Source organism: Schistocerca serialis, chromosome 1 (genome assembly GCF_023864345.2).
Source record: "Schistocerca serialis cubense isolate TAMUIC-IGC-003099 chromosome 1, iqSchSeri2.2, whole genome shotgun sequence".
Lineage (NCBI taxonomy): Eukaryota > Metazoa > Arthropoda > Insecta > Orthoptera > Acrididae > Schistocerca > Schistocerca serialis.
Window position 1 is genome coordinate 1,219,322,300 of NC_064638.1, and position 144,179 is coordinate 1,219,466,478.

General features: G+C 43.2%; 1 protein-coding gene and 1 pseudogene across 1 annotated transcript; both read left to right on the forward strand.

Moving 5' to 3' along the window:
• Window positions 1–3,256: 3,256 nt before the first annotated feature.
• On the forward strand, window positions 3,257–3,374 carry LOC126427221 (5S ribosomal RNA; annotated as a pseudogene).
• Window positions 3,375–6,585: 3,211 nt separating this feature from the next.
• Window positions 6,586–120,339, forward strand: LOC126456657 (uncharacterized). Its single transcript, XM_050092404.1, has 3 exons — window positions 6,586–6,690; window positions 48,408–48,571; window positions 120,165–120,339. Exons 1-3 carry the CDS (start codon window positions 6,586–6,588, stop codon window positions 120,337–120,339), a joined length of 444 nt encoding a protein of 147 aa, XP_049948361.1.
• The last annotated feature ends 23,840 nt before the right edge of the window (window positions 120,340–144,179 follow it).

A 144,179-nucleotide genomic window follows, 5' to 3' on the forward strand; every position in this document is an offset into this window, starting at 1 on the left:
TCCATAATCTAGTTGTATAAATGGAGATGACGTCTTAACTACTGACGACACCTCTGGCACAATTGTTTCGTTAATCTCCATTGCAAGATGTAATTTAAGTAAGTGACTAAAAGTTTTTGTACCTGTAATACATTGCTAATTTTACGCTTACTTAAGCTATAGTGTGTTTTTCTTCCTCATTTCCGATGCTAAAGTTTTGCTAATGAAAGTGTCTTCCTGTTCAGGACATTTTACTTCTGATGAAGGTATATATATATAAACCGAAACCTTGGTCAAGAATTTTAATAAATCTTTATCCTGCAACTGATTTGGCTCTCATAATTTACTGTGAAAAATCAGAAGATACTAACCATAATGAGGAGGTGCTGAATAGGATTGGGGAGAAGAGAAGTTTGTGGCATAACTTGACTAGAAGAAGGGATCGGTTGGTAGGACATGTTCTGAGGCATCAAGGGTTCACCAATTTAGTATTGGAGGGCAGCGTAGAGGATAAAAATCGTAGAGGGAGACCAAGAGATGAATACACCAAGCAGATTGAGAAGGATGTAGGTTGCGGTAGGTACTGGGAGATGAAGAAGCTTGCACAGGATAGAGTAGCATGGAGAGCTGCATAAAACCAGTCTCAGGACTGAAGACCACAACACAACAACTAACCATAACATCAAAAGCATATAACATGATAAAATTACACAGGAGCTGAATAGGAACAATTTGAAAACACAGGCCAGAACCAAAAATGAATTGCCTACATACAGGCCAGAGCACCAAATACAGTCTTACTGTAACGATGAGAACACATAATTATATGAAAGTCTGCACGATTAATCTGAGCAGAGTAATCGTGCACACTCTCTGTCAAATTATGCAGTGGAAAGAAATTGGAAATATGACGAAGCCTAAGGAATTTTGTTACTCTCCAAAATTACAATAACGTGAGAAAGCTTTTCCAACTTACTTCCCAAAATCTTTTAAGGTCTTCTACTAGAAATCGACATTACGCGCAACAAAATTAATGAGAATATGCAAGATTCGAAATCCACGAATTACAAAAAGCCCTGGAGCGGTAATTGATCTGGATCAAAAGCACCAAAATATCCCGTGGATTGGATTTACTTAGACATGCTTACATCATCTAGCAAAAGATACACTATCATAGCCCGGTGGTTTACTGAGTACCACTGACAACTGGACTTAATGATTACTAGACAAGTGCTCAGTGATAACCATTTACAAACATGCTTAGGCAACAGTAAATATTCACCCTTGTGGAGACTAAGAACCAATTTACACACCAATAACAGCTGTCCGCTCTTTCCTACAAGCAAAGTACCAGCCGTATAAGGAAGAGAGTTAACGATACCATGTTTCAGAAATGAGGGAAGCACAGTGTGACAGTAGAATCACGCAGCTCAAGTCGCTACCCCGATTAGTGCTTTCGAGGAACCGCTAGGAACAGATTGATCTATAGTAAAGAACACCAGGAGCGCCGTAGTTCCATTGTTTGGACAGCACACGCTTCTTAGAGGCGGCCGGCTACACTATGTCTGCCAGGTGTCTCCTCAAATCTGTCCTGTTCGGCTGGTCTGTGGTCCTGCACCAAGGTTCCCCACCTTGATACTCGTTCGGTCGTCCTCTCAATTCTACCCTATGTGTCCAGCTGAACTCTATTATGTCGTGTGTCCACTTGAACCTAATTCATCCGACTATTTGGGCAGTGGTACCCGACCGCCCATAGCTGACTACATCTACATCCATACTCCGCAAGCCACCTGATGGTGTGTGGCGGAGGGTACCTTCAGTACCTCTATCGGTTCTCCCTTCTATTCCAGTCTCGTATTGTTCGTGGAAAGAAGGATTGTCGGTATGCTTCTGTGTGGGCTCTAATCTCTCTGATTTTATCCTCATGGTCTCTTCGCGAGATATACGTAGGAGGGAGCAATATACTGCTTGACTCTTCGGTGAAGGTATGTTCTCGAAACTTTGACAAAAGCCCGTACCGAGCTACTGAGCGTCTCTCCTGCAGAGTCTTCCACTGGAGTTTATCTATCATCTCCGTAACGCTTTCGCGATTACTAAATGATCCTGTAACGAAGCGCGCTGCTCTCCGTTGGATCTTCTCTATGTCTTGTATCAACCCTATCTGGTACGGATCCCACACTGCTGAGCAGTATTCAATCAGTGGGCGAACAAGCGTACTGTAACCTACTTCCTTTGTTTTCGGATTGCATTTCCTTAGGATTCTTCCAATGAATGTCAGTCTGGCATCTGCTTTACCGACGATCAACATTATATGATCATTCCATTTTAAATCACTCCTAATGCGTACTCCCAGATAATTTATGGTATTAACTGCTTCCAGTTGCTGACCTGCTATTTTGTAGCTAAATGATAAAGGATCTATCTTTCTGTGTATTCGCAGCACATTACACTTGTCTACATTGAGATTCAATTGCCATTCCCTGCACCATGCGTCAATTCGCTGCAGGTCCTCCTGCATTTCAGTACAATTTTCCATTGTTACAACCTCTCGATACACCACAGCATCATCTGCAAAAAGCCTCAGTGAACTTCCGATGTCATCCACCAGGTCATTTATGTATATTGTGAATAGCAACGGTCCTATGACACTCCCCTGCGGCATACCTGAAATCACTCTTACTTCGGAAGACTTCTCTCCATTGAGAATGACATGCTGTGTCCTGTTATCTAGGAACTCCTCAATCCAATCACACAATTGGTCTGATAGTCCATATGCTCTTACTTTGTTCATTAAACGACTGTGGGGAACTGTATCGAACGCCTTGCGGAAGTCAAGAAACACGGCATCTATCTGTGAACCCGTGTCTATGGCCCTCTGAGTCTCGTGGACGAATAGCGCGAGCTGGGTTTCACATGACCGTCTTTTTCGAAACCCGTGCTGATTCCTACAGAGTAGATTTCTAGTCTCCAGAAAAGTCATTATACTCGAACACAATACGTGTTCCAAAATTCTACAACTAATCCCAAGACAGTGCGGCATTGATACGCGTCCGCTTCACACGAACCAGTAGGCAGCATACTGCCGCATATGACTGACTGACGAACGTATCCCAGTGAAACTGACCTGGCCGGATGTAATCGGTGCTAGCGAGTGCCTTTTGTTAATTATGTCTGTGTAGGTTTCGCACATAGTAGCCTACTGGGTGTAGGGAAACTTAAATCTTGTGAACGAGTACAGGTCACTGTGGAATATGGAAGACTTGAGATACCACCACCGGGCATCGGCATTGCCGCAGTGGATACACCGGTTCCCATGAGATCACCGAAGTTAAGCGCTGTCGGACATGGTCAGCACTTGGATGGTTGACCATCCGGGCCGCCATGCGCTGTTGCCATTTTTCGGGGTGCACTCAGCCTCGTGATGCCAATTGAGGAGCTACTCGACCAAATATTAGCGGCTTCGATCAAGAACACCGTCATAACGACCCGAAGAGTGATGTGCTGGTCCCACGCCCCTCCTACCCACATTCCCCACTGCTGATGACACGGCGGTCGGATGGTCCCGGTCGGCCACTCGTGGCCTGAAGACGAAGTGTAAAAATAAAAAAAATACCACCACCACGATTTACAAAGGAAACTATGGTTCAAAATTGCAAAGCACCTGAGTGTGGAAGCTAAGTGGAATCGCCGATCACAACGTAACAAAGAACATAACACTTCGTGATCAAGTTTATTGAGTATGAGGTATGTAACGTATAGTGTACTTTCACTAAGACTGTTTAAAAAATTCTAGATGTTGCATTTAAAAATAAATCTGAGAAGACCCTAAAGCCGCTCCATAATTCCACCTTGCCTACTTGTGTCTGATCATGTTAGTGTTGCTTGGTGACATAAACTGTACACATGTCCGAAAAAGCGCTTGTTGTTATATTTTTAAATTTGATTCTCTGTTCTTTACGTACGTCAAATACGGATTGAAAGCACGTCGTCAGTGAGACTATTTAGAAGATTATAAGAAATGTACTTAAAATCGAAACTGAGAAGAATGCCTTCAACCATACGTTCGCCCCGTGTAACTATATTCTCCGAATTACTCTAATTGCTTTCATTCGTGCACTCTCTCTTAATGAAAGAAGGCATAAATTTATCTCGGATGGAATAAACTGTAATGGCTCTGAGCACTATGGGACTTAATATCTGAGGTCACCAGCCCCTAGACTTAGAACTACTTATACCTAACTAATATAGGGGCATCACACACATCCATGCCCGAGGCAGGATTCAAATCTGCGACTGTAGTAGCAGCGTGGTTACGGACTGAAGCGCCTAGAGCCGCTCGGCCACATAGGCTGGCTTGGATGGCATATAACGCTTCTTTTTCTCGATGGTATTATCTAGCTAGTGAATGCAGCTGCTGGTTCTTCGCCCTCCATGTCAGTTATCATTTGTGCTACTAGCATGTACATTGCAGTGTAATCCCAAAATTACCAGGCTTATCGATTTCAACACATTTTTGTAGCAATCTCCATTTGCTAGTCATTATTCCATACGCACATACAGTCACTTGTCGAGCTGTTGACAGACACCTGTTGAAAGTGGTTTACATTGCTAACTGGGAATTGTCTCATTAAGTAAGTTTCCTCGTGATGGACTGCTGCCGGCCATGTGTCGGATGTTCGTGGCTGCAGCGGACGTGCTTCATTGATAGGCAATAGTTTCACAGCCGTAAGAACAATCTATTATTGGGCCGAATACGACTTTAGTAGACCTCGAGGCCAATGGAGTCGCGCTGCCACAGCCGCAACTCTGTTCACGCGGCTTTCAACCCTTCACGGCTGAATGACGTCTTGCAATGTCACACAATTCGTTTGACAAAAGACATTGCAACTAAGAAAAACGTTATTTGGTTTGAGTCATAGATGAAATTTCACATTTTTAGAACAAATCAATATACGTACTACACTACTGGCCATTACAATTGCTACGCCAGGAAGATAACGTGCTCCAGACGCAAAATTTAACCGACAGGAAGAAGATGCTGTGATATGCACATGATTAGCTTGTCAGAGGATTCACGCAAGGTTGGAGCCGGAGGCGGCACCTACAACGTGCTGACATGAGGAAACTTTCCAACCGATTTCTCATACACAAACAGCAGTTGACCGGCGTTGCCTGGTGAAACGTTATTGTGATGCCTCGTGTAAGGAGGAGAAATGTGTACCATCAAGTTTCCGACTTTGATGAAGGTCGGATTGTAGCATATCGCGATTGCGGTTTACCGAATCGCGTCATTGCTGCTCTCGTAGGTCGATATCCAATGACTGTTAGCAGAATATGGAATCGGTGCGTTCAGGAGGGTAATACGGAGCGCCGTACTGGATCCCAACGGCCTCGTATCACTAGCAGTCGAGATGACAGGCATCTTCTCCGCATGGCTGTAACGGATCGTGCAGGCACGTCTCGATCCCTGAGTCAACAGATGGCGACGTATGCAAGACAACAACCATCTGCACGAACAGTTCGACGACGTTTGCAGCAGCATGTACTATCAGCTCGGAGACCATGGGAATGGTTACCCTTAACACTGCATCAGAGACAGGAGCGCCTGCGTTGGTGTACTCAACGACTAACCTGGGTGCACGAATGGCAAAACGTCATTTTTTCGGAGGAATCCAGGTTCCGTTTGCAGCATCATGTTGGTCGCACCCGTGTTTGGCGACATCGCAGTGAACGCACATTGGAAGCGTGTTTTCGTCATCGCCATACTGGCGTATCACCTGGCGTGATGGTATGGGGTGCCATTGGTTACACATCTCGGTCACCTCTTGTTGGCCTTGACGGCAGTTTGAACAGTGGACGTTACATGTCAGATGTGTTACGACCCGTGGTTCTACCCTTTATTCGATCCCTGCGAAACCCTACCTTTCAGCAGGATAATGTACGACCGCATGTTGCAGGTCCTGTACAGGCCTTTGTGCATACAGAAAATGTTCGCTGCTACCATGGTCAGCACATTCTCCATAACTGTCACCAATTGAAAACCTCTGGTCAATGGTGGCCGAGCAACTGGCTCGTCACAATACGCCAATCACTACTCTTGATGATGATGAAGCTGCATGGGCAGCTGTACCTGTACACGCCATCCAAGCTCTGTTTGATGCAATGCCCAGCCCTATCTTGGCCGTTATTATGGTCAGAGGTGGCTGTTCCGGGTACTGATTTCTCAGGATCTATGCACCCAAATTGCGTGAAAATGTAATCACATGTCTGTTCTGGTATAATATATTTGTCCTCTTAGTATCCGTTTATCATCTGCATTACTTCTTGATGTTGCAATTTTAATGGCCAGTAGTGTATCACAAGGTTAGATACTACCTCAAAAATTATTCCAAAAAATTAGTGTCGCATCTGTATGGTAGTGTCATACTGTGTGACTGATCCCTTAAAGCTAGCGATGCATGGCGACGCAGGCGGCTAGGCCGTGCTGCGTACTAGGCGGTGGGCACATTAATCAACACTGGAAAGAGGGAGAGGCGGGGGGTGGGAAGTAGAGGCAAGTGCTGCGCAGGGCGCGGTCGGTGTTGGGCCACAAAGGCGCACTGCACAATGGCCGCAGACCTCGCGCAGTCCGCGCCCCGCGAGGCCCATATTTCAAAAACCTCGCCTGCACTCCAGGGCCGGCCCCTTGCAGGTATGCAGCCCGGCCACCCTGTGAGCACCTACCAATGCGATTTGTAGCCTAGAGCCTGCTGCTCTCCTGTATGTATAAGCGTATCGACAGGTGGCCCTCTCGGTTCATACAAAAAGGCAAAAATATTTTCACATGCGATTAGTACTTAATGGTGCAATCAGATCGTTTTACATGGTTAGAAGAGATTTGCACCATCACAAACCAACCAAAGATTTTCACCACCCCTGTACTTAGAAATTCGTAGCACAGAAAACAATCATTTACAATGTGTCCGGATCACCGAATAAAGAACGAAAGACGTTTCTAAAACAATAAAATCGTATGTATGGGAATGCAGACTTTGTCGGCGAATTTCGATAAAGTCTTCCCGTGTTATCAACCAAGTAAGAGCGTCGTTCTGCAGTAAGTTTCGACAAGTTTCTTATTTATCATCATCAGACGAGATGTCGGATTCATGCCAAGTTCGTATTTTTATAGCCATTGGACCGTAAGCTCCTCTACCTCCTGAGCAGCGGCTGGACCAATCATGCTCCACCGGAAGGGGTGTCCCCACGGTGGTGCAGGGAAATCGTGGACGGTGATGGTGGTGATGGCGGCTGCAAGGGGGGGGGGGGGGAGGGGAGGGACTCCCAACTTTTCGTTAGAGGTTCGTGCGTTCGTGTCCTGGTGCTGCCATCCTGTTCCACCCGCTGCCTTCGCCGCTTTAACATCAGAGCAAGTCTTCTGGTTCAGACTGTATACCAATTAGCTTCCTTTCAGAGTATGCTGATGCATTAACTCCATACTTAACAATCATATACAACCGTTGCACAGGTCACACCAGTATTCAAGAAAGATAGAAGGAGTAATCCACTTAATAACAAACCCGTATCATTAACGTCAATATGAAGCAGGATGTGTTCGAACATAACGAATTACCTCGAAGAAAACAGCCTATTGACACACAGTCAACATTGGTTTGGAAGACATCGTTCTTGTGAAACACAACTGCCGGCAGGAGTGGCCGAGCGGTCAGACGGGTAGCTGCCCTCTGTAATAAAAAAACTGAGTTACTGGATCAACGACGAACTGAAACGGATGTCTGCGACATCCGCGCCGAACATCAACGAACGAAAACGAAAAAAAAAGCGGTTCTAGGCGCTTCAGCCTGGAACCGCGCGATCGCTACAGTCGCAGTTTCGAATCCTGCCTTGGGCATGGATGTGTGTGATGTAGGTTACTTAGGTTTAAGTAGTTCTACGTTCTAGGGGACTGATAACCTCATAAGTTACGTCCCTAGTGCTCAGAGCCATTTGAACCATTTGAAACACAACTAGCTCTTTATCTGCATGAGGTGTTGAGAGCTATTGACAAGGGATTTCAGATCTATTCCGTATTTCTGGATTTCCAAAAGGCTTCTGACACTGTACCACACAAGCGCCTTGTAGTGAAATTGCTTGCTTATGGAATATCGTTATGTGACTGGACTTGTGATTTCCTGTCAGAGAGGTCACAGCTCGGAACGTCATCGAGCAAATCAAAAGTAATTTCTGGCATTCCCCAAGGTAGTGTTACAGGCCCTTTGCTGTTCCGTATTTATATAAACGATTTGGGAGACAATCTGAGCAGCCGTCTTAGGTTGTTTGCAGATGATGCTGTCGTTTATCGATTAATAATGTCATGAGAAGATCAAAACAAATTGCAGAAAGATTTATGAAAGATATCTGAATGGTGCGAAAATTAGCAGTTGACTCTAAATAACGAAAAGTATGAGATCATCCGCATGAGTGCTGAAAGGAATTTGTTACTCTTGGGTCACACGATAAATCAGTCAAATCTAAAGGACGTAAACTCAACTAAATACCTAGAAATTACAATTATGAACAACTTAAATTAGACGGAAGACATGTGGGGAAGGCTACCCAAAGGCTGCGCTTTATTGGCAGGACACTTAGAAAATGTAACAGACCTACTAAGGAGACTGCCTACACTACGCTTCTCCGTCCTCTTTTAGAGTACTGCTGCGCGGTGTGGCATCCTTACCCAATAGGAGTCACGGAGTAGATCGAAAGAGTTCAAAGAAGGGCAGCAGATTTTGTATTATAGCGAAATATGGGAAAGAGTGTCGCTGAAATGATACGGGATTTGAGCTGGACATCATTAAAAGAAATGCCTTTTACGTTGCGACGGAATCTCCTTACGAAATTCCGATCACCAACTTCCTCCTCTGAATGAGAAAATATTTTGTTGACACCGACCTACATAGGGAGAAGCGATCACCACGATAAAATAAGGAAAATCTGAGGTCGTATGGAAAGATATAGGTTTTCGTTCTTTCCGCGTGCTATACGAGATTGGAATAATAGAGAATTGTGAAGGTGGTTTGATGAAACCCTCTGCCAGGCACTTCAATGTGATTTGCAGAGTGTCCTTGTAGATGTAGACGCAGAGCGCTCTTGGCATATTCTTGCTACCGGTAAATCCCATGCCGATCTCGTCTGGAAAACGCTGTCCCAATAGACAAGATCGTCATGGGGCAGTTTCTCCACTGCCTCTCTTATGATCGAGTCCCAGAAAACGTTTGTCCGGCACAACATCGCTGTTTGTTCAAAAATTGCACGTATGATCTTCGTCGAGGCTGGGCTCTGCCACAGATCTGTCAGCTTGGCCAAGATGAATGCTTCTCAAATGTTCTGAGCGGCGCTACGAAACACACTGCTGCGTGTGGCCGTTGTATTGCTTGCCATATTAGCAACTGATGCTGAGGACTCCAGGTGTCCATAGTCTTAGTTTATATTTAATTCAGCGAAGCGTGTTTTGTTTTTAGCCGATAATAAGAAAATTGTTTTACTGTTGTTCTCCTCTAACATCTGGGACGCTGACGGCCCACGCTACGGAAGGAACGTCAGACGGCTTATGTCTTCTTCCAGATCGTCTTCCTTCGTTCTCTTGCTTCACTGGAGAGCGCGTTTTATCTGTTTCTCTGAGTTGTGAAAACAATGCCGCGGAATGACGCCTTCACTCGGCTTATAACCCGAGAAGACTTCATCAGAGAAAATCGTCTTTTTCCCTTTCTTTTCAGTATTGGAGTAACGTCCCCCTGCTCAGATGCAGGCTTGAAACCATCGTGGCATACTTTCTATGAGATCATCAAACCAATACTGGCCCTTATTGAACCACTCTACAACGGCGATTCTAGGTAAGTCGCGCAGCGTATGTCGTCATTGTGACCGTCGGAAAGCAGCTCACTTCTATAGATACCTCACATGTTCGATTGGGTTTACGTCAGGGGAAAGTACAGGCCACTCCATTCCGGCCATCTTAGCCGGCTAAAGCAATGTGTTCAAGAGGAAAGTTATCATCCATCAGGATGAAAATGCCACTAGTGGTAACAGAACCTCGTCCGTCTACCACAGAGCAGTGAGATTGCCCTCAACAGCCACTAGAGGTGTACTTCAGCCCCATGTAATGCCATCCAACGCATCATAACCTTACTGTATATCTGGGACACACGTATTGGTGGAACTAGATTCTACTTGGCCTCCTCCTGACACGTTGCCTGCGCTTATCATTCCTGTGGCACTGGTAGATGGGAATGTAAATTCACATTACGCAATCCTTTATGAAGATTTTGATGCGATACATGACGCCTGTAGACTTTTGGAACGCCTTATTCAGTTCTGGTGCACTCAGCCCACGGTGCCTTTGAGTCAAGAGTAGATATCGATCACTTGTACATCTGCCGAAAGTTGTCAGCCCTTGCAGTGTGGCCGGCCGGAGTGGCCGTGCGGTTCTAGACGCTACAGTCTGGAACCGCGAGACCGCTACGGTCGCAGGTTTGAATCCTGCCTCGGGCATGGATGTGTGTGATGTCCTTAGGTTAGTTACGTTTAAGTAGTTCTAAGTTCTAGGGGACTGATGACCTCAGTAGTTAAGTTCCATAGTGCTCAGAGCCATTTGAACCTTGCAGTGTAGGTTCTCAACCCCACCGGACCGTACCGCATCAGTTTGACTCCAGTGCATACGTCGAGCAACTTACCTCGTTGGCAAGCCTTCTGCACGTAATATGATGATGCGGAGCTTACTACAGGTCGCGACTGACCTTCATGGCGTGATGGGTGTTCTTCCTCTCACAGACGTCACTAATGTATCCTTATAGTTTATTTACTTCTAACAAGGGAACCTCCCCATCGCACCCCCCTCAGATTTAGTTATAAGTTGGCACAGTGGATAGGCCTTGAAAAACTGAACACAGATCAATCGAGAAAACAGGAAGAAGTTGTGTGGAACTATGAAAAAAAAGCAAAATATACAAACTGAGTGGTCTATGTGTAAGATAGGCATCATCAAGGACACTCTGAGTACAGGAGCGCCGTGGTCTCGTGGTTAGTGTGAGCAGCTGCGGAACAAGAGATCCTGGGTTCAAGCCTTCCCTCGAATGAAGATTTTAATTTTTTATTTTAAGACGATTATCAAAGTTCAGGCACTTACACATAATCAACTTCGCTCTCCAAAATTCCAGGACATGTTCAGATTTTGTTTGGACATATGCAGGATTTGACGGTCTACACACGGAAAAATTTGAAAACGTTAAGAACATATGTTTTGACAGAGCACAGGGAAAATTGCGCGACCGTGAAACTGTTGCATTCCTTTGTTGCAGTTTATGTGACAAACTCTTCTGTTTTCATAACTTTACTGGGAGCGCCCGCATCTCGTGGTCGTGCGGTAGCGTTCTCGCTTCCCACGCCCGGGTTCCCGGGTTCGATTCCCGGCGGGCCAGGGATTTTCTCTGCCTCGTGATGGCTGGGTGTTGTGTGCTGTCCTTAGGTTAGTTAGGTTTAAGTAGTTCTAAGTTCTAGGTGACTGATGACCATAGATGTTAAGTCCCATAGTGCTCAGAGCCATTTTTTTCTGGGAGTGATTATCACATCCACAAGAAAACCTAAATCGGGTAAGGTAGAAGAATATTTTTACCCATTCGCCAAGTGTACAAGTTAGGTGGGTCGACAACATATTCCTGTCATGTGACACACATGCCGTCACCAGTGTCGTATAGAATATATCAGACGTGTTTTCCTGTGGAGGAATCGGTTGACCTATGATCTTGCGATCAAATGTTTCCGGTTTCCATTGGAGAGGCACGTCCTTTCGTCCTTTCGTCTACTAATCGCACGGTTTTGCGATGCGGTCGCAAAACACAGACACTAAACTTATTACAGTGAACAGAGACGTCAATGAACGAACGGACAGATCATAGCTTTGCTAAAATAAAGAAAGTAAACTTTTCACTTTTTTTTTTTAATCTGACTTTTTTCGCTTTTGTTCGTTGTGTCTGCTCGCGGCGGACACCGTAAGACATCCATTTATGTTCGTTGTTGATCGATTGACTCAGTTTTTTTATTACAGAGGGCACGTAACCCTCTGACCGAACACGCTGAGCGACCGTGCCGGCACACTGGAGGGAAGACTTGAACCGAGGACCTCTCGTTCCGCAGCTGCTCACGCTAACCACGGGACCACGGCGCTGCTGAGCTCGTCTTCTCCTTGATGTTGCCTATCTTGCGCATGGACTACTCAGCTTGTATATTTTACTTATTTTTGTCATAGTTCCACAAAACTTCTTCCTGTTTTCTCGATCGATCTGTGTTGAGTTTTTCAAGGCCTATCCACTCTGCCAACTTATAACTAAATCTGAGGGGGGGGGGGGGGGGTGCGATGGGGAGGTTCCCTTGTAAGGTGAAATGCTGCAATCCATACGAGTGGGGCGCTCTACCCTACTCATAATAACTGTGTGTAAGTTTACATACAACGTCAGGGGCTACATCCTAATCGCTAGAGGAACAATCACAGCAGTAACATACCTGCACGACTTATCTAATGACGCACCACTTTTGTTTATGTGTGTGTTTACTCAAAACTATTATCGCCATTTTAATGGTAGAACACGATGCCAAAGAATGCAAAAATAGTGGATCCATGGTTTATATGCCTCATTACAACTTTAGCTTAAAAGTACTTTACAATCAGTACCAGGTAGCGATGTGTCAGCACCACTTCGTGGGCACACACCAGTGCAAGTTATAGGAAATTGGGCGCTGTTGTCTAATATGAACAAGCATACTGACAGGTGCCGAAGTATTTCCCCTGATTGATAATGGTAGTAATATTTCATTCTGCACAAGCAAGGCATTCGACCAGAAGATTTACTCAAAACCATTCCAGTCCTCCTGTCATGTCCTAACACAGGATAGAGTGAAGACAGGGCGTTTGTAATTTCCGAGCAGTTGGGAGCAAATACTGAAAGACAGACTTCCAGTCAGGCGTATTTGTGGTTCAGCCACAAACACTGACTGGGTACCTACAAAAGGCACGGATTTTGGGACTCGATTGGATGCTCATTTCTTTTATTTTTTATTTACACGTCAAGTTGCGTAGGACCAAACTGAGTAACAACTCTCCAAGTTCATGGAGAGTGTCAGTGCATGAAATTACAGCATAAATCCAATAATAGATACAAATAAAATGTTTATAAACCCGAAAATATCAAGTCATAAGTCTAAGTAAATGCAGTCAACTATACTACAAGAATCATCTTAATTTTCCTAGGAACTCGTCGACAGAATAGAAGGAGTGACCCATGCGGAAACTCACAGCAGGATGCTCCAGGATACTTAGATTTCTGATTAACACTGTTCATTTTCAATCAGACTAACTACTAAACTGACGGATAATTTGAAACATTACAGAAAGAAAAGGATACAGCTGGTTGCACAACAGAAGTCATTGTCTGAGTCCATGGAGGTGAAAGCTAAAAGAAGCAGAAAACACTAGCAACATTGTAAATTACAATTTTAAAAACAGCACTCCAAGTGAGAAAAAGAGACTTCTCTGAGCTTACCCGAGGCTGGCGACGAGCGACAAGGAGTTGGCTCCCAGTAATCTGTGTGAGAACTCTGAATACAAAAATTATGGGTTTCTTATAGGACTGCGGCGGCGCTATATCTCTCCCCTCCTATAATTGGTCCGCCATTCCACCACCCCTCCACAGGCTTCGGCCAATCAGACGAGTGGCTCTTCACCTGCAACCTGCATGATACACCTGGCTAACGGCACTCAAATTCCTCCTCTTCCCCTACTCGGTAGGTAGGTATGTTTCACACCTTTACAGTAACAAACTTCAGGATTGGCAGCAACATAGTTCAGTTGCACAGTTGAACAGTCCTTCCTTTTATGGCTAATAGCAACGTCTTTAACGTCTCCTTGCCCTGCTCTGTGGCTCTCCCAATGACTTTGCGGTTCTCAGTGGCAAGTATCAAGTCTGCTGTCTCTAGTAAGATGTGCCCTATTGTGATCATCTTCTACGGTTTCTACTGTGACGCCTTATAAGAGCGTCTAGGTGGTGGATGTAGTTACCAGTTAATTCTATGAAGTGAAACTTCTCCCCTGGGACGCCTGCCGAGAGCGTCTGCATTTTGCAGGGCTCTAGTGTTACTGTTTGCCTCCGCTAACCTAAACTTTACAACTTTTGTCTGCTCTGTACATTGCATCTCTGATTTCCTGTCTTGTAGTAGCGTTAAGCCGCGCAATATGCAATTTCATACACCGTCAATAGACACTCATTAAAATAGCACATTTCCAAAAAATCTAACAGTAATGGAACGGTGTTTTATATGCATTATTACAATGCTTATGTGACGGCTTGTATTCAGATAGTTTGACAAGAAGACTCAGTGACACTAAATTGCATTCTAAAACCGTGTAAGAACATGAGATGGCATAAGAGTTGTAAGATAGCTGTAAGGCAAAGTGTTGTACCTTCATACACTTTTAATACTCTAACCTGCTGTGTGATAGAAGTTTAATGCATTTTCTCATTCCATTTGTATCTTCTTAGTCAATTTATGAATTATGGTATCACATTTTATGTGCTACATTCCTTTTTCTGATACTATAAAACTACTCCGGAATATTATTTGGTTTTACTATATGTGAAAAATATTCCGGTGTACAACATATGATGTACCTAGGAACAAAGATTTGATTGAAACTTAAAAGCGTTGCAATCGATAAAATACTGTGAATGCAGTATTGAACAGCCTATCCTTTACATTATTTCTCTACTACACACAAATAACGAGTAAATGAAATCAGAAATATTACCGAAAACCAGATACAAGTTAAATACATTTTTAAACATAAGGGACTGGGAACCAACACAAATTTTCATTTTCAAGATAGGTAAAATTGTTGAGACAGTAAAGAAGCTAGGTTCATTCGCTAGTATAAAACTTCCCTTGCTAAAAGACCACCTCATGCTTTTAGTGCAAAATCGTGCCAGATAGGTTTAGTATGCCTTGGCTGTCCACACTTCATGAACGGACGAGTCAAAAAACCTGGTACACCTGCCTAATATCGTGTAGTGCCCACGCGAGCACGCAGAAGTGCAGCAGCACAACGTGGCATGGACTCGAGTAATGTCTGAAGTAGTGTGGGAGGTAACTGATACCATGAATCCTCCAAGGCTGTCCATAAATTTGTAAGAGTATGAGGGATGGAGATCTCTTCTGAACAACACATTGCAAGGCATCCCAGATATGCCCAATAATGTTAATGTCAGAGTAGTTTGGTGGTCAGCGAAAGTGTTTAAACTCAGAAGAGTGTTCCTGAAGCTACTCTGTAGGAATTCGGGACGTGTCGGGTGTCGCATTGTCCTGCTGGAATTTCCCAAGTACGTCGGAATGCGCAATGTACATGAATGAATGTAGGTTATCAAGGCGATCAGACAGGATGCTTACGTATGTGTCACCTGTTAGAGTCATATCTAGGCGTATCGATCGTTCTCATATCACTCCAACTATACGCTCCCGATATCATTACAGAGCCTCCCCTGCTGACATGTACGGTCCATGGATTCATGAGGTTGTCTCCATACACATACACGTCCATCCACCCAACAGAACAGGAAATGAGACCCGTCAGAACAGGCAACATATTTCATCATAAACAGTCCAATGTCGGTGTTGACGGGCCCAGGCGAAGCGTATAGCTTTGTGTCGTGCAGTCATTGAAATCTACAGCAATTTGCGGAGGGGTTGCACTTCTGTACGTTGACGATTCTCTTCAGTCATCGTTGGTGCCCTTTTTGCTGGATCTTATTCCGGCCGCAGCGAGGTCGGAGATGAAATGTTTTACCAGATTCCTGATATTCACAGTACAATCGTGAAATGGTCGTACGGCAAAATCCCCACTTCACTGCGACCTCGGAGATGCTGTGTCCCATCGCTCGGGCGCCGACTATAGCACCACGTTCAAACTCACTTAAATCTTGATAACCAGCGATTACAGATTCAATAACCAATTAAATAGCTGCACCTTACACTTGTTGTCTTGTGTAAGTGTTACCAAATGCAGCACAGTATTCTGCCTGTTTACATCTCTCTATATCTGAATATGCATGCCTATACCAGTTTCTTCGGCTCTTCAGTGTGTAGATAGTTGTAAAAATGTATGGTATCTTATTTAACATTAAATTATATATCTGAGGGATGAACAGTACACACAAAGTAGTTTTAATGTATTACACTTCACATAAGAGTGTAGGACGCGAAATATTTAAAAATGCTATGCAAAACACAATCTCATATATTACTACAACGCTTATACATACACATATACATACACACATACATACATATGTTAATAATTGTTCCATAGATCGTGGATACGACATTTCGTTATGATATAGTATGTGTCACTTGAATATAAGTTTCCTTTACACAAAATAATTAATTTCCTTTTTTTCCGTTACTACTTCGTATCTATGATTTCATCTGTCGAGTAGACAGAGTTGTCATTTAGAAATTCTTTTAATTTGTTTCTAAATGTTGGTTGGCTATCTGTCAGACTTTTAATATTAATTGTCAAATGACCAAGGTTTTTTGGCAGCATAATTCATCCCTCGGTATACCAAAGTCAGATTTAAAGCTAAATAGTGAAGATTATCCTTTCTTCTAGCATTGTAGCTATGCACTTCGCTGTTATTTTTGAATTGGGATGTTTATTAATAACAGATTTCATAAGTGAATATATCTATGGCGAAGGTACTATAAATATCCAGAGTTCATTAAGCAAATGTCTGGAAGGTGATCTTGGGTGGGCTCCACTGTAATCTGATTACACACTGTTGTACAGTGAATACTTTTCATCTTAGTGATGAATTATCCGAAAGTATGATGCCACATGAAAGTGGTGAAAGAAAACAGGCATAGTGGAATAATTTAATGATATTTTTAAAGCCAAAATTTGCAATAACCCTAATAGTGTAACTAGCTGAACTTAACTGTTTCAGCAGATCATATATATGTTTCTTCCAGTTTAGTTTCTCATCAATGTACATGCCCAGGAATTTTTAATACCATGCCTTAGTAACAAACTTCTGTTCATAGTCTATATTTATCAATGATGGCATTCCATTTAGTGTACCAAATTGTGTATACAGTGTTTTCTCAAAAATTTAGTGAGAGTCCATTTGCAGAAAACCAATTAATAATTATCTGAAAGACATTATTTACCATTTCGTCAGCTGATTCTTATTTGTGTGGTGTGGTTACTATACTTGCATCATCAGCAAAAATAATTAGCTTTACATCTTCAGGAATACAGAGTGCCAAGTCATTAATATATATTAAAAACAATAAGTACCAAGACTGAACCATAAGGGTCACCATCGTTATAGACCTCTGCTAATTTTTGCAGACTATCTGTACTGTCAGTTTCAACCTTCAGGATTGTTCCATTTAAATATAAAATAAAGCATTTGTGTAGTGTCCCACTCATACCAGAATCTTATCTAGAAGAATTTCATGATTCACACAATCAGAAACCTTTTAGAGATCACAAAATGTCTGAATTGGCAATGTCCAGCTATACAATACATTTAATATTTGATCAGTGAATGCATATAAGTATTTTCTGTTGAAAGGTCATACTGGAAACCAAACAGACATTTTGTTAGTACCTCATTTTTACAAATATGTGGCGCTACTCTTGAATATACACTTTTTCAAGTATTTTGGACAAAGCTGTCAGAAGTGAGATTTGGTAGTAATTGCCAGCATCAGACCTATCCACTTTTTATACAGTAGTTTAACAATAGCATATTTCAGTCTATCTGGAAAAGCAGCTGCGAAACCTACTTATCTATTGGGAACAAGCTTTTATTACTCTGTTGGAAATGTCATCAATTGCATGTGAGCTTCTATTTTTGAGTGAATTAATTATTTCCCTTTTTTGAGAGGTGGGTTGAATTTCAGTTTTATCAAATTGCATAGGTATTGCCTCTTCCATGTATCTTGTATTTTCTAATGATCAGCTGGATCCTATTTTTCCTACAATACTTAAAAAATTATTATTATAAATATTTCTACTTCTGACCTCTTTTTAACGATCTTTTTGTTGAGTCTGATAGAAATGCAGTACTCCTGTGCTCTCTGTTGCCATGTTTCCTTTTAACAATATTCCAAATTATTTAGATTTTATTGCCAGATGCACTAACCTCAGACATAATGCACATACTTCTGGACTTTTAATAACTTTTCTTAATACAGTGCTGTAGTTTTTATAATGTTTCACTGCTTCTGGATTGTTACTCCCCCTAGCTATAAGATACATTTCCCTTTTCTGTTTACAAGAGATCTTTATTCCTTTAGTAAGCCATGGCTTTCTAGATGGTTCCTTACAATTATATTTCACTGTTTCCTTTGGGGAACTGTTTTCAAATATACTCACAATGGTATCATGAAACCGGTTAAATTTTAAATTAGCATCAGGTTCCCTGCACACCTCAACTCACTCTAGCCATTGCAAGCTTTCCCTAAAAGTTTCAATTGTTAAATCTTTAATTGAATGTAGTATTTTGGAGGACTTTTTGCATTACTGTATGGAACTATGTTATATACTATAACTACCTGTGTATCATGATCAGACACATCATTCATATCAGGAAAAGTTTTTATTTGATTCAATTTATCTTCGTCTACAAAAACATTATCTATCAGTGTGCTGCTTTCCTGTACAACCTGACTAGGAAAATCAGTAACTGACTTCAAATTTAAACAACCAAGTAATACTTCAGGGTCAAGCATGCAATGGGACTCTTTCAGAAAATCTATATTTAAATCCCCACAAACAAGAATTTTCTTGTCTGTCAGATAGCGCAACAAAGAATCAGAATTTTTCAAAAATAGCGGAATTTTTCCTAATGGGAACCTATATATGGCTACCATCATAAAAGCACTGTTATTTAGTTTAAGCTCACGTGCAAATGCTTGTATATGTTAGTCTGCACAAATATTTTTAGTTTCCAAATTTTTCACACTATTATTTATTTATTTATCATATGGAAATAAACATGCAATTTACAGCGATATTTACACAATACAAAATAAATATTTATATATAACGAAAGGAATGGACAAGAGTTATAGTCACTAATTATATCACAAACTGATTTCCAGAGAGTCTATCCAAACCAGTGCTGTTGGTAAAGCATTGATATTTTTCACACTATGACAGATTATTAACATATATGTTATCTCCTATTCTTTCCATAGCGCCTCTTCTTTCATGTGCTTAAAGCTTATATCCACCTACATTTACCATTTCCATACCAGTTACTATATGATGTTCAGACAGGCATAGTATATCGATTCCACCACCAGTTTCTAAACCTTCTAAACAATCAAGAAGCTCATCAACTTTATTTTTAACCCCTGATATTCTGATGCAATATGCTAAAATTATTTTTGATTGTGCTTTTCAGAAAATCTTATGATGTATTAACATTATTTTTCACCATACTGTTATGAGAATCATTTGATATAATAACATATCTAGTACCTGCATGTCTCAGCTTCTTATTAATCTAAATTTCGATTTTGGATGATTGGACACTAATCTTAGCCCAAAAAAGGAGTACTCCCATGAGTTTCACTGCCCCCTTAAATATGTTGCAATCGTCTAAGCCAATTTACCGTTCCTACTGAGGTGCAGGCCATCTCATGTGAAGTTCTACCTACCTATACCATCAATAGGAACGAAACCCATGCCTGAAGCAGCTGTTCTATCTCCATTTTGACCCACCTGACAGAGCTGTTTAATTTGGGAGATACGAAGTCTAGTTCATCGCAAATGCTACTTTCACCAGGTTACACTCAATATTGTAGCCCTAATGCCTATCAATACTATTTCCCACTTCACCCACTAACCCCAACATGATCCTGTTTTGTAAAACCCTTGCATAGTGATCCTACATCCTCTATCACTTGGCTAAGACATGCACTGGGCTTGAAAATACTTGCTACCTTTCCCCACCTGTCTTCACTCTTCTTCCCCCTTAACCTCATCAGTACCTCCTTAGCACTATCCAGTTCAGTTTGAAGGCCTCTAAGCTTCCCTTCCTGTTCAGCTATTTTCCTATCCCTTGAACGTATTCTGCAATGCCATGGAAGAGACACATCTACTTCCCCAGTTCCCATGCCGCTACATTCCCCTCAATGTAACCATCTGTCACAACAGCTGCATGGAACCCCAGAACAAACTTTCTTGCTCATGACTGTTTACAATCTTTTTACAAAATTCATCTACGCAATAACAGTAATATTCTATTAACTACAGATCACAAGCGTTACTAAAGTTATGTGCAACAGTAATATACCTGTATACTACTAATATACTAACGTAATGCATTTAAACTAACATTAAAAATCAAAATTAATTACCCGAAAAATTAGACCTAAGATCGCGTTACGTGATGTGTACTTTCCGCCTTTTGAAAAGAAATAAATGACAGAACTTAAACCCTTTAAATCCCCAAGTAGATACGAGAGTACTAATTATATGTGTAATGAAAACAACCGAAATTCTTCACTTAAGCAAATGTCTTAAATTTGTATGTAAACCTACTTCGAAAGTATGCAGGAATCAGCCCTTGCGTTATGTTTTAGTTTTTTTCAAGAAATACTTTGAAAAGAGTGAAACATTCAATAGATAATTAGAAACAGAGGCTAATTAATTTCCTTATGGTGTAAAATGCTTTTTGGAAATCTGGAAACGTTTAATCAGCCTGTGGCTCTTCATCCATGGTTCGCAGAATATATTTATAAACCGTGCTGATTCATGAGCGAAAGCGTTTCCGTCTCAAGGAAATTTATTGCTTCGAAATGAGAGTATGTTCTAGTAATATGCATCATATCGGTGTTAAGGATATATACTATAATTTTGTGGGTCTGTTCTTTCACCCTTCTTACATACAGGAGTCACACAAGGTAGTGATAAATGCAAACTAAGTTAGGGACAAATGGAGTGAAGTATTCGTAGTAAAACCGGACTGGGATTCCATTGGTACCTGGTGACTTATTTGCTTTTACCTAGTTGCTTCTCTACGCTGGGAATGTTTATTGCTATAACCTCCATAAGGGAGCCTGTGCGATGGTCAAACGACGGTGTGTTGTTACTTTGTGAACGATTTTTTAAGTGAGAAATTTAAATCATCGGCTTCCATTTTGCTTTATTCTACTGCCACACAAGAATGGGCAACGAGTGCTTGGCTGCCAACATTAGACCTGCTTAGGAAAGAAGTCGGGAGCTCCGTTTGGAATCCCACTTCGATTTTACAAAGTATAATCTACGGCATTGGCAACTAGTTATTTTGTATTGATCGCGAATTTCTCTCACAGCAAAAAGTCCCAAGCGACAGAAAGAAACGCAGGTGACTCTTGCATATGAGAAGTGTGAAAGAACGGGCCCGCAAAATTACAGACTGATAACCTTAACATCGATTAGCTGCAAAATTACTGTAATTTCGAACATAATAAATTCCATTGAGGTGGAAAAGCTTTCATCCACAAATAAGCACGTCCAGAAATCATTGCTCCTGTGGAACTCAACTTGCTCATTTGTCGTGTGACATTTTTCGATGAAGTGCAACAGGCAGACTCCGTATTCCTAGATATCCAACAAGCATTTGACACAGTGCACCATTACAGACTATTAATAAGTGTATCCGGAATTGTTTCACAGATAGGTGAGAGGCTGTATGTGAGTGGCTCGAACACTTCTCAAATAACAGAACCCATCACGTTGTACTTGACAGCGACTGTCCATCGGAAATAAGGGTATCGTCAGTACTACGCTAGGGGAAGCCTGATAGGACCCCCATAGTTTTCTTTCAACATAAATGCTCTGGCGGACTGGGCGAGCAGCAATCTGTGGCTGTTTACTGATGATGCTGCCGTGTATAGGAAGGTGTCGTCATTGAGTTACTGTAGGAGGATAGGAGATGAATTAGACTGAATGTCAAGTTGGTGTGATGAATGATAACTTGCTCTAAATGTAGGAAATCAAACCCGTAATGTTCGAACTGCATTTAGACTCTTCGCGATCGCCTATCTGGGAATATATTTACCTTATTCAAGGAGCTTTCGTAATAATAGGCATTAGCTGGTAAGTGTCTTTTAGCTTGCACCTAATAAGCAGTACTGTGTTTCGTATTGTTATACAAAAAATTACAAACATAACGAGTACTGACGTTGGTAAAGAACTTCTCCTAGTTCTGCATTAAGCTGTGTTTCACCAGCTCGGTGTCTGCCCAGTAAGGAGCTCATACGCACTCTTGTTTTACTCCTGGATAGTTTTACTGCGGCAGCTGAGCGCCTGTGCGTCCTTAGTAGATTTATCTCTAATTCATATATGATAACGTGTGTGCGTTTGGGTGAATTCTTTCTGTTGTCACTGTCCCATACCCTCCGCGCTACCCACATAAGACTAGCAACATCTGCGGTAAGCATCCCTAGGTTGATGAATGTGTATTATTAATTATTTTAGGTGACCTTGTAACTACGGCTATGTCGTTTTCATTGTCGTTCGTGTTTCATTGGCTGAAGCCCTTCTTATTTGCCGTTTTGTAAATATCAATAGCAGTCGTATGTGTTTAGAAACAATATACAGCCGTTCCTTGTGATCATAACCGAATGTCTTTTATTTATAAACCGTGTAGACAAAACTTCAGTCCTTCCCCTAAGCTAACCTGTTAACACGAGATAGAAAATGCTAGAAAAACAAGTGAGATTAACCACTGAGATGCACTTTAAATTTTTTCACGTGTCATCTCAGATCTTGAACTCATTAGCTAATGAAACTTATCCGTTGCCCATAAAATGGCTGTTAATGATTTAAATTCTGAAGGTGGCAGGAGTAAAATACAGGGAGCGAAAGGCTATTTACAATTTGTACAGAAATCAGATGGCAGTTATAAGAGTCGAGGGACATGAAAGGGAAGCAGTGGTTGGGAAGGGAGTGAGACAGGATTGTAGCCTCTCCCCGATGTTGTTCAATCTGTATATTGAGCAAGCAGTAAACGAAACAAAAGAAAAATTCGGAGTAGGTATTAAAATCCATGGAGGAGAAATAAAAACTTTAAGTTATTGATCGGCGACTCCACAGTTTCCTGTGCACTATGACCAGATAATGGGTATACTTGGAAGGAGAGACAGCATTGGTCGTATATTTTTGTTTATTATCGCAAAATCGATTTTCGGTCACTAGTGACCGAAAATCGATTTTGCGATAATAAACAAAAATATATGACCAATGTTGTCTCTCCTTCCAAAAAACTTTAAGGTACGCCGATGACATTGTAATTCTATCACAGTCAGCAAAGGTCCTGGAAGAGCTATTGAACGGAATGGACAGTGTCTTAAAAGGAAGATATAAGATGAACATCAACAAAAGCAAAACGAGAATAATGGAATGTTGTCGAATTAAGTCGGGTGATACTAAGGGAATTGGATTAGGAAATGAGACAATTAAAGTAGTAAAGGACTTTTACTATCTGGGGAGCAAAATAACTGATGATGGTCGTAGTAGAGAGGATATAAAATATAGACTGGCAATGGCAAGTAAAACGTTTCTGATGAAGAGAAATTTGTTAACATCGAGTATAGATTTAAGTGTCAGGAGGTCGTTTCTGAAAGTATTTGTGTGGGGTGTTGCCATGTATGGAAGTGAAACATGGACGATAACTACTTCGGACAAGAAGAGAATAGAAGCTTTCGAAATGTTGTGCTACAGAAGAATGCTGAAGACTAGATGGGTATATCATATAACTAATGAGGAGGTATTGAATAGGATTGGGGAGAAGTGGAGTTTGTGGCACAACTGGACTAGCTGAAGGGATCGGTTTGTAGTACATATGTTGCGGCATCAAGGGATCACAAATTTAGTATTGGAGGGCAGCGTGGAGGGTAAAAATGGTAGAGGAAGACCAAGAGATGAATACACTAAGCAGATTCAGAAGGATGTAGGCTGCAGTACGTACTGGGAGATGAAGAAGGTTGCACAGGATTGAGTAGCTTGGAGAGCTGCATCAAACCAGTCTCAGGACTGAAGACCACAACAACAACAATGATACCTGTGGGGCAATCCAAAATCAAATACATAGTTTTTACGTATCTTCTTATCACACGAAAGCTGATTAATAACAGACGCCTAGATAACCTTTTGTGAATATATATCAATCAAACGACCACCACTGTTGCTGTATTGCGTCCTAGGCATTTCCTCACTTGTAATAACGAGTTTAAAATGTATTCAAAAAACTCTCTTACTAGGTTCTTTGCTGATAAAACTCTTGTCGGGCAGGTGCAGCAGATAATATGTTAGGTTGGAGGCTGTAGTCCCAGTTATTGCCCACGGCAAGTCGATAAATCTTTCCCAGAATGTAGCATCAGCTTCCGTTAACAGTAACTCGCTGCGTCGTTGTTCTAGCGGCTCTACCGCCCTTGGGTGCCATTGCTTGTAGCAAATAGTAATAGTTACGAATGCGTCATCCACTGAGTAAAACTAGTGCTATCCTACTTATAAGCCACTTCCTTCGTGGACGAGTTGTATTTCCCTAAAATTTTTCATATCTATCTGAGTCTGGCATCTGCTTTTCCCACTATTTCTTTTCGTGTGGTCATTCAAAAAAAAAAAAAAAAATTGTTCAAATGGCTCTGAGCACTATGGGACTTAACTTCTGAGGTCATCAGTCTCCCAAAAACTTAGAACTACTTAAACCTAATTAACGTTAGGACGTCACATACATCCATGCCCGAGATAGGATTCGAACCTGCGACCGTCGCGGTCGCGCAGTTTCAGACTGAATCGCCTAGAACCGCTCGGCCACACCGGCCGGCTGTCATTCCAATTAAGGTCGCTCTGGATAGTTACTCCTAGATATTTTACGGTCGATACCGTTTCCAGCGGTTTCTCATCAATAGTGTATGATCAATATGTAACATTTATTTACGTACATGTTCAACTGCCAGAACCCGCACCATGCACCAATTCTCTGGAGGTCTTTCTGCAAATCGGTACTATCTTATGGCATCACTATTTTGTCATAGACAATGGCATCATGTGCTAACCGCCTTAAAGAGCATCCGACGCATTCTACTAGCTCATTTATATATGTTGTAAATAGTAACGATTCTGTACACTTCCTTGGGATAGTCCGGAAATTACCTTTACATCTGTCGATTTTGTCCCTTCAAGAGCGACGTGTTGGGTTCTATCTGCAAGAAAATCTTGAACCCAGACTCTAATGTGATTCGATATTCGATAGGGTCGTATTTGTTTCGCTAAACGGCAGTGCGAGACGGCGTCAAGGGCCTTCCTGAAGTCAAGGATCACGGCATCAACGTGAGCGCCGTTGTCTAACGAGCTGTGGATCTCAAGGAGGAACAGAGGGAGTTGAGTTTCGCATGACCTCTGTTTGCGGATTTCCGTGTTGAATTTTAGAGAAGAGATTTTTATAATCCGAAAAGTCATAATTCTTGAGCGTAAGACATTTTCCATAATTTTACAACGGACTGATATCAACGATATAGGTCTATAATTGTGTGCATATGTGCTAAGGTCCTTCTTAAAAGTGGCAATGATCTCCACTTTTTTCCAGTGGCTAGGCCCCTTCGTTGTGCAAGTGATCTGGCATAAATTATTGCTAGAAGTGGAGCCATTTCTTTCGCAAACTCTTTGTAGAATCTTATATGTATCTCATCTGGTCCTGATGCCATTCCACTACTAAGCGATTGTAGTTGTACCGTACAGCATTCATACCTTCTGTCAATATCGGCCATGGGTAACCATACTGGTACATGGAGTCCAGTGCAAGGTGTTTCTATGGTGGTAACGAGCTTTCTTCTGGAGACGTAGTTAATTCAAGTGTAGCGAGCAGCTCAGCCACCACCTACCGACAGCTGGCACGATAGCTCAGCGTGTTCGGTCAGAGAGTTGGTTGGCCTCAGTAATAAAAAAAACTGAGTGAAAGGATCAAAAATGAGCTTGAACAGATGTCATGTGACGTCCGCAACGACCAACCACAACGATAAAAAAAAACCATCGGATTTCAGCACAGGGCAGGTGTAACGTCGAATAACGAGAGATGGATGACATGCACCCATGTCTGAAGGAACATTTCATCGCACTTGTTAACAACACAGGCACTACACCACCATATTTATCTACCATTACCAGGCAGCTACTTTCAATTGAAATGTCCTCTCCTTGCTCGAGAATTAAGTAATGTGTACGAGTGCAGGTTGTGGCGCATGAACGACGACATACGGAACTTTCGGTGTGGCCGTGAATCGTCCACCGATAGCCAAAGCGGTTAAGATGACCGCGTAAAGCAAAAAATTCGGATTCGAGTTACTGTTTGGCACAAATTTTCATTGTCATTCCATTACGCAGCTGATGGTTGTCGTATTCACAACTGCAAGTACATTTCTCGTGTATACTGTGGTGGTTGGTTGGGGATTAGTTACAGTCCGTAAGAGAACAGTCACACCTCTGATAGTAATATCTCATCCTGATACCTACCTTCCTGTTGATATCGGTGCCAAAACCAGAGGCCCCATTCACTTATCGTGTTGCTATTAACCTTCAATCGACTTACCATGAATTGCCATCCTCTTTTCATTTTACTTCAAGACTGTTTATCAGGTCTGACTTGATCCTCATAAATCCTTTGTGGTACATTATTGTCGTCTGTAATGAAGAGTATGAGAGGTGTTGTGGTATCTGACGCCTTATGTGGCGTGAAGACACCAAATGTAGTGGATGGACGTCAAGAGGTGCCGTATTAAAACTCGGCGAGAACTTTCCAAATGGTTTATTTGTTTCCACTACAATGCTCCATTTATGTCGATCCACGTCACTGGGCCCCCGCAATGCTGAGGCTACTGCCCCAGCGACCCAGTGCAATGCGCTGTGTCGAGCCGGCCTCGTACGCCAGCGGAGTGTGGGATTTTCAGGATGCCGCGGTTGACTCGGCGGTCTGCGTCCCTGCCGACTCAGCGCCGCTCGGTGTGAGCTGCAGGCGGCCGGTTGCGTCCTTCTCACCGGCGTGGCTCAGATCGTGGCAGCCAACAAGCACCCGCCATCTGGCGTCCATATCTGCCGCCGTCGCCTCGTAAGTCTCCGGCATGTGTCGGGAGCCGAAACGACTGCCCATGGTAGCGAGCCGAAGAGTAGCCCTGGCTGGCTGTGAACCCCGTGTCGGCTTCAGAGGGTCGAACCAACGAGCCCCCATGGCCAGGGACACTGGCGCCCCATCTGTTGCTGCGTGTAACCCAGCAGTGTGATACGCCCCGCCGTCCAGGAGAGCTGCCACACTTGAATGGCCCAGGTTGGCTCCAGAGGTTAGAATCAGTGACCCGCCGTGGCCTGTAATGCTGTTGCCTCATCTGCTCTGCGTGTAGCCGGTGGTGCGACACGCCCCGCTGTCCAGGAGAGCTGTCACACTTCAATGAATATCATTAGAAAACGGCACCTATTTATACTCGGCTGTGCGCCTCTCTCTGCGACCGCGCAACTATGAGTCACGTACGTGTAACATGCTAGGCTCGCCAGTGGCCCCCTTCTGCCTGCGACTTGCGCCATGGAAACTGCTTTGTGCATCCTCTCCGGCAGTTCTACGCTCCTGTGGCCTCTATTTGCTTCGCTACTGCTGGTATGCGTAACTTACTGCAACCCAGCCCGCAGCTGGCTGTAACTCATGTTCCAAATATCGCACAAAACTAACTTTCCCTATCCTAAACGGTGGTGCCGCTACAGAGGGAAAAATGAAACCCCTAAAGTGGTGATGATGATTAACGAGGACGAAAATGTTGGGATGAATTTTGCAAGCACTGTTAGAAATTAAAATAGCAAGTGAAACCATGGTAAGAACACAGACTGTACCTGCAAGGAAGCAAAGTTGACAGAATCAGAGGAATAACTGCAATTTTAGATAAAGAGCTCTGAAAAGAGTGTGTACTGTTGATAGCCGAGCGGTTCTAGGCGCTACAGTCTGGAACCGCGCGACCACTACGGTCGCAGGTTCGAATCCTGCCTTGGGCATGGATGTGTCTGATATCCTTAGGTTGGTTATGTTTAAGCAGTTCTATATTCTATGGGACTGATGACCTCAGAAGTTAAGCCCATAGTGCTCAGAGCCATTTTTTTTGTATTTTCGATAAATGATGGAAAAACAAAAGAGATAATAAAGAGCAATTATGAAGGTCCACGAAAGTGTCATTTAAAGGAATGTACGAATTAATTTCACTCGTTGTCTGTGGTACGAATGACACTACTTTTCTATTTTCACAGACCTTATTTCAAGCGGCAAGGGCTCACGCCAAACTTTAGATCTGAAATTCATTAAAATATTTCTTATGAGAATACGTCCATAGCCAAGTGGTTTAGAAAACATTCAGAATTCAACCAAATTTATCAGCGCAAGCAGCGTCAAGATATTAATCCAGTGAAGGCACAAAGAAGGAAAACAGAGCAAAGGAACAACCTGCCAGCAACACGACTAGTCTGCAGTCGACAGCCGGCCGATAAGATAAAGAAACGAAGCAGACGTTTTACGTAAGCAGTTTCGCTAACGCTTTGTTACTGAAAATCGACATTAAGAGCTGATGGGCTGAATACGGAACTTCGTTTCTGTACACTATAAATCGAGATCTTTTCTCAACGGAATTATCTTTGCCATATTATGATCATTACCACATGTGAACTTATATGTTCTCTCCCCATCGCGATGTTGAGTCTAACAGAAAACATTTCGAAGTTATTGACAATGCTTGAGACTCAGTAAGGTTAAGACCACAATGCTGTATATTGGTGTGAGAAATTTTTAATAATAACAACAATTTTACTAATTTAATTTTATGTGCCACAAATAAACTACTTATTTCATCCTTTCTCGGTTAGGAATTTGACCGTGTCCAACTGTCGAAAGCAACTTTGTAAGTATGGACGATGAGGCAGCTAAGACAGACTCAACCAGATATACCCCAGCCGAGTAATTAGATCGATGTGTGGCTTTCATTATGATACACCGGAGTTTCATCTGGACTGAGCCGGCCGGGTGGACGAGCGGTTCTAGGCGCTACAGTCTGGAACCGCGCGAGCGCTACGGTCGCAGGTTCGAATCCTGCCTCGGGCATGGATGTGTGTGATGTCCTTAGGTTAGTTAGGTTTAAGTAGTTCTAAGTTCTAGGGGACTATTGACCTCATAAGTCCCATAGTGCTCAGAGCCATTTGAACCATTTTTTCATCTGGACTTAGGGCTGCAGAAGTCCGTGTTATATGCCATGTCGTTTCTGTTGGTGTGGTCGGTGTTCCCTCTCGATTTCTTAATTTTGCTCCAGTGATAAAGATCCAGAGGTGTTACATCTGGTGAACATACACGTCATTCAATGTTTCCCGAACGATCAAAAGATCACCTAATGTTCTGTTAAGAACGTCCCTAAAAATTTTAATTTTCCTCCACTGATAAAGGTCCGTAGGTGTTAATGATGAGCGCACACGTCGTTCTATGTTTCTCTAACGATTCATCCGAAGATCACGTAATGTTCTGTTAAATCTGTGCAAAGTACGTTATTTTGTGTTTCCCTAACGGTTGATCCAAAGATCACCTAATGTTCTGTTACGAAGGTCTGCAGCAATCTGTGCAATATAGGTGGTGCAATCACTTATCGGTAGCACGTGGATTGCATTATATCGAGTGGGATGACCTCCAATAACTGTGAGAGGCTGAAGTACAGATAAGCGTGGTTGTTTAGACTCCCATGATTACAACCGATAACACAATGATGTATTTAATGAAAATTACGTGTTAGCAAACCATGCTCATTACTTATCCGCCTCTCTCGGACTGCGTGGAATTCGCATGACCTGTTATGCATTTTGCGATTATTGATTTACCATGTAGTTTGTAAACGACGTTTAATCCGCAAACAAAATCGTTCGTAGAAAGACTATATTGTTCTTTTTTCAGACACCACTCGGAGAACTATCACCGTGTTTGAAAGTTATTACTATGAAGCTATTGATGAAGCAAAATTTGGAACGCATCAAATGTGTAGGAGTGTGGTACTGGAAAAACTTTCCTCGTGGCTGGTTTGTCTCGCACAGTCAAGACGCCTCTTAGAGATACGTCGATTTGCGAGTTATCGCTGTTAAAATAGTAGTCTCATTTTTCTCATCAGCTGCTGTTTCTTTCGTTGGCAGATTTAGTTCTCGATGATTTTCGTACCGAAATATCACAATATTAATAACTTTCATCGGAGTACCTGTCAATAGGTCTGTACAGTAATCCAAGCCCCGACTCTACTCATCTTTATACATAAAGAAAGTTTCTAGTTCCCAAAATACGCGCGAATATGTTAATCACTGATTCGCAGACAAACATCACAGCCAAATGGAAAGCAGCACCAAACCCTCTCAGTTCCACATAATTATACAGAACCAATCAAATTTTGTCACTGAAGCAGAACACTAGATTCACGTATACAAATTTCGAAAACCTATAAATGTAAAATTAACTCCTCCTTAACAGAAATACTTTACCGAAATCAAAATCTCATTTCCCCGGTACCATAAACTGACGAAATAGTTTATAGCAAATTCCCCGTTACGAATGACTGACACTCATGTCATTCTCAAAAACTACTCACGTGACCTGTTGCTTCAATACCTAGTACACAAACTTTACATAATATATTATTTCACATTCACACCTTCATTTACTTTCATGACTAAGCACAGTTACAATAGTAATTAATAAACAATTATAAAATGAAACAAATTCAACTACAAAAGAGAACGAAAGTTTTTGGACACCTGTAACAGTGTCCGTCAGTTAGTGACATCTACCAGATCGCGTAGAAACTACGTACATTTGGGCATCTGACACCACCTGTGCTGCGTGTGACATACTGCACGTGTGTTCACGGTTGTTACGATGTCAATAGGCACGATGTAAGGCGCTACGCCTCACTGGCTACAACAGTTAACTACAATTTTTATCTGGGGGCTGGTACGAAAATGTGCGTCATACTGTAGTATCCCAGACATAACGCATGTCTAACAAGTCAGACGACCTTCTTGAGTGGTGCTACACAGCTTGTTAATGAAGCACAATGCACTGCTTGCACAGAACACGAGAACAGTACTAGAAACCAAGTCCATGCGTTGTCGACGATGAGCGGTGGGTAAGAGTGAGACCAGCACAGTAAACATTACCAACTAAGTTCCGCCGCAGTGGTCGTAGTACATATTAAAAGCCGGATCACTATGTACGACCACCGAGCCACAACAACACGCAAGTAGTGCTATAAGTAGTCGTGATGGCACCTTTATTCGGAGCTGGAGGAAGCTGAGTGGCGACACATAATGCTACGAATTCGTGCTGTAAGATAATACCTCTGAACTTTTACGTGAGAACTCTTAAGCCGGTAGCTATGGCCGAGCGGTTCTAGACGCTTCAGTCCGGAACCGCGCTGCTGCAACGGTCGCAAGGTCGAATCCTACCTCGAGTATGAATGTGTGTGATGTCCTTAGGTTTAGTTCTAAGTCCAGGGGACTGATGACATTAGATGTTAAATACCATAGTTCTCAGAGCCACCTGAACCATTTTGAAAACCCTTAGAGCTTTTAAAATAAAACAAACATTACTAACACTATACATCTTTATTCTCCATGTACTACGTCGATGAGTGAGAAACAGCGTCCTGTAATCTAGTTTATATTTCAAAGAGTTCCTCCGTACATGGAGCTCTCTCTCCTTCAGTATGACAACGCCGAAACACATACGAGCGCTGCGGTATCTGCAACAGTCCGACGCCTTGAGCTCTCAGTCATTGACGATCATTCATATACTTCCCATCGCCTTCCATTTGTTTCCAAGACTTAAAGAACACCTTCAAGGACTTCACTTTGGTAGTGATGAAAATCGAAATGAGCATCTGGCGTCATTGGCCGGGAGGCCACTTACGGGGCAAGTCCGGCCGCCTTGGTGCAGGTCTTATTACATTGGACGCCACATTGGGTGACCTGCACGCCTGATAGGGATGAAATGGTGATGTATACCCAGCTCCTCAGAGGAGAAAATCCCCGACGCACCTGGTAATCGAACCCGGGCCCGTAGGACTGAAATCCGTCACGCTGACCACTCAGCTATCGGGTAGTGATGAAGCAGTGTAAGCAGAAGTGAGATTGTGACTTCATCAACGAAGCCAGTAATTCTACAGTGACGGTATAAACAAACTGTTCTCACGTTGGGAGAAATGTGCTCGCCGCCAGTGTAAGTTGAGAAAATATGCAGCCATAAAGAATAAAGATATATAATGTTAATAATGTTTGTTGTATTCAAAAATGTATCACAGTTTTCATATAGAACATTCGGAGGCGTTACTTTTCATCACGTTCTCGTACGTGCCACAGGGAGGCGTGTTCCGAGTCTATAGCTCCTCACGTTGTGTAAACGCGGTGATTGCGCGCCGCTGCTGTTGGCTTCGCACAAACTCAATACCATATATCGATATCAGAAACGATGCATACAACTCATAAGGCAAGCCAGTCAAGAATCTGTGCATTGAGTGTCATTCCATGAATTTGCTGTAAAATGTCATTTGGTACAATGGTAATGAGCGGGACGGCAACAGGTTTGCTGTTATTTGCTACCGATTGTTCGGTCACCTTTCAACAGTTAACGGATGCGTTCTTTAATCAAACGCAATAGCGCTCCTACTCAATGACTCCAAGAGTTGTCCTAAGTTCATCTCATCACCATACGTTTGGCAAAAAATCAGTACAATTGCACTCTGTGTGATCTGTTGATATTGTGCTGCCAAGTCCCCTATGTCAATGATTCGACCTCTGCCAAATTTCGAAAGACAGCAATAAACTCAACGGTCACGTCCTCTGAACATGCTTCGTTGCAATTTCCTCCCGAGAACTCTCAGTGAGGATGTACTGTTCATAACGTACGTGTCCTTCGACCGGTTCAACAGTAGGCTATACATTGCGCCTGAGCGTTTTTCTTCATCTATCCTCGTCCATCATTATAATTCTCTTCCTAGCACTTCCTCCTATTCCTTAGGCTTTTCCGTCTATAATTCTTTGTTGCACAAATTTCTACATATTATACCCAGATTCCTCCTCTTTACGATGACTCCTAATAATCACCGGTCTTCCTCTATTTTGATATATTTTTTAATAATTTTAACACTTAGTCTCTATTCAGACAATGTCTAAACATTACGTAATCGTACACTCATTTCTACACGTTTCCTTCTTTCTGACGACAGCAGAAAGAAAAGGTATGTGAGAATGATTCGTATTCCTTATGTGGTTATTAATTATTGAAATAAATTTACAACAGTCTTCGAGAAAGTTATAAAAAGGAATGATAAGCCACTCAACTTTATATTAGCTCGTAAATGCAGTTTGTGATGGCCAAACGAATACCCAAATAGGGCGTCATTTGATCACAGGTCATGAAAGCGACCTTGATCTGTGCCAAGTTTGCGTTTGAAAGAGCATCTACGTGTTCTCACCGTGGAAGTTAAATGAACAAGAATACAACCATTTTGTTTGCATTGGACGAACATGGCATGTTTCTCGTCTGACTTGTGGACTACATGCCATCGAACGTTTTACAAATATCACTCTTCTTCTAATAGAGCACACTCGCAGTAGTGCACAATACTACACTTCAATTTCGTCTTACATCGGTCACACTCTGCAATATAGCTTCATTAGAGGCCATCTGACCATGAAAATCGGTCATTTCTTACTCTCAGTGCTACCGTACAACAGCAAGATCATTCATTCCCGCACTAAAGCATGACTAGCCTGACTCCAACACGTTTTCTAGTAGGAGAGAATGAGTCGACAAAGGAAAAAGCGCTATAGGGCCCCCATTTTCGGGCTTGTCATACTCACGGAAAAACAGCAGGGCGGAACGAACACGGCATAGCGTCAGTGCAACAGAGGCGCCTTGAGTTATAGTGTAGGCAACCTGCTACAAGAGAGTCATACTCGCTCTATTTCCGACCTCTAAGGCAAGATTCTCACAGAGTCGCTACAATACACAATAAGATATGGTGCAAGTAAGGTCGCACAACGTTATGGTTATCCGTGTGACACTTGTGTTACCACGGAGTGATGTGACAAACAACAAGACACAGCAGACAGCAACAGATTTCCATGTGGCGCATCGCTGCCAGCCTCACCGTGGGCACTTTGCATGTATGTCACTCACTCGAGAGAAGAAAGGGGAATTATAACACTACTGACAAACACAAATTAGCAGTACACCGACAATATTACGCTTTGAAAGGATTTTAATTTGACTGTGATCGTGCAAATAATGGTTAAGATTTTGGACTATTTTCGTTTCTCCCAAGATTTCTATTTGCAGGATACAGCAGGGAATCGAACCAAGTTTGTATTAATAATCAGGTAAACAGTAATTACGTAAAATGAATAAATCGCCAGCCTGATTAGGCAAAATTGTACCAACCAATAGCACAGTTCACAAAGTAAGTTAAGTGATTGGGATTGACATTACTTGATACGGAAATTATATTTTTCAGACGCTATTCCAGGCAGTAATGTAATTTACTAAGCACTGTAACAGTAGCTTGAATATTAAAGCTAATGACTATTATAGGTAAATAATTAGTCGTGGTAGAGCAACATTAACTTGAACATCAGTATCTTTTATCACCTTAATTGTTAGGAAACATTTTCCTTGAAATAATTTTCAGTCAATTACGTTCTTTATCCCTATTTATATTTGTATTCTCAAGGAAAAATCACTTCATTATACTATTTATCTCAAATTGAACGTGTGGTCTTTGAATCTAGTTTAGTTTCAATAATTATAGCTAGTTGCATATTGTATCACACACACGTTAAAGAGCTGGCAAATGCACTAATTATAGTACGAAACTTAAATCTGTCTCAACAATTAACATGGGGAACCACAAATACTGTATCATTAGACTCAGATCAAGGCTGAACGTTTTAGTTTCAACACAATACGAGAAACACTGTTAACAATATACGCATGAAATTATAGCCACCGTTACTTCCAGACCTACACAATAATCAGTCCTTATGTCGGCCCTTCAAAACCTATTAACCAGTAACTATCACAAATGATCACGGTTTTGTCAGGTAACTGTACAATTGTACTGAGATTTCAACAAATTCATCCTTTCAGCTGAATACATAAAATTTTTTCTCGACTGTTATATTTTGGGGAATTGTAATTATCTTCTTATGAAAAATTCGTGGCGTACTTCAAAATTTAGGCTCACTGAGTGATTATGAAATATTCTACTCCACCAAGTGTACTGACTGTAGTGAAAGTATAGTGAAATGATTTTTCTCCTGAATAAAATAGGATACCCACCCGTAAATGTCATATCACTTAGGATAGGACCCTGTCTAGGTAAATGATTAAGGATTAAATACAGGTGCTCAACACAAAGCTCAAAGAACAAAACATATTATTGAAAAGAAACCACATAAATTGTCCAAGCAGTTATACAGTAATCAACTGATTCTTTGAGATGAAATAGTGGCAGTGTCTTCTGTGGTTACTCAAAAAAGGAGGTAAAAGTATCCTTGGATGTTGCTACGTAAGAAACTCTGAAAATTCTCTTCACAGTGTCGGATTTTCGTAGTACAGAGCTAACCAAAATATCCCATGAATAATAGGGCAATTTACTTCCACATCGAGGTGATGTTACGAAATCTTGCTGTTCTTCTTGCATCGTTCCGTTCACAAGATGAGAACACTTTGCCTGCTAGCCACTGGTTCACTCTTGTCGTACGGAAGCCTTGCACTTCGACCGGCAAATCCACCTTTTCTATTCCCGTCAAGTCAGTTTAGTTGCCTGTCTGCATAATCGTCTCCGAATTGTTCCTGTATTGTACGCAATACACAATTGTGTAAAATGTGTTCATTTAGCGTTATCCTTAACAAATCAAGGGGATCACACCCTGACCATGGAAGACACCCACATACTGTAACAGCATCTCCTACATATTTCCTTATTGGCGCTATGCGAGGGACTTCCCTCCATGTTTTACATGACACAAACCTACATGCCCCAAGCATTAACCTGTATTACAAGTAAACTTTTAACATTTGCATTCCTTTACATTACATTACTCTTGAAGTTTCATCCACAGATTAACTGCAATTATATATATCTCATAAATAATGAACATACATGTTACATCAAATAGCATGGTTATATAGATGTCACACTAAGTGAAGCAGACAAAGAAGTTACACAGGACAAATAAGGTAAAATGAATATAGTGCTACAATACAGCTCTCCTTCCTGCTGTAGCCGGCCGAAGTGGCCGTGCGGTTAAAGGCGCTGCAGTCTGGAACCGCGAGACCGCTACGGTCGCAGGTTCGAATCCTGCCTCGGGCATGGATGTTTGTGATGTCCTTAGGTTAGTTAGGTTTAACTAGTTCTAAGTTCTAGGGGACTAATGACCTCAGCAGTTGAGTCCCATAGTGCTCCGAGCCATTTGAACCATTTGAATCTCCTTCCTGCGTCAGAAACGATTTCGATATGAGAGCTACTTGGTATGCAGCATTGTATGATCTAAAATGTACCAATTGTAAACTGTCCAGCAGATGCCATTTTTTATTACAATCTTTTCGAAATATGCACTGCGTTTTACTTACTTTCAAACTGTCAGAATAACTGTGGCAGTAGCAAAAAGTAAGAAGTGAAAAATCCTTGTTCTTCCCAAATAGCTTCCTCAAAACCGAACGTGAAAAATACTACATAACAAAGAACAAGCGCAAATCCCATAACAGTAGTTTTAAATTGCTTCTCTTACATAAAACATATTTGTTTGAAGCACGTCAGATGACCTGGAATTTCCCTGCTCCTGTGTCATTCGATACCAGTTACGTGGAGTAACCAGAACCCCCATTTCTGGCTGACAATACGACTACGAATTTTACTGGTAGTGTATCGGTTTCGTCCATTTGTTTGGTCGCTTCAACGGACAACACCAACGCTGACCGCTACTGCGCCATATAGCGAGTCGTATCGTATATCGTGTTGACTCAGTGAAAACCGCGCCTAACGAAAACTCGCCTCCACTGTAGGACAGTTCGTGTTCCATTGAGGCAGAGCTCTTGCTTCCGGGGCTGTTTAAAAACAAGCGTTTCAGAGAAAATGGACGATTGTGCGGAGGGCTTCATTTCTCGTAGCAGAGGTACCTTTGTTTACCTGCACAGATTAGGACAGGTTGCCAGTTCACGTTGGGTCGCCACACACTGACTTCTTCCGCCCGCCTCCGTGGTCGAGATAGCAGATACACGCTTGTGCGCTGGCGCTCGATCTGGGGGTGAGAAGGTTCGAATCCTTGTGGTGGAAGAAATTTTCACTGCCAGTATTTGTCGGGCAAGGAGAGGAGAGATGTTGGCCTAAAGTTCCTGGTCACCAGACATTGCGCCAATGTCCTGGTTTAAATACCAAACCTCTCCGCAGTGTCTCATGAAGTGATGGCATGCGGCACTGTTGATGGTAATCCATCCAATGGATGGCGACGTTAAATTCTGCAGTCTCCTTGGTGCTCTTCATTAGAAGTAGGCTATTTGTCGGCACTGGGTTTCAGCCTCTCCCTTCTCTCATCATCATCATTGAGACGTGGGACTTAGGTAGGGCAGGAAAAATCGCGGACGGGGCCTAAGGAGTTACCGTTGGTTGCACTGTAAACACGTATACCTCATTTAGGGAAATAATTTTTTAAAAACAATAATTTAAAAAAAAATTGACTGCAACACAAGCTACACTGACGGTTGAAGGCTTATTAAGAAAGAATTCAAATTATTGTCGCCTGAAGACCACAAGCAATAGGAATAATTTGAACAAAATATTATTTTTAAACAATTGACACAATCAGACCAGATAAAGAAGAGAGTGATCCACAGACAGTGCTCCCAGGGATCGACCCGAGAAAAGTCCCTACAGTTGCGTAAGCGGTGAGACAGGCAGACAAGAGTTATGCTCACTTAACGGGATGGCAACTCAAACTAGGGGCAGCTTAAACGCCGACCAGAAGACTCGCGAAATCCACCTAAGATGCGATAACCAATACTACGATAGAATAACAGTTAGCATCGTCAAAAGACAAGCATTTAATTACAAAAGTTGGCTCCACCAAATTCTAGTACGCAGACAGGGTTAAGACCAAACTGCCTATTCAACATCTGACTAGATGCACATGGAACCGCAAAAGACAATTCCACAAACAACTCAAACAATGCTAAAACAGTCACTACACAGGATCAAGACGAACTGCACGTAGACATGAACGCTAAGAACACAGAAACGGTCGAAAGATCAGATACACGTCGTCCACTGAAACGACTGACGGAACGACCAACCACCGGTCGTTGCCATTGAACTCAGGCAAGGGAAACGTCGGAGTATTAAAACGCCAACTGACAGCTGGATGGGACGAGGCCACTTCGACGGGCGGACACACACACACACACACAAGTGAAAGTGGCGCTACTCTAATATAACGATCAATTCAACTTAAACTCGCTGAACCCGGATCTCGACGTGGTCGTGCACTCTCGCGACCATATCCTTCCATCGGGCAGTGCATATATCGCCAGCTCCCTCGACGAGTACTGGCGCTGTCGCACCTCCCTGCTGCTCACTCCCAACTGAAGTCCAACACACGACGAACCGAAAATACTAGAGGTCGCTCCAAAGAAAGTAAAACATTACTTGCTATAGATAAACGCCGCTGCTGCCACTCACGGAGAGACAAAGTGAGCGAACGTAGTGGCGCCAGTGAACGGACTAAGAAAACGAGAGATCACAATCCGAATACACGACGCCAACATGACAACGGCACAAACACGAGCCGGAGCACTGATCAAGTGGTCCAAGTGGCTCTGAGCACTATGGGACTTAACATCTGAGGTCATCAGTCCCCTAGAACTTGGAACTACTTAAATCTAACTAACCTAAGGACATCACACACATCCACGCCCGTGGTAGGATTCGAACCTGCAACCTTAGCGGTCGCACGGTTCCAGACTGAAGCGCCTAGAACCGCTCGGAGACTGCGGCCAGCGAGCACGGATCAATCATCATCATTATACAATACAAACATTACCCAACACACTCTCCCTCAACATAATTGCAACATTACAAACATTGTAATGGAGCATGTTCTAAATAAATAAACAAAAACCGAGCGAGGTGGCGCAGTGGTTAGACACTGGACTCGCATTCGGGAGGACGACGGTTCAATCCCGCGTCCGGCCATCGTGATTTAGGTTTTCCGTGATTTCTGTAAATCGCTCCAGGCAAATGCCGGGATGGTTCCTTTCAAAGGGCACGGCCGACTTCCTTTCCCGTCCTTCCCTAATCCGATGAGACCGATGACCTCGCTGTCTGGTCTCCTTCCCCAAAAAACAACAACAATAAACAAAAACTGACTTCTTGTCACGGACATGAACCACTTCTCTAGCGCATTTTTGGCACATTCAAGCGGAAGGACAGTTCAATGTCGTCACTAAGGGCTCTCTTACAATGCAAACAGCTGTCTTGATGACATTTACGATGTTCTTAAATATATAAAGCAAAGATTATGATAACACCTGTATAAAGAGGCGTGATTATTATTTATTTGGTATCTCTCGACATCTCACGCAACATATTGTAACATCCAGTGCGACGAGAGGAAATTATGCCTCTAACAGTATAAACATTATGTATTCGACGTATGAAAAAAGAACAGTGAAAACTTATAAACATTAATTATTTATATAATATTCTATGATGTAATTAGACATATCGATGTGTATCATACAAAGACAATGATAATTGTAAATTCCTTTTATGATCTGCGTTTGTCTTCCTTTTTTTTACCTTTTGTTGGACGGCTTTTGTAGGTTCCGAACGCATTTCGAACTGAGGTCTGTTAAGAAATTGTAATTATTTGTCGATTATTACTTGGAAATAGAGTTCATTATTATTATAAACATGAGTGAATAATTATTTGTAACTGTAATTCCTCTCTCAGTAAGCATTACCTGTGTTAACTGTCTCTTTCCGCTGCAAGGAGCGCAGCCATTGATGATAGCGATTTGTATCGCGTTTTTGTCTGTGTTTTCCTTAGAAACAAATCAAATGTTTGCTTGATGAGGTCTAAATACTGCACAATATGAAAGTATAGTTTATAGCGTTTAATAAACATTTTAAATATTTACTTATTTGCTCTAACAATAGAAAGTCTCTATCAATTGTCTGCCGCCATCTTAACAATTATCTCAGCGGCAAATTCAAATTGCGAAACTCTGCAGATATAAATGCCGAAGATAGTACAAATGTGTAAAAATAAATGTGCACCGGTGGTTCCGAACTCATTTTAATGAAAATAATTCGAATCAGATTGGTTCTTTAAAAACAGTGCTCATAGCACGATCATTATAACAAACTTTTCTAGCTGATGTATGGAGCCGAAATTAATTACGCACGAGTTGCGAAGAATATTGTTTCAGGTAACATACGTCAGTGTTGTGCGCGGCTGATATTCGGTGGTTTTAATGATCATTTTGCTGAAGATAACTGCTTCCATCTTAATCAATAGTTGTATAGAATCTGTTGTATGAACTGTGATTTAGTGACACTTACACAACTTACAGACAACACTTAAACACGACGTTAACTTAGATTTCTTTAGCAACTTGATCAAATCTTTAGCCGGGAGAAAAATTATTTAGTAATTACTCAATGTAATAAAATAAGATTATCATTTCCATTTACAAATTATTTAAACACCAAACCACAGAATAACACAGTGAACGCCACAATGTTTACAGTCACGAATCACATTACTGTCAAAATACAGTAAAGTCATCACTAAGCGGTGCAGTCACATTAATGTGACTAACGGCTATGATCGTCATCAACGTGCACTAAACATTCACAGACGGCAGGTGCCAGTGGAGGGAACATAAAGCGTGTAGGTGGTAGGGGGTGGGGGACATGGAAAACAGTGCAGCCGTTGTTCGTGACGCAGAAACGGAGCCATTAACCTGACGTCCAAACGGCATGATCACTGGCTTTTGGGCCGAATGGAGAACCATCACCGAAATGGGTACGTTCATAGGCTGTTTGAGTGCCACCGTATTCAAACTAAACCACATATCGAATAATGGCGCTCTCCGAAATTGTGGTGCACTACCATAAATGACGCTGTTGAACGACCCCTATGGAGACATGAACCAGCGAACAGACGAGCAATTGTTGAACAACTGACGGCACAGATGAGTCAGGAGGCTTCCAACGGCGTCTCTCAACGAGAGTTGAGCGCACGTGAGCCGCACGTGTCTCGTGTTCGTGCCATATCTCATTTGACATCCTGTTATTACTGTACTGTCACCTCGTTATGTTAATTTCAATTACTGGTGTCACTGAGTTGCCGACTTGCCTCCCCGTGAGCGGCAGCAGCGGCCCTTATCGATATAAGCCCTGGCGTATTATCTTTGCTGACTGCTATTACTTCCTGGTTGTCGTGTGTTCGAGTTGGGAGGTGCTAGCAGTGCAGTTCGGACCTGGCAGTGTTTTACTTAGGACGTGGCACTGCAGTTCAGTCGGGGCGCGGCTGCAGTGAGGTCCGGAGAGCCATAACTCGCCCGACGGTTGCCGATGCGTATCACCTGAGTGCGGACCGTCTTGGTTGGTCGTCGGTCGGTCGTCTTTTCGGATGACGTGTATGTTGGCCGGCGATCGCTTTGGGTTGCCTGCGTGTGCCAACTCGAGATTCGTCCTCGTTATTGCACATTCGCTGCCGTTAGTATTGTCTAGTCCTTCATGCAAGTGTTCGTGAAACTGTGTGTAGCTTGTGATGTCGACTGCTCAATTATTGTAGTGCTGTGTCCGTGCTGATGTGTGGCAGTCGGTCGGCTGGCCTGGAGCAGCGAGGAAATCTCTGCGGGAGGTGGTTTGGCCGGGCCCGCTGGCCGTCTCTACACAGCGTCGGAGTGTGTGGGACTGTTCCCATTACTACGAGCTCCGTGGGTCGCCGACCCTGTACGCAAAAGTTGAGTTTGGATTTAATTTACCAGCAAATCAAGACTGTTCAGATTGTGCCGTTTGGTTATCGTTGTTGGCTGTTGGGACATTCCCGCGAGCAAAGTATGAGTTCGAGTTGTCGAAGGCTTAGCCACCGTCCGGTGGAGTCTAACTGTATTTGGTTATTTCCTATTGAAGTGCACCAGCGGACTTTTCTGCCCTGTAGCCGTTAACCTTCCCATTACCTGCCCTAGTCGTTGATGTAAATTGAGGCAGTCTCCTTTCCTCACCATGTTGTCGCTGTCAAGCACGGTGTGTAGTTCGACAGCTTAATATATGCTTGGTTGTGGGCGTCCGTGCCTTTTTACGTTTGCAATGAACTCCGGGTTGTATGCTGGTCGGGTGGAGCGCAAGTTATCTGGTCGGTGTGTCCGTTGACTGTCTGTTGGTTTGGTTGTCGTCGGATCGGGAATGGTAGGGCCAACTGCCTGTCTCACCTAAGCGAACGTTAGCATTTCAAGTGCTGGCCGACCCCCGAAACTTTGGAGCGCCCTTAGCTGCACTGCCTTTTCTTATTTTCTGTTGTGTGTATTTGTATGGCTGATAGCCGATAGTTTTTAATTAAAGTTGAATTGTTGTTAGGGGTGTTTAAAGTCATGGGCCTCGAGCCGTTTTAAAATTAAAATTCCTTTCTTGTGAAATGTTGGATTGTTTGGGCCTTCATTCTGATTAAAATATTGTTTATAGATAAAGCCTTGAGCCTTCTGCCTGCTATAAATTATTTTACTTCTGTTCCGAATAATGGGCCTTCAGACGCTTTAAAATTAAAGTTCCTTGCTTGGGAAGTGTTAGAGTGTTTGGGGCCTTCAGCCTTATTTAAGATAACGATTTTTGGTTAAATTTATTTGACCTTGAGTTTTAAGTCATGGGGCCTTCAGACGTTTTTAAATTAAGGGTCTTTGTCTTTCGAGCTTCAGACTGTTTGGGGCCTTCAGCCTAATTTAAGATAAGGCTTTCTCCCTTGTGTTTTTTTTATTTACTTTTACCTTGAGTCTTAAATCATGGGCCTTCAGTTTTCCTTAATTAATGTTTTGCTTTTCAAGTGTTAAATTTTGGGCCTTCAGTCAAATTGTAGAACTTACTTAACGTGAGGCCTTCTTCCCTCTAAATATCCTCTTTTGATTCTGAATTTTGAGCCGTTTCTTTTTTTCTTTTAATTAAAGTGGTTGTGTCCTTAAAGCATAAGATAGTGTGGCGTACTCAGCCATTAACTAAGTTCAAGAATTTCTGCTGTAATGTTTGATCAAATAATAAATTTATATGTGTTAGAGTGTAAGAGACAGCCGCTCATTTTGGCCCCTTTCCACAATTCCAACAACATGTCCTCTCCTGCGGGTTTAGCAGGGCGTTTCAGAACGTTGTTGCGTATAGGCCTCCACATCAGGGGCCTGTTTCATGCACCCATGCTGACTGCCATTCATCTGCTATGAAGGCTGGAAACTGTGATAAACCTTTTGCATTTCCTTTATGTTTTCGTCTTCCTTTAAGGCAAAGAGACAAGATGAAGCGGTAGCCCATCATAGAGCCTATGCCTACCGTCATGTATTTTTTGACTTTCAGTTGTTAAAAAACAGAGGATTTTTTCTGGTACCGGTAGGAGGAAGGAGGGATTCGCGCTCAGCTAGTGAAAGAGTGAGAAGCACGTCAATTTTTTAGCGAGTAATTGTAGACCGCCATTTTGGGGTCGCTATGAATAAGTGAGGAGTGTGGATTTCATATGTGCACCGTTTAGAAAAATACAGTATTGTTTTATTAACAGAAAGGTCGTGTGAGTTGTTATTTCAAATAGTACAATAATTACAATAACTGAAGCCCACCTGTGTACTTTGGAAAATTACGAAGATCCGATAAGCCTAATAGGAATACGGTCAAGACTTCAAAGGTGAACGCGGCGACCAAACGTAGTATTATACAGAATGGTAAGCACAAATCTACAGCGGAGAAAGAAACTACTCCGCCCTGCAAAATAATATGAACTAATACGGACTTATTTCCAGGCATAGCTCAGCTTATTGTGCTTGTCATTCACGCCGAAAAATTAATCTCATTAATTCAATACATTTTAAAAAGCCACGCATTTTATTATCATCTATTCCATTATTTTATTATACTATAAAACCACACGCCAATAGCGGAACTGCACGTCAGCTGAGTGATGGCAGGTGGCTCTTTGAAACTTTTCTGCTTTTAAATGTGTGTGTGTGTGTGTGTGTGTGTGTGTGTGTGTGTGTGTTCGAATGGCTCTGAGCACTATGGGACTTAACATCTATGGTCATCAGTCCCCTAGAACTTAGAACTACTTAAACCTAATTAACCTAAGGACATCACACAGCACCCAGTCATCACGAGGCAGAGAAAATCCCTGACCCCGCCGGGAATCGAACCCGGGAACCCGGGCGTGGGAAGCGAGAACGCTACCGCACGACCACGAGCTGCGGACTGTGTGTGTGTGTGTGTGTGTGTGTGTGTGTGTGTGTGTGTGTGTGTCTGTCTGTCTGTAGCGTAGAGTGTAAGAGCACGAATCTAATTACTGGAACAATGCGCAGTCGAATGGACGGCGCTGTATTGGCTGACGTCAGAGTGGACAGTTTTCAGCCTCTCAAAAATACGCTAATAAAACCAATAAAAATTACATCAAATAACCTACAAAGTTTTTATCTGAATAAATAATCCAGATTGCTGCTGTTGTTGTTGTCTTCAGTCCTGAGACTGGTTTGATGCAGCTCTCCATGCTACTCTACCCTGTGCAAGCTTTTTCATCTCCCAGTACCTACTGCAACCTACATGCTCCTGAATCTGCTTAGTGTATTCATCTTTTGGTCTCCCTCTACGATTTTTACCCTCCATGCTGCCCTCCAATGCTAAACTGGGGATCCCTTGATGCCTCAGAACATGTCCTTCGAAGCGATCCCTTCATCTAGTCAAGTTGCGCAACGAATTCCTCTTTTCCCCAGTTCTATTCAGTACCTGCTCAATAGTTACGTAATCTACCCATCTAATCTTCAGCATTCTTCTGTAGCACCACAGTCGGCCACTGTGGACGAGTGGTTCCAGGCGCTACAGTTCGGAACTGCGCTGTTGTTACTGTCACAGGTTCGAATCCTGCCTCGAGCATGGATGTGTGTGATGTCCTTAGGTTAGTTAGGTTTAAGTAGTTCTAAGTTCTAGGGGACTGATGACCTCAGATGTTAAGTCCCATAGTGCTTAGAGCCATTTGATTCATTTTATAGCACCCCATTTCGAAAGCCTCTATTCGCTTCATGTCTAAACTATCTATCGTCTATGTTTCACATCCACACATGGCTACACTCCAACCAATTACTTTTAGAAAAGACCTCTTGACACTTAAATCTATACTCGATGCTAACAAATTTCTCTTCTTCAGAGTCGCTTTACTTTCCATTGTCAGTCTACATTTTATATCCTCCCTACTTCGACCATCATCAGTTATTTTGCTACCCAAATAGCAAACCTCATCTACTACTTTAAGTGTCTCATTTCCTAATCTAATTCCCTCAGCATCACCCGATTTAATTCGACTACCTTCCATCATCCTCGTTTTGCTTTTGTTGATGCTCATTATCCAGACTACTTTAGTAAAAGTCCATGGCTGAATTAGGTCGGTAGCTTGTAAAACAAAACTCAGAATACAGAAAACGTTTCACACAGAAATACTTCACACTTTTCTCTGAAATGTACCTTGTGCAACAAAAAGATAACTTCAAAACTTAATACAAGTTCTCTGACATAATCACAGATTAATGAATTATTCCTCGGCTTACTTCGTACGGTAAAAATTTTGTCTCCGAAGTAGTGCACAGGAAGCACCTCCGCAGCAGAGCTAATTTGAAATCGTAAGCTAAAATTGATGTTCAAAAGTGTGCAATGCGGACACGAGCAACATAGAATTTCTTGTATGAGAATAATTTTGGTTGCTAATTTTCTACAAATGATTTATCTAAAACGATTTTCTTCACTTTCTTCACTTTCAAGATCCTAAACGCTATTGACTTTATACAAAAATGACTGGTTTAAGGAACAATTCCCTTTGATTATTCAAAAATTTGCTTTACACAAAACAATAAGCGACCAAATATAATCTGTGTTTTAGCACAAACTGTGTATATGGTACAGCAGATGTAACATCTATAGCTGTGACTATCCATGAGGTAAATGTGTTACCCAATGCCGGTACGATAGTTTTACAACAGTCCTAAATACGACCAAGTATGTAAAACTGGAAATTCAACTTTCTTTACAATTCTTCCCAAAAATCTCTTGAAAGTCTACAAATAGTTCCATTATCTTATTATTCAATTATTTCCAGCAAGTCTGTGTTCAATATTTAGCAGCGCATTTACGGATAAAAATTTCTTCACTATTCAGTTACGCGTCTGGTTCCCAACACACCTCGACTAATAATATTGTCCTCTTTGTGAGCGCCCTCAAGCAGAGATAGTGTAACAACACAAGCAAAGATCGCTCTCATAAACGTCATGTTGATATATGAAAGTAAGACGTTAATAATGCTGTAATAGCCAAGGTGACCACTTTACAGATGAATCACGTTTTATGCTCCATCTGGCATGTGGCCTTTGGCAAGTACGGTGGGAAACGCCCGGCAGCAAACATAATCATCGTCGCGTTATGACCATTGAGAATGTTACTGCAGCAATCTTGTCGATCTGCATGGAGCAACGCGTCAGTACAAGTATGCATCTAGTCCGTTGTGGACGAGCGGTTCTAGGCGCTTCAGTCCGGAACCGCGCTGCTGATACGGTCGCAGGTTCGAATCCCGCCTGGGGCATGGGGGTGTGTGATATCCTTAAGTTAGTTACGTTTGCAGTAGTTCTTAGTCTATGGGACTGATATCGTCAGATGTTAAGTCCCATAGTCCTTAGAGCCATTTGAACCATTGAACCATGTCCTCTCCTGCATGCTGTTTGTTTTTCGCGGCACAATAGCTACCGGTGGCGGGACAACGCACCGTAGCGGTCGCGCGGTTCCAGACTGTAGCGACTAGAACCGGTAGGCCACCCCGGCCGGCGCACCATACAGCTCTCTGTGTACATGGGTGGTTCGAAGAGCAGCAAGATGAGTTTATGATGGCCACTCAACTTCCCGGATTTAAACCCAATAACCCAACCGAGAATTTGTGGGACCACTTCGATCGGGCTGTTTGCATCATCGAACCTCAGCAGAGCAACCTAGTACAGGCTGCAGCGCCACTGGAATCGGCATAGGTCCATCATCCCTACCTGGCAAGCTTATGTTATTTTTCTTTTATTTTCTTTAATTACTTTTCTTTGCTTCCTTGATTTTTTTAATCTTCCATTGGGTCACTGCCTCTTTTTCTACTTGTCTCAGGGTCAGCACTCCAAAAATTGGTTGATCAGGCTTTGGATATGTGGTCAAATTAATGTGACTGGACAGCGTAAATTCGTAATTCTGATGTGCCGATAACCGTCTGTCCCAAATGGAGGGAGAAGCATCACAGAATCTCACTCCATTTGGGCACGTGTTTCCCACTGGTATTATAGTAGTGGCTGAACATTTCTCTTCTCTCATCTGCTACTGACTACAGGTAGTCATTCACTCTGACTTCGTATTTCCCCTTCATAATAGCATCTCTTACAATTCTTCTGTCGTAAGTGCCGAAAATTCCTTACTGGGAGACACATTATCCTCACAAGAGAGCGAAATCCTAGGTAGAACAACTCCCGGATATTATCGTCTGGTTACTTCTTCCCTGACGTCAGCGTACTGTTTTACCCTCGTACATCAGTAAGCCTTTTCACTTTCAAAGCCTGCTCCTCTTTTCAACCCCCCCCCCCCCTCCTCCATCCACCAAACGTTCGTACCTTTTAGTCCGAAAAGCGCGCTACGCCGTCGGTATTAACCTGTCATCCGGAACGCGCCGCTTTAACGAAAGCTGTGAAGGGAATGGCGAGCAATCAGCGGGGATGACGCGCAGAAATGCACTACTCTCTCTCTCTCTCTCTCTCTCTCTCTCTCTCTCTCTCCCTCTCTTTATCGCGCTCTCTTTCTCTCTCTCTCTCTCTCGTCCCTTACACACAAAAGCGTTAGTGACGCATGAGGTGGCTCCGGCACGCGCAGGCAAACACGTAGGAGCGCCGGGCCGGGCCCGGCAGTGTTTTCGTTCGCGTTTTAACATTTGCATTTTGCGGCGGGCGCGCGGCACGTATCGCGCCCAGCGGGACGTGTAACAAATACAAAAGAGCGCCGAGGTGCGCCGCCAGCTGGCTGCAGCCGCTGACAGCCCTGGCGTCACGGGGGCCAGGGTGCGCGCGCACCTGCCGCCGACGCCGACGCCGCCTCCGACGCCGCCACCTCCGCCTCCACCGACACTCGCGCAAATGGAGCGCGCGTCCGGCGCATTTCCGTTATTTGTGACACGCCGTACTGTTACACACATTCGCTTTCGCACGCTAGCTAAACAGCAACGATTGTCGTCAACGACTCCTTTTTGGATCGACACGCCACACTTTACGAGAGGAAAATGAGCAACAGAGAACACAAAAGACATGACACTTGACATTTTGATGGGTCAGAGACAAAGGGAGAGTCAAAGTATTGCAATAAGAACTCATTAAGATTACTATAAGAACATATAACTACGAGTTCATGTACGAGGGTCACTCTAAAATAAATGCACACTATTTTTTTTAAATCCATATTTTATTCTACATGTTTGAAAGGTTTACAGTGTGTAGAAACATCCTTTAGGTACAATATTTTCGTTTCTCCACATAATTTCCATCCCTCTCAACTGCCTTACGCCATCTTGGAACCAGCGCCCGTATACCCGCACGGTAGAATTCTGGACCAACCTGTTGGAACCACTGTTTGGCAGCGTCTACAAGGGAGTCATTATCTTCAAACCTTGTTCCACGAAGGGAGCCATTCAGTTTCCCAAAGAGATGATAGCCACATGGAGCCAGGTCAGGACTGTAGGGCGGGTGTTTCAGTGTTGTCCATCCGAGTTTTGTGATCGCTTTCATGGTTTTTTGAGTGACATGTGGCCGTGCATTGTTGTGCAACAGCAAAACATCGAAAAGCCCCGTAGCCGATACTTTTCCAGCAGAAGGTGTGGTTTTGAATCTTTTTTCTTGGGTGAATTTGCATGATGCCACTCCAATGATTGTCTCTTCGTCTCTTGTGAAAAATGATAGAGCCATGTTTCATCACCTGTCACAATTCTTCCAAGAAATTCATCTCCATAATTCTCGTACTATTCCAAAAGTTCGCTGCATACCGTTTTTCTTGTTTCTTTGTGAGCCACTATCAACATCCTGAGGACCCACCTGGCACAAACCTTTTTTAACGCCAACACTTTCAGTATTCTGCAAACACTTCCTTCCCCTATCGCATCGTAGCGTGACAATTCATTCACTGTGATGCATCTGTCAGCAGTCACCAATTTGTTAACTCTCTGCACATTGCCTGGGGTGTGTGCAGTACAAGGCCTGCTGCTGCGAGGACAATTCTCAATATTGCCGTGCCCGCTTTCATCACGTATCCTGCTGGCCCACCGACTAACTGTACTGCGATCGACAGCAGCATCTCCATACACCTTTTTCAACCTCTTGTGGATGTTTCCCACTGTCTCGTTTTCACAGCACAGGAATTCTATGACAGCACGTTGCTTCTGACGAACGTCAAGTGTAGCAGCCATCTTGAAGACATGCTGTGACGCCTCCACTCACGGGAACAGGTTGAACTAAGTTTGAAGACAAGCGGGAAGGATATATCTACACACTGTAAAACTTTCACACATGCAGAATGAAAACTGTATTTTTATAAAAATAGTGTGCATTTCTTTTGGAGTGACCCTCGTAATATATGCGTTTAGATTTATATATCTCATCTCCATCGAAGCAGAAGGTTCTCATATAACATCTGTGTGGAGTAGACAAGAAGGAGGAGGGACAAAGATACACTGTGTGACATAATTTCATAGTCAACTACCGATTATTATAGCAAAGTCGATCACGACCACTAGCAACAGAGTATCTACATCAACGTAACACATCTTCTATTTTTTTATACTTACGACATGTCTGTAAAAACAGCATAGTATTTCTCATTGCTTGAGGTTTCCTTAGGTAGCACGTAAGCCTTCTCAAATTTCATTTTCGGATTCATCTAAGAAGTTCATGTTTTGAATGGTGAAACCGTTTATTGAGCACCACTTACCTTGCTGCCACGGATTGAGCATCGCTTATGACACTGCTATCCACACTGGAAATGAAATAGAACTACATAATCTGTTGAATGGAATGACAAGTGTAATGAGCACAGAACATAGATTGAGAGCAAATCGACTAAAGCAATGACAAGTATAAATGAGAACATCGATAAACGAAACATCAGGATAGATGATCACAAAGTAGATGAAGTTAAGGAATTGTAGTAACTAGACAACAAAATAATGCTTGACGGTCGGAGCAAGGAGGACATAAAAACGAAGTATTACTGGCAAAACGAGGAATTCAGGTCAACAGATGTCTACTAGTATCAAACATAAGCCATAATTTGAAGGCGAAATATCTGGGAATGTACGTTTGGAGCACAGCATTACATGGCAGCGAATCAGTGACAATGGGAAACCCGGACCCAACAAAATCGAGGCGTCTGAGATGTGATGCTACAGAAAAATGTTGAAAATTGGGTGGACTGATAAGGTAAGGAATGTGAGATCCTCCGCAAAATCAGCGAAGAAAGCGATACATGGAAAACACAGACAAGTTGAAGGGACGGGATGATAGGACGTGTGTTAAGACATAATGGAATAATTTCCAAGGATCTAAAAGGACCCCATAAAATAATTCTAGATGTAGGTTGCCAGTTCTTCTCTGAAGTAATAATACTGAACAGAAAAAGAAACTGGTACATCTGCCAAACACCGTGTAGGGCCGCAGCAATCACGCAGAAGTGCCGCAACATGGCGTGGCATGCACTCTGCTAATGTCTGAAGTAGTGCTGAATGGAATTGACACAATGACTGTTGCAGTGCTGTCCATAAAATCGTAAGAGTACGAGGGGAAGGGGGGTGGGTGGAGGGGGGTGGGGTGGAGATCTCTTCTGAACACCATGTTGTAAAGGCATCCAACATATGCTCAATAATATTCATGTCTTTCCAGTTTGGTGTTTAAAGTCAGACGAGTGTACCTGGAACCACTCTGTAGCACTCTGGACGTGCAGGGTGTCGTGTTGTCCTACTGAAATTGCCAAATTCCGCCGGAATGCGCACCGAGCGAGGTGGCGCAGTGGTTAGCACACTGGACTCGAATTCGGGAGGACGACGGTTCAATCCCGTCTCCGGCCATCCTGATTTAGGTTTTCCGTGATTTCCCTAAATCGTTTCAGGCAAATGCCGGGATGGTTCCTTTGAAAGGGCACGGCCGATTTCCTTCCCAATCCTTCCCTAACCCGAGCTTGTGCTCCGTCTCTAATGACCTCGTTGTCGACGGGACGATAAACACTAACCACCACCACCACCGCCGGAATGCGCAATGGACATGAATGGATGCAGGTGATCAGACGTGTCACCTGTCAGAGTCGTATCTAGACGTATTAGGGGTCTCGTATCATTCCAACAGCACACGCCCCGCACCATTACAGAGCCTCCATCGGGTTGAACAGTCCCCTGCTGATACACAGGGACAACGGATTCACGAGGTCGTCTCCATGCGCGTACACGTCCATCCGCTCCATGCAGTTTGAAACGTGACTCGTCCGACCAGGCAACATGCTTCCAGTCATCAACACTCCATTGTTGGTGTTGACGGGCCCAGGCAAGGAGTGAAGAGTTTTGCCGGGCAGTCATCAAGAGAACACGTGTGGGCCTTTGGCTCCGAAAGCCCATATCAATGATGTAAGAATGCTGCAATCTGCGGAAGGGTAGCACGTCTGACAAGCTGAACGATTCTCTTCAGTCGTCGTTGGTCCCGTTTTTGTGGGCTCTTTTTCCGGCCTCTGCGATGTCGGAGATTTGATGTTTTACAGGATTACTCATATTCACGGTCCACTCGCGAAATGATCGTACGGGAAAATCCCAACTTCCTCGCTACCTAGGATGTACTGTGTTACATCGCTAGTGCGCAGACTGTAACACCACGTTCAGAGTCACTTAAATCTTGATAACCTGCCAGTGTAGCAGCAGTAACCGATCTAACAACTGCACCGGACACTTTCTGTCTTCTATAGGCGTTACCAAACGCAGCGCTGTATTCTGCTTGTTTACATATCACGGTATTTGAATACGCATGCCTGTACGAGTTTCTTCAGCTCTTCACTGTATACGCGTTTAGACTGGTATATCTAATCATCGTCCACGCAAAAGATGATCATGTGATATCTGTTTTTGGCAGACAAGGAGGGGAGAGGGAGGGACGAAGATACACTGTGTGATTTTATTTCGTTGTAAACTACCGATTATTACAGCAAAGTTGATACGACCACAAGCAAAGGAATATCTCTATTTATATTACACCACTTCTATTTTTTGATTATTACGACATGTTTGTAACAACAGCACAGCATTTCTGATTGCTTGATGATTCCTTAGATATCACGTAATCCTTCTCAAATTGTAGTTTCGGATTCATGTAAGAAGTCCATATTTTCAATGGTGATATCGCTTCTTCGGCAGCCCTTACCTTGGTACCACGACTGAAGATCGCCGATGAAATTGCTATCCTCAGTGAAAATGAAGGAGAATTACAGGATCTGTTGAATGGAAAGACGAAAGTTACGACAAGTAGCAGAAATGAGAACATCGATAAACTTAAGATCAGGATAGGTGACCGCAAAGTAGATGAAGTTAAGGAATTCTGCTAACTAGGCAACAAAATAACCAATGAATGTGAGAGCAAGGAGAAAATAAAAGGCAAACGACCACTGGCAAAAAAGTCATTTCTGGCCAAGAGAAGTCTACCAGTATCGAGCGTAAACCGTAATTTGAAGGATAAATTTCTGAGAATGTTCATTTGGAACATAGCACTGTACGGTAGCGAATCGTTGACACGGGAAACCCCGAACCAACAGAATCGAAGCGTCCGAGATGTGATGCAACAGAAATATGTTGAAAATTGGGTGGACTGATAAAGTAAGCAATGAGGAAAGTGTTACATGGAAAACACTGACCAGAAGGAGGGACAGGATGATAGAATATGTGTTAAGACATAATGGAATAACTTCTAAGATATTAGAGGGATCTGCACAGGGTAAAAACTGCAGAGGAAGACCCACATTGCAATACATCCAGCAAATAATTCAAGATGTATGTTGCCGCGCCGCTGCTACGGTCGGAGGTTCGAATCCTTCCTCGGGCATGGATGTGTGTGATGTCCTTAGGTTAGTTAGGTTTAAGTAGTTCTAAGTCTAGGGGACTGATGACCTCCGATGTTAAGTCCCATAGTGCTTAGAGCCAAGATGTATGTTGCAAGTGCTTGGCTGACATAAATACATTAGCACGGGAGAGAAATTCGAGGTGGTCCTTATAAAACCAGTCAGAAGACTGATAACTTGCAAGACAAACCAAAGAAGGAAAAAAGAAAACACCACGATCATAATATGATAATCTGCTTATTTGGTTAATTCCAGAAACATGTGAAATGTCTATGGGAAAATTTATGATGCAGTTACAAATATTATTTAAGCGACTGTTTACAGAAATAACATTCAATCATCTGTAGTATAATTGCCCAGTTTCTGAGAAAACGATTTCAATAGGCAGAAAAAGTAATAAAAAGCAGTGAGGAAGCCAATCTACATCTACATCCATACTCCGCAAGCCACCTGACGGTGTGTGGCGGAGGGTACCTTGAGTACCTCTATCGGTTCTCGCTTCTATTCCATTCTCGTATTGCTCGTGGAAAGAAGGATTGTCAGTATGCCTCTGTGTGGGCTCTAATCTCTCTGATTTTATCCTCATGGTCTCTTCGCGAGATATACGTAGGAGGGAGCAATATACTGCTTGACTCTTAGGTGAAGGTATGTTCTTGAAACTTTGACAAAAGCCCGTACCGAGCTACTGAGCGTCTCTCCTGCAGAGTCTTCCACTGGAGTTTATCTATCATCTCCGTAACGCTTTCGCGATTACTATATGATCCTGTAACGAAGCGCGCTGCTCTCCGTTGGATCTTCTCTATATCTTCTATCAACCCTATCTGGTACGGATCCCACACTGCTGAGCAGTATTCAAGCAGTGGGCGAACAAGCGTACTGTAACCTACTTCCTTTGTTTTCGGATTTCATTTCCTTAGGATTCTTCCAATGAATCTCAGTCTGGCATCTGCTTTACCGACGATCAACATTATATGATCAATCCATTTTAAATCACTCCTAATGCGTACTCCCAGATAATTTATGGTATTAACTGCTTCCAGTTGCTGACCTGCTATTTTGTAGCTAAATGATAAAGGATCTATCTTTCTGTGTATTCGCAGCACATTACACTTGTCTACATTGAGATTCAATTGCCATTCCCTGCACCATGCGTCAATTCGCTGTAGATCCTCCTGCATTTCAGTACAATTTTCCATTGTTACAACCTCTCGATACACCACAGCATCATCCGCAAAAAGCCTCAGTGAACTTCCGATGTCATCCACAAGGTCATTTATGTATATTGTGAACAGCAACGGTCCTATGATACTCCCCTGCGGCACACCTGAAATCACTCTTACTTTGGAAGACTTCTCTCCATTGAGAATGACGTGCTGCGTCCTGTTATCTAGGAACTCCTCAATACAATCACACAATTGGTCTGATAGTCCATATGCTCTTACTTTGTTCATTAAACGACTGTGGGGAACTGTATCGAACGCCTTGCGGAAGTCAAGAAACATGGCATCTACCTGTGAACCCGTATCTATGGCCCTCTGAGTCTCGTGGACGAATAGCGCGAGTGGGACGTTTTAGTGAAAAATGTGTGCCAGAGGCTTAAAAATATGTCTGATTTTTGAGCAAGATCACTTATCGTCTCCGGATACCTGCAACTCCACCACAACATCGGGGCTAAACCGAAGAGCGAGACAACTGGGCACTGCCAGTAAAAGTCATGGGTTCGAGACATGACTGCACCTGCTGACAGTAATAAGTTCTTCGCGAGACCGAGTGTCACAGACCCGCCGACCTGCCACCAGTGCCTGCTGCTGCCACGTTGAGTTCCTAGTTGGATATGGCAACCCAATGCCCTGTGCCGTCCAACTTCTGTCAGAGGGCAGTAAATTGTAGACAATTGACTCCACGCCCCGCTGTGGTGACGCGTGTGGAGCGAGGAGGCGCAAGGGCTTCACGCTGGCAGGGGAAATGGCATGCCACTGACAGTAATGGCTATGCCATATAAAGGCGGCCAGCCTACCACATACTTGTAGTCAGCAAAGCAGAGCACTACTTCGGAATCCAGGGTGAAAGGAGTCGCCGTACATCACGCCTTACATCAGCGCCAGTGGGGGACAACAGCGAGAAGCATGTTTGCCTCGCTTGAGCCATGACATACCGTGTATTGGAGATACAACCCTATGAAGAAGGGCAATAAGTGCCTGAAACTGTTCAAAGAAATGGAATTTCTCTTGCCCAACTGGTTGCCGATTATTAGAATAAATACCGGTTATTTCAATAAATTTGTCAACCGAGTCCTCCAGGCCACCATTCACACCACATACCCTTCACATCCGATGCTAGAGAACAAAAACTCGTCTTTCACACATACAACTTGAAACACGTATGTTGTGTGGCGGCGATGGCGAGGCATTGCAGAGTCTCTGACCAGAGAGCTATTTGTCGTTCCTAGTCTGCGCTTGACCGCGCGAGAGTAGCAGTTGCAGTCGAGTTACGAGAGAGTTCAGTTGCGAGTTAGAGTTCGAGAGTGGTGGCGCATACGAGATGACATAGTCTATGGTAGTAGCGAGCGAGAGATAGTCGCAGTTGTGTGTGAGGAGTCGGCGGGCGTCGACATGGCACTCTGGTCAAGATTCAGGACGAGGTATATTTTTTAAATAAGGTAATGAAGCAGCATGGCGCACATCTGATAATGTAATGTAAATTACCTGTAACTAAGTTGTTCAAGAGTTGCCCCAATAATAATTTTGTTTTCAAACCAAGCACTTTAACAAAACAAACATTTTATTGAAAGAATATTTGCCTTCCATTTCCTTTAAAGAAAAATTTACTTAAGTTCAAAGAATGTTTGCGATGCATTTCCTCCGAGCTATGGCGAAAAATAAGAGCAGATGCAGTTTTACTGAGGTAAGAGTTTGAGTTTAATTATTGCACAGGGCCTAAGATCGACATTTCGGTCTATTTGCGTTTTCATTGTCGCTGAGATTTCATTTTTTATTGAATTGACTTACATTTTTGTGGGCAGCTTATACCTGGGTCAGATTGCTTATTTTTATTTAATTGTCATTGTCATTAAATTTATTTGCTGGGAGGTTACATTAGGTTCTATTCTCGTTAACATTTAAATTTTTGTCTTTCAAATTTCTCTGGGGAGCTTACACTTGCCTCCATTTCTATTAAATATTGTCTTTCGAAAATTTTGTGGGGAGGTTACAAACTGTAACCCAAAACCATCCACTGAAATAATATCAATAAAGTATTACTCATAATTGTGTATTTCCCATAAATTGAGACATATTACATAACGACAAAATCTAAGATCAGGTTTGGAATCAGCACAAAAATTGAGCTAAGGTTGGACATTTTACCCGTCTTCTCACTGTCGTTAAAATTTCGTAAAAGGCATTTATTTTGTTTTGTAAGGTGGGAAAGTGATATTTGGAAGGAAAGGTCGACTGCAATATTGTTTTCACCACGTTAATGCACTTATGATTGATGTAGTCTACAAAGTAAAACTCACTGTGTATAAACTAATACAAATGTAAATAGTAATAGCCATTAGGCAGCTTAATCCTTCTATGAAGTAAATATATATACTTTTTGTGACTTCACGTCAATTAAACTGGCGGGGAGAGGCCAACTGGTATATAGATTTTTAAGCGACGCCATAGGCAGCTTGTGTGTCATTTGGCGTTGCGGTTGGTCTTTAGACCTCAAATCCATGTATTTTCATTATTGCTTAGGTATGTTAGGTTGACATCACTTCAAAAAATGGTCGATGCCCTTTGATTGCGATTTTGTAATGAACACGTTACATAATTGAGCCGTGGCGTTGCTGGCGCACCAGCGTATTTGCAAGTACCTCGCTTTCGAGCTCTTATCCTGGCTGTCTTATCCTTGCCGGAGGAGAGAACTTGGGGCTCTTGCCAAGGACGCGAACAGTTGGCGGTTCGCTGTTACCTGGGGACGGAGAGCGCTCGTAGTGGAACGGGAACCGACCACGTGTATGGGGCAGCTTGGTGGAGAGCCTTTCCTGTCATCTGTGAGGAGGCTTGGGTTGCATGCTGCTAGTTCCTGACACTGCTGTCCACGGTCGTCCGCTGCCTTATTGCCGCCTACTGAACCCAACGCAAGCCATATCGGACGTCCAGCCAAAAGTTAAGTGAGATTGTACTTAGATCATGTGTGTGAAGGGGTTGAGGCCTGCTACCTCACTTCTGGTAACTGTAAGCGCATGGCTGTTACCATGGAAGTAAAGGTGTGCCTATGAAGAGTTCATGGTGTTTAAGACGGCTGTTAAATATTAATATAATGCACGAGAGCGCCTCTTCCAGCTCGTGGCAAATTGTTGTTTGGTGTAATACGTAATTAGGTACAAGGCCGTAATCTGTTTATCAAATATACAGCATTCGGGTGTTTGGTAGGCTTAGCGCAGCGGGCCCCAGTGAAGCTTATAATGAAATTTTCAGAATTGTGCTCGTTACGGTTTTCACTGAACAGTTGGGCACAAGAGTTCACGTAATTTAATTATGACTAAGACTGGAGTGCCCGATGGCCTTGCTAGTAATTGCCAGTTTTTTTTAATATCTTAATAGCAGGCAATTCTCCTTAAGGTTATTGATAAGACATGCGCTTTGGTTTTACCTTGCCTGTGTAGTTCATTCGTAGTGGGGCACAGGCAGTGTGCCGTTCTATTAGTGAATAATGTAATCTGTTATTTAATATCTTTTGGTGGTTCTTTACATTGTCTCTGCGGACCTGTTCTGTGCGCTTGTTAAATGTTACAGCTGGCTGGCTGGTGTTTTGGAGTAAGCGCTACCTTTCCACCTATGGATACGCGGGGCTGTGAAATCCTGAGTAGCGGGAGATGACGCCGGGTCGAAGCTCGAGAAGTGGGTCTTGTACGAACTGCCGCCTTCCGCTTCCGTCTTGGCTTCTGCAAGTTAAGTTTTGGTTCTGCCTTCGGGCCACCTGGCGTCACTCCTCGCGAATTAATTCTGGCGCTAATTATATTTACTTGAGTATTTATTATATTTATAATTTTTAAACCTTGTCTCAAGAGCAATATACGATTGTGAGAGGTTGTTGCTGTGCTACTCTTAGACTTTGCGCTGACGTATTGTGTTACTGGGCCTTGGAGCCGAAGTTCGAAACCTTAGTAAGCCTTAGTGATATTGGCTGACTCTTGAGTGTGAAACAAGCGCCTTTGCATTAACTTCATCCTGCTATTTATTCGGTGCATCTCTGGCAGATTGTTCTTTAGGTAAATGTTTTTGAGAAAATCAGTTCTCAGTGGCCGAAGACCAGCCAGAAATATTGTGTGTCTTAATTTAAGCCGCCAGGCGCATAATTGTCAGTGGTTTTAAAATTTTCTTATGTATGAGGTACACTTTGTTTCATTAAAAGACATTGGTAGCAGTTTCACTAAATTCTCGTGACTTACTGTTCTTATTACATAAAGTAATCAGGATTAAGGTATTGTTTTTCTAAAGGAATTTGTTGATATGATTGTTTCCATATTCCCTAGTGGAAGACTGTCCCAAAAAAAATGTTCAAATGTGTGTGAAATCTTATGGGACTTAACTGCTAAGGTCATCAGTCCCTAAGCTTACACACTACTTAATCTAAATTATCCTAAGGAAAAACACACACATCCATGCCCGAGGGAGGACTCGAACCTCCGCCGGGACCAGCCGCACAGCCCATGACTGCAGTGCCCCAAACCGCTCGGCTAACCCCGCGCGGCAAGACTGATCAATAACAAATGTTATTTATGGATGTATGTTTTGACTTATTACTTAGTACCAGTATATGGAATACAGGGCAAGCACAAGTCAACCTCTGCCCCAAATTCCTTGGAATCGACTGCACAATATTGATTAATGCATCATGTTATGAAGTCCAACGGCGATTTTATTACATTTAGAGGTGAAAATGTCATGGGATAGCGATATGCAAGCATATACATGGCGGTTGTACCGCATACAAGAGATATAAAATACCAGTGCGTCGGCGGAGCTGTCATTTGAACTAAGGTGATTCATACGAAAATGTTTGCGACACTATGATGGCCTCACGACGGTATTTAATAGCTTTTTAACACGGAATGGTAGTTGGAGCTAAGCGCATGGGGCACTCTATTCCGGAAACCGTTAGGGAATTCAATATTCCGAGGTCCACAGTCCCAAGAGTTTGCCAAGAGTACTAAATTTCAGGCATTACCTCTCACCATGAACAATGCGGTGGCCAATGTCCTTCACTTAACGACCAAGGGCAGCAGCATTCGCATAGAGTCGTCAGTGCTAACAGACAAGCATCACTGCGTCAAATAAAGGCATGAGTCAATGTGGGACGTACGACCAACGTACCCGTTCGGATAGTGCGGCGACATTTGGCGTTAATGGGCTGTGGCAACAGACGACATCGTCTGCAACCCCTCTCGTAGGCTTCTGCCCACTTCAGTTGGACCGTAGACGACTGGAAAACCGTGACCCGATCAGATGAATCCCAGATTCAGTTGGTAAGAGCTGTCAGTAGAGTTCGAGTGTGGCGCAGACTCCACAAACCCATGCAGTTATCAACAAGTCACTGTCTCCTTAATGACGTTGGCTGTGTTTACGTGGAATGAACTGCTCCTCTGGTCAAACTGAACTTTTAGGAGAGCATAGACTTCATAGTTCCTGTTATACGGCGTAAAGTCAAGCGCCGGAACGCCAGTCGGAAACAAGAGCAGAGAGGGCTGTGTAGATGATTGATGTCAGCCAATAGCACGTTTACCGACTTCTCTCTAGGACCACAAAACGACAGGACCGGTCACTACTTGAAGAGAACTTAAGCGCAGCTCCCGACTAGTCGCACCAGTTTTTTACAGGGGCGTCAAGACCAGCGATCTGGATATAAGCATCCACTGTATTACTTCACTTGTATTGGAATCGTTATACTGATGGACATTGATTATACTGAATGTCGCCCTTTGCTTGCAACACATCTATGTATTTCTCAAAGTTAAGTATTGTCATTTTTCTGTAATAAAATCCATTAATGCGATTTGCTTGAATTGTTGTCTGGCGAACCGAGAAACTACGTTTCCTAGGCACCCCATATTTGAGTAGGCAGGATACAATAGTCCCAAACAACGTTGGAATTTTTCGGAGTGGCAAGCGCCATGTGACAGGACCATTACTGTTCACGATTTGTTTGAAGAAGATCTGGACATTTCGAGCGAATGATTTGGCCACCCAGATTGCCCGTTATGAACCTCAACGACCATTTACGAGACGTAATCAAGAGGTAATAACCCTAAAATACATACTGGATTGTTTAAAGTCACATGTTTCTCAACCCTTCCTCTCAATCTCTCTCTCTCTCTCTCACTCTCTCTCGCAAACACACACACACACACACACACAGGCGTGCTGGCGCACGAGCAAAACAAATAAGTCGATGAATGACATTGTTTATGTAACATAGATAGACAAGGCTATTTCTTTTGCAGTTTTTTTTTTTTTTTTTTTTTTTTTTGCCAGACCGGTATCGGGCGACATGCCTGTCTACAGCGCTTATGTAGTTTATTATTGTGCCCTGATAGAATTCCTGTAATCCATTCTGAAGTTTTAATTTAATATTTAATCGATTTTTATCATGTCAGCGTTGTGTGGGGGACGAGGTGGCGTGTTTTACATTATCGGCAAGAAAATAAAATGAAAATATATAATGACGCAATGAAGCAATTCTATGTGTAAACAAACAATGACATTCATCAGCTTCATACAAGCTACACGACACCATGAACAGAAAAGCAGGTAAATTCTCCTCAGCAGACACATTACCGGAACTGGAACAAAAAACTAAAAATTACCCTTCTATTGGACTAAAAACAAAACGTTGAACATGTGTGGTGACACCACTTATGTGTAACATGTGAAACTGAAAGCCGTGAAAACCAGCACAGATCGCGTAGCCTGATATGACGCCCACACAGGGGTACAGTACATCATAGTCACCATGTAGTTACACACATTCGCGTCATCGTGCAACCCAGGCATCATAACTCATTCTGGAAAAATCGAATGTTTCTTCCTGACCCATAATTTTAAAGCTGTCTTAACCTCATACAAGTCATTTAATCTACAGCCTCGTATGTTGTCTATCAGAGGCCGAGACCGATGGAAGTCAAAGGGTTCAAATCGGGCCTGTAGGCTGGATGAGACACCAGTGACCAGTCACGTTTTGCAGTCCTTGAACGATTACTTGTGGGATCGAACATCATTGTTTCCTAAACAAGGCAATGGTGCATTCCGGCATGTAGAAATACTCCCCGAAATGTTTTACGCAGGAAAAAAACACCGCAAGAAAGATTCCGTTAAAATTTTCGCTGCTGAGTCAAACTTCAAGAATTTTAAGGAAATGTTGAAAATTGTGAAATTCGTAGCTCGAAAGGCGGCTGGCGAAATATACACCCCTACAGAAGGTGTAGCGGATTGCGCATGCGCAACGTGGCAGGCGCATATTCTTGATTGACGCTGCATCGGTAAACAGGTAAGACGACCCAACGCCGTCTTAATTGTAAAGCAAATTTCAGTTTCCGTTGTTAGTTTCCCTGAAACAACTTTCCTCTGTTACCGCTGACTGAAGTTAACAACTCATTTAATATCCAAAGTAATTACCAGTTGCTATTGCAGTAATACAAGTGTAAGCAATGGAGATAAGACTGAATTAGTAGTCAATGTGTTTAACGCTTAACCCTTCCAATACCGAAACATTTTCCATAACACAAATTACAAAGACGAGGTACTTCATTTCCAACCAAAGAAAGAATGAAGATGTTATTGAAATATATTAACAACATACGTTTTATAGAGATACTGATGTGTAAGTGGGGTTCAGAACGTAAATATATCTCTTACCGCGATCTTAGCATATCATCGCACTTTCAGTAATGTTTGCTACCAATGGAGCTTTATGTCCATCCCAAAACGTCGTTTATAAAATGCAAATTTTGTTACTTGTTGGTGTCTTTTAGTCACAACATACATTTTAAAAAGATATTTACATGTAAGTAATGTCACGAACCTGAAATTATTGAATATGACGTTCATTAGCGAAAGCGACATCTACTACTAAGACCAAATTTTTGGATTACGTTTAATTGGAACATTTAAAACATTTATGGAATCTGGTAGAAGGGTTCATTTAAAAACAATACTTTTTTCATAATTTTAAAATATAAAGTTATTCGATTATAATATTTTCAAAAGATGGGCACATAGTGTGTCCAACCCCCGCCCTTGGTATTGAGAGGCCTACATTTAAATAATGTCTTAACCCATCCTTGTTTCATTAAACGTGACTGTTAACTGCATAAATGGAAGAAAGACTTAAATGAAGTAATAAATGCATGCCAAAGTGAAACTCAGGAAAATGTGAAAGAAAAACTATGTGAAAGATTTACTGCACAGGGTAGGCACTAAGTCTCGTTACCCCTCCGCCTGTCCCCCCTAACAAAAAATATCAATCCATAAACTTCTATAATTACCATGAAGAAAGATATTTAGACAAGTTTTCTTGAGGAACGAACCATGTACAGCTAGCTGCTCATGAGAGGCAATGCATTGTCACCTATGAGATCTACGTGAATAGGCCCTACAAATCGCAAATGAGATGAACATTGCTTATTTCAAGTCTTTCTTGATACGTTGGAGCAGATTCAAGAAATTATTCAGTATAGGAAATCGCAAATCAACGAAGTTTACTTCAAGTAAGCGTAGAGGAGATACCATGAACTCGTAGCTGATGTGAAGTTGAAGCTTGATGTTGTCCCAGCACCTACTGTGTTCAACAGCGATCAATCAGGTTTCGTGAAATAACTGTGGGCAAACTGAACATCGTATAAAAGCGAAAACAGAGCGTTGGCAGTTGGTTAATGCTATGACACACTCATACACAATGGCGACAGTGACAAGTGTGAGTGGGTTACTCGTTTCCGCAGCTTTATATCTGTGTTCAAAAATCTCAAGACATATTAGGACCAAAAATTAAATAATGACTATTTAGTGTCAAGAATATTCCAACTGACGTACCAAAAACTGGAGGAATACGAAGGACAATTTTTAACATTTCATTCTACATGGTATCTAATCGGTTGTAGAAATATAATTCATTGCTTTTGTTGTATTCTCGCCGCGGGTATAGCGTTAGCTCTGTCTTACAGGAGTATGACAAAAGACTGTTGATATAATTCAAGTCCCACTCGGAACTGCCAGTGCCATTCTCGATAAAGAATTTTTTCGACTGTAGAAAATATTGTTAGGGGAACTGTCAGACAGTATGATTTCCGACAACTCCGTGTCATATGAGGTTTATCAAGAGAAGAGTATTTTTTAAGTTGCAGCCATTTGTGCATTACCAGTCTGCATTGGCATGTTTTACGAATTGCTTTAAGTATGCTCAGCATGCCACACAATGAGCATAGCAACTGCCAGTACCATTTCTTACTGCACCGGATTTTTGTCTACATAAAATTAGTAATTACTGTACCTGGAAACATTAATTATTCTTTCGTCTGACGTGCCTCGTATAAGGAAACCGTTTGTTTTTGTTATCCAAATGTCAATTCGCTTTATTGTGACGACTATGTGGAATAAACAAGAAGGTGTCTCATATTTTGATAAATTAAAGTCATGACTGATGGAACGTACCTGTAATGTAACATCAAACACTGCCTTAACTTATTTTCCTCTGCAAGAATTACATATGTAACAATTTAGCTATAGGTACGAACTGTATCTTATTCGAAACATTAATGGTATGTAAAATTATTTTTGTAACAGTTTAGCAGTAGATATGATCAGCCTCTTATTCAAAGCATCTCTTTTTTGTGTTTTAGGTGTTTCAAACTTCCATGTGTCACATCGCATGTTTACACCATGCTCTCTTGTTGGGGCCGAGCAGGAAGGGCTGTTTGAGATAAAAACGAGTGACTTCAATGATTTTTAAAAACTTCTCGCATTGCGGCTCAGCAACTAAAATTTTGACATTGCATTTCTTCCTGGAAAACAAATTTTAGGGTGGGTTTCGACATGGTGGATTGGACCTTTCCATATAAATTTCTTAATTGTGAACTCTAACGTGTTTGTCTCCTTGAAGCACTTCATCAACACTTCATCGACTGGGATCTGTGACAATGTTGCAGCGAGGTTTACCTACAAACTATTACCAAGCTTCTTCACCCACTGCCGCATACTGCTGATGTCCATTACTGCGTTCCCACTGTATTTGCATGCTTGGCCTCGGACGGGATCAACCGTAAGCGACCGTACTCGGGTTTGAATTTTGTCTAGTGCGGCAGTTCAGGTCAAACAATTTAAAAAATTACATCGTAGAAATGAAGTCTGGGTGCCTACTGATTATAGTCTAGTTCAGGAGCTCCACGTGATAATGCACAAATTGTATTTACAAAGGACAGTCACCAAAGAAATAACAATGGAATACCCTAGCGTGTGGTTGGACTTATATATGCTGGCTACGTTATGTGTGAGGGGGCCAACACACATTCCTTTCGCATGTTCATAACGCTTTAATTTAAATGCAGTCCAAATAAAAGAAAGCAAAAATTGCTAGTCTAAAATCATGAACCCGCTCACAGTAATCTACATTTTACAGAAAGCTTAGTTTATTACTTTTAGACACCGCAAACGGAATCATAGTTAACAATCCACAATTTAACCCAATGTCCGATTGATGGTTTATGTCCAAAGGAGTTTATCATCAAATGGAGATAAACTTGGAAAAAATTTCCACAGAAATGTTAAAGTTCAACTAGCGCCGCATGAGAATACAATTCCCTCACCGTCTAATTGAGGAAAAGATATCAAGGTCAACTCGCTATCCGGGTGCAACTGCAAAAAATACTTTAAAGTCCATATGAAATTGTTCCACGAGAAAATTTTTCTAAGTTCTCTTCTGCAAAAAATATTCTATATCCATCACTTAAGCAGAACCCAACTACAACAACGTATGTTCACACGAGTTGTGGGAGGCGAAAATTTTCGAGTTCACTCATGCAGAAGAATATTGTTATTTCTCGACAACAACACTCCACGTAAATTTTACAAGTTCTGAAATGCGACTGTCTTGTCGACCACCTGGATCAAACAACCACAGAACCTGCGTCACCAAGATCCTTATCATGGTCTACTGTTTCAAAACGGCCGCCGCGCTTATGAAACCTCGTGCTGACGAGAGCCAAAAGAAATACTTTGTATTATCTTAAAATACTATCATAACTAACATTTTACATACGTTTTACAGATCAAATAACAATTACATTTTCTTAACTATTTTCTATGACCTTCGATTTTTTTCTGTCTGCAATAATTTACTTCCAAATAATGATTCTGTGCTGACGATCGTGTTTTTTCCAGGTTTTATAGAGTGAAAACAAATAAATACAATTCACAATGTTGACGTTCCATACGTGCATCTAGTCTTGGGTAATGCCGCTACTTTTACGTCTTTCATTATTATTTAGTTATAAAAAGAAAGAAGATTTTGTGGGGCAAAAGGCACATTCCGGCCCGTAATTCAAAACTGTGTACTATTTTAATGTGTCTACTATGACTACCTGATAGAGCTCAACGAGATCTATCCATTGATACCGCATTTGTTGCGAACGCATGATGATATTAATTTTTAGAGCTAGAACAGTGTATCAAATATTCGATTTACAATAACTTATGATGCATTTCAGATATATATGTCGCATCTTTACTGGCACAGCTGTCTTTTTGTCTCGTTAAAATGAGTATACTGGCTCCTCTGTACATCAAGTGATTTAACATTTATTAATTTTAGTCTTGAACATTGCTATGATCCCATATAGCGACCATTTTGACCCACCCCACTGTCCAACCCAAAGCTAATGATTTTCCGCCTTGGAAAACAGCTCATACACGGCTGTCCACCTCGTCACCAGGACTTCTCCTACTAAAGAACTTGGAAGTCACATGTCACAGTCACCGCCATCTGTTTGCAGAAGTGTGAATTCATGCCTTTACTGATCTCTGAAACCGTGCAACCAGACACACACTCTTGTATGGCTGTCAATACACGCACGCTGGCCGATCTCGAGCAACGAGCATTCGCGTCAGAATTCAGAGTCATTCGCCACTGTAGTGGCGCTGTACGTTCACAGAGGTTAAATTCATCTTTGAAATCATGGGTCGTGAGGCAAAACCCTGTTTTTGATGCCTGGGCTCAACGACGACGCATATGTTTACAAATGCATGGTGTCTGTGTTGAAGAGCATTGTTGTCTAGGGTACAATTCAGCCTATAATCACTACTACTTCTACAAAATTTGGTAAGTAGGAGTTGTATTGGATTGTTGTGGGGGAGGAGACCAGACAGCGAGGTCATCGGTCTTACCGGATTAGGGAAGGACGGGGAAGGAACTCGGCCGTGCCCTTTGTAAGGAACCACCCTGGCATTTGCATGAAGCGATTTTAGGGAAACCAAAGAAAACCTAAATAAGAATGGTCGGACGCGAGATTGAACCGTCGTCCTCCAGAATGCGAGTCCAGTGTGCTAACCACTGCGCCACCTCGCTAGGTCGGTACGTAGGACAACCCCAACAGAGAGACATGATAATTAATTTAGAGTGATCGACTTAAGTTTATTACTAATATCAGTACAATTGAAGTGGACCTCTCTAATTAATTATTTACTAGGTTTGTTGTTAAATATTTATTGGAAATGAGGCATAGTTGTTGAAACATCTTAAGGTATATATAAAGTGAAATACATTCGGTCCTGCAGAAGGTACAGTCCATAAACCGAAATTTCTTTCCTACAGAAGTGACCAGTTTTCATCTTTCTCTGGGCTTTTCGTCCAACTTGTATACAGTGTGTTATAGGACATACTATAGGGATCCGTATATGAAGTATCCGGTGTCACGGTTTTGTATAAATAAGATACACATTTCACAGTTCTGTAAAAGTTAAAATACAACTTTTGGTGTTGTGTACTACATCAACTAGCACTCTAGACAAGATATATGAAGTGTAAGACACAAATTTAGCCAACTATAGTTCACATAAATACAATTAACAGGAATATTTGCTTTGCCGAAAAATAGCTTACTGTAATCGTCAATTTTAAGAAGTTTACAGATAAACTAATTATTTCAGTCGCCTAACTATCAGATATTAATCACGTACAAATGTTAGTGTTAATATCAGTTTAGTCATTAAATCGGAAACTAATTTTAAAAAATTTATTATTCTATAAACATGAAAATTAATGTTTTGGGATGATTTCTGCCTAACTGATCAACTGATAGTTACGTTCACTCTAAAGAGATTATGTTACTACAAATACTCTAATCAGATGCATTGTAATTAATTCTATAATTACGAGTTATAGAATTTTCAGTCATAAACAAACTATTATTTCAATCATGCAGTCAAAACGAGATTATTACGTAAAATTTTATCCTCAAAATCCACTTCTGCACTATGTAAAGTACTCCAAATTATGTTAGCATCAAGATGCTATATTGATTATTTTCTATGACGTACTGTTAGTCACATGTCTCAAGCTGTGTTTCGATACTAAATTTGAAAAGCAATTTTAGAAATAACGTTTGTTATAATCATTCATTTGTTATCTTCAAAATTGTAGCTAATTTCTATGTAAAAACAAATTTTAATTGTATCTCAATTAATGTGACTTAGTAGCACAATAACTCCAAAGAACTTCTATTCTTAAGAAACTATATAAGCGGTGTGCCTCAGCTCGAATGTGGCTGTAGTATGGCGGTAAAGGACAGTAGAGTGGCAGTATTTTCACTTATTTCGAGTACATGATCTGTAATGTCAGTTTCTTGTACGAATGTTCTGGAACAATATGGACGTTACCATGAAATGTAAACTGTGTGTTGGAGTAAATTACACTACTGGCCATTAAAACCGCTAAACCACGAAGATTAGGTGCTACAGACTCGAATTTGAACCGACAGGAAGAAGATGCTCTGATATGCAAATGAATAGCTTTTCAGAGCATTCACACAAGGTAGGCGCCGGTGACGACACCCACAACGTGCTCACATGAGGAAAGTTTCCAACCGATTTATCATACACAAACAGCAGTTGACCGGCGTTGCCTGGTGAAACGTTATTCTGATGCCTCGTGTAAGGAGGAGAAATGCGTACCATCACGTTTCCGACTTTGATAAAGGTCAGATTTTAGTCTATCGCGATTGAGGTTGAAACGTTATTCTGATGCCTCGTGTAAGGAGGATAAATGCGTACCATCACGTTTCCGACTTTGATAAAGGTCGGATTTTAGTCTAACGCGATTGAGATTTATCGTATCGCGATATTGCTGCTCGCGTTGGTCGAAATGACTGTTAGCAGAATATGGAATCGATGGGTTCAGGAGGGTAATACGTAAGGCCGTGCTGGATCCCGACGGCCTCGTATCGCTAGCAGTCGAGATGACTGGCATCTTATCCACATGGCTGTAACGGATCGTGCAACCACGTCTCGATCCCTGAGTCATCAGATGGGGACGTTTGAAAGACAACAACCATCTGCACGAACAGTTCGACGACGTTTGCAGCAGCATGGGCTATCAGCTCGGAGACCATGGCTGCGGTTACCCTTAAAGCTGCATCACAGACAGGAGCGGCTGCGATGGTGTACTCAACGACGAACCCGGGTGCACGAATGGCAAAACGTCGTTTTTTCGGATGAATCCAGGTTCTGTTTACAGCATCATGATTGTCACATCCGTGATTGGCGACATTGCGGTGAACGCACATTAGAAACGTGTATTCGTCATCGCCATACTATCCTATAACACGGCGTGATGGTACGGGGTGCCATTGGGTACACGTCTCAGTCACCTCTTGTTCGCATTGACGGCACTTTGAACAGTGGACGTTACATTTCAGATGTGTTACGACCCGTGGCTCTACGCTTCATTCGATCCCTGCGAAACCCTACATTTCAGCAGGATAATGCACGATCGCATGTTGCCGGTCCTTTACGGGCCTTTCTGGATACAGAAAATGCTCGACTGCTGCCCTGGCCAACACATTCACCAGATCTCTCACCAACTGAAAACGTCTGGTCAATGGGGGCCGAGCAACTGGCTCGTCACAATACGTCAGACACTACTCTTCATGGACTGTGGTATCGAGTTGAAGCTACATGGGCAGTTGTACTTGTACATTCCATCCAAGCTCTGTTTGACTCAATGTCCAGGCTTATCAAGGTAGTTTTACGGTCAGAGGTGGTGGTTCTGCGTAATGATTTCTCAGGATCTGTGTACCCAAATTGCTTGAAAATGTAATCACATGTCAGTTCTAATATAATATTTTTGTCCAATGATTACCCGTGTATCATGATCATTTCTTCTTGGTGTAGCAATTTTAATGGGCAGTAGTGTATTTAATATAATCGGCACTTCACATTGACTGCTGGGATTTCTGCAGTGAAACAATTAAGATTATACACCCCAAAAGTCATCAAAACCAACGAGATAAGTAGACACTCCAAGCGTTTCATTGGACACATGCTCATGATCTACGGATATGTTAGCTGAACATTTTTGGCTAGAACCTAGTAAATAGACTTCGTTAGACCCGGAAATGTGAGCCTGCAGCAGGTCTCAAGGCTGACTAACCAGAGAGGCTGAGTGAGCCGTGCAGCTGCTGTACAGAGACAGCGATCGATGAGTGGGTGGAGGCAGGGAGGGGTGGGGGCGGTGTACGCTACCAGGGGGTGTCGGCGTCTGAGACGGCGGAGGGCTGCAGACTCGTCTGCGGCTGCAGCGCCGGCCCCGCGCGGCTTGCGCCTGACGTCCGCCATTGTGGCTTCGTCCTCCGAAGCGCCGCGACGCCGTGAGCGCCTGCGGCCGACAGCAGCCGCCGTCCTCAATGGGAGCTCCTGGTGTCGAGCGCCGCGCCGTCGGCGTCTGCGAGGCGGCGGTGGAGGCGCCGGGCGTGACACGGATATCCCTAACAGGGGTCGACGAGACCGTTCGTACCAGCCGGGCACCACTCGACAGACTTGAGGTCACTCATTTTAACCAGCTTGCGATTTACCTTTTTTAACACTGGGTATCACGATAATTGCATCAGCCATATTCGAGGCTATTCGGTAAATCAGTTACGATCGGGCTCGAAATGGAAAAGACAGTGAAAATCCGAAGATGTGTTGGTCAACGTCTCTAGTGTGTCCGTCGATATTGTCAAGTCAATATTTTCAGTTCTGAGCGCACAGTGAGCATGCAGAGCTGCCTAGATAAATAGCGTCTCCCGCCAGGTGTGGGAACCCGTTTACCGGCCGTTGTGGCCGAGCGGTTCTGGGCGCTTCAGTCTAGAACCGCGCTGCTGCTACGGTCGCAAGTTCGAATCCTGCCTTGGGGATGGATGTGTGTGATGTCTTTAGGTTAGTTAGTTTAAGTAGTTTTAAGCCTACGGGGCTGATGACCTCAGATGTGAAGGCCGATAGAGTTTAGAGTCATTTCAACCATTTTTGAAGAACCCGTTTCGAGGTTTGGCCTGATTTTATGCAACCGTACGTAACATACCTGTCACGCATTTGCTTCTTCGTGACAGCAGTTGGCCGCACGCTACAAGCACAACGAGGACGACCCTGCAGTCATTTTCGACAGGAACTGTTTTATCAGGGTCGACGAGACCATTCGTACCAGCGGGGCACCACACAACAGCGTTCGAGCCACTTACTTTAACTAGCTTGCGATTTGGCCTTTTTAACAGTGGGTCTCAGGATACTTGCATCAGCTATGTTCGAGGCTATTCGGTAAATAAATTGCGATCGGGCTCAAAATGGGAAAGACTGTGGAATTCCTCGGTGAGGGTATGTTCCCGAAACTTCAACAAAATCCCGTACCGAGCTACTGAGCGTCTCTCTTGCAGAGTCTTCCACTGGAGTTTATCTACCATCTCCGTAACGCTTTCGCGATTACTAAATGATCCTGTAACGAAGCGCGCTGCTCTCCCTTGGATCTTCTCTCTCTCTTCTATCAACCCTATCTAGTACCGATCCCACACCGGTGAGCAATACTCCAGCAATGGGCTAACAAGTGTACTGTAACCTACTTCCTTTGTTTTCGGACAGCATTTCCTTAGGATTCTTCCAATGAATCTCAGTCTGGCATCTGCTTTACCGACGATTAATTTTATATGGTCATTGCATTTTAAATCACTCCTAATGCCTACTCCCAGATAATTTATGGAATTAGTTGCTTCCAGTTGCTGACCTGCTATATTGTTGCTAAATGATAAAGGATCTTTCTTTATATGTATTCGCAGCACCTTACACTTGTCTACATTGAGATTCAATTGCCATTCCCTGCACCATGCGTCAATTCGTCGCAGATCCTCCTGCATTTCAGTACAATTTTCCATTGTTACAACTTCTCGATATACCACAGCATCATCCGCAAAAAGCGTCAGTGAACTTCGATGTTATCCACAAGGTCATTATGAATAGCAACGGTCCTACGACAATGCGCTGCGGCACACCTGAAATCACTCTTACTTCCGAAGACTTCTCTCCATTGAGAATGACATGCTGCGTTTTGTTATCTAGGATCTCTTCAATCCAACTGTTTGTTCACGCAGACTACATTTCGTAATTGGCCCACCTTGCGTTTTATCTCTGCTCACATGAACCGCTAGCTACGAATGCAACATTGTGGTGCTGACAACGAGCTGTATACCAGAGTAGAAAATTGGCCGCCTTCCGTAACGAGGGTACTGCAAAGTTGGTGCAAAGCTACGGCAAATGTCTAAGTCGGAGCGGCGACTGCTTAGAGACCTAGCTTGAAGGTGTAGGTAACTGCTGAAAAATAAAACATTTATGACTTTCACAGTACTTTCCATTTCACGACCGATCGGACCTTATTTTCCGAATACCCCTCGTACTGCCATGTTAGGACTCTAGTACATACTTTGCAGCAGTACTTCAGACCATGCGCAGAACCTAATGAGGTCGACTATTAATACTTAGCGATCTCTTGACACATTGCCAGCAATGACTCAGGAAATACAGTTCTTGTGCAATGGATACGTCTCTTTATTCACACGAAGTAAAAGTGACATCGGCAGAGGACCTCAGGTTGATTCCATATTTCTAGATTTCAAGAAGGATTTAGTCAGCGCACCCCAAAAGCAGCTTCCTACGAAACTGCGTGGCTATGGGTTTCCGCTAACGCTGTGCGACTTGATTCGTGACTTCATGTCAATTTTTTTTAGAGGTTTGAGCGTCTCCACACCCACAGCGACTTGGGGACCATCTCAAAAGATCTAATGTCACCTCCGTATTTGTTAGTTACTAATCGAGGACTTCGCGGGATGTGGGGCCGTGATGTTATCCGTGCTTGGTAGGACTACCCACTAACAAGGTCGCGTCGAGGAGATAGTGAACGAAAAGCAAAAGATTGATAGCGGTTTCAAGGGCAGAATAAGAAAAGTGCAGAGGCAAGCGTAAAAAAAAGAAAGCTCTGCGATAATCTTGTCAGTAGGAAGAGCAGTAGCGCTTTCCTTGCTATCTGCGACACATCATACAAGGGTACGGTAGTTGTTAGTTCTGTGTATCGTGCAGTGCTCGGTACAGTTGTGGTAACTTAGGCCGTCATAAAGAGTGTCAGCCCTTTCGAGGAGGGGTACTGCTGGGCTGGGCACATTGCGAAGTCTCCTGGGCCACCTGCAGCATCTGCACTTGTAACATGCCAAGATTGTCATATGTGGTCGATGGGTTATAAATCGATTGCTATGAAGGGATTTTGGTAGTTTTTTTAGCGTTTAGTATGCAATACGTCTTCCCTGCTTTGCCCGTTGATCGGCGAGTTTGCAACTGAGCGTGCCAGTTAATTTTGCTGTGCTGCACGAAAAAAATTGTTCAAATGGCTCTGAGCACTATGGGACTTAACATCTGAGGTCAGCAGTCCCCTAGAACTTAGAACTACTTAAACCCAACTAACCTAAGGACAACACACACATCCATGCCCGCGGCAGGAGTCGAACCTGCGTCCGTAGCGGTCACTCGGTTCCAGACTGAAGCGCCTAGAACCGCTCGGCCACTCCGGCCGGCTGTGCTGCACGAGTTCACCAGTATTTGTCATGTTTGTTGTTGGTGTTATCCATAGGTGGTTAATTGAGTCTAAGTTGTAGGATTTTTTGGCTGTTGTGTTTCCACCTATGATTGTGATCGTAGTTAGCAATATTAAGGTTGAAAGGATTGTTCGAGTGTCTCGTTTGCTTGTAGAGTTGTGTGGCAAGTTTTTTGGATACCTCCTCGAAAGTCTCAAGGCATATTCTCTCTGGAGGTCCACGGTGCGTGTATACCATGGAGCGTTGCTTATGATACATAGCACTTTGTTCTGTATGATCTGGAAGCGCCGCAGACGTGTTGGAGCTGCGTATCCCCAAACAGGAGCTGCATAGGTCGTCAGTTATCTAATTAGTGTTGTATACATGGACCACGACACCCTCCTATTCAGTGTGCTTTGCATGTTGATGTAGAGCTGTTTGAGCCTCACAATTGCTCGGTTGGTTAGAATTCAATGTTGTCTTCCCCCCCCCCTCCCCCTCCCCCCCCCCCCCACCCCAATGTAAGTTTCTGGTCCAGCCAGCGTATACCGAGGTATTTGAATAGATGAATTTCTTGCAGAAACGTATTAGGCGTGTGTGTAGTGATATTTGTCTGCAATTTTGGTATTTGTTCAGGTGTTTCGATTTGCTTGTGAACAGTAGAGCCTCGCACTTGTTGATGTTTACTTTCAAACGTCATCGCAGATCTGATTGCTGTCTGTAATCCTGAATTAATGTCTGACATTTTCCAGCCTTGCGCTAGGACGGCCGTGTATCCGCGTAGAAGGCTGTAGCTGGGAAGTCAATGAAGTACAGGTTAAACAAGAGGAGGCCCAGGATGCTGCTTTTGGGAACTCCCGCTTGTATACGGTGTTGTGTTGACTGTTTGTCTTCAACGTCAATGTAGACGATGCCTGTTGGCGAGATATGTGTGTATGAGACGTATGACTCCGTAGGGCAAACCAGTATCACTGAGTTTGTGAATGAAACCGTTGTACCACAGACGATCAAAGGCCGTTTCGATATCCAGGAACAGAACTCCTGTCGGTTTTTTGGTGTTGTAGCGGACTGTGATGTGTCCATTATGCAGAGAAATTGTTGTGTTGATGTGTGGTGATTCCAGAATCCGAATTGTCCGGCTACAAGTCGTAAGGTCACAGTTCGCACTTATGTCATCGAGTAGTGATACCTATCGTACAACATCGACGTTTTAAAGGTCCTCTGCTGCTCCTATTTTATATGAACGATTCGTGGGACTTTCTGAGCATCCCTCTTAGATTATTTGCAAGAGGTGCTCTCGTTTACCGTCCAGCGTACTCTTCAGAAGGTCGAAACCAATTGCTAAGTGACTTTGACGAGACAACTGTACGGTGCGAAAAGTGTCATTCGGCTCTAAGCAATAACAAGAGTGACGACGCCGTCTACATGAGTAGTATGATACATCCGTTAAAATTCGATCACACGATAAATCACACAGGTTTAAAGCTTGTCGATCGAACTAAATACTTGTGCATCCAATTACGAACAACTTAAATTGGAGCCATCACACAGAAAAAACTAATGGAAGAGGCTAATAAAAGACGGCGTCCTGTTGGCAGAACATGTAGAGGATGCTACGAACATGCTAAACACATCACTTTCACTACGTTTGTACCTCCTCTTGTAGAATACAGCAGAGCGGTACGGGATCTTTACCATATAGAATACTCTGAGGATATCGAAAAAGATCAAAGGAGAAAAGCTCGTTTTCTATTATTGTCAAACAGGGGAGAGACGTGATGCCTTATGTGGGGTGGTAATAATTTAAAACAAAGATGTTTTCCGTTGCGAAGAAATCTTTTCGCGAAATTTCAACTGCCAGTTGACTTCGACCATCGCTATAAAATAAGAGAATTCAGAGTTCGCGCTGCAAGGTTTAAAGGAATAGCTTGACGTGATTCGATGAACCTTCTGCAGTTGTGAACTGTATATAAGATATTTACACGTACTGCGAATCAAACCAATGAGATACCCCCAAGAGGGGCGCGAAATGGAAGTAAATCTCTCACATCTCTGATACAGCATGTAACACAAATTACAACGAAAGGATAACGTTCTACGAATTGTGGCGTGGAAAGACAGAAGCTTGAAGCTTGTAAGGAAACGAGAAAATCTGAAAAGGGACAAGCAAAAATTACTATGTCTCAAGTTCGTGGTGTTGGAGAAACACCTACAAATTTTTTTATTGATAAACCATTGTGTTTTAGGACTAGGAAGTCCTGTAAGCGGAAAGCAGACAACGATTTCTCGTCAGATGAGTATAGGGTAATATCAACAGAAGCAGAAAATGGTATAATGGGAGTAGAATTCGTTATGAATAGGACGCTAGGGCAGAGAGTGTGTTACTGTGAAGAGTTCAGTGACAGAGTTGTTCTTATCAGAATCGACAGCAAACCGACACCGAAAAGATAGTTCAGGTGTATATGCCGACGTCGCAAGCTGAAGAGGAAGAGATAGAGAAAGTGTATGAGGATATTAAAAGGCTAATACAGTATGTAAGGGGGATGAAATCTACATCACGAGGGACTGGAATGTAGTTGTAGGGGAAGGAGCAGACGAAAAGGTTACAGGAGAATATGGGCTTGGGACAACGAAAGAGTGAGGAGAGAGTCTAACTGAGTTCTATAACAAGTTTCAGCTAGTAATAGCAAGTAATCAGTTCAAGAATCACAAGAGAGGGAGGTATACTTGGAAATGGTCGGGTGATACGGGGATATTTCAGTTCGATTACATAATGATCAGTCAGAGAATATGTAATCACATACTGGATTTTAAGGCGTACCCAGGAGCAGACAGACTCAGATCACAATGTAGTGGTGATGAAGAGTAGGCTGAAGTTCAAGACATTAGTCAGGAAGAATCAATACGCAAAGAAGTGGGATACGGAAGTTCTCTAACGCTATAGATACAGCAATAAGGAATAGTGCAGTAGGCAGTACAGTTGAAGAGGAACGGACATCTCTAAAAAGGGTCATCACAGAAGTTGGGAAGGAAAACTTGAGTACAAAGAAGGTAACTGGGCAACATAAGACATACTTCATTTGATTGATGAAAGGAGGAAGTACAAAAATGTTCCGGGAAACTCAGGAACACGGAAATACAAGGCACTGAGAAATGAAATAAACAGAAGCGCAGGGAAGTTAAGACAACATGACTGCAAGATAAATGTGAAGCAATTGAAAAAGAAATGACTGTCGAAAGGACAGACTCAGCAAACAGGAAAGTCAACACAAACTTCTGTGACATTAAAAGCAAGAGTGGTAACGGAAAGAGTGCAACGGGAATCCCACTGCTAAATGCAGAGGAGAGAGCGGATAGATGGAAAGAATACACTGAAAGGGTATATGATGGGGAAAATGTGTATGATGTGATAGAAGAGGAAAAAGGAGTCGATTTAGAAGAGATAGGGAATCCAGTATTAGAATCAGAATTTAAAAGAGCTTTGTATGACTTAAGATCAAATAAGGCATAAGGGATAGATAACGTTCCCTCAGACTTTCTAAATTCATTTGGGTAAGTGGCAACAAAACGACTATTCACGTTGGTGTGTATGAGTTTGGCGACATACCATGTGACTTTCGGAAAAACACCATCCACACAATTCCGAAGGTTGCAAGGGCTGATAAGTGCGACAATTATCTCACAACCAGCTTAAAAGTTCGTGCATCCAAGTTGCTGACAAGAATAATATACAGAGGAATGGAAAAGAAAATTGAGGATATACTAGTTGACGATCAGTTTGGCTTCAGAAAAGGTAAAGGCACGAAAGAGAAAATTCTGTCATTGCCATTGATAGTCTAATCAAGACTACTGAAAAATCAAATCACGTTCATAGGATTTGTCGACCTGGAAAAGGCCTTTGACAATGTAAAATGGTGCAACATGTTCGAAATTCTGAGAAAAATAGGGGTAAGCTATAGGATGAGATAGGTACTGTACCAAGAAAGAATGAAGACAGGGATGTAGTCCTTAGTACTTCTCCCTTACTGTTCAACCAGTACATCGAACAAGCAAAGATGGAAATAAAAGAAAAGTTCGGAAGTGATATTAAAAAGCAAGTCAAAGGATATCAATGATATGTTTCGCTGATGACATTGCTATCCTCAGTGAAAGTGAAGAAAAACTACATGATGTGCTGAACGGAATGAACCATTTAATGAGTACAGATTATGGATGGAGGGTAAATGGAAGAAAGACAAGAGTAATGAGAAGAAGCAGGAATGAGAACAGCGAGAAACTTACCATTACGATTGATGGTCACGAAGTAGATGAAGTTAAGGAACTCAGCTACCTAACTAGTAAAATAACCAATGACTAACAGAGCAAGGAGGAAATCAAAAGCAGACTAGCAATGGCAAAAGGGGTATTCCCGGCAAAGAGAAGTCTATTGGTATCAAACATAGGCGTTAATTTGAAGAAGAAATTTCTGAGAATGTACGTCTGAAATACAGTAATGTATGGTAGTGAAACACGGACTGTGGGAAAACCGAAACAGAAGAGAATCGAAGCATTTGAGATGTGGTGAACAGACGAATGTTGAAAATTAGGTGGACTGAGAAGGTAAGGAATGAGGAGGTTCTGCGCAGAATCGGAGAGGAAAGGAGCATGTGGAAAACAATGATAAGGAGAAAGGACAGGGTGATAGCATATCTGTTAAGACATGAGGGAATGACATCCGTGGTACTAGAGGGAGCTGTATAGGGCAAAAACTGTTGAGGAAGACAGAGATTTGAATACATCCAGCAAATAATTGAGGACGTTGGTTGCAAGGTTTACTCTGACATGAAGAGGATGACAGAGGATAGGAATTCGGGGCTGGCAGCATCAAACCAGTCAGAAGATTGATGCCAAAATTTTTTTAAAAAAAGATCAGATAACACATAGATGGGTTTGGAAATTCAACAAAGTAGTAGTTAAGCTAGCCGACCAGCCCTCGATAGTGAATATCGTCAAAGCGAAAAGTTTGCAGGGGGCAAGCCATGTTATCAGAATGTACCGTGGCAGAATAGACTATCAGATATATGCCAAGAAGATGGAAACCTCAACATCACCTCGAAGACCAAGGAGCAGAGAGCAGTAAGAGGCGACCACCGTCTGCAGAGTAATGGAATAGCTGCGTGGTAGGAAACTGGGGACAAATAGTGAGAGCTGTGTGGGATCAAATGGTTCAAATGGCTCTGAGCACTATGGGACTTCACTTCTTAGGTCATCAATCCCCTAGAACTTAGAACTACTAAAACCTAACTAACCTAAGGACTTCACACACATCCATGTCCGAGGCAGGATTCGAACCTGCGGACGTAGCAGTCGCGCGGTTCCAGACTGAAGCGCCTAGAACCACTCGGCCACCCCGTCCGGCTGTGTTGGATCGTTAATCCCAGATTACCAGACGGAATGTGTGTGTGTGTGTGTGTGTGTGTGTGTGTGTGTGTGTGTGCGTGTAGACTATGGTGCATTCCCGCCGTTTGCATACGTGCAGGTATGTGAGGAAAAGGTACAGCAAAACTTACCACCTAATTCCAAATTTATGCATGTTGAAAATACAAGGCAAGTTCTCGTCCACGCACTATTTTAATGCTGGAATAGTGAAACATTATCTGTTCACTGAAGTACGCCACTAACCATTAACTCTATAACAACAGAAAGGACAGAAAATAACGAAATTTTCGTTGCTGTGAGAGTACAGTGTAATAGGAAGAATACATGCTAAAATTTGTAGGTGAATTGGGGATGTACGCGGTGAGAAATTGTGTACACAGAGCTACCGCCTCTGGCAGCAACAATTGCTCAGAACTGGATTAGCGTCTTCTCGAACTGAACTACAATGACAGATACTGGTATAAAATTACCGAATATGCAGCAACCAGTCGCAAAATCATGTTTTATTTATTCACTTTTGCAAATCGATTACAAGTGATTAACAGGGCACATATTGTTTGAAAGCACCGATGATAGCTGTTAATCAGTTGAAATCGATTTGCAAAAGTGAATAAATAAAACATGATTTGGTGACTGGTTGCTGAATATTTGGTAATTTTATGGTTTACGGTCGCTACACGACTTGGGAACCACATGGAGCCCACCATTCATAAGATACGGGTATAGCATTTCATGCTGCTTCAGTTCTGCGGCAGATTGATAATTGTTGGCAAAAGATGGCGCGCCAGTCTCTTGGTAACCCATGATCAGATGCGTTCATGACTGACAGATCTTCCCTGGCAACAGCCCAACACCCGATCTACGTCAGGAGGACACGAACAAGTTATGGCTTGCTTTGTGTTCTTGGAAGATAGCGTCATGGTGACGTCGAAGGTAAAGCTCAGACACCCACATTAAAGTCAAAATGTAACGCAGGCTGTCCAAGAAACCGGCAATGCGGAAATTTTTACTTAAATTCCTGAGACCTTAAAAATTCGAGCTCTCATGTATAAAATATGCTGAAGAGCCAAAGAAATAGGTTCACCGGTCTAAAATCGTCTATGGTTCCCGCGAGCAAGCCGAAGTGCCGCTCACGACTCGGCATGGACTCGACAAATGTCTGAAGTAGTTCTGGAGGGAAGTGACACCATGAATCCTGCGGGGTTGTCCATAAATCCTCACTTCGTCGCTACCTCGCAGATGCAATGTCCCTTCGCTTGTGCGCCGACTATAACAGCTCGTTCAAACTCACTCAGATCCTAATAACCGGCCATTGTAGCAGCAGTAACCGATCAAAGAACTGCGCCAGACACGTATTGTCTTGTAGAGGTGTTGACGAGAGCAATGCCGTATTCTGCCTGTTTACATATCTCTGTATTTGAATACACATGCCTATATCAGTTTCTTTGGCACTTCAGAGCAGCTTGAATCGTATGATTGCTTTTCGAATGAGTCAGCTTGTTAAATACTTGACTTTCAGCATATAATCGACAGAAAGGTTAATAAAGGTTTGAAACTATGTTTAAAGTGTTTGGGAAGTCGCTAGCTACTCTCATCCTCTAATACTCGGTGAATAAAGTCCGTGTAGTTGGCATGCCGTGACGTAACGCTGCCTCAAGACTCATACAAAGTTTCTAACTGCAGTTGAATCGTATGATTGCTTTTCGAATGAGTCAGCTTGTTAAATACTTGACTTTCAGCATATAATCGACAGAAAGGTTAATAAAGGTTTGAAACTATGTTTAAAATGTTTGGGAAGTCGCTAGCTACTCTCATCCTCTAATACTCGGTGAATAAAGTCCGTGTAGTTGGCATGCCGTGACGTAACGCTGCCTCAAGACTCATACAAAGTTTCTAACTGCAGTAGAGGTACTCGTCTTGTCGTGCTATACATCTAAAATAAATCGTTAATGGTTGCTTCACGCGTCACTGAATTGAGGTATACTATTCATAAGCACTAAAATACATAATGTAAGTCCCACATGGTCTTGGACACAAACTTCGTATTCGAAGCACTTATTAAAGAATAATTGTGAACAGAGATCAGAAGTATTATGCTGCAGACTGCTTTCGAATAGCCGTCTATATAAGTCAGACAGTACCTTATATTCACCGTAATTTTCAGTGATCATTTTACCTTGTACGTCTTGAGAGTTTAACTGAGTAGAGCAGGCTGGTATTTCAATATGAACACCCGTCACATCATCCTATAACGTTCACAACCAAATACTTAACCTCCCACGTCTATTCTGCTATACATTATTTATTGCACAAGAACGAAACATTGAACAGATGTCATACACACTGCATTTTGAAGAAAAACTCTGAAAGTATCTTTTTAATTATTTTTTTTTACAAACATTAGGTATGCGAGCCATGAGTGACCCCGCAGACGTCAATACGTTAACCGAATTCTTGCCATATCCGTCCCAGCATGGCATCGTCGACTGTGGCAGTCACTTCCCGTATTGTCTCCCGGAGCTCTGCTACATCACGGGGTAGAGGCGGTACCTAGACCACATCTTTACTGTGTTCCGACAGAAAAAGTCACACGGAATAAGATCTGGTGATCGGGGAGGGCATTTCATGAAACAGCAGTTGGTTGCACCTGAACTGGCCATGTTTGCGACTACAAAACTACGCTGTGGCGGTATACACGAAAAAAAAAGCTTTCACGGTTTCTCGTCAAAATGGCATATGTATGAGAGTTGTAGAATGTTTGGTTATTGTGCAATAAATAATTGAAACTCTTCCCGGACTTTATGTACACCCTGTATATCACACACATGAAAAATATGTAGCTATGTCCGTCCGAACGTCTATTAGAGCACAGTGTAAAAATCTGAAGTAATTTGGCCTAGTATATTTCGAGAGTTTCACTAATAAACATTCCCCTTTCTGTACTTATTTCGAAAGTATTTAGCATATGTCCAACCGGACGTTTTAGTAGCTTAAGGTGCAAACATATGGTGTAAATTATGTAGTAGTATATATGACGAACCACGGATAAAAACATATTTCTACAACATTTTTCTTAACCATGAATGTTTGTTGACTGAAATATATAAGGGATTAATAGATAAATTTCAACAGTTTTTAATCTAAGGAATGTTTGTTAAATTAGTAAGGCGATCGTTTGCAATGCAGCAGTTGTTAACTTAGCGTTGCAAGCTACACGGTTCCTAAACCTTTCCTCCCAGATTTGTGGCGCTGTTGGCTTCTGGAGCAATCTGAGAGAAAGCTGTAGTTAAAGGAATTATTGTTCGATTAAGTGGCAGGCAATAGCCCGTAATTAAGATTTCCTGGAAACGCTCAGCTACGGGACATGATGAAAGCCCTTTACACAGGAAATGTTTAACACTGCGACTAAGACCTCAAAGATGCCTTTAATTCGAGAGGTAACAACACTTTACGTGAAGTGCGTAGTAGAGTGTCACTGTTACGTTTGCACGAATAATAGTACTTGGTTGTTTAAATATCGATAAGTTGTTAATGTAATGCTAAATTTTCGCTATGCCTACGTTCAGCTGTCCGAGACATGAAGAGGCAATTCGTCTGGAAGAATTATAAAAACAAAGATTGGAGGGCCTTCTAGATTTCCCGTTGCTCTCAGAAATTTAATTCACTTCTGCGATTAGTGTTATGGAATACTTACTACGTCTTTTCAGTGCTTTAATATTCTTCTTGATGGTTACAGGCAGCTCGCATTATGTATTATAGCAAGGTACTGTGTCACATATGTGATAGAATACAGTACTATTCTAGATAGTTCACTACTTCTGTTGACGTTACTCTTTTTTTCATTTGCACAACAGCAGACGCTTTGGTAAAGGGTTAGTAGCTTAAGAGAGAATACCAAACTGCTGAGAACTCTTGAACCAACACAGCTCATACGGCAAAGGATAATTCATACTACAACGTGTTTGGCATTCGTTGTCATCTGAAATCAGATGGATGGCAAATACGTTTTATCGCATTTTGATACTTTTCATTCTGTTCTAGATATCACGCGGCAATCTTCTCGTTTATAGATTACCTGGTAGATTTAACACCATCGGTATTCTGGTTTATGAGCTTCAGTCTTTTTCAGTTCCGCCGTAATTCCTCCAGCCCCTAGTTAAGAGTGTTGCGGATGGTAGTATATTTCTCCCAGTGTAGTGTGACAACCGTATGGGACAGAGATTTCATTAAAATCGTATGACAAAAATTGAGATGCACCTGCCAGTTATTTAGATTAGCCATTGAGTTGTTAATAATTATTTAATTGTCCTTAACGACTTCTCTGTGTTTCAAGTCGTGTGAGGGACATTAGGTCGTCTTATTCGTCAGGCACTTAAGTAATTGTTGATGATTTTAATTTGGTTTTATAAATATCTTAACCAATATATCGGTGCCGGCCGAAGTGGCCGTGCGGTTAAAGGCGCTGCAGTCTGGAACCGCAAGACCGCTACGGTCGCAGGTTCGAAACCTGCCTCGGGCATGGATGTTTGTGATGTCCTTAGGTTAGTTAGGTTTAACTAGTTCTAAGTTCTAGGGGACTAATGACCTCAGAAGTTGAGTCCCATAGTGCTCAGAGCCATTTTGAACCAATATATCGGTAACCGTTGGATAGATTCCTTGGTATGAATGATGAGCACAAGATGACTGGCGAGTAGCTGGCTGGTAGGAGCATCCAGTCATGACAGTCTAACAGATCTGAGAGTGTCCCTCAGAACTTAATCGTAAATGTTCATTTAGGGTAAAAAAAAAAATGGTTCAAATGGCTCTGAGCACTATGGGACTTAACATCTTAGGTCATCAGTCCCCTAGAACTTAGAACTACTTAAACCTAACTAACCTAAGGACATCACACAACACCCAGCCATCACGAGGCAGAGAAAATCCCTGACCCCGCCGGGAATCGAACCCGGGAACCCGGGCGTGGGAAGCGAGAACGCTACCGCACGACCACGACATGCGGGCTTCATTTAGGGTAAACACTTCTCAGGATTGTGCCATCACAGCAAGTGTATTGTTGGTAAGGACTGTTTAGAAATTGGTCAGATGATTGATTATGAATACACGTTATTACTCAACCATCTTATTTTCAAGACTATACTAAACAATCCAATATGAAAAGAATCTGTAGGAGAGACAAAGCCGATTCCAGTTCAGGTAGGCTACAAAATTTCCGCTTGGCACATTAAGGTGCAAAGTGATACACGATGTTCTCCCAGAGAGAGAGAGGAAATGACTGTGCCCCACGATGACACACACAACCTCGACCACAACCACGATTCCGGTAGCCGCCGAAGGGTGGAAGTAGCGATAAAAGTAGCCCCTTTGAATCAGTTCATAATTCATTAAAGGTAAAACTGAGACAATAGCTCGTCGTGGAACTGAAGATTCATGTGCGAACAACTACGCAACTTGTCAGAGCCTGCGCCGGTTTAGATCAGCATTTTTATTAAAGTTACATAGTACCACATGATGGATTATTATCAAGTCGACATCTTAGCCCTTTTAGAAGATGTACACACAAACGAATGTGTTCGTTCTTAATCAGACTGCTATGAAGTGGACTATACTGAAGTAAGCTCTACAATACATACAGTGATGAGCCAAGACAGCATGGCCACCTACTTAATAGCTTGTTCGACCGTCTTTGAAAACAAATAAATCACTGATTCTGCTTATCAGGGAACCAACAGTTTTTTGGAAGGTTTGTGAAGATTTGTGGCATCAGGTCATATAATTCGCGTACATAAGGGTCCAAAGACTTGCATACGCGGTGATGGAACCCGACAGCGATCTACATTGGTTCTATAGGATTTACATCAGGCAAATTTGGTAGCCGAGACAGCAACGTGAGTTTACTATAACGCTCGACAAACCACTGTAGCACGGTCCGGGCTCCGAGACATGGACAGTTATACAGATCAAAGGTGACATCGCCATCGGAGAACACACTAGGCATGATGGGATGCAGATGGTTCGCACTTGTAACCCTGTCTTCAATTAATTACATAGGTCCCACGCAAACGCCGGACAATATCTCCCATGGGATAATACTGCTCCCACCAGCCAGCGTCCTTGGCGCGGTGCGCATTTGGAATTTCCGTTCACCTAGACGATGGCGTTTGTGGAGGCGACCACCGACATAGTATAGATATGTGATTGACCCGAAGAGCCTACTCGTTTCCATTAAACGACGATCGAATCCCGATGGTCCCGTTCCCATTGCAGTCGTAATTTATGAGGTCGTTGACTCAACATACGAACATGTATGGATCATCTGCTTCCTAGCTTCCTATACAAAAATGTAAGATGAACGGTGTGCTCCGAAACACTTGCGCGTGCCCCAGCATTGTGCCCTTCCTTCAGAGATGCCACAGATCACCGCCTATCAAACACTACTGGCCATTAAAATTGCTGCACCACGAAGATGACGTGCTACAGACGCGAAATTTAACCGACATGAAGAACATGTTGTGATATGCAAATGATTAGCTTTCCAGAGCATTCACACATGGTTGGCGCCGGTGGCGACACCCACAACGTGCTGACATGAGGAAAGTTTCCAACCGATTTCTCATACATAAACAGCAGTTGACCGGCGTTGCTTGGTGAAACGTTGTTGCGATGCTTCGTGTAGGGAGGAGAAATGCGTACCATTACGTTTCCGACTTTGATAAAGGTCGGATTGTAGCCTATCGCCATTGCTGTTTATCGTATCGCGACATTGCTACTCGCGTTGGTCGAGATCCAATGATTGTTAGCAGAATACGGAATCGGTGGGTTCAGGAGAGTAATACGGAACGCCGTGGTAGATCCCAATGACCTCGTATCACCAGCAGTCGACATGATAGGCATCTTATCCGCATGTCTGTAACGGATCGTGCAGCCACGTCTCGATCCCTGAGTCAACAGATGGGGACGTTTGCAAGACAACACCAATCTGCACGAACAGTTCGACGACGTCTGCAGAAGCATGGACTATCAGCTCGGAGACCCTCGGTTACTCTTGACACTGAATCACCGAAGGAGCGCCTGCGATCATGTACTCAACGACGAACCTGGGTGCACGAATGGCAAAACGTCAATTTTTCGGATGAAACAAGGTTCTGTTTACAGCATCATGATGGTCGCATCCGTGTTTGGCGACATCGCGGTGAACGCACGTTGGAAGCGTGTATTCGTCATCGCCATACTGCCGTATCACCCGGCGTGATGGTATGGGGTGCCATTGGTTACACGTCTCGGTCACCTCTTGTTCGCATTCACGGCACTTTGAACAGTTGACGTTATATTTCAGATGTGTTACGACCCGTGGCTCTACCCTTCATTCGATCCCTAAGAAACCTTACATTTCAGCAGGATAATGCACGACCGCATGTTGCAGGTCCTGTACGGGCCTTTCTGGATACAGAGAATGTTCGACTGCTGCCCTGGCCAGCACATTCTCTGGATATCTCACCAATTGAAAGCGTCTGGTCAATGGTGGCCGAGCAATTTGCTCGTCACAATACCCCAGTCACTACTCTTGATGAACTGTGGTATCGTGTTGAAGCTGCATGGGAGCTGTACCTGTACACGCCATCCAAGCTCTGTTTGACTCAATGCCAGGCGTATCAAGGCCGTTATTACGGCCAGAGGTGGTAGTTCTGGGTACTGATTTCTCAGGATCTATGCACCCAAACTGCGTGAAAAAGTAGTCACACGTCAATTTTAGTATAATATATTTGTCCAATGAATACCCGTTTATCATCTGCATTTCTTCGTGGTGCAGCAATTTTAATGTCCAGTAGTGTACTTCGCAGAGCAGACGAGCCTCCTGCCCTACGTTTTATAATGAGTCGTGGACGTCCGAGCATTTAGCACCTAGTAGTAGATTCACTGTCTTCAACACATGAACATTCGGCCATCATCGTCCTTTCCAGTTACAGGCTCTGAGTAACCAAAAAAAAAAAAAGTCTTGTGAATAGGGCCTCCCGTCGGGAGGACCGTTCGCTGGGTGCAAGTGTTTCGATTTGGCGCCACGTCTGCGACTTGCGCGTCGATGGGGATGAAATGATGATGATTAGCACAACATAACGCTCCGTCCCTGAGTGGAGAAAATCTCCGGCCCAGCCGGGAATCGAAGCCGTGCCCTTAGTATTGACGTTCTATCGCGCTGACCACTGCGCTACCGCGGGCGAACGGTGAGTAGTAATAATCTTCCCTTTGTCAAATGCATTTATCTTCTTGCATTTCCCCATATTCAGCCCATATCTTCATTAAGGTCATTCCTCTCTGTGACTGGTCCTTATACATACTTTAGTTTGGGAGGCATGTACCTGCAAAGCCACCGTTTGGCATCCATTGTCGGGCACGGTGGGCAGTGGATGTAATGATCTGGCTCATCTGTGGATGACTACCACGAATGCATGATCTCCTCTAGTTCTCATTTAAACTTTTGTGAATAAACTCCTCTCGATTGCATACTAAAATTTCTTTATTTGTTAAAAGGTTTAATCTCTTGAGTTAATCAGTTCCTGCCTCGGGCATGGATGTGTGTGATGTCCTTAGGTTAATTAGGTTTAAGCAGTTCTAACTCTAGGAGACTGATGACCTCAGGTGTTTAGTGCCATAGTGCATACAGCCATGTGAACCATTTTTCGGTCAGTCAACAGACGAGGTCGACCTGTACTCTTTTGTGCTGTACGTGGCCCTTCACGTTTCCACTTCACTATCACATCCGAAACAGTGGACCTGGGGATGTTTAGGAGTGTGGAAATCTCGCGTACAGACGTACGACACAAGTGACACATAATCACCTGACCACCTTCGAAGTCCGTGAGTTCCACAGAGCGCCCCATTCTGTTTTCTCACGATGTCTAATGACTTCTGAGGTCGCTGATGTGGAGTACCTGGCAGCATATGGCAGCACAATGCACCTAATATGAAAAACGTATGTTTTTGGAGGTGCCCCAATACTTTTGATCACATACTGTATATGAATTTTTGCGCCAGTCTCTATCTGCATTTAAATTAACAAATACTCTAAATGGCAAAGGTATAAAATGCAGTACTTTTATTTTAATTTATTTTCAACTTCAACAAAAGACGGTTGAATCACAAATTTGTTATATACTGTCTGAAAAATGCAAGTAGCACACAGAAAAGAGGGAGGAAACTGAATCAAAATTTTCTGGTAGGAGGGTGTGTGGTATTTCACTCAGTGGTTGCAAAAGTGATGCAAGTTTACAAAGAATTTGGTGGCATGAGCATTCGATGCTACACCAGTTCAGGCCTGGACGCATGCTATGATGTGCTGTTGGAAAGGATGTTATAATGCGGTTGTATCATCTCTTAAGCAAAGTGGCCCACAACTGTTGCAGTTAGCCTTCAATATCGTGGAAACTAGTCTGGCACTGATGACCTTACATATGTTCTACTGTGGACAGATCTGAAGATTACTCCCTCCTTTCTGTGTGCATCTTTTTTTACAGTCAGGCCTTGGGAATATCTCAACATTAAGCAGGCAGTTCATAGAAATACGTGCAGTACGTGGGCGAGCAATGCCGTGTTGCCCGCATCTCGTGGTCGTGCGGTAGCGTTCTCGCTTCCCACGCCCGGGTTCCCGGGTTCGATTCCCGGCGGGGTCAGGGATTTTCTCTGCCTCGTGATGGCTGGGTGTTGTGTGATGTCCTTAGGTTAGTTAAGTTTAAGTAGTTCTAAGTTCTAGGGGACTGATGACCATAGATGTTAAGTCCCATAGTGCTCAGAGCCAATGCCGTGTTGAAAAATAACACCATGATATGGTCGCCCAAGAGTTGTCACGTTAGGACACAGGATGCCTCTGACATACGGTTGTGCTATGAGCAGTTCCTTCATTCAATACCAGCTTTGATCTGAAGTCATACCCAGTGCCTCGCTCTTCCCCCTTCCCCCATCCATCACACCACTATGCCTCTCCAAACATTGGAAGAATATCCTCGCTATACACACGTACGAAGGCCATCTGGGATAGTGAAGAACCTCTGAACACTTTACGATAGCGTTCATCCAATCACAGAACCACTCCAAAAGCAGCCTTTCGTGTAATGGTGCTTCAGCAGTCTATGCACCGGATTGCAGAGACCACACTTCTCGTGGACTGGCCAGCCTCTACTGCTGCGTGGCCCAGCTCTGTGTCAAACGGAGAGTAGAGAGATTAAATAAAATCAATAATCTGACTTCGTATTCGGGCTGCTCGTTAAATTATCTGTCACTGCTGTGCCGCTACATCTGATAAAATAACCAGCTCAAAAATCGTTGTAATAAATAATTCAACCCTCTCCAGTTAATTTCCCCTGACAATTAGTGACCACCATCGGCCTGCCTAACCAGCTGACTAGGGGCTCGTGTGGGCGGACGAGTTTTCAGGGCCAAAATTCAATTAATTCTGCAATACTGCAAGATGGAGAATATCGGCGGAGGCTAGACAGCCATTAGCTTCAAATTTAGGTCACACGAAAGCCCGCAGTTTCCACCGATTTCCCACCACATTAAAAGCACCAAGCTCTGAGCCGGGGCACTGACCATTACACACATTAACAGTAACATTACACAGTAGCAGCCACGCAGGCTATGTTGCCTATAAGCCCATCTTCTCTTCGACGGAAGCATACTATGCTGAGGGCTCCTCGGGAGAGATGGCAAGGAATGGCTGTATAGGACGGATGTGAACAGCTACGACGGTCGTCAGCTCGAAACAAACCGCCATCTTGGCGTCGGTGGTCTAGTTTGATATACCGTTTTCCGCCGTGGTCGTTCCACTATCGAGATGATAGTCAGTAACTTCTGTCAACACCTACATTCAGCGGCGTTCGCGGTTATACCAGGTATCGGTCGGCACGCCGTAGGCGGGGCACTATTCTAGATTTTTACTGAATAACTGTATGAAGTGCTCCGCCCGGGCTTGCGATACCGTTCTCGCCGATTATCAATATTCACCATGGTTCCTCTCCTCGCACTCTCGCATTGTTCAGAAGATGGAGGAAGCTAATTGAGTGCTTTACTATCGATTGAAAGTTTTCTATGTAATATTCTTGACCTGCTCCAAGAAGAGAGGGGAACTGCTATTTGTATAAGTGTACCGTCATACTTGCAAATCAGGCTACCTCACATTCCTTTTGTTAATGTACAATATACTATGGATGTACCAATACAGACGCATTTTCTCTGGTCTACAGCATCCCCTGTTATCCCGTTCATCATTTCACTAAACCAGCAATATTACATTGAGTAACAGCAACAACAACAACGACAACAAAGAAACAACTCTAGCGCAGTCTGGTCGCCCTGTATGTCTTGTGTGAATGCAGGGACTGTGAATTCACTCCCCACGTCGGCGGCGAAAGCAAATGCGAATACCATTTTCGAACAAACAGAGCTTGGAAGCGTCCGGAAACGTTATCTGATGCCATGTCTGATGATGTCGTTCCATACACCATTGCCCTCTAAAATGTTTTTGCACATTCATCAAAGGTAGTCGGAGGAGTGGACGAGGAGCACGTAACCCATGCCGTATTAAACGTCGACGTACTGTCACCCCTGATATTATACGACGTGTTACACTGTTCCACTGTTGCGCCTGAGCCGATGAGGACGTAGGTCTGTCCTGTCTTGCCATTTGGATGAGGTCTCGGTCTCATGGGGATGTGGTCTGGATGGTGCGATGTTGGTTGGTTGGTTGTTTTGGGGAAGGAGACCAGACAGCGTGGTCATCGGTCTCATCGGATTAGGGAAGGAAGTCGGCCGTGGCCTTTCAGAGGAACCATCCCGGCATTTGCCTGGAATGATTTAGGGAAATCACGGAAAACCTAAATCAGGATGGCCGGACGCGGAATTGAACCGTCGTCCTCCCGAATGCGAGTCCAGTGTCTAACCACTGCGCCACCTCGCTCGGTGGTGCGATGTGATCCGTCTCATCATATTCTACGGCCTTCCCGAACCATCCTGCACACACCAGTTGCACTGCCTAATCTCTTCGTCCCACACGAGCAACAATTTCCTAGATAGAAACAACACATTCTCTCATGCCAATAATGTGCCCATTTACAAACACACTGATTGGACGGCACGGTTCACACATGTGTCTCCAAGGCATCCTGCTCGTCTGCTCAAGTCAGGCTGATCCATTATCCTCGGTATATAGCGACAACGACAGCAGTAGGTTTATTTTACCGGCAGATAGAGTTGCGCCGCGATATACAGGGTGGTCCATTAATCGTGACCGGCCAAATATCTCACGAAATAAGCGTCAAACGAAAAAACTACAAAGAACGAAACTTGTCTAGCTTGAAGGGGGAAACCAGATGGCGCGGTGGTTGGACCGCTAGATGGCGCCCACGTAGGTCAAACAGATATCAACTGCGTTTTTTTTTAAATAGAAACCCCCATTTTTATTACATATTCGTATAGTACATAAAGAAATATGAATGTTTTAGTTGGACTACTTTTTTCGCTTTGTGATTGATGGCGCTGTAATAGTCACAAACACATGGCTCACAGGTAGGTTTTTTAAACTAAAATACAGAACGTAGGTACGTTTGAACATTTTATTTCGGTTGTTCCAATGTGATACATGTACCTTTGTGAACTTGTCATTTCTGAGAAAACATGCTGTTACAGCGCGATTACCTGTAAATACCACATTAATGCAATAAATGAACAAAATGATGTCCGTCAACCTCAATGCATTTGGCAATACGTGTAAAGACATTCCTCTCAACAGCGAGTAGTTCGCCTTCCGTAATGTTTCGTACTTGCATTGACAATGCGCTGACGCATGTTGTCAGGCGTTTGTCGGTGGATCACGATAGCAAATATCAACTTTCCCCACAGAAAGAAATCCGGGGACGTCACATCTCGTGAACGTGCGGGCCATGGTCTGGTGCTTCGACGACCAATCCACCTGTCATGAAATACGCTATTCAATACCGCTTCAACCGCACGCGAGCTATGTGCCGGACATCCATCATGTTGGAAGTACATCGCCATTCTGTCATGCAGTGAAACATCTTGTGGTGACATCGGTAGAACATTACGTAGGAAATCAGCATACGTTGCACCATTTAGAATGCCATCGGTAAAATGGGGTCAATTATCCTTCCTCCCATAATGCCGCACCTTGCATTAACCCACCAAGGTCGCTGATGTTCCACTTGTCGCAGCCATCGTGGATTTTCCGTTGCCTAATAGTGCACATTATGCCGGTTTACGTTACCGCTTTTGGTAAATGACGCTTCGTCGCTAAATAGAACGCGTACAGAAAATCTGTCGTCGTCCCGTAATTTCTCTTGTGCCCAGTAGCAGCAATTTACACGAGGTTCAAAGTCGTCGCCGTGCAATTCCTGGTGCATGGAAGCATGGTACGGGTGCAATCGATGTTGATGTAGCATTCTCAGCACCGACGTTTTTGAGATTCCCGATTCTCACGCAGTTTGTCTGCTACTGAAGTGCGGATTAGCCGCGACACCAGCTAAAACACCTACTCGCGCAAAATCATTTATTGCAGATCGTGGTTGACGTTTCATAAGTGGCTGAACATTTCCTGTTTCCTTAAATAACGCAACCATCCGGCGAACCGTCCGGACACTTGGATGATGTCATCCTGAATAGTGAGCAGCATACGTAGCACACGCGCGTTGGGCATTTTGATCACAATAGCCATACATCAACACGATATCGACCTTTTCCACCATTGGTAAACAGTCCATTTTAACATGAGTAATGTATCACGAAGCAAATACCGTCGGCACTGGCGGAATATTACGTGATACCACGTGCTTATACGTTTGTGACTATTACAGGGCCATCTATCACAAAGCGAAAAACGTGGTCCAACTAAATCATTCATATTTCTTTACGTACTACACGAATACGTAATAAAAATTGGGAGATTCTATTTTAAAAAAACGCAGTTGATATCTGTTTGACCTACGGCAGCGCCATCTAGCGGTCCAACCATAGCGCCATCTGATTTCGCCATTCAAGCTAGACGAGTTTCGTTCATTGTAGTTTTTTCGTTTGATGTTTATTTCTTGAGATATTTGGCCCGGTCACTATCTATGGACCACCCTGTATATGTTGACCTTGAACTTGCAGGGCAACATGTTGCAAATGCTAATCATTTCGGCAGAACGCTCCAATGTACATACGCTGCAAATATGAAGGTCTCATCTCTAGTCGTTCAAGGTGTTCTGTTTTTTCTGTGCATGAGTGTAATTGCAGAGCACCAATCTCTGTGGCAGGTAGAACGGTTGGCTGACCGGGGAAGTGATAAAAGGACAACGTAGGAAAATGTGCTAATAACTTTTGGTCTTAAATTTTTCACCTATAATACTTGGACCCGTACTAATGGGCGACTGATTCTTACCAACTACACAGCACTATAAATTTAGAAATTTGATCGCTGATCCAGATGAAAAGTATATATTTTTAAATGGGCAGATAAACGCAGTGTCATTTTGAAGCCAAAAACGAAAATTAGATTTGGTTGAGTTGGTGGTTTAATGAAATAATGAACGCGACAAGAGGAGAGCTGCAAGCCAGAGATTCGTTTTATGTAACAACGCTCCACTGGTTTGGGGCTGCCGACAGCCGGACCACGGGGTTATGATCTTGTAGTCGTGAGTGGTCAGCTAGAGACGATGGCATGATAACTAATGAATTTTAATTAAGGTGATTACTCCAGAAGACGAATTCTCCGTACCCTGCGAGCGGTGATATGTGTCATCTACCTTCCTGCCGGAAGGAAGGCTCATTAGCTATCATTCCATCGTCTCTAGCTGACCATTCACGACCCAAGATCATAACCCCGTAGTCCGGCTGCCTTCAGCCCCAAGCCAGTGGCGCGTTGTGACGCAAACCAATCTCTGGTCTGCGGCTTCCCCTGTTGTCCCGTTCATGATTTCAGTAAAATATCAACTCAATCAAATCTAATTTTGTTTTAGCTTCAAAATGGTGCATTATAAATTCCGGTTGGTATACATTAATTCCATAAATCCATTTCCAACTTTTTTATCTGTCCATTTAAGAATATATACATTTCACATAGATGAGTGGTTTAATTTATAAACCCTTGAAGTTAGCCGAACGCGCTAACGCGCTGCTTCCTGGGCTCGGGTAGGCGCGCCGACCCCAGATCGAATCCGCCAGGCGGATTAACGGCGAGGGCCGGTGTGCCGGCCAGCCTGGATGTGGTTTTTAGGAGGTTTTCCACACCCCCTAGGTGAATACCGGGCTGGTCCCCACGTCCGGCCTCAGTTACACGGTTTGCAGACATCTGAACACTTTCGCACTATTCCCTGGATTACACTAGTCGCAGACAGTTGGGGTACACTAATTCCTTCCCAGGGGGTACGGGGCATCCGGCCACCCCTTCAACTAACATTGTCACATCCGATTAACCACGCCGACCGTGCGTATCCGCGGGACAAACGGCACAAGCAAAAGAAAAAAAGAAATAAAGTGGTTTAATTTATAAATTTCTAGCGTTGCTAGAAAAATTCAGTCGTACATTAGTACGGACGTATCGAAATGTTATAGATGAAAAATTTAACATACAAAATTACTGGCACGTTTTCCTACATTGCCCTGTTATTAGTCGATTACCTCAAGAAAGCAATCATTTAGCGATATTCGTTCCTTGTCAGCTATGAAAGCATTTCTGCACCTGATAATTAAGAACCAACACACTATTGTCTTGTCTTTATAATCTGAGCCATTGTCCGACAAGATTGCAGCGGTTTTTTCTCGAAATCATACAAGAAAATATTAATTGCGGACGTTTCACCGGTATTAATGAAGAGAGCAGCCACATTAGCCTAATTAGAATTTGTCTCCTCGGAATAGAGCACAAGAACACAATTCACGGCTCAAACTTGACAACTAGCGGCGTAGAGTTTTCTTCTCCGGATTATGCATTTTCCTGTCCACTGTCCTCTCGGCAATTCACGGCCGCCCCAGCGCTTCGGTCTCGCTGTGTTTACGGCCAGAGGAAGCTCATTTGCCGGCCGGCCGTTGTCCCCGGAGGCAATATCGCCGACGTGGGCACTCGGGCGCCACACTTTTTTCTAAAGCAGGCGATTTTAATTAGTGCGCGCGCGGTCCGACTTAGCCGTAATTTAATTCTCGCGGCGCAGTTTTGGCTGCCGCCTCGCAGGCTGCGCGTGTTAAGACAGGCGCCCAAGTTTGGCTGTGCGTAGGCGACTCTTGTCCGGTGGCGGTAGGCAAGAGTAGTGGTGTGGGCGCGTCAGGCAACAGGGTATAAGGGAAGTGTGCAGGAGAGTCGGCGAGGGGGCGTAACAGGTTGTGTGAGGGAGAGGTAGTCGGTGGGGTACCCCGTCGCCGGCGAGTGTGGCCAGTCACACTGTACAGTGGCTGACCGGGTAAATGACAAAAGGCTCTGTCTGAGATTCAGTCTAACAAAATGGTTCAAATGGCTCTGATCGCTGTAGGACTTAATACCTGAGGTCATCAGTCCCCTACACTTAGAACTACTTAAACCTCACTAACCTAAGTACAGCACACACATCCATGCCCGAGGGAGGATACAAACCTGCGACCGTAGGAGCAGGGCCATCCCAGACTGAAGTTCCTAGAACCGCTCGGCCACAATGACCGGCTCAGTCAAACAAGGAAAATGATGGAAAGGGGTATATTAGGAAAGTAACCTATTCATAGTGTAAGTAGGCTGTATAGGTTTTTATGTTGGTAACTTCACGTAGCGCTCTGTAGGAAAATCACTGTCTGTGCTGTGTGCAGTCTGTGGCTGGTTGGCATTGTTCGAATATTCTCTATTGTAGTGCTGGGCAGTTGGATGTGAACAGCGCGTAGCTTTGCGCAGTTGGAGGTGAGCCGCCAGCAGTGGTGGATGTGGGGAGAGAGATGGCGGAATTTGGAGAGCGGGCGATCTGGACGTGTTTCCATCAGAAAGAGTAAATTTGTAATACTGGATATCATGGACAACTTCTGAAAATTATTAAGGTAAATACATTGTTTGTTCTCTATCAAAATCTTTTAACTATGCCTATCAGTAGTTAGTGCCTTCAGTAGTTAGAATCCTTTATTTTGCTGGCAGTATTGGCGCTAGCTACATTGCAGTAGTTCGAGTAACGAAGATTTTTGTGAGGTAAGTGATTCATGAAAGGTATAAGTTATTGTTAGTCTGGGCCATTCTTTTGTAGGGATTATTGAAAGTCAGATTGTGTTGCGTTAAAAATATTGTGTGTCAGAATAAGTAAAGAGAGAAATGTCTGAGTACGTTCAGCTCTGCTCAGCTATTTGAAAATCAAATAACGTAAGGGGTTTACCAGCACAGTAATTTATATAATTTTTCTAAGGGGATGTTTCAATAGGATTAACTAAACTACATTTCTCTCGAACAAGCCATGAAGGCCCAACGATACCGACCGGCGGCCGTGTCTCCTCAGCCCACAGATGTCACTGGATGCGGGTATGGAGGGGCATGTGGTCAGCACACCGCTCTCCCGGCCGTATGTCAGTTTCCGAGACTGGAGCCGCTACTTCTCAGTCAAGTAGTTCCTCAGTTTGCCTCACAAGGGCTGAGTGCACCCCGCTTGCCAACAGCGCTCGGCAGACCGGATGGTCACCCATCCAAGTACTAGCCCAGCCCGACAGCGTGGTCTGACGTGAACCGGTATTACCACTGCGGCAAGGCCGTTGGCCTGTTCATAGGATGAGTCGACTTATAACCAGCGTTCGACAACGCAGACTGGTGCAAGATGTTCGAAGCGTTCAGGAAAATAGCTGCAAGCTGCAGAAGAGACCGGTGATATAATTGTTATATGTACAAGAACCAAGGGAAGTGAGAGTGTAAGATAAAGAAGTGCTCCGAATAAAGAAGGATATAAGACAGTGATGGAGTCTTTCGCCTCAAGCGTTCAATCTATTCGTCCAAGAAGCAGTGACGGAAATAAAAGGAAGGATGTTCAGGTGTGTGTGAAATCTTATGGGACTTAACTACTTAACTACCCTAAGCTTACACACTAATTAACCTAAATTGTCCTAAGGACAAACACACTCACCCGTGCCCGAAGGAGGACTGGAGCCTCCGCCGGGACTAGCCGCACTGTCTATGACTGCAGCGTCTGAGACCGCTCGGCTAATCCCGCGCGGCTAAAAGGAAGGTTAAAGAACGGGAGGTGAAAGATATTAAATATTAGATTTGCAGATGACATTACTGTTCTCAGTGTAAGAAGAGAAGAACTGCGAAACTTGTTGAATGGAATGGATAGCCAAAGGATACACTATGAAATGAAAGCAAAGTGAAAAGAAATTTGGCCAGGTTCGAGTAGGATTCTCGTACTGAAAGTTCAGTAAAAACTTAATTATGAATATTGACGGTTCATCCATTCCAGGAATGAAGAATCTCGATCAGCTTTGCATATCGTCGGCACTGACAGTCGCAATATATCGGTCCAAGGGATTCCAAGACTATCGAGAATCATCAATTACCTTCCATTCGGAATGTGGGTACACTCAACGACTGTGATACGACTTTCAAATGATAGAGCATAGCAATAAATGGTCCTTTTCTTTCATGTTTCATTCAGCAATCCAGATTTCGGATAGTGATTAGCCATTATCAGTTCACTATTTCATAGTACCAGTGCATGTCCTACTACGTCAGTCCCCAGTTGTTCGGGCTTATGTCACAGTTCGTTCAAGACTACTATCGGGAATATTTTGGTTTAAAATCTTAGGTGACAAAGGGAAAAGATATATTTTTGGGTGATACAATTATAAACTAACTATTTTCTGACTTTTTTCTATTCTAGTATTGTGAAACCTTGCTTCTTACCTAATTTCATAATTCCACGTTAATGGGGAGCATCCTAAATGGTTTGATGAGTGAGGTTTCGACTACCAAAATGCGTTACATTAACGAACTTGTCTTTTGATTCCATTGACGTGGAAGCGTACATTTGTTACACCGCCCAGGGGCTATCGACCTTAGTCTACCATATGACGTTGAACACGATACGTCTACTCCTTCCCGAGAAAATGAGGTCTTAACAGACGGACGGACGCACAGACAAACAATCAGATAACAAAAGACAAAAAAATTTTGTAGTATGTGACTTATTTTTGTTTGGTTGTACTCTGAATCTTGCTTTTTGCCAAATTTCATGACTCTACGCCGACGCTAAAGGTTTTTATGAGTAATTTTTCCAGTATCCAATTATGTGACTTTATTGGCCGTATCGTTTGACTTACGATGCGTAGAACTGCCAGTTGACCTCAGTCGCTGATGGTGCTGTTTGAAGAAGACGTGAGACTAGGCGGAAACCGGTGGTTTTAATAAAATAATCATCACGATGTAGACTTTGTTTTCACTGACTTTATATTACCTACTAGATAGCTGTTTCCCAAAATTGTTACCAAAAATTTTGTCAAACAGCTGAAACGATGCAAATGAGATATTGATTTCTGTTATGTATTTTAGAACAGTTTTACTTGAAGCATTTTGAAAAGGTATTTAGGCTCAAGCTAAAAGTCATTTACGGGGAATGGTAGCAGACCTATTAGCGTGTTATGGTTTTCTGCTGCCACTGGGGCACTATAGTATATAGTTAAGAAATGTTCGTGTATACGATGCGTCACAGTTGTTACTTCGTATGAGGTGTATGTAAGAGAGCATTGTGCTTGTGGTTCTCTTTCCTGCGTCCATTCTGCATTCTCTGACTTCTATGAGAGAGTAAGAAGAAGACTACGTTGTTTCTATCGTAAGTATTTGTTACGATCAAGACGTTTTTGGAACTGAATCTCGTTGTTTTATCGAAAACAGTTGTATTCCAATAAAACTCTGGCCGGGGCGTGAAATAGTATTTGAGAAAACCAGTAAAAAGCAGACCCATGCAAGGTAATAATAATTGAATTTATCCAAAAATAAAACGTTGAAGGTATTCAAAACATTTTCTATTCTTTATGAGACTTTTCTGTCTTTGTTGAAATAATACCTATCTTATTGTTCAGAAGAATTGTTGGAAACCTGTCTGGCAACATAAAGCCTGCACTTCTGATCCGCGGGAAAATTTTCTTTCAATTCAAATTATAATACGACGGCTGCGCACCATTATCCAGTGATGGCTCCATACCTTGCACTACGTGCTGTCCTCTTCCCAGACGTACTTATATAACATCTTTGTTTTGGAGTGTGAGCTTAATATTAATATAGACTCTGAGTTTTTTTTTTAGGAAAAGTCAATGTAAAATTTCTAAAAGATTCATATCCTGCAGTATTACTGATGTCAAAATATATATATACAACTGAAAGACAATAATTTTTCTTATTTCCAATTCAGTGCGTCGACCTGGATTCAGTTCTGCAAAAGAAAGTAAAGCAATGTTACATAGCATAAAAATTATCACTTTTCAGCCTCTTATTAATTCGTTAGGGGTACTGGGATATTTTTCTGCTTTTAGTCAACGTGTGGTGTTGTTCACCGACGTGGTTCTTTGAGAGAATATTTATATCTGCTGTTCATGAACTTACGTCTCTGTTGTCTGAGTTAGAACTGAAGTTTCCCTCCTGGAGAATTGTTCAGCTCTACGGCTTTTCATGCTTACTCGCTCATGTGCCCATATATCCTTATTTCCTATAAGTGGCAAGTGCGAGCACAACGTACTTAAAGTCAAGTGTCTTCAGCAGACAGTTTTCAGCTAAACAAGGTAAGTGCTTATAGAATTTTACTGGTGTCCAGAGAGAATGGAGTTCAAACTCGAGCTGCTACCCCCCCCCCCCCCCCCCTCCTGATGACGTCACCCAAAGTAGAAGTCAGTATTCCTAGCGACGTCACACGTCCAGTCGCAAGCTTTAAGGTACTTTAAGGGAAGCAGACTTCGTTCGCAGTAGACAGGAGTAAATGGCGTTAATCTTTAAAAGCTCAAGCTTTAACTTCCTTTCGATACGGTCTGAACACAGTGAAGATTTCATAGAAGGATACCGTTCTGAAAAACATCGATCTCAATGTAAGTGTGAGTAGCACAGACTTCCAAGTCACCTGCCGCAGCAATGAATGCATCGACACTTCCCATTTCAATGAGTCGTTTTTGTCGTTAGGTATTAAGAAGTACGGAGGGCACTTACATCCGCGTGGCAAGCGTCTTTCGCAGGGAGACATGCATCTACACTGACTGGTTCTATTATGACTGTTGAAGATCTTGGTGGGAACATATTTTACTTAATTTACGTTGATGACTCAATTCCATGTTCTGTTGCGCTATGGAAGTTTGGCCGGCCGGTGTGGCCGAGCGGTTCTAGGCGCTTCAGTCTGGAACCGCGCGACCGTTACGGTCGCAGGTTTGAATCCTGCCTCGGGCATGGATGTGTGCGATGTCCTTAGGTTAGTTAGGTTTAAGTATTTCTGAGTTGTAGAGGACTGATGACCTCAGATGTTAGTTGCCATAATGCTCAGAGCCATTGAACCATAATGGCAATTTGCTTACTACCTCACCTTTCATTAACAGTTGTTACATTGCTTAGTAATACGTTTATTGGACAAATTTTGTACAAAGGGGAATATTTTCAGGGCGTTATTGCCACAACCATAACCTCCTATGCAGTAATGTTAAATTTAACAGTTAGTAGCGGCTTGCTACAGCTTCATGTATCCTTACTTCTTCAGTAATTCAATAAGGCATTAAAACTTAATAAATGAAAATAAACTAATTGATAATAGTTAATAAGACTTCTTGCCTCACAACTGTAACTGGACATTGACTATTTCATTAATAAACTTTTAAACGAACAACGGTCTCTTGATTACGTCACAAATGCAGTCAGCGTCCATACTATAACAGGAGTGACAGAGAAATTGTTTTACAACAAATGCACGTAGTCATGGATTACACGGAACAACGATTTATATGACGTCATCAAACACAAAATATTTTTTTTAATGGTACGCTTTAGCGAGACGAAAATGTTTGTCTTCTTTTTGTTAGCGCGAGATAGAAGCTTCACTGTATTTGTGCCATTCTAAAGCCATGCCGCAAATTCCATTTCCCACCTTCAATTTTCCTGAAATCCGGACTTATTCCTTCCCTATGCTTTTAGTCTCTCCTTTAAACCAGTTGCCTTTCTGGTGGAGTAATAAAACGCCCGCGTACTGTTCCAAGTTATCGTGTGTCCTCATACACTCCATTTTTCACCGTCTTTCTAGGTGGCCGTAGAGGCACCTATCGGCTTTATGTGACATTTCGCTGTAAAATAACGCAACGTAAAACCGTCGCTGTAGAGTCCGCAGTCACCGTGAAATATGACGCACGTGGAACGTAATGCCTCCGTCCGCACTGCTGGCAGAATAAAAAAAATGTTGCTTTCTCACTTCGCAGAAAGCACTGACGCAACGTGCCTGTCTTACTCCCCCTCCCTCACTCCCTACATCTTTCTCTTTCTCTCTCTCTCTCTCTCTCTCTCTCTCTCAACTGTTCCAGAATCTTCGGCATACTATTCTCTTTATTGACCGCACCGAAGTACTATCATTACAAACGGTCACTACATGAAAATGGTAGTCACTGAGATGATGGTCAACACTCTTTGTCCACTGTCTTCCAATTGGAGCTGATTCCGTCCATGCGATGCGGTTATCAGTGGCCGACAATGATAATTTTCGGCTCAAAAATACTTTGTCCTATGTATTCCCACCTTCTGAATACAAAAATCCCCATAAAATGATTGATCAGCTCTTGCTTTGGAGATGAATGTTACTTCTTTCCCAATCTTCATCTTTGTTTGGTGGTGATTCTGGTTTTGGAGTTGTCACACGTGTTAAATGACAAAAAACAACATTATGCAGCTGTTTATAGGTTATGAGCATTGTTATTGTTCCTGTGACTGCGAGTTTCATACTGTTAGTGCTATACTTATAGCTGAATTCCTGGTTTTCGAGTGCTTTTAAACTGAAAAAATTTTGTAAATCAAAGTGCCACCAAGATGTGTAAATTCAGTGAATACTTTTTTTTACATATGTGGTGAAATGACATATTCGTCACAGAAATGCAATCTGACGCGTCTGGAGAAGACTGTCTATCGGCATTGTTTTTGTATGAATGTAGGGGACCAGGCGAAGTCATTGTTTCTGCATAAATGGCGCAAGTCTTTTTAAGTTAGGCTAACAAAATGGCCTGAACATAGAAAAAGAGATCTGTGTTTTCTGTTTCGTCTACATGTTGTCGAAAACCCATAAACCATACAGAGAACTGCAATTCCTGCTTGACTCTACGTATAAACGCAGGATTATCAATGAAAAAGACAGGGTAATACTTCAGACCCCAATCATCCATCTGTTGCTCTACTTATTCAACAATGAGATATTTTATCAGCTCCTATTCTACCCTCAAGAACTATATACCTCAGGCAGAAAACTAGGACAAAGTGGAGGAACGACAAACCAACATGTCTTCTACATCCCCTGAGTCTGTTTTTTGACAGTGCAGTTCATAAACCTAGTTGTCGGATTGCAGCTGATGATCACTGAGAGAGAAAATGGGAAATAAGTGTTAAGTTCCTATGGGACGAAACTGCTGAGGTCACTGGTCCCTAGACTTACACAATACTTAATCTAACTTAAAATAACTTACGATAATGACAACACACACATCCATGCCCGAGGGAGGACTCGAAAGCCCGACCTCCGACGGGGTGAGCCGCGCAAGCCGTGGTAGGACGCCTGAGACCGCGCGACAAACTGAGAGAGATTTCTAATGGAAATTTATGTAATAGAACAGAAGCATCTGGTCCGTGGGAACGAAGTAACATTTGCGGATTACCGCCGGTCTGTATATAGGGAGGCTCTGGAACTCAGTCTCAAGTGGCCGGCCAAAAGAAGACAAGGATCTCATAACACCAATTCAGAATTCTCTCAGGCCCCAATCAGTTATCATGTATTCTCCCATCTATTTGGAATTCTTAAATTGCAGAGTTCCATTGAGAAAATATTGAAATGGACTTAAACCGTTGTAGGAGTATATACTTAAAATGTATAGCTTTCTCTTCATTCGTTAAAGTCAAATAGTTCCTTCTATTTTACATCACAGAAACTAAGGCTCATAAAAAATTTTCTTCCTCACGATCATTTTTCTCAACACAAAGTTAGTATAAACTGACTCTTGAAGTAAATGTTCAAAAAATGTTTTGTTGGGCAGTGTTATAATTCACGTATAAAATTCTCCAGTTTCCTAATAACCAAAGTATCTTAGCAATCTTTTGACTTGTCCTCATTAAAAACTTTTTATGTATTTATTTATTTTTAATCAGAGTCCCCTTAAATGCCGCAGGGGTTGAGATTCTACTAAATTAGTAGCTGACTGTACGTGGTGTTGCGGTACACACAAGGATCTTTTAGAACAGCCTCATTCCACCCATTCCAGAACATGATAGCCTCTGCAGACCTCACAATATTACTGTAAGATCAAAGAAGTGCCACACACAGGTAACACAGTTAAATTGCTAGTGATAAACTTTTAAGCATTTACAACGTAATACACAGTTTAGGAGGCACTCCTACGGAAACGTTGGAACACGCGTATTGCCAGGTACAGAAAGTAGACTAAGTGAAAGGAGTAAAATACACAGCGGTCACATACTTGGGGTTGAACGAAAGGATAGGTCAGTGGGTTCAGGGAGTTGTGAATTCGTTTCAGTAAACAACCTGAGGCAGAGATATATTATAAAGCAAATCTTATAAAGCGGTCCCCGTGATTTACTATAGAATTACCCAGCTGTATTGAAGTCATGGCTGTGAGCGTCAGACTAGCCAAAGTCGCGTTGCAACAAAATATTAAGTACAAGCACTGATAATATTTCAATTTTAAGTGCACAAAATGATTATTAGTCGTTACAAAGGAAAAGGTCAACAACGATTACTGGAAGCTTGAAGCTTCCTAAATATGTAATACACAAATCAAAAACAGGTTTGGATCACTCGGTTCAGAGTTCCGGAACCTGTACAGAAAACTGGAATAGAGATCAACATAAACAACATTTCCGCCCTTTTTATTGTTCATGAAAATCACATGTTGCAAGTTGTACCACCATACAGCGAGACGTTCAAAGGTAGTGGTCCAGATTGCTGTACACACCGGTACCTCTAATACCCATTAGCACGTCCTCTTGCATTGATGCATGCCAATGCTCGTCGTGGCATACTATCCACAACTTTATCAAGACACTGTTGGTCCAGATTGTCCCACTCCTCAACGGCGATTCGGGGGCTGCGAATTGTCGTCCATGAAGACGAATGCCCCGCCAATATGCTGCCGATATGGCTGCACTATCTGTCGGAGGATGACATTCACGTATCGCACAGCCGTTACGGCCCCTTACACGACCACCAGCGGCGTACGTCGGCCCCACATAATGCCACCCAAGACAGCAGGGAACCTCCATCTTGCTGCACTCGCTGGACAGTGTGTCTAAGACGTTCAGCCTGACCAGGTTGCCTCCAAACACGTCTCCGACGATTGTCTGGTTGAAGGCATACGCGACACTCATCAGTGAAGAGAATGTGATGCCAATCCTGAGCGGTCCATTGGGGATGTTGTTGCGCCCATCTGTACCGCGCTGCATATTATCGCGGTTGCAAAGACTGACCTCGCCATGGGCGCGGAGAGTGAAGTTGCGAATCATGCAGCCTACTGTGCACAGCTTCAGTCATAACACGGCGTCCCTTGGCTGTATGAAAAGCATTAGTCAACATGATAGCGTTGCTTTCAGGGTTCCTCCGAGCCATAATCCTCAGGTAGCGATTATCCACTGCTGTAGTAGCCCTTGGGCGGCCTGAGCAATGCATGTCATTGACAGTTCCTGTCTCTCTGTATCTCCTCCATCTCCGAACAACATCACTTTCGTTCACTCCGAGACGCCTAGACACTTCCCCTGTTGAGAGCTCTTGGTGGCACAAAGTGACAATACGGACGCGGTGGAACCACGGTATTGACCGTCTAGGCATTGTTGAACTACAGACAACACGAGCCGTGTACCTCCTTCCTGGTGGAATGACTGGTGCTGATCGTCTGTCGGACCCCCTACGTCTAATAGGCGCTACTCATGCATGGTCTTTTACATCTTTGGGAGGGTTTAGTGACATCTCTGAACAGTCAAAGGGACTGTGTCTGTGATACAGTATACACAGTCAACGTCTATCTTCAGGAGTTCTGGGAACTACGGCGATGCATTTTTTTTTTTTATATGTATTTGTATAATCTGTCCTTGAATCACATAATAACCGATCGTCGTAATAAATATGGTCATCACTAACACAATCATAATGCAGACTATACTACTAATCAGTAACTGACCAACATTGATATTAATACAGATGATACTGGGTAGCCGGCCGAAGTGGCCGTGCGGTTAAAGGCGCTGCAGTCTGGAACCGCAAGACGGCTACGGTCGCAGGTTCGAATCCTGCCTCGGGCATGGATGTTTGTGATGTCCTTAGGTTAGTTAGGTTTAACTAGTTCTAAGTTCTAGGCGACTAATGACCTCAGCAGTTGATTCCCATAGTGCTCAGAGCCTTTGAACCTTTGATACTGGGTAACTAACAAATCTGTTATGGCTCTGAGCACTATGGGACTTAACATCTGAGGTCATCAGTCCCCTAGAACTTAGAACTACTTAAACCTAACTAACCTAAGGACATCACACACATCCATGCCTGAGGCAAGATTCGAACCTGCTACCGTAGCAGCAGCGTGGTTCCGGACTGAAGCGCCTAGAACCGCTCGGCCACCGCGGCCGGCGACAAATCTGTTAGTTTACTGCAGTGGCAGAACAGTGCGTATGTTAACCACATTCATACTTTAGTGACAACATCGATTACCAACCAATATAACTTTATGATGATGGAATGTAAAACAGTCAATAAAAGAAGCAAGTTCTCTGCACCATATTTAATTCTCAAACTGCAGAACGTGAATGAGAAGAGTCATCAGGGAATTGCACTTTACAAAACATGTAAAACATAGGTGACTTGCTGCCGTGGGTATTGAGATTCGGTGGTATATAAACTATTTTAATATTCTCCATCATTCCTTCTGTTCCAGTGTTATACTAATTATTTCACAGTCACAAAATTTTTGTTTTGACATCTCATTATATGACCTCCCAATACGTATTTGCCATATGCTGTTCTTCGAACATCAACAAAAGTACACAGCTGCAATCAAAGAGGGCAACAATTACGAGGACGAAGCTCAACAATGCTGTTAATACGAATAAAGTCTCTGCTTAACTACTCAAGCTCTCTTACAGGTATAATGTAGTATTTAATGTATTTCTTTTCTTTTTATTAGACGTTCTACAGCTTCTGTGTTGTTTAACGTTTGAAAGAATTCATCATGAAAATAGCAATATCTGCATTTATTAGTTTGTTCAGAATAAAATTGAAGTTGTTTATATTCACAGTTCCCCACGCTACCAACAGATGGCTTCATTTGTTATTTAATGGAACATAGGCACATACGTCAAAATACCTGAAACTTATTTATCAATTGATATTAACGAATATAGGAATAATAATTACGCTATGTTTCGAGAGCGGGTGTTTTTAAATGTTTGTTGCCGTCGTGACTTAACAGTATCTTTATAGTCTGAAATAGAGGAACTCTAATTCTGCAAGTCGGCATAGATAGTCCGCGTTCTACCATCACTGATGGGGACAAATCATTCAGAAGTCTATTGGAATAATTACAGTTTTCCAAGAGCTGAATGTGATATACCACCCTACAGTACAGTACTAAATAGTTTGTCTGAATTATCCCAAGAGCGATGTGTTCAGAAGCCCACTCGTGACGGAAATATATTAGATCTAACGGCAACAAATAGACTCGGCATCATAGGCTGTCTACACTGGAACTGGTATCAGTTATCAAGAGGTGATTATAGCAACAATGAATATCATAGGGCAGCTAAGACAAGGAAGAAGACCTACGTGGTCAGTTTACATCGACATCTACGTGAATGCTCTAGAAAGCAGACATAAATGCTTGGCGGAGGGTTCACTGAAGTACCTTCAGACTATATTTCTACCACTCCGCTCTCGAACAGGGCACAGGAAAAACGAGGATTTGAATCTTTCCATGCGAGCTCTCACTCATTTCATTACGATGATAATTTCAACAAAATATTTTTGCAATCGAAGAGATAATTCGTGATGCGTATTTCCTGAAAAGATCTCTCCACAAAGGAGATCGCCTTTGTTTTAATGATTGGCACCCCAACTCACGCATCATATCAGTGAGACTCTCTCCCATATCCTACGATAATACGAAACGAGATCCGTCAGTCCTACCTGGCCAACAAGCTACATATACGTGCTTTCTTTGTAAACCACTTTCGAGTACAAGGCGGAGGTTACTTCCCAATGCATTACGTATTTGTTGTATAGAACACCACGGTTTTTGTCACCAAGAGGAACTCAATAAAATTAGTTTCTCAAAGAGCACATAGGGCAACTGTGTCTCAAGTTTTTGAAGAAATAGTTGACCAAACCCTGTAGTGATGTAATCGATAGAAGAGTTCTTGACTCACTGAAGCAGTCATTTTTCCTGAGTTCCATATGGGACTGGAGCTAGAATACTCCCCAATACCTGGTATAGTGTGAAGTAAGTTCCGCGTTGACTCGACAGTGGTTTACAAAGAATGCAAGTAGATGTAGACGTAGGAACGAACAGGTGTACTACATCTGTAGAAATATTTGTAAAACGACGCAAATATTGCATAAATACTCCTATTTGCTCTGTGTTTTGGACGGATTTAAGTAAATGAGGTACAGATTATAACTAGCTCTTGTGATATGTCTGTGGTGGCTGCTATATCAAATGACATTAATCGATAATCCTCCTGCTCCACATTTTTTTTATCTACGTTTCCACTCATGGAAGTTAATCACTTGGATGACTATCATGACACGTACAGTCTATTCTGAATTTTGCTTGCCATTTATCATTATTCTTCACTTACTAGTGGGTCTTCACGCTCCGTAGTATGCTTCATCTACATCATACTCCGCAAGTACGTTAATAACGTGTGACAAAGGGCATTTTCTTACCACTAACTGAGCCCCGTAACCCTATTCCACTCGCGAACAGAGCGTCGGAAGGACTGTCGGCAAACCTATATATTGAGCTCTGATTCCTCGAATTTTCTCATCGTGGCCATTAGGCGAAACGGATGCGGGGGGATGTAACTTGTTGTTCGACTCTTCCCGGAAAGTGCTCTCTGGAAATTTCATTACTAAATCTCTGAATGATGCTCCCTGCCCCTCATGTAACGTCTGGAAATGGAATTTGTTGAGCATCTCTGTAACTCTCTCGTACCGGCCAAATGATCCCGTGACGAAACGTAAAGCTCTTCGTTGGATATTCTCTACCTCTTCTATCAGTCCTACCTAGTTGGCAACCCAGATAGACGACCAACGCTCAAGGATTTGTGGAACAAGCCCCTTATAAGTCACTTCCTTCGTGGATGAGTTACATTTTTCTAAGATTCTTCCTATGAATTTGAGTCTGGTATCTGCATTTACCACTACTTGTTTTATGTGGTCGTTGCACTTAAGGTAGCTGGATAGTTACTCCAACTTATTTTACTGTAGGTATTGTTTCCAGCGGTTTGTCATCAGTAGTGCAGCTGTACAGTATGCATAAGCAACAAGTGGCATTTATTTACGTTTAGTGTCAACTGCCAGGGCATGGACGGTTATTCTCCCCTCTGGAGGTCATTCTTCAAATCGTTACTGTCTTCTGACGTTGCTACTTTGTTATAGACAACCACCGCATTATCTGCGAACAGCCTTAAAGAGCATCCGACGCCTTCTGCTAGATCTTTCATATATATTGTAAACGGTAACGGTCTTATTACGAGGCACTCCCTTGGGATACTCCTGAAATTACTTTTACATCTGTCGATTTTGTACCGTTAAGACCGACGTTTTCAATTTTGTGTGCGAGGAAGTCTTGAATCCAGTTACAAATCTCCTCCGATACTCGATAATCTGGTGTCTGTTTCTTTTTTTTTCCACTGAACGACAGTACGGGACGATGTCAAATGCCTTCCTGAAGTCAAGGAACATAGAGTTCCGTTGTCTACGGCGTTGTGGATCTCATGGAGAAACAGAGCGAGCTGAGTTTCAGAGCATCTCTGTTTGCGGAATCCATGGTGATTTTATAGAGGAGACTTTGGTTCAAATGGCTCTGAACACTATGGGACTTAACTTCTAAGGTCATTAGTCCCCTAGAACGCAGAACTACTTAAACCTAACTAAGGACATCACCCACATCTATACCCGAGGCAGGATTCGAACCTGCGACCGTTGCGGTCGAGCGGTTCCAGACTGTAGCGCCTAGAACCACTCTGCCACCTCGGCCGGCGAGAAGACTTTCATTCTCCAAATGCGTCCAAATGCAGCATAAAACATGTTCCATAACTCTACAACTGACCTACGATAGCAATATAAATATGTATATGTGTGCAGCGGTCCTATGGTTAGCATATGATGGTTAGCGTGCGTGTGTGTGTGTGTGTGTGTGTGTGTGTGTGTGTGTGTGTGAAATCCTAAGGGTCAAACTGCTGAGGTCATCGGTCACTAGACTCACACGCTACTTGAAGTAACTTATCGTAAGAATAACAAACACACCAATACCAAGGGAGGACTCGAACCTGACAGAAAGGGGCCGCGAAATCCGTGACATGGCGCCTCAAAGCGCGCTGCCACTCCGCTCGGCGGTTAGCATCTGTCATCAGGTGTCCGCCAAATCATGTTTTTCAGAGATTCAGACGAACATGTGTTTATTCGTCATTATACGCATATGTTCAGTATTCTCTGTTAGTCCTATTTGGTTTGGGTACTACATAAATGAGCAATATTCAAGGAAGAGTCGTATGAATGTTATACAGGCTAAGTAATCTTTTTTGTACACTGACTGCAAGTTCGCTGTATCCTACAAATTAACAGAAATCTGTCCACCTGCTTATCTATGATTAAGCAATTATGAATTCCGAATTCACGTCCCCTAAACATGTTACACTCACGTATTTGCTGGTCTAACAGATTACAATTGTGTCTAATTGTAGTCATAGGACAGTATTTTTCAGCATTTTGCAAGGTGTGCAGTTTTACATTTCCGAACATTTAAGGCAAGCAGCTAATTTTGCAGCGCTTAAAAATATTGCGAACGTCTGGCTGGTTAATTGTGCAACTTCTTTCAGGTAAAGTACCGCACTGCTTCAAAATATTGTGAACGACTGGCTGGTTAATTGCGCAACTTCTTTCAGGTAAAGTACCGCACCATCTGCAATACTTCTGGTGTAAGTTTTAATGATTTCAGATCCATATGTTAATTTAAATGCTTTAGTCACAGTGCAACATTTCTGCTGCGATTCCGTTGACATTCTGTAGTATACGATATCAGCAATCATCACTACTATTATTATTATTACTCTAGCAGGTCTCCAAACGAATACAATCACCATTACGAGAGCAACTGAGAAATTAGTTAAAGACGAAATAGCGATTTCGAGTTTTATACCCGTAATTAATGGTCAGAAGAGTATTTTCTCGACGACTCTATACGAATAAGGAAACTGTGGGGCAGCATGACTGTAAGTATTAAACAAAGACCCTAATTCTAGGTTAGGACAACAGTACCGTGTCGAAGGGTTAAAACTGTTCTATTAAACTTCGCCAAAAAGCTAAATCAGAAGCTTTTTTGTACTGCGGTTGCACAACATCCGCGTTTCGTACTTATGTAACTTGATTTTCCACTCGCCAACTCCCGTCCTCTTCGCGTCTGTTACATACAACACCGTGTACTCTGTTCTCTGCGTACACTGGTTGGGAGCGCTTATTGTTTGTTGCATCTGCGGCTTTCGCGGCGCAGTTGTTCATTTCCGGCAAGTGTTTTGTTTACAGTACCGCACACGTTAATTTTACAGCGCTAATTACGTTCCGTATTTTTCGTCGTTTTGTTCCGGAGGTGCAACAGTTGGCTCATGGGGTTCTTTCTCTCACATGTCGTCCCCTTCCACCCTTTTTGTAGTTATTAGCAGAGTCCGTAGAGAGAAACGTGTTCTAGGAGCGACTTAATAACTCCGAAAGCATCTACACTGGTCTCTAATTGCAGGGCACTTAGAGATTAATGCTGCTAAAGAACAAGGCTCTAGTTGTAAAATTTCGGACATTACAAAGCACAGAACGCCGTATTAAAGCGGAGGAAGTCTGTAGAAGCTCACCGATGTAAATTGGGCTAACAAGAACAGTTGGGTAAAATGCTATAAATATTATTTTCTCAGTAATCCAGTTTTGCCTTCCTAACTTTGTTTTGTACACAGGCTTAACTAAGGGTAAGTGTAATAAAGTTACGCGAACCCTGTAATTAAATCCTGAAAGCGCTTCTGAAAATGTGAGGAAATATCCACACTTATAGGCCAGAACGTTCTGACCCCATATATATAGCCGGTATGTCCACCTTTGGCATGGATAACAGCTGTGATGCCTCGTGGCATGGAAGCAGAGAGGCCATGGTAGGTTACTGGACGGACTTGACACTACATTTGCACAAGCAAGCCGCCTAACTCCAGTATATTACGGGACGGTGAGCAATGAGCTCCGACGCCATGTTTAATCACATGTGTTCTAACAGGTTCACATTTAGCGAGTTGGTGTGCCACTAAATTAATTGGAACTCGCCATTATGCTTCTCAAACACTCCATCACACTCCTGGCCTTTTGACATGGCGAATTGGCTTGTTGAAAAATGGCACTTCCGTTGGGAAACATGATCGTCATGAAGAGTTGTACAAGGTCTACAACCAGTGTGAGATACTCCTTGGCCATCACGGTGCCTTGTGCGAGCTCCACTGGAACTATGGATGCCCGCATATGTGTTTCCCGGAGAACATTGGCGCCGCCGTCAGTTTGCCTCCGTCCCGCAGTACAAGTATCAAAGAGCTGTTCCCCTGGAAGACGACGGATTAGCGCCTTCTCATGGGCCTGATCAGGATTCACCAGACCATGCAACGCTCTGCCGCTGTGCCAACGCCCAGTGCCGATGGTCAATTGCCCATTTCGCCGGCCGCAGTGGCCGAGCGGTTCTAGGCACTTCAGTCCGGAACCGCGCTACCGCTATGGTCGCAGGTTCGAATCCTGCCTCGGGCATGGATGTATGTGATGTTCTTAGGTTAGTTAGGTTTAGGTAGCTCTAAGCTCTAGGGGACTGATGACCTCAGATGTTAAGTCCCATAGTGCTCAGAGCCATCTGAACCATTTTTTGAATTGCCCATTTCAGTCATATTTGTAGACGTCGTGGTGTTAGCATTGGCACATACATGGGTCGTCGGCTACGGTGGCCTATCGTTAAGAGTGTTCGGTGCACTCTGCGTTCAGACTCACTTGTACCCTGCCCGGCATTAATGTTTAATGTCAGTTCCACCACGGTTCTTCTATCGTCCTGTTTTAACACTCTGCCCAGCCTACGACGCCCGACGTCTTTAATGAGGGATGGCCATCTAGCCTGCCGAAATTGCTGCGTTGTTTCACCTTGTTTTCGCCATGCTTTGAAGAAACCAAGCACAGTACTCATAGAACACCCTACAAGTCGTGCAATTTCCGAAAGGCTCGTGCCGAACCTCCGGGCCGTCACGATCTGCCCTCTGTCAAACTCAGATAGATCGCGCGTCTTCCCCATTCTACACTCGGTCAGCCAGTCCGCTGATACTACATGCGCTGTGCATGTGTCTGACTAGCATACATTCTTCGCCAGGTGGCGTTGCTATTGCCTGGATGGGTTTATAGCGATAGTAGGTCGGTGGTCGTAATCTTCTGGCTGATCAGTGTTTATAACCGCATCGCACGGTCATAAGGTATATGCTCGTCACAAGAAACTTAAAGTAAAGATGCATTTCTCTTTAACCGAGCGAGCTACCTATCGGCATTTGCCATACACAGTCAACGGAAAACCATGACACAGAATTCATTCTTTGCCGTTGGTTTTACGGATGAATGCAGACGTAGTCTTAGGATCCGAAAAAGTGTCGCGAAAGACGTCTGCGACCTTTATTGAATACTGGGCACACATTTTTACCACTTTATATGGTCACTAATCACCACAATTCATTTGTCGTTAAAATAGTTTTTTGTTTTCACTTTTTCGGCCATAGCTCGTCACCAGGACATCATGTAATAGGACTTCATACATAACAATGTTACATGAATTCAGTTTCGTTAAATGTTAAAATGGTTCAAATGGCTCTGAGCACCATGCGACTTAACTTCTGAGGTCATCAGTCGCCTAGAACTTAGAACTAGTTAAACCTAACTAACCTAAGGACATCACACACATCCATGCTCGAGGCAGGATTCGAACCTGCGACCGGAGCGGTCGCTCGGTTCCACACTGTAGCGCGTAGAACCGCACGGCCACTCCGGCCGGCATTAAATTTTAAAGCTGTGTTCGTGTACCAGTATTGTGTATTAAGTACTTGTGTATTATATCCTGATCACGGTCTATGATATCCCGAAAGCAAATAATTTTTTAAAGAAAAAAGATTTCTGTTGTCATTAACGACGAAATAAAGCGCCGATGAAACGCTTGCTAAGTATTCGGATACAGAGATATTTTATTAGTTCCAGTATTTACACGAATAGAAAACAGCAATGAAAATTTCGCAACGTTGCCGTTTCTGTACAAGCGGCTCTTGATGGCCTCCGAAACTGCTGTAATCTCTGCTGAGTAGCCGAATTTGAATCAGAGAAGAATAACGTGAGTTTTGCTGAAAGTAGCTAAGGCCGATGAAATGATTTCACTAAATATAGAAACACGACAACTCGTGGATCTATGTGATTAACAGATTTTTGCAAAAGTTGTCCGAAGCCTCCTTTTATACACAACAGCGGTTACGAAATGTCGTAGGAGCTGGTAGTAGAACCTCATGTGCACATTTTGTAACAAACGAAGAGTGGCACGTTGATGACGCTATACGTCTGTTAAAGTCTGCTATTACTTGTTCAAAATGTGTCCTAATTTTCTCACTTAATCCTCGACATTCATCGGTTTCACTCGAACCCACCCCACCGCTATGAACCTCCCCATTTGCGTCACACGTCAGTGTATTGGAGGATACCGCAGGTCGCATTAAATATCCTATAACATCTCACTGCAGCATGTCAGTTTTGATTGGAGTGATGCAAACGGCTTCGATTTCCTCTTCTGTGCTGGTCTCCTCATCTCAGGTTAAAATATACGAAGTACTGAACCACTTACTTGTGTATTACAATCTCTGTTTTCGCCTGCAAGTTTTGCAAAATAGTGGCTACCTCCAGCATCATGAAAACTATTCCTTGATAACTTTCTCCTACGACCCTCTCCATTTCCTTCACAGATTTTGAACACAGCCTTCCATTTTAATATCGGTTCATCAGCTTTTGTGCACTAGAAACTTTGAACAACAACTCAAACTTGATGGTTTACTTCTTACAGAACAATCTCCTCCATGCCGACCAGCAGGGATTTCGAAAGCATGGAAGACCCGAAACACAAAACATTGATTTCTGCGGTTGTTTAATGCAGTGTTGCTTGTCTGTTATCACTGAGAACGCCACGCAAACGCCCTTGTTCTGAGCCGTTAAATGAAGGCATTCAGCCACTGCGTTATCCATGGTGAGAGATAATGACTGAAATTTGGTATTCTCAGCATAATCTTGAAACTAAAGATCCCGAAACATTGAATTCCTCAACGATTTCGAAAACTAAATATCCCATGTGCCTAACTCCAACTACCATTCCATGTTCAAAGTCTTTTAATGCAAACACGCGGTCAAAATCACGCCTGAAACCTTATCAGATGAATCACCTGGGTGCAAAAGACAGCTCCACCAATGCACTACCCTTTTATTCCTTGAGCACGCGACTCTACCGACATATCTACATGTACATATCGCTATCCCACACTTTCATCTGCTCAGTGTATATTCGATGTTAACAAAGTTCTCTTCTTCAGAACTGTTTTTCTTGCCATTGCCAGTCTGCATTATACATCCCCTCAACTTGGCTCATTATCAGTTATTTTGCTGCCGAGATAGCAAATAGTCTACTACGTTTAGTATCCTAATCTAATTCCCTCAGCGTCACCAGATTTCATTTGACTACATTCCGTTACCCATAGGGCGCTGATGACCTCGATGTTGAGCGCCCATAAACCCCAACACACACACACACTCCGTTATCCTTGTTTTGTTTTTGTTGATGTTAGTCTTATATTCTCCTTTCAAGACGATGTCTGTTCCGTTCCGCTGCTCCTACAGGTCCTTTGGTTTCTCTGAGAGGATCAGAGTTTTCATTTCCTGTTCGAAAGTTTTCATTTCTCTCCCGCCGTTGTGTATGCTTCGTTTAGGATGACGGTATAGCCCCACCTGATGGCGCCTGAGATTTTGTAGCTAGCCAGTTTGTGTATTGGAGATCCATTGCAGCAACACGTCAGTAAGCACCTAAAGATGACGAGCAGCCGTCTCATTGAAATACAATGCACCTTTAACGTGATGCGTCTCTACGCCTGTGAGCCAATCAAGGAGTTTTCATTTCCTCTCCCTAAACGTTGATTGCTACTCCATTTTCTTTTCTTACTCGATGGACAGATTGAATAACAACGGAGAAAGGCTGCATCCCTTTACACTCCTTTCTCAACCACTGCTTCCGATTCGTGTCCCTCCACTCTTATAACTGTCTTCTAGTATCTGTACAAGTTGTAAATAGCCTCTATGTCCCTGTATTTTGAACCTGCTGCCTTCAGAATTTCGAAAAGAGTATTCCAGTCAACATTGTCAAACTTTTTCTCTAATTTTACAAATGCTATAAATGTAGGTCCTTAACCCATCTTCTAAGAAAGTTATAGGGACAGTATTTCCTCGTTTGTTCCTACACTTCCCCAGGATCGAAACAGATCTTCCGCGACGTCGGTTCCTACCAGCTATTTCTTTCTGGTGGATTACATTTGACGTACACCTAATTAGTGTGGTAAAGTACCAAAAGATATGTGAAAAAACTAGTTTGTTGTCTTCGTGGCACTGTTCTACATCTAAATCTATGTGATTAGTCTGCTATTCAGAATTAAGTGCCTGGCTGAGGGTTCAATGAACCACCTTCAAACTTATCTGTCTACCTTTCCACCCTCGAACTGTGCGCGGGAAAAACGAGCTCTTCAATTTTTCGGTGCGAGCCCTGATTTCTCTCATCGTGATAATCATTTCTTCCTATGTAGGCTGGTGCCAACAGAATGTTTTCGCAATCGGAGGAGAAAACTGGTGATTTAAATTTCATGAGAAGATCCAGTCGCAACGAAAAACTCCTTTGGTTCAATGATTTTCACTCCAAATCACATATCATGTCTGGTGGCACTATCTCGCTATTTTGCGATGATACAAAACGAGCCGCCCTTCTTTGAACTTTTTCCATATCATCCGTCAGTCCCACCTGATACCGGTCCCACACCGCACAGCAGTACTCCAGGATAGGGATGACAAGTGTAGCGTCGTTAATCTCTTTAGTGGATCTGTTGCACCTTGTAAGTGTTCAGCCAATGAATCACAGTCTTTGGTTTACTCTATGTGATCGTTCCAACTTAGGCTATTTGCAATTGTAATCCGTAAATATTTAGTTGAATTTACAGCCTTCAGATTTGTGTGACTTATCGCGTAATCGAAATTTAGCGGATTTCTTTTAGTACTCATGTGAATAATTTCACACTATAGTTTATTCAGTGTCAATTGCCACTTCTCGCACCACACCGATATCTTATCTAAATCATTTTGCAATTCATTTTGGCCATGTTGTGGGGCGGCGAGTAAGTTACTTCACTGGTTTAAAGTTTTGATGCCGTCTTTAATCACGTGAGCCTGGCAACTAATTTGGTGGTCAGCCAGAAAGCGAAGGGAAACAACACAAACAACGCTTACAATTGCGTTATGTTTAATTGAAAACAAGTCTTTCTAATCTAACAGCACCTTTAGCAGTTCAGAGGCGACCTCTACGGTAACTTCCTACCAGATTGTTTTTCGCCCTGACTAACATCACTCAATTGAAAGTTCGCAATAAATGTTCAAAAATTAGTGCTCGACATAAAAGTGGAAATAAATCCACCACTTGCCACGCGGAACTGAATTTCACACGGACGGCACACTAACAGTTATTTTACCGAATTGTAAACGATCCAGGATGGTGTACAGTCCTCGTGAGTTCACTATCCGTTTTCACTGCCCAATACGCGCTTGTCACAGCTCGGCTCTGACGTCATCCGAGGCAGAGCGCGCACAGGCGTTTAACTGGCGTGGAACTCACAGTGTCTGAGAGCGAAGTGAACCTTCCTACTGCTTCGGGGGCTGTATTTATAAGGTGCCGGTGCGGACTGCCGAGAAAACATCTGTTGTCTCTGTCTATTTGCATACGTTGGCAGTCTACAAACGACCGCTCTCTCGGGCACATAATCTTTAATAATATAGGTACCAGTTACTTCAGAAACTTCTTAATTTTTGCTGGTATGCAGATAAGCAGTTTGAAAGCACGTAGAAAGTTTCAGCTGGCTAGAATGAAAACCTTGCTTAATAGAATTTATTTAGTAGAACTAACTGTAGATTGTTACCTCTGAACCATACCTTTGCTAAGACTTATATCAGTTGCCATTTATGTTACAAGTCTTAAACTTGGAGTAGCTCTATTATTTGATATATTTGATCATCTGATTTAACCAAAATCCTCTATCATTAAAATTTCAAGTACTTCATCTACAACAATTAGGTACATTTTAGTTACAAAATTAGTTTTTATTTAATTACTCAAAAACTATAAGAGGTAGATTGACGTGGACTCTCTGGTATTATTTTTGGGGTGTACTGAAGCATAAAACAAATTTTTATGTTTCTAAGTCCATTATTTAGCGCCTCTGATTTTTTCAAAAAATGTGGATTCTGGCGTTAATTTTTGTTTTATGGTTTATGTTTCTAACTGCACATTCTGACCAAATTCTGGCTTCCTAGCGTCATTACTTAGCGCCTCTGATCTTTTCTTAAAACGTAATTTTTCCGTAAACTATAAAGTTTAAAACATCAAGACTTGGTATTTGGAATATTATTACTCTAAACTATAATTTAACAAAGTTTTAACATAAATTTTGATTTTTAATTTTATACTAAATTGTGGTGCAGTACTTGTGCGCTACATGCCGACGCGTTAAGGTGACGTGGGTAAGTCCCGGTGCAATCGCACGCCTCTGTATTTCACACATGTTACAGCGCTTGGTTTGCTTCAATTTGATGTCTTTACAGGTCAGTCAATGACAGCATCATCCGCAAATAATCTAAGAGGACTACTCATATTGTGTCCAATTTCGTTAATATAGTTCTGTGTGAAGAGGCCGAGCTGCTTTCGAATACCACGATAGTTAGCACTGTTGTTGTTGTAGTTGTCTTCAGTCCAGAGAATGGTTTGATGCAGCTCTCCATGCAACTCTACCCTGTGCAAGCTTCTTCATCTCACAGTACTTACTACAACCTACAGCCTTCTGAATCTGCTTAATGTATTCATCTCTTGGTCTCCCTCTACGATTTTTACCCTCCACGATGCCCTCCAATGCTAAATTTTTGATCCCTTGACGCCTCAGGACATGTCCTACCAACCGGTCCCTTCTTCTTGTCAAGTTGTGCCACAAACTCCTCTTCTCCTCAATTCTATTCAATACCTCCTCATTAGTTACGTGATCTACCCATCTCATCTTCAGCATTCTTCTGTAGCACCACATTTCGAAAGCTTCTATTCTCTTCTTGTCCAAACTATTTATTGTCCGTGTTTCACTTCCATACATGTCTACACTCCATACAAATACTTTCAGGAACGACTTCCTGACATTTAAATCTATACTCGATGTTAAAAAATTCTCTTCGACAGAGACGCCTTCCTTGCCATTGCCAGTCTACATTTCATATCCTCTCTACTTCGACCATCATCAGTTATTTTGCTCCCCACATAGCAAAACTCCTTCACTTCTGTAAGTGTCTCATCTTCTAATCTAATTCCCTCAGCATCACCCGACTTAATTTGACTACATTCCATTATCCTCGTCTTGCTTTTGTTGATGTTCATCTTATACCCTTCTTTCAAGACACTATCCATTCCGTTCAACTGCTCTTCCAAGACCTTAGCTGTCTCTGACAGAATTACAATGTCATCGGCGAACCTCTAAGTTTTTATTTCTTCTTTCTGGATTTTAATACCTACTCCAATTTTTTCTTTTGTTTCCTTCACTGCTTGCTCAATATACAGATTGAATAACATCGGGGAAAGGCTACAGCCCTGTTTCACTGCCTTCCCAACCACTGCTTCCCTTTCATGCCCCTCAGTTCTTATAACAGACATTTGGGTTCTATACAAATTGTAAATAGCCTTTCGCTCCATGCATTTTACCCCTGCCACACCACACAGTTATCTCATCAAAATCATTTTGCAATTCATTTTGGTTATGTGATGACTTTACAAGACGGTAAATTACAGCATCACCTGCAAATTATCTAAGACGACTACTCAGATTCTGTCCGTTTTCGATAATATAGAGACTGAGCTCTCTTTCGAATACCACGATACTGAGCACTGAAGAGTTTATTACGTTTGTGATATGTCCGTTTATTTGAACAGGTCTATGTCAGAGAGAACGGTGGTTATGTGGATAGGGGTTACTACAGTTTTTTTGCGGGTGGGTGTGACCTGCGCCGCTGTCCACACGGCAACGAGTAGACCCGCGTCAAAGCCAGCGCCGCGGCGGTCTAATGGACAAAGGGGAAGCCCCGCGGCTGCGGCTATTTACTGTGCGCGGGCGCGCCGCGAAGAGAGCGGCCGACAGCTCAGCTCAGCGCCGCTCTGCGGGGCGGGGTAGTTAGTATGCCGGCAGTGAGTGGCGGCGGCAGCGCAGGCCGGCTGCCGGGCTGGCGGACACATATTGACAGTGGCCACTGTGTGCATACTGATTTGCCAGCGCCCGCCGCCAGGTTGCCGCTGCCGCCGCCGCCGCCGCCGCCGCCGCTGGACGCGGCGCTAATATTCGGCGTAATGCGACGCCGCGGAGCCGGTGTTTGCTACGCAGCCTGCAGCAGCCCGCGCTGACGCCGCTCTCTTACCAGCCACGCAAGCACGCCGCCTGCGCCTATTAGTGCGGCAGCCCAATCTGCAGGGTGGCTGTGTTTGCACTCGCGCTGCAGGCGCTCTTCCAGTTCTCTGGGTGTCTATATTGCAGAATTTTTCAATGGTGAGATCGTTCAGCACACGGTGTTACACCAGAGAAAGGTTTTTTAACTATCAGTCTTTTGACCAGTAATACAGTGTCAGTCGCGTTTCCGTATTTTGTATCAATCTTTTAATCACTTCATGTCTATTCTACCAAATTCGAATGGTTCAAATGGCTCTGAGCACTATGGGACTCAACTGCTGAGGTCATTAGTCCCCTAGAACTTAGAACTAGTTAAACCTAACTAACCTAAGGACACCACAAACATCCATGCCCGAGGCAGGATTCGACTAAATTCAACAACTTCTATAGCCAGTTTTCCATACTCTAGCCATAATATCTACAGCTGTAGTCAGAAAAACTCTTTATGGTGTATGGATGTGGGTACTTTTCTTTGCTACTTTTACTTCCCCACATTCCTGTTCCAGTATACATCTACATCTACATACATACTCCGCAATCCACCCTACGGTGCGTGGCGGAGGGTACCTCGTACCACAACTAGCATCTTCTCTCCCTGTTCCACTCCCAAACAGAACGAGGGAAAAATGACTGCCTATATGCCTCTGTATGAGCCCTAATCTCTCTTATCTTATCTTTGTGGTCTTTCCGCGAAATATAAGTTGGCGGCAGTAAAATTGTACTGCAGTCAGCCTCAAATGCTGGTCATGTCGGTAGAGATCAGAAACAGAGCGAGTACATATCTAATGTTGCTGGTTGTATACTTCACAAATGAAGGCGAAGCTGTTACGTCAGCGCTACTACTAAATCAGTTTCCTTAGTTTTCGCTGTACTTCCGCATGACGAATTTGAGAACTGTAGCGCTGTGGTCGCTTCCTGCTCATCGGCTCTTTCTCTTACTGAAGCAGGCAGGACTGTGAGTCTAGCCGGCCGGAGTGGCCGAGCGGTTCTAGGCGCTGCAGTCTGGAACCGAGCGACCGCTACGGTCGCCGGTTCGAATCCTGCCTCGGACATGGATGTATGTGATGTCCTTAGGTTAGTTAGGTATAATTAGTTCTAAGTTCTAGGCGACTAATGCCCACAGAAGTTAAGTCGCATAGTGCTCAGAGCCTCTGTGAGTCTACTCGTGACTTATTGTTAGTACGGAAGATGAGCACACGATGGTGCTGGCATCAAGGTACAATTACAAATGACTGAGCTCCGGTTTCAGATAGCCTTTAACTGAGCTAATTTTGACTATGGAGGGTGTAAGACGAAAATTAATTGATGCAAAGTACAAAATTGCAAATGTGGTCCATTAGAGCAGGAGGACATCTGGAACAAGTTTCACTCTATAGTCCATACTTTAGGCGAAAAACATGTAAATTTCGTCCAATGGATACAAAATTGCTGTATATTTGTTTATTCCACCACCACCACCACGACAAAACATATGTGCAGCGCCAGCCGAAAACTTGGCACAGAGAAATGTCACTCTTATACCCGTGGGCAAAGAGTGCACTATTCCTTTATTTATTTGGTCAAGGCAGATTGCTTTTTGTGTGCTATCATCGAGTTTTAACGGCTGAAAGCAAGGGGAAACTGTAGCCGTAATTTTTATCGAGGGCATGCAGCTTTACTGTATGATTAAATGATGGTGGCGTCCACTTGGGTAAAATTTACCGGGGGTAAAATAGTCTGCCATTCGAATCTCCGGGAGGGGACTACTCAAGAGGACGTCGTTATCAGGAGAAAGAAAACTGGCGTTCTACGGATCGGAGCGTGGAATGTCAGATCCCTTAATCGGGCAGTTAGGTTAGAAAATATAAAAAGGGAAATGAATAGGTTAAAGTTGGATAGAGTGGGAATTAGTGAAGTTCGGTGGCAGGAGGAACACGGCTTTTGGTCAGGTGAATACAGGGCTCTAAATACAAAATCAAATATGGGTAATGCAGGAGTAGGTTTAATAATGAATAAAAAGATAGGGTTGCGGGTAAGCTACTACAAACATCATAGTGAACGCATTATCGTGGCCAAGATATACACGAAGCCCACGCCTACTACAGTAGTACAAGTTCATATGCCAACTAGCTCTGCAGATGATGAAGAAATTGACGAAATGTGTGATGAGATAAAAGAAATTATTCAGGCAGTGAAGTGAGACGAAAATTTAATTGTCATGGGTGACTGGAATTCGACGTTAGGAAAAGGAAGAGAAGGAAACGTAGTAGGCGAATATGGATTGGGGGTAAGAAATGAAAGAGGAAGCCGCCTGGTAGAATCTTACACAGCGCACAACATAACTTTAGCTAACACTTCGTTCAAGAATCATAAAAGAAGGCTGTATACGTGGAAGAAGCCTGGAGATACTGACAGGTTTCAGATAGATTATCTAGTTCTAAGCAAAGAAGGAAAAACAGGAAGGTGGAAGGAGTATATAGAGGGCCTATACAGGGGCGATGTTCTTGAGGACAATATTATGGAAATGGAAGACGATGTAGATGAGGATGAAATGGGAGATATGATACTGCCTGAAAAGTTTGACAGAGCACTGAAAGACCTAAGTCGAAACAAGGCCCCGGGAGTAGACAACATTCCATTAGAGCTACTGAGAGCCTTCGGAGAGCTGTCCTGACAAAACTCTACCATCTGGTGAGTATGACACAGGCAAAATTCCCTCAGACTTCAAGAAGTATATAATAATTCCTATCCCAAAGAAAGCAGGTGTTGACAGATGTGAATATTACAGAACTATCAGTTTAATAAGTCACAGCTGCAAAATACTAACGCGAATTCTTTACAGACGAGTGGAAATACCGGTAGAAGCCGACCTCGGGAAAGATCAGTTTGGATCCCGTAGAAATGTTGGAACACGTGAGGCAATACTGACCTTGCGACCTATCTTAGAAATTAGTTTAAGAAACGGCAAACCTACGTTTCTAGCATTAGTAGACTTAGAGAAAGCTTTTGACAATGTGACTGGAATACCCTCTTTCAAACTGTAAAGGTGGCAGGGGTAAAATACAGAGAGCGAAAGGCTATTTACAATTTGTACAGAAATCAGATGGCAGTTATAAGAGTCGAGGGACATGAAAGGGAAGCAGTGGTTGGGAAGGGAATGAGATAGGGCTGTAGCCTCTCCCCGATGCTATCCAATCTGTATATTGAGCAAGCAGTAAAGGAAACAAAAGAAAGGATCGGAGAAGGTATTAGAATCCATGGAGAAGAAATAGAAACTTTGAGGTTCACTGATGACATTGCAATTATGTCAGAGACAGCAAAGGACTTGGAAGAGCAGTTGAACGGAACGGACAGTGTGTTGAAAGGAGGGTATAAGATGAACATCGACAAAAGCCAAACATGGATAATGGATTGTAGTCGAATTAAGTCGGGTGATGCTGAGGGAATTAGCTTAGGAAATGAGACACTTAAAGTAGTAAAGGAGTTTTGCTATTTGGGGAAAAATATTTGATGATGGTCGAAGTAGAGAGGATATAAAATGTAGAATGGCAATGACAAGGAAAGTGTTTCTGAAGAAGAGAAATTTGTTAACATCGAGTATTGATTTAAGTGTCAGGAAGTCGTTTCTGAAAGTATTAGTATGGAGTGTAGCCATGTATGGAAGTGAAACATGGACAATAAATAGTTTAGACAAGAAGAGAATAGAAGCTTTCGGAATGTGGTGCTACAGAAGAATGCTGAAGATTAGCTGGGTAAATCACATAACTAATGAGGAGGTATTGAATAGAATTGGTGAGGAGTTTGTGGCACAACTTGACTAGAAGAAGGGATCGGTTGGTAGGACATTTTCTGAGGCATCAAGGGATCACCAATTTAGTACTGGATGGCAGCGTGGAGGGTAAAAATCGTAGAGGGAGAGCAAGAGATGAATACACTAAGCAGATTCAGAAGGATGTAGGCTGCAGTAGGTACTGAGAGATGAAGAAGCTTGTACAGGATAGAGTAGCATGGAGAGTTGCATCAAACCAGTCTAAGGAATGAAGACCACAACAACAACATCGAGTTCTGTAGCTTATAATTCATTTCTGTAATTTATTTTAACAATAGATTACTAAACCCTTGTAAAATCTATCGTTGCAGTAGGGTATAAAACAGGATATTTTCTACCCAATTTGGTATACAGCATACCAGTGTAAGACTAATAACTGTAATGAACTAATGCATAACTTATAACTGCCTTAGAATAAAATTTGGAGTAGTAAACTTCACGAAAGTTCAGTAGCAATGAAATGTTTCCTCACCTAAGTGTTCGAGGGTTAATAGGTAATTACCATTTAGAGATTGTACTTCATCCTCATGTTACGTTTTCTGATACTGACGTTACAGAACGTGTATCGCCTCGAACGTTGTGTCAAGTTAAATGTTGTGAGCTTGTGGGTGCTATTCTGTCATTCTGCGTAACGGATTAATCTGAGTTGTACCCTTACCCTGTGGCTCCTGTAAGATGCAATTTCCACCCCCACACTACTGCAGAAGTCAGATAGACGCTACTAACGTTCTAAAGAGAAATGCCTGGAAAACTTTCAGCAATAAATATCTTCTGGAGACATCCGCTGTAAGGAAATGACACAAAAATTCGCAAAATTTCATACGTCACTAGTGGGATACTTGGGTACTGGAGTAGTGCTAGTTAGTGTAAGAAAAACATGAAACTAACGAAAATTATTATTTATTTTGCTAAAGCTCTTCAGGATAGGATTTGCTAATGGAACTTCTATATAAAGATTAAGATCGTTATTGACTTGACAGAATGGCTGAGAGCCGCACTACTCAACTTGAATAACTATCCATTAGAATGTTGCTAGGTACAGTCGAGGCTGTTGCATGTGAAATGCAGTGAAGTGTACTGTTGTGGAGGAAATATGTGGCTCGCAAGAGCTGTAGTGCACAATGTGAAATGCAGTGAAGTGTACTGTTGTGGAGGAAATATGTGTCTCGCAAGAGCTGTAGTGCACAATACCGTAAGCTGCGATGACTGCTGTCTGCGCCGCTCGCTGCTGAGAAATAAGATAACTCTCGTTCCATCTGGATTGACCTTTTCTTTGCCAATCAAACTCTCCCTACGCCTTGACAAAGTCAAGGACTCCTATTCAACCCTAGTCTAACTATTGGCGTGGTACACCAGACACATAAACAGTCCACCGCGATGCCACTCAAAAATTCGCTCGCAAGCATTTAACTATAACTCTGTCCATTCACACCGCACAATAAGTGTGGCGTCCAACACAGTGAACAACACTTAATCGCAAGGACTCAATATAGAGTCACACATATAGAGTCACACATTCGCTCTCAACAGAAGTGTTTTCCCAGTGAAGTACTGAGGAGAGACTTGTCCCTTGCTCTTTGAGAACACATATGAGCCCACACGCTCTCGTTACGTGTTCTCGCTCCAAGAGCGACAACGAAACAGCCCCTCTCCACGCCAGACGTGAAGGGGTATATCTTTCGGTCTCTTCCATTACTCCTTCAGGTCAAGGCGTCAGGAATATCGCCTGCCAATCAGCATTGCTCTTCTAAATTGGGAGAATGACGTTTCGTTTACGTCGACCAATCTGGAAATCTGTAGCATCAGCGTTTGGCGTTTCCTGTCTCCCTGTGAAAGCCTCTGAAACTGCGTGCTATGTTTGTAAAGAATGCGTAAGCTGGGCGCTCCCACACAATGTAGCAGAATTTGCTATTAAGCCAAACATGGGATCGTTCTCACCTTTCACTCGAGCAAACGCTGTCCACTCCACGGGCGGTCGCCGTGTGACATAGATGGGCTGAATCGTCCTCTGAAGGGACCTGCATCTCGGTGAGCAGTCCGCCTCTCCCAAACTAAAAGCTCTTGTGACCGTCGTGTCTTGAATGTGTGTGTGTACGCCAGCCTCGAGTATCTCAACCCCAGTGTGCACTTGTCATTTGCGTATCGTTTGCATGAATTCATACAACATTGACTTTATCTTATCGAATTTGGGTTCGAATGAAGTGTCTTGATGTGCGGAATATGATTGTGAGGGCGGAATCTGTAAGCAATGAAGGTCAGGAGACCACAACGTCTTAAAATGTTAAAAAAAAGCACTTCGTCTTCAGGCCAAAAGTGGCCTATCGGGACCATCCGACCACCGTGTCATCCTCAGATGAGGATGCAGATAGGAGGGGCATGTGGTCAGCACACTGCTCTCCCGGTCATTATGAAGGTTTTCTTTGACCGGAGCCGCTACTATTCGGTCGAGGAGCTCCTCAATTGGCATCACGAGGCTGAGTGCACCCCAAAAAATGGCAACAGCACATGGCAGCCCGAATGGTCTCCCATCCAAGTGCCGGCCACGCCCGACAGCGCTTAACTTCGGTGATCTGACGGGAACCGGTGTATCTCTTTTTTTTGCGGTCGCCTTACCATTTTTTTCTTTTTTTCCTTTTTACTTTTTTATATTTTTATTTTTTTATTTTTTTTGTTATTTTTATTTTTTTATATATAGATGGAAAAAGGCGTCTTTCAGTTACGACAAACAAAATTAGAATGTACATCCGTAGCAACAACAGAACAAGAGTTTCTTCTAAACTATGAAAGAGAATTTGAAACCAATAGTGTGGTGATAGATAATAAAGAAAGAAAAACGTAACCAAATCCCGCACGCCATTCCATGTGCATGGCCCATCTGCGTACAGATTCCATGGTCCAAATTGGTACAACATTTCGCAGCGTTTGGAGCTCCATGACGGCGGTCATTCTCTGCCCGGTACTCCCCAACTGTGAGGGGGGTTATCGAAGACACTGCGTATATAGTTGGCAAATAGTTGTCGGTATCGGGGTGTACACTCAAGTGTGCTATGACTGTCCTGGAGAAATTGCCAGTAATCAAGCACCATCTTCTCATCATCTCGAAAGAGGTAGTATATGGACATGCCTTTAAACCATGTGAGAGCATGAGTCGTCGCAGGTGGGAAATAAGTATCCTCTGGACAAAAGAGGAGCGGTGGCTCAATTGTGCGAGGCGCGATACGTAGGTAGCAGGCGAGGACCTTCTGCACTAGCAGCCAAACCTCTAACGCCGATTCACATATTAAACGGTGGTCGTCAGTATCCACGAGGTGGCAATGTGGACAAAGGGGGGAATCCGCCATCCCAATAGCGTGCAGCCTTTGTCGTGTTACAACCTTCCCGTTCACCACCTGGTACCACGCGGCTCGTACCCGCGTGGGGAGGAACGACTTCTGGACCGCTCTCCACACTGCAGGCCATAGGGTCGTAGGGCTCTTCCTCTCAATCACATTGGGAGGGATGGACCTTAGCAGCAGTCTGTAAAGGTCTCTCGCCTTGGGAGGGCGAGTGTTGGGAAGGGCTGGGTGCACGTAACTATACTCAAGAATAAATGCCGAGAGGTGCGAGAGTGAGGGTGTAATGTGCGCAACCGTGACAGGTAGCAGAAGAGACGCCGGCAGCAATTCCTCTAACAGACGACCCGTAAGGGAAGCATCTTTGTGGGTCCACAATTTCATCATTGTGCACAAGTATAATGCTGTAGCCCTCGCTCGTACATTTATAAGTCCCAGTCCGCCATCAAGCGGAGGGAGGGTGAGTGTTTCGTAGCGGACTTTGAATAGGTGTCCGGCGGTAAGGTAATATACAAACGCTGCTTGCAGTCTGTGTGCCATCGCTGTCGGTATCGGTAGGACCTGGGCCATGTGGATCATCTTAGTTGCCACGTGAAGGTTGAGGTATTCCACACGCTGTAGGAGGTCCATCCGTCGAAGTAAGTTCCGGCGAACTTCTGTGCGTATTGCCTGTAGTAATCGTGCATAGTTCATGGCAGCCGTGCGGCGCACATCCTGTGTAAATGTTATGCCCAAGAAACGGATCTTGTTAACTAGTGGGAGTGGGGCTAAAGCGTCCTCCTGTAGACCTCTCCCAATGGGCATCGCTGCCGACTTGGCCACATTCATGAGGCTGCCCGCTGCCAAACCATAGCGATTGATCCATTGTATCACCGAGCGTACCTCGTCACCAGATCGGACAAGTAATAGAAGGTCATCAGCATATATCCTGCAGTGAAAGGCCCGCATCTCGTGGTCGTGCGGTAGCGTTCTCGCTTCCCACGACCGGGTTCCCGGGTTCGATTCTCGGCGGGGTCAGGGATTTTCTCTGCCTCGTGATGGCTGGGTGTTGTGTGCTGTCCTTAGGTTAGTTAGGTTTAAGTAGTTCTAAGTTCTAGGGGACTGATGACCATAGATGTTAAGTCCCATAGTGCTCAGAGCCATTTTTGCAGTGAAAGGTGTGATTCCTCAATGACATGCCCGAGAGCCTGATTTTCAACCCTCCGACAAGTGGTTCGAGTGCGATCGCGTAAAGGATCATGGAGAGAGGGCATCCTTGGCGAACTGACCGTCGGATCGGAAAGGGACCCGCAATCCGTCCATTCACCAATACACGGGATGCAGCTCCACGGAAAAGGCGCTGAAAGATGTCGAGAAAGTCAGGCGGGAAGCCCATGCGGGCCATAACGGACAGAAGGAACTTGTGGTGAACTCTATCGAAGGCGTGGTCGAAATCTATGGAGATCAGAGCAGCTCGAAGGCGACAGGATGTGGCGATGGCTATTAAATCCCTGCATTCACTGGTTGCCGTTTGCATGTTGGTCACTCCGCCCTGTGTCGTTTGATCCATTGAGAGGAGTAGGGGCAGAACCGTCTTCATGCGGCTGGCGAGTAGTCGGGTGAAGATTTTATAGTCCGAGTTGAGCATTGTAATGGGCCTGTAGTCCTCGACCGTCCGACCTTTGGAAGGCATGTGTATCGGTATTAGGAGACCTTCCACGAATGCAGGTGGCACGTGAGAACCGGGTGTCATCAGTTCTTGGTACATGATGATCCATCGGGGCATCATGAGATCGCGGAATGTACGATAAAACTCGAGCGGCAGTCCGTCTGGCCCGGGAGATTTGTTGAGTGCTCCCTTGTTAAGCGCGTCCACGATGTCGTCTCGTGTAATCCCACCTAACAGCGTTGCCGCTGCTGCATTGTCGAGGGTGTGCGACACGTGCTGCAGTATGTCGTGATCGTTCGCTCCCTCGTCCTCTGTATTCACCTCGTCGTAAAACCGGCGATAGTGATCTGCGAAGGCTTCTGTAACTGCCGCCTGAGTCATTACGACCCTACCACCTGGCAATACGAGGTCCGTGATCAGCTGCCGTCGGCGTCGGCGGCTGTCGAGCACGATGTGATGCATAGACGGGTTTTCTCCTTCCACTCGGTCTTGACGTCGCGATCGCACTACGACCCCCTCCAAACGTTACCTCGTAAGAGACAATATTTTACCTTTAATCCGGCGGCTTTCCATTTGTCGGTTTGGAGATGGTGGTTGGCTGTCGAGTTCGCGAAGCATCGTGTAATAAAAGTCCAATGTGTGACGATGCCAAGTTGCGATATCTTTTCCGAATTGTGTTAGCACACGCCGAAAAGCTGGTTTTGCACAGTCCACCCACCATGCTAGAGTCGATGGGTATCGGGGAAGACGACGTTCGCAATCTAGCCATGTGTTGGCGATAATCTGACGGCATTCCGGGGCTTAAAGATGTGCCACATTCAGCTTCCAGGGTCCTCGGCAGCGCCATATCCGCTGCAGTTGTAGAGTGAGTGTGCATATGAAAGCGCTATGATCGGAGAAGGCAAGCGGTCAACGTTCGGCGTCCAATACTCCCGGCGCTAGAGCTCGTGATACATAAATGCGATCTAGGCGACTGGCGGAGTGACTAGTAAGGTATGTCGGGCCGGGACGTTCATCGTGCACTGTCTCCCACGTGTCGGTGAGAAGCGGATCACGAACCAGGAGCCGAAGTTCTTGACAAGTCGAGAAATGTGGGACTTGGTCTTTGGGGTGGAGCACACAGTTAAAATCGCCCCCGAAGATATATTGCTCGAAGCGGCTGATAAAGAGGGGGGCGATATCCTCCGAGTAGAACAGCGATCGTTCGCGGCGTTGGTCAGTTCCTAATGGAGCGTAAATGTTAATGATGCGCGTTCCCAGTGCTGTGATCGCCAGCCCCCTTCCTGACGGAAGCTAAGTCACTTCGTCGATGGCAATTCCGTCGCGCACTAGTATTGCCGTACCGCTGCCATTCTGGTCCGCCGGTGACACATATGTCACATAACCGTAGAAAACGGGGAGGGCCGCTATATATACTTCTTGCAACCGGGCAGTGTCAACATCCGAAGAACGAAGCATCTCACGCAGCAACTGGATCTTCACTGCCGTTCGTATCGTGTTGAGGTTAAGCATGGCGATACGATAAGCTTGTTGCCGAACCACAGGTGTTAAGTTATCCATTAAGACTGGAATTACCTATGACGCTTCTGACTGTATTGACACCTCCGCATCCCCCCAAACCTCACCGGCAGTCCTTGCTAGAGAGCCGGCGCCAATGGCGTGGGCCCTGGTGGCGTAACTTGCATGGTTCCGTTGTCGTCGTGGTCATCCGCCCACGTCGGGGAACTGAAAGTAAGATCGGCCTCCCTAGCTTCCTCAGGACACGGCATGGGTGCTTGCATTCCAGAAGGTGGTGGGCAGCATCTGTCCTGCAGCTCGGCATCCGATTTTGCCACTGTAGATACATGTGGTTTGTCCTCAGTTTCGTTCGATGGTGTCACACTGCAGCAAATGGCAGCTGCCTCTGTGGTAGCGTCGTCATTGAAGGTGGAATCGTCATCCTCTTGAGGCTGTGTCGCATCCCGTTCGGAAGTTGCTCTACGCCTCCGCTTCCGTTGCTTCGGAGAGCGTTGCTTCCTGGTGTGTCCTTCTGTGTCAGACGATGGCAAAGATTCACGACGTTCCGGCACAAAGGCAGCCGTAGGCACAATAAGCGATTCTACGGCCATGCTATCGTCATGTATGTTGTTATCAGTCGACGGGGGCGGCGGCATCGGAGTTGAATCCGCATCTTGTGGAACGGGTGTGTCATCATCGCCCTGTATTGGAGCATGGAGCCGCGACCCAACAGTGGATGTCGGCTGTCGTGGTGAAGTAGTAGCTGTCGTGAGGGCTGCTGCATAAGTCACAGGAAGCAGCGTCGGCTGCGATGGCGGGTCCGCTTCAGCCGGCGGCAGTTGAGTGATGCGACGTTGCATACATTCTGATCTGAGGTGTCCCTCCTTCCCACAACCAGAGCAGATGACGATGGTATGGCAGCCGCCGATATTCAGATATGAAGGTACATGTCTTTTAAGTTCTATTCGAACCTGGCGGACGCCGTTCAGCACAGGATATGTCTGGAATAGCGTCCATTTTTCCGCAATATGATCATGCACCGTGCCGTAGGGGCGCAGAGCTGTCACGACGTCCTCCGCCGGTAATTCGAAAGGAAGTTCGAAAATTCTGATCGTGCGAAGTCCCATGCCAGAATAATCGACGTGCACAGTCCCCACATTGCCATCAGCATGGCAGAAACGGAGGCCCTGTTTCGTGTCCCGAAGGATCCGTTCACATGTTGCGTCGTTGATGATCTTGACATATACGATACTACTCACAATAGACAAGTGAATGCCGAGAATGTCGGTCGCCGGGATTTTAACTTCTTCTCGTAGAAATCGTTCGACTTCGAGTGCTTTGGGCCGTGCAAATTCGTTGCGGAACGTAAATTTGAGCGTCGATTTTCTGTATTGGTGCGCCATAGTGAACTATATGCTGAGTACGGCACGCGCGAAACGGCCGAGTACTATGTAAACAACACGAGCGCTCGCTCCGCGGCAGGAACACAAACAGCGCGTCCTCACCGCAGCACAGCCAAAGGCCAACTCACCACTGCGGCAAGGCCGTTGCCTTACAGTGTTAGACATTCTCTAAATAAAAATTAAATATTAATATAAGTTTCCAGCCGTTTTCGACAATGTTTTATCTATATAAATGTAGATTTAGACCGAACAATATTGACTGCTAAAAGATCAGTCACTATATTAGTGTACAATAATCGTTATACCCAATGGTTGGGTCTGTCAAGCATTTGAGAATGACTGTAAAGCCGAAACGTGATTGAGTGATATAAATGAATAGTAACTTACCGTTTAACGAAGTAAATTTCATTGAAAACCGTTGTGTGTTTAGCAGGAACGTCACCAGCCCGTGGGTGCTCACGTGAACTCGCTCCCCTTCATGAACGAGTCGAGTCCGCCTGTACCTGACAACAGACTCCAGTGACAAGAGCGGAGTGGGGGTACTGACGAGTCGAACCTACGGGCACATGGAGACGGCGAGATCGAAGATAACGGCACAGCACTCGCTGGTGAGTTTAAAGCGAGGATATGGATCTAATTTTTAATCTCCGCCGATGATGTTGGTAAGCCTCTGGTTTCACCTCAATGGAGTTTACACGAGATGTCTATAGGAGGAAGCAGTAAGCCATATGACGTTTCAAGGAGCGTATGCCCTTTGAATTTTAACAATACTATCCCTTGATGCCCAATCCTACTCTTGTAGTGTCAGCATTGCCAAAACACAATACTTTTTTTTTTTTTAGTGGTCAGTCTTGTGAATGGTCTGATGTCGCATGTCGGCCGCATGTCGGCCGCCACGAATTCCCTTTCTGTACTAACCTCTTCTCAAAGTAGAACTTGGAACCTACGTCCACAATTATTTCTTGGATGTATTCCAGTCTCTGTCATAATCTACAGTTTTTAGACTTTACAGCTACCTCTAGCGCCATGGAAGTTATCCCTTGATGTCTTAACACATGTCCCTTCATCTTGTCAGTGTTTTCCATGTATACGTATCCTATCTGATTCTGCGCGGAAACTACTCACTCTTTACCTTATCAGTCCACCTAATTTTAAACATTCGTCTACGGCAATATATCTTAAATACTTTGTTTCTCTTCAGTTCCGATTTATCAGCTGTCCATGTTTCTCATGTTTCTCTACCACACAAGCCTGTTCTCCAAACGTACATAGAAATCTCTTCCTCAAATTAAGGCCTACGTTCAATACAAGTAGGTTTCTTTTGGCCAGGAATTCCATTTTCATTAATGCTAGTCTACTTTTAATGTCCTCAAGGGTTGTTTTACTGCCTAGGTACCAGTATTCCATAACTTCATCTACTTCGTGTTCACCAATTCTGATATTAAGTTTCTCGCTGTTTTCATTTCACATTCATGTCATCACTTACGTCTTTCTTCGATCTACGCTCAATCCGTATCCTGTACGCCATAGACTGTTCGTTCCATTCATCTGATCTTGTAATTCTGCTTCAGTTTCACTGAAGACAGCAAGGCCATTAGCGAGTCTTGTCACTGATATCCTTACAAATTGAAATTTAATTGCACTCTTCTTTCTTTTATTTCCATCGTTACATCTTCGATATATCGATTGAGCAGTAATTGAAAAAGACTACGTCGCAGTCGTATACGCTTTTTAGTCTGAGCATTTCTATCTTGATCTTAAACACTTCTTATTCCCTCTTGGCTCTATTACGTGATGTATATTACTTGTCTCTCTCTGTAACCTACCCTTACTTTCCTCAGAAATTCGAACATCTAGCGCTATTTTACATTATGGAACACTTTTTCCAGGTAGACAAATCCTACGAAGGTGTCTTCATTTTTCTTTAGTCTTTCTTCGATTATCAACCACGTCAGAACTGCCTATCTGGTGCCTTGTTCTTTCCTAAAGCCGAACTGATAATTTAACACATACTCAATTTTCTTTTCTACTCTTCTGTATATTATTCTTGTCAGCAACTTGGATGCATGAGCTATCAAGCTGACTGTGCGATAATTCTCGCACCTGTCAGCTCTTGTAATTTTCGGAATTCTGTGGATGATATTTTTCCGAAAGTCAGATTCTATGTCGCCATACCCTTACATACTACACACCAACGTGAATAGTCGTCGTATGTCACTTCCTCCGCCCCCCCTCCCCCCCCCCCACACACACACATACACACACACACACACACACACACACACACACAAAACCGAATGTTACCTGTCCCTTCTGCCATTTTTGATCTGAAGTCTTCCAATGCTCTTTTAAATATTGACTCTACTGGTGGGTCCCCTGCTCTTCTACATCGACCCCTTTTTCTTCCTCATTCACATCAGAGGAGATTTTCCCCACGTAGAGTCTTCAAAGTATTTCTTCCCACCTAACCGCTCTCTGCAATGCGTTTAACAGTGGAACTGTAACTGCAGTCTTTATGTTTACAACCTTGCTTTTAATTTCGCGAAAGGCTGTATTAACTTTTCCGTATAATGAGTCAGCTCTTCTGATAACCATTTCTTCTTCTATTTTCTCTACATATTCTCATTCAGTCATTTTACGTCAGCTTCCCTGCACTTCCTGTTTATCTCATTCCTATACGGCTTGTATTTCGGTATTCTTTCACTGACAAAATGAAGTATCTTTTCTGTTATCCATGGTTTCTTCGGAGTTACTTTTCTTATACCTCTGTCTTTCTTTCCAACTTCTGTGATTGCTCTTTTTAGAGATATCCATTCCTTTTTAAGTGAAATGTCTACTGAGCTATTCCTTATCGCTGTATCTATAGCCTTAGAAAACCTCAAGCGCATTTTTACATTCCTTAATATTTCCATATCCCGCGTCATTGTGTAGTCGTACTTCCCAACTAGTCTCTTAAACTCCAGCTTAATCTTCATCACTACAAAATTGTGATCTGAGTCTATATCTGCTCCTGTGTACCTCTTAAAATCCGGTAGCTGACTTCAGAATCTCTGTCTGGCCATCATGAAATGTAACTGATATCTTCCAGAATCTCCCGGCCTTTTACAAGTTAACTCCTTCTCTTGTGACTTTCGGACAGAGTAAACGCAATTACTAGGTGATATGTATTGCAGAACTCTGTTTGTCTTTCTCCTCTCTCATTTCTAACGCCAAGCCCCTATTCTCCCGTAACCCTTTTTTCTACTTCTTCCCCCAAAAACAACATACCGGTCTCCCCATGGCTATTAGATTATCATCTCCCTTGGTGTACTGAATTACCCGATCAATATCATGATATACTATGTCTGTCTCCTCATCTTCAGCTTGCGACGTCGGCGTATATACCTGAACTATTTTTGTCGATGTTAGTTTGATGTTGATTCTGACGAGAATAACCCTACCACTTACCCGTTCACAGCAACACACTCTCTGTACTACCTTCCTATTGATAACGAGTCCTACTTTTGCCGCTGTATCAATTTTTGCCGCTGTTGATGTTACCCTACACTCTTCTGACCAGCTATTCTTGTCATCCTTCCATTTCACTTCACTGACGCCACACTGTATCTATACTGAGCCTTTGCACTTCCCGTTTCAGACTCCAGACTAACGAGCAATAATCAAGTAGCCGGCCGCGGTGGTCTAGCGGTTCTAGGCGCGCAGACCGGAACCGCGCGACTGCTACGGTCGCAGGTTCGAATCCTGCCTCGGCCGTGGATGTGTGTGATGTCCTTAGGTTAGTTAGGTTTAAGTAGTTCTAAGTTCTAGGGGACTGATGACCACAGTAGTTGAGTCCCATAGTGCTCAGAGCCATTTGAATAATCAAGTACTGGTCGTAGAGACTTTTGTATGCTGTATGTAAAATGGTCAAAGATATTCGGAATGCTGAGAAAAATAGTGGTAAGAGATGGGCAATATACAATAAGTACAAGAACCAAAAGGGGATAACAAGAATGGACGACCAAGAAGGAAGTGCTCGGATTAAAAAAGGTAGAAGACAGGGATGTAGCCTTTCGCCCCTACTGTTCAATCAGTACATGGAAGAAGCAATGAAGGAAATAAAGGAAATGTTCAGGAGTGGAATTAAAATTCCCGATGAAAGGATATCAGTCATATAATTCGCCGATAACATTGCTATCCTGATTGAAGGTGAAGAAGGATGACGTGATCTGCTGAATGGAATGAACAGTCTGGTGGGTATAGAATATGAACTAAGAGTAAATCGAAGAAAGACGAAGGTCATGAGAAGTAACAGAAATGAGAACGGCGGGAAACTTAACATCAGTATTAATGGTGCCGAAGGAGATGAATTTAAGGAATTCTACTAAGGCAGCGAAATAACCAATGCCGGACGGCAAAAACTGTAGAGGAAGACAGGGATTGGAATACACCCAGCAAAAATGTAAGACGTAGGTTGAAAGTACCCTGAGATGAAGAGGTCGCCACAGGAGATGAATTGGTGGCGCGCCGCAGCAAACCAGTCAGAAGACTGCTGACTCAATATTACAGAGTGGTCCATTGATATATCTCACGAAATAAACGTCAAACGAAAAACCTACAAGAAACGAAACTTGTCTAGCTTGAAGGGGGAAACCAGATAGCACTGTGGTTGGCCCGCTAGATGGCGCTGCCATAGGTAAAACGGATATCAACTGCGTTTTTTAAATAGAAACCCCCATTTTTTATTACATATTCGTATAGTACGTAGAGAAATATTAATGTTTTAGTTGGACCACTTTTTTCGCTTTGTGATAGATGGCGCTGTAATAGTCACAACCATATGGCGCACAATTTTAGGCGAACAGTTGGTAACAAGTAGGTTTTTTAAATTAAAATACAGAACGTAGGTACGTTTGAACATTTTATTTCGGTTGTTCCAATGTGATACATGTACCTTTGTGAACTTATCTTTTTTGAGAACGCATGCTATTACAGCGTGAATACCTGTAAATACCACATTAATGCAATAAATGCTCAAAATGATGTCCTTCAACCTCAACACCTCAATGCATTTGGCAATACGTGTAACGAAATTCCTCTCAACAGCGAGTAGTTCGCCTTCCGTAATGTTCGCACATGATTTGACAATGCGCTGACGCATGTTGTCAGTCGTTGTCGGTGGATCACATTAGCAAATATCCTTCAACTTTCCCCACATAAAGAAATCCGGGGACGTCAGATCCGGCGAACGTGCGGGTCATGGTATGGTGCTTCGACGACCATTCCTCCTGTCATGAAATATGCTATTCAATACCGCTTCAACCGCACGTGAGCTATGTGCCGGACGTCCATCATGTTGGAAGTACATCGCCATTCTGTCATGCAGTGAAACATCTTGTAGTAACATCAGTAGAAAATCAGCATACATTGCACCATTTAAATTGCCATCGATAAAATGGGGGCCAATTATCTTTCCTCCCATAATGCCGAACCATACATTAACCCGCCAAGGTCGCTGATGTTTTACATGTCGCAGCCATCGTGGATTTGCCGTTGCAAAAACTGTCATCGTCCCATAATTTCTCTTGTGCCTAGTGGCAGAACTGTAGACGGCGTTCAAAGTCGTCGCCATGCAATTCCTGGTGCATAGAAATATTGTACGGGTGTAGTCGATGTTGATGTAGCATTCTCAACACGGACGTTTTTGAGATTCCCGATTCTAGCGCAATTTGTCTGCTACTGATGTGCGGATTAGCCGCGACAGCTGCTAAAACGCCTACTTGGGCATCATCATTTATTGCAGATTGTGGTTGATGTTTCACAGGTGGCTGAACACTTCTTCTTTCCGTGAATAACGTAACTATCCGGCGAACGGTCCGGATACTTGGATGATGTCGTCCAGGATACCGAGGAGCATACACAGCACACACCCGTCGGGCGTTTTGGTCACAATAGCCATACATCAACACGATATCGACCTTTTCCTCAATTGGTAAATGGTCCATTTTAAAACGAGTAATGTATAACGAAGCAAATACCGTCCGCACTGGCGGGTTGTTACGTGATACCACCCACTTATACGTTTGTGCCTATTACAGCGCCATCTATCACAAAGCGAAAAAAGTGGTCCATCTAAAACATTCACATATCTTTACGTACTACGCAAATATGTAATAAAAATGGGAGTTTATATTAAAAAAAAAACCAGTTGATATCCGTTTGACCAATGGCAGCGCCATCTAGAGGTCCAATCATAGCGCCATCTGGTTTTCCCCTTCAAGCTAGACAAGTTTCGTTCATTGTAGTTTTTTCGTTTGACGCTTATTTCGTGAGATATTATATATATGAGGATAAGACGACTTAAATTCTGTGGACGCATACACAGACAACTTTAGTATAGACTCACACGCTAGATTCTCACAGCCACTGAAAGCCTTCACGCTATGACATGGGGTGAACACGTATGAAGAGACCTTACTGATGCACAACTCACCATCCAGGGCCCTGAAAACCGTAACACCTAAAGATGCTGTATAGACAAGTGGGAAGTCCAACCAGAGACAAGAGCCAAAAAGCCCGGTACAAAGTGGACGGATTAAAGAAAGAAAGCCATGAGCGAGTAAATGAAGGTCTCGTGGTAAAACCGCAGGAAGAACAGTATAAGCTTCACTGCATTCTTCTTTTCCTTATTGTATCCGTAATCTTGTCTGTGTATTTATATAATTCATAATAATAATAATTATTTATATAATTCATAATAATTATTATTATTATGAATTATATAAATACACAGACAAGATTACGGATACAATAAGGAAAAGAAGAATGCAGTTCTACGGACATATCCACAGGATGAATGAAACCAGAATTTCAAAGCGAATTCTTAAAGTCATCAACTCAGGCAGGGGAAAAACAAAATGGATAAAAGAAGTTGAAGAGGACCTCAGACAAGCACACATAACAGTAAACGGTGCAGAAAATACAACTGAATTCAGGAACATCATCAAAAAACATAAATTTGACAGCACAACACAGAAGAGACCAGGATGCAAATGGACAGCGGAGCGAAAGAAACAACACAGTGAACACATGAAGAAAGTTTGGGCTCAGAAAAAACATAAACAATCATCATAAAGGAATTCAAGTTCAAACGCTCTCTTAAATGGGAATAATCGAAAATAATAATAATAATAATAATATATAAGAATGCAAGTGAAATGTTGCTTTTTTCAATAATTAATGGAATATGCCCCAATTGTTTAATTAAGGCTAAATATATTAAGAATTAATTTTCTCTCTGTAAATAAATCTTTAAAGTAAGGATTTAGTGTAATGAATATATTTTTTTCTGTTCCGATAAAGAATGTTCGAGAGAAATGTTTATGTATCGAAACTATAAAGCAAGTTGAAGGCAATCGGCGTAGTTTATTTTTGGATTATATAAAAACAGGAGCTGTGAGCTCTGTCGCTCTCCCGTTTTTTTTCCCTTTTTTGTTTCTTTTTTTTCCTTAGGTGTTTCACATAATGTAAGTGTCGCTCTCGTATCTGTAACTTTTGGCCAAATAAATACGCTAATTTAATTACAAAATCCATGCTTTATTTCAGAATCTTCTTTCCTTTTTCATTAATTCCACATACTGCAATAGCAGGGCTACGGAGCGGCGGCAGAGCCGTGGCGGCCCATGCAGACACGCGGAGAGCCGCAGTAGTGGTCGCGAGCACACAAAGCAATGGCACGCCGCAGCCGGCTTCTGGACAGCATGGAAACAGTATGACGTCACATCCATCACCTGTTCGCTATTCGTCCGTCTCCTCCAATTGGGTGGATTAATATAAAGACCAATAGAAAACAGCTATTTCAGCCAATGACAGATAATAAAGGAAACACCAATAAAGCATACCTTTCACCCCTCTTCCTCCTCCTTTTACAGCCAATCAAGTAACGACACGGTTTTCTCGTGCAGCTATTAAAGGAACCAAGTGTGTTCATTTAGCAGTTAACGTAAGGCCCTGATGAAGGCTAGCTGCAACGCTGGCCGAAACGTTGGCGCATTTTAAATTATGACAATGCGGTCTGATACGCTGAAGAATTTTATTGAAGTAGTTCTAAGTTCTAGGGGACTGATGACCTCAGATGTTAAGTCCCATAGTACTCAGGGCCATTTGAACCATTTGAACCAGATGGCAGTAATAAGAGTCGAGGGGCATGAAAGGGGAGCAGTGGTTGGGAAGGGAGTGAGACAGGGCTGTAGCCTCTCCCCGATGTTATTCAATTTGTATATTGAGCAAGCAGTAAAGGAAACAAAAGAAATATTTGGAGTAGGTATTAAAATCCAGGGAGAAGAAATAAAAACTCTGAGGTTCGCCGATGACATTGTAATTTTGTCAGACACAGCAAAGGACTTGGAAGAGCAGTTGAACGGAATGGACAGTGTCTTTAAAGGAGGATATAAGATGTACATCAACAAAAGCAAAACGAGGATAATGGAATGTAGTCGAATTAAGTCGGGTAATGCTGAGGGAATTAGATTAGGAAATGAGACACTTACAGTAGTGAAGGAGTTTTGCTATTTGGGGAGGAAAATTACTGATGATGGTCGAAGTAGAGAGGATATAAAATGTAGACTGGCAATGGCAAGGAAAGCGTTTCTGAAGAAGAGAAATTTGTTAACATCGAGTATCGATTTAAACGTCAGGAAGTCGTTCCTGAAAGTATTTGTATGGAGTGTAGCCATGTACGGAAGTGAAACATGGACAATAAATAGTTTGGACAAGAAGAGACGAAGCTTTCGAAATGTGTTGCTGCAGAAGAATGTTGAAGATTAGATGGGTAGATCACATAACTAATGAGGAGGTATTGAATAGAATTGGGGAGAAGAGGAGTTTGTGGCACAACTTGACAAGAAGAAGGGATCGGTTTGTAGGACATGTCCTGAGGCATCAAGGGATCACAAATTTAGCATTGGAGGGCAGCGTGGAGTGTAAAAATCGTAGAGGGAGACCAAGAGATGAATACACTAAGCAGATTCAGAAGGATGTAGGTTGCAGTAGGTACTGAGAGATGAAGGAGCTTGCACAGGATAGATTAGCATGGAGATCTGTATCAAACCAGGCTCAGGACTGAAGATCACAACAACAACAACAACATCAACATTTGTTTGCATTTATTAAAGTTTCTCAGAATTACTACAGATGTGCTAAAAAGTCCGTAAATATTTTCAGGAACATTTTCAAAAAATAATTGTTTTTTTTCTGGTTCAGCTGTTGTTTTCCTCGCAAGCTACATCATTTTTACTCAAAAAGACAAATCACGACCACACTCAGAAGTAAGTTTGCGGTATTGGCTTCCTTGTGTTAACTGACACCTGTGGCGACGAAAGGGCATATGGCCGCAAAGATAAAGTTAAAAACGGAAGTAGCCAGACCATGCCAACAAAAGGCCCTCGGAGATGGGATAAATGGTATGCAAGGGAGTGTTATAGAACAGTAATAAACCTGGGAATGCAGACTTTCTAGGCGAGTCTTGGTGGTGAAGTTTTCTCGGATTATCGGCCGAGTCAAGGCATCGTCCTGCGCCTACGTTTCGACAAGTACTCGTAATCTCCAGTCGAACTCTTGGCTTCATATCCATTGCGCGTCCTTGTAGCCGCTGGACCGCTGACTCATCTTCCTCGTATGAAACACTGTGCCAGTCGCGAGCCTCCGGAAGAGGTGGCGTGGATTGTGGTGGGTAGAGGCGAAGACTGTGGTGGGGGTAAATCACGGCTGCCTGGAGGGTCCGGACGTCGTATGCTGGCGCTGCCTGTCTTTTATATCTGCCTTCACTTTAGAACTTTTTCTTGCAACCGCCGTATCCCATCCGGAGCTCAGTGGGAAACCACTACCATGCTTGACAAGATCGTCATGGACCTGTGTCTCCGTTCTATCCTTGATCATCAAGTCCCAGAACGAGACACAGCACACCGATCTGTTCATAGTTAAACATATGACCGTCGCTGAGGCGCTGTTCTGCGATTGCTGATTTGTCCGTTTGGCAGAGGAGAAAGTTGTCACACGTTCTGAGCGGCGCTGCGAAATACACAGTCGCGTCCGGCCGATTTACTGTTTGCCAGATATCAGTAGTCCTAATTTGTCATTTATTCGCACGAGCATATTTTCTTCACTACTGGCCATTAAAATTGCTACACCAAGAAGGAATCCAGATGATAAACGGGTACTAGTACTGACATGTGATTACATTTTCACGCAACTTGGGTGCATAGATCCTGCGAAATCGGTACTCAGAACAACCACCTCTGGTCGTAATAAAGGCTTGTAGAGGTACAGCTGCCCATGCAGCCTCAAGACGATACCGCAGTTCATCAAGAGTAGTGACTGGCGTATTGTGAAGAGACAGTTGCTCGGCCACCATTGACCAGATGTTTTCACTTGGTGAGAGATCTGGAGAATGTGCTGGCCAGGGCGGCATTCGAACATTTTCTGTATCCAGAAAGGCCCGTACAGGACTTACAACATGCGGTCGTGCATTATCCTGCTGAAATGTGGGGTTTCGTAGGGATCGAATGAAGGGTAGAGCCACGGGTCGTAACACATCTGAAATGTAACGTCCACTGTTCAAAGTGTGGTCAATACGAACAAGAGGTGACCGAGACGTGTAAACAATGACACCCCATACCATCACGCCGGGTGATACGCCAGTATGGCGATGACGAATACACGCTTCCAAAGTGAGTTCACCGCGATGTCGCCAAGCACGGATGCGACCATCATGATGCTGTAAACAGAACATTGATTCAGCCGAAAAAATGAAGTTTTGCCATTCGTGCACCCAGGTTCGTCATTGAGTACACCATCGCCGGCTCTCCTGTCTGTAATGCAGCGTCAAGGGTAATCACAGCCATGGTCTCCGAGCTGATAGTCCATGCTGCTGCAAACATCGTCGAACTCCAGAATGAGATTTTCACTCTGCAGCGGAGTGTGCGCCGATATGAAACTTCCTGGCAGATTAAAACTATGTGCCCGACCGAGACTCGAAAGGCAAAGGTCACGAGTACGAGTCTCGGTCGGGCACACAGTTTTAATCTGCCAGGAAGTTTCATTGTCGAACTGTTCGTGCAGATGGTTGTTGTCTTGCTAACGTCCCTATCTGTTGACTCAGGGATCGAGACGTGGCTGCTCGATCCGTTACAGCCATGCGGATAAGATGCCTGTCATCTCGACTGCTAGTGATACGAGGCCGTTGGGATCCAGGACGGCGTTCCGTATTACCCTCCTGAACCCACCGATTCCATATTCTGCTAACAGTCATTGGATTTCGACCAACGCGAGCAGCAATGTCGCGATACGGTAAACCGCAATCGCGATAGGCTACAATCCGACCTTAATCAAAGTCGGAAACGTGATGGTACGCATTTCTCCTCCTTACTCGAGGCATCACAACAACGTTTCACCAGGCAACGCCGGTTAACTGCTGTTGGTGTATGAGAAATCGGCTGGAAACTTTCCTCACGTCAGCACGTTAGAGGTGTCGCCACCGGCGCCAACCTTGTGTGCATGCTCTGAAAAGCTAATCATTTGCATATCACAGCATCTTCTTCCTGTCGGTTAAATATCGCGTCTGTAGCACGTCATATTCGCGGTGTAGCAATTTTAATGGCCAGTAGTGTATTTTAGTCGATGAACGGAAAATGGTTTTGGTATTATTTTTCTCCAAACTGCTTTCAGTCTTGGCCGTGACTGGTCCAGCGTACTGAAAGAACCCCAGATGCTTTATGTCTTCTGCCGGGTTGTCATCCCTCTTCTTCTGGAGAACGCGTCTTATCTGTGTCTCTGTGTAGCAGAACCTGCGAAAGGTTTTCCGAAGATGCTGCAACTCGTTGTCCTCGTCGCATGTGTCTCCTGCTCTCCGTACCAAGGTGTTGAGCATGGATAACCGTTGTGCTGTTTGGTGGCAGATATTGGTGTTCAGGTAAGGGTCCGTGTGCGTCGTTTTTCTGTAGACAGAATGTTCCAGCGTGCCATCAGTTTTCTTCTTTATCAGGATATCGAGGCCAGGTACACATCTGTTTGCTTCTGCTTCGATAATGAACGTTACATTTTCGTGTTTGCTGTTAAGGTGGTCGAGAAATTATTGCAGAATTTCTTCGCCATGTGGCGACACCACGAATTTGTTGTTCA

Coding starts and splice junctions, on each gene's coding strand:
- LOC126456657 (XM_050092404.1), top strand. CDS start 6,586: ATGGCCGCAGACCTCGCGCAGTCCGCGCCCCGCGAGGCCCATATTTCA. Junction 6,691..48,407: donor GTATGCAGCCCGGCCACCCT/GTGAGCACCTAC, acceptor CAAATACAAAAG/AGCGCCGAGGTGCGCCGCCA. Junction 48,572..120,164: donor CGCGCGTCCGGCGCATTTCC/GTTATTTGTGAC, acceptor CTGATTTGCCAG/CGCCCGCCGCCAGGTTGCCG.